We start from the raw sequence: 138,410 nt of genomic DNA on the forward strand, positions 1-138,410 counted from the left end.
AACTGCTATGCTAACAGCTAGATCTAGGCGAAACAACAAAAGCATGCACGTAAACTAGAACCGAAACAATCACTAGACCTGAGAAACTATCCTAATTACCTAGACCTGGGAAATAAACTGACGGTGGGGACTATGACTGAAAAAGCAGAGTACGGACGAAAAGCTGGAAAAACAACTAACTAAGGTACTAACTAACAGCGACATCATCTTCTCCAACCAATTTGCATAAAAACTCAGAAGAAACATCATGAGCGAAATCAGAACAGAGCAGACTGGATTTTAACGATTTAATGAAGAACAATTAAGAACTAAACAGATCTACGGATGCTAGACGAAGCAAAACAGAAAGCAAACAGAAAACTCAAAATCCATGCATAACTCGACTTCCCCTGTTCAGATCCAACCTCGGACGCTAAATCCACTCCGGATCCAAGCATCCGACACAAACTCCAGCCAAATGAAACATTTCATAACTTCAGATTCAACCAACAACCTCCGATCAACAACAACACCGCAGATCTACAACCAAATTCCCAGATCGAGCACCAAAATGACAGAAACAGAGATCAACATGCAACTCGCCGAAATAAAAACTCTTAACAGCAGGATCAACGTAGATCAACACGAAATAACACAAATATAACGAAGACTAAGAAATGCATAGATAATCAGTAACATCAACAGCCAAATCGACTTCCAAAAGTGAAGTTCGAACAAAATAGAGTGCAAAAGAACTGAAAGCAAATAGATTGTATCTTCGCCCTCACGCAGACGGTGTTACGACGGAATTTCTCTGAAGAATTGACCCCTTGAAACCTAAAACTACCCCAGAACTCTCATTTCCCAAGTGTGTGTTGTGCGTGAGCTTAGAGTAAAAGTGGTCTCTTGTGTGTTGCATGCTTCTCTATTTATAGGAGTTGAAGTGGGGCCCAGCGAGGTATAGATAGACTTTGTTGCCCTCAACTATTGACTCCCTTCTTCTAGCCTTCTTTTCCTTAAGTTCTGCTCACTTCTCCTTCATTCCTCCACTAGACTGTTTCCTCCAGCATCTCCTGGATCTAGCGATTCTGTCACACACCTGGCTTAGAAATTGTGTTAGCCCCAGCAAAATGTAGTGTTTTTCACTATATAACCAATGCATGAAATTAGCCTTATTAGTGGCCATGCTATAGAACGTACTGAGGGTTGCCAATTTGTTACGTGCAGATATTGTTTTTAACGATTTATATATATTTTGTCTAATTTACTATTATTTTTACCACTTTAATTATAGCTTAAATTAAGGGAATAATTATTATTAAAATCATAACTTTTTATTGAATTCTAATCCACCTCATAATTTTTCTATTTCGTCTTTCTTTCCTGTGCCATGCAGATGTCGGACATTATTTTGCTATTTATGTGGTTCACAAAAATGTCAGCATACACGACTTCGGTCTATGTATATAATAATTACTATATCTTGTAGGTTTCTGTTAAAATGACAATTCATCTTAAAGTGACACTGTGACACCACTTATACAGTAATATTATAAACGCTACACAACAATATTACAAACACTACACAGTAATCTATAGATTGTTGTATAGTGTGTCAGATATTGCTGGATAAGAAAAATTGATGTATAAAGAGCAACAAATTGCTGGTATGATTTTGGATGATAAATGCAATACAAACCCTTGCATGGATATAGGAATTAGCCGTGCTTTCTCAATGGAAATGATTATTATCGACTAAACATGAATACATGAATTCGCTTGCTTTCACAGGATTAAGAAATTAATTACATTATTTTTATCACTTAAAATTTTAAAAATTATTTAATAATAAAAATTTAACTAGAATTAATATTCCAATTAGAAGATAATGTTTAGAATTAGGTACAATACACATGCACTTGTTTTTATAACTTAGAATATTAATAAAAAATAATTAGATGTAAATGACTACTAATATTTCATTGGGTGATAACGTCTAGAAATTAAGTATATACACATGCAATCGTTTTTACAAATAAAATTTTAGTAATTAATTAATATTAAAAAAATAATTAGATATGAATTACTACTAATATTGCATTAGATGTTAACATTTGGAAATTAAGTATACTCACGTGCAGTCGTTTCTATAACTTAAAATTTTAAAGGTGAATTAATAATAAAATCATTGGATACGAATAGATATGGTTATTTCATTGAATGACAACACTAAGATATTAGTTATAACTTAGAATTTTAAGAAACTATTTAGTAATAAAAAATAATTGGACATGAATGGCTACTAATATATCATTGGAAGATAACGTTTAGAAATTAAGTACTCCGTATATGTATAAGCAGTCGTTTTTATAACTTAAAATTTTAAAGATGAATTAATAGTATAACACTTGGATGCGAATGGATATGATTATTTTATATTTGGTTCGATGATAACACTAAGAAATTAATTATATATGCATGTAAATGATTTTATAACTTGGAATTATAATAATTATTTAGTAATGAATATGGATATGATGATTTTATATTTGGTTCGATGATAACACTAAGAAATTAATTATATATGCATGTAAATGATTTTATTACTTGGAATTATATTAATTATTTAGTAATGAAAAATTAATTGAATGTGAATGAGTTATTATTTCATTGAATTCCATGCAATTATTTTTATAATTTATAATTTTTTAAAATGAAATAATAATTAAATAATTGAATGCAAATGGATATGATTATTTCGTATTTTATTGGATTATAAAACTAAGAAATTAATTATATATGCATGCAGTTGCTTTATAACTTAGAATTTTAATAATTCTTTAGTAATAAAAGTTTAATTGGATGTGAATGACTATTATTATTATTACTATTATTATTATTATTGTTTTTATTTCTTCATAGGATTATAACATTAAAAAAAGTTAATTATATATTCATTTACTCATTTTTTTAACTTAAAATTTTACTACTAATTACTTCATCCGTTCCATAGTAATAAAGTCATTTTGCCATTTTGGTACGTTCTATAGTAGTAGTCATTTCCCTTTTTAGTAAAAGTCAACACATTTTTCAACACCTACTTTATTCCCTCTTACTTTATTTTCTCTTCATCTCTCTACCTTTTTCATTTTCCAATTCACTCTCCTTTTACTTAATTCACCTAACACAATTTTTTTTAATCTCTGTGCCGAAAAGGAACGCCTCCATTACTATGGAACGAAGTATTTAGTAATAATTGGATCTGAATAACTATTATTATTATTATTATTATCATTATTATTATTATTATTATTATTTCATTAGATGACAACGTTAAGAAATTTACTCCATCCGTTTTTAGAAAATAGTAACTACTATTTCCATTTTGGGTCGTTCCTTAAAAATAGAAACTTTAGAATCTTTCTATTTAGGACGTTGACTCCACAATCTACTAACTCTACTTTCACTACTTTTTCTCTTCCTCTCTCTTATTTTACTCATTTTTATTTTTATCCCTTTTACTTTACCAAATTTTCTCACTTACTTTATCAATTGTGCATTAAAACCCGTGCCGTTTCAAATGTTTCTACTTTTTAATACGAAGGGAGTAGTATATACACGTGCAGTCGGTTTTATAACTTAGAATTTTGAGAATTATTTAGTGTAGTAATAAAAATAATCTGGATGTGAATTACTTTTATTATTCCACAAGATAACATTTAGAAATTAAGTACGTACATATGCCGTCGTTTCTATAACCTAGATTTGTAAGAATTATTAAGTAATAAAAAAATAATTGAATGTGAATTACTACTAGTATTCTATTGTATGATAATATTAAGAAATTCAGTATATACACATGCAATCATTTATATAACTTAAAAATTTGAAGAATTGTTTAGTAATTAAAAATAATAATTGGACGTGAATGACTACTAATATTCCATTAGATGACAACGTTTAGAAATAAAGTATATGCACATGCAATTGTTTTTGTAATTTAGAATTTTAAAGATGAATTAATAATAAAATATTTGGTTGCGAATGGATAAGATTATTTCGTATTTCGTTGGATGATAACACTAAAAACTTAATTATATTTATATATAGTCATTTCATCACTGAAAACTAAATATTGTGATATCAAATGTGCTAATTTTATGAAATAAAAAATCATGGACTTCTAGAAATTATGAAATCATGACTGTTTACCAATTGATAAATTCATTTCAATTAGTATCCGGCAATATATTCATTAATTGTAATTAAATTCTAGTTTTCAGAAAACTGTTAATTTCAATTCTATTGATTTGAAATTTATTTGTCCAATTATTTAGAACAACCAATATACTATAATTAAATAAGAAAAATATACATGTTATCGAAAAAATAAAATAAGAAAATATAAAATCATATTACTCATCTCATCGTTTTGTTTGCAATTGAAATTTTGGATATGGAATGAAGAAATGGGAGAAGAAATTATGCATTAATTATGAAGATGCAAAAATTTTGAAAATGTTGATTATAGAAAGCTTATTTTTTCTTAAAGGATCATAGAAGGATAATTACGTAATGCAGTAAATTAATTATATATTCTATCATAAATTTATTGCAAAGGTAAAATACCTAAAATATCCAATTTTGTGTATACAATTTTTGTTAATTTATCACTACCCTAACATTAATTATACTGTTTGCTCTACAAATTGACTGTTTTGTAGTAATATTTCATATGTAGATTAATTTTATTACACAAATGATATGGATAGTAATTGTACATAAGAACAATACATAACAAAATGCTAATATAAGTAATTGATTTTGCAATTAATCTAAAGCAATTATGCATGTCCAAGATAATATTATACTAATATTTATAATAAAATATTTATATTATTAAGAATATTCGATAATTACAATTATATCTAATTTATAAAACTCAAGTTGAAGGAGAAGGAGATGGATACAGGCATATATTGAATTAATTAGACAACATTATATTGACATTGGTAATAGAAATATTTTTAAATTTTATTGTTACTACTCAAATAGAAATTCAAGTAAGAAGACAATTTATACAGATTCAGCCTCGAAACAACCCATTTCTCCAAGTAAACCACCAAATGCAATATAGAGTTAATTAGCTGATCGAGATGAAATAAAAAATTTGGAATTTTTTTAAATATTCGCATACTACTTTACCAAACAATTATTGTTGCCATGAAAAGAGCATATTTAATTATTGAAATTAAAATACAAACAAAACTTAAACTTTAATTTATGGGAAATCTCTGAAGTTAATATTTTTGGGATGATACGAGTTTTAATTCACAATTAATAAATACTCCCTCTGTCCCACAAAGATTGTCTCATTTTTCCATTTTCGTCCGTCCCACAAAGATTGTCCTATTTTTCCATTTTCGTCCGTCCCACAAAAATTGTCCTATTTCACTTTTTTACCATTTTTTGGTAGTTGACCCCATATTCCACTAACTCATTCATACTTGCATTTTATTATAAAATTAATATATAAAAGTAGGACTCACATTCCACTAACTTTTTCAACTTACTTTTCATTACATTTCTTAAAACTCATGTCCTGTCAAAGTGGGACAATCTTTGTGGGACGGAAGGAGTATGAGAGAAAGAGAGAGAGAAAAAAAAGTAGAGTGGAGAATAAACAAGTCTCATTAGTGAGAAAAAAAATACCAAAAATAGTACTATGTATTTTTATAGAACGGGCCAAAATGCCAAAATTAATTGTCTATTTTTATGGGACCGAGTGGTTTTTTGTTAATAAAAGAAGTATTGTTTAAGTTTAAAGATTAATAAAATGTGTAAATATAAATTTGATAAATATCTAGATTGTAGTCAATAAATCAAAATCTTTGATTAGGACTCTTTCCAACCAAGGCGACTCATTTTCCAATTCGAAACCTTTTTGGAGTATATATATGATTCTTTTGTCCAAATATGCGACTGATCTTTTATCCAAATATACATCGATTTCTCGACGCCTTAGTAAGGTTTTTGCTAAATTAATTACTATTTTAATGCATAAAATACTTTGTGATGGTCTTATACCAAACCGAATGCTTATTGGAATCGGAGCGTTTCTCTTTTTAAAAGTCTAACATAGGCGTTCATAGCTCTCAAGTCTTAACTAAAGTTTGTAAATTTGCGGCGAAAATACAGAAACATACATAGAAGCGTCATGAGCAACGAAATACAGGCGTCATGAGCGACAAAATACAGCAAGATACAAGCGTCATGAGCGACGAAATATGGCTCGATGCAAGCGACGAAATACAGCAAAATACAAGCGACATGACCAACGAAATACAACAGACTTTCACGTGTGAAATATGTATAGAACCAGCGATGTTGAGCCAGAAATTCGGCCACGATGCCAATTGTGTTCATAATATTTGTTTCATGGTACGTTGTATTATTATTTTTTCTACTTTTTCTTATTTGTTTGCTTTCAATCTATAAAACCCTACACTAAAATAGAAAAATAGGGTTTCATTATATTTTACGGTTTCTTTAAAATCGATTGGTACATCGTTGGTAAAAAAAAAGCGACCAATTTTAATTTAATGTCAAACTTTGTGGTCGAATAGTGCATAGGTAGCCACATCCAATCAAACATTGATGACAACATCCGTACAATCAAGTGCCCGGAATTGGATTGCGGAAAAACCCTAATTCCCATGGAATGTCGGCCGATGATCCCATCTTCGCTCTTCGTAAAGTGGTCTGATTGTTTGTGCCAATCAACCGTTTCAACTTACACAAGCTGCTATTGCCCTTATCGGGACTGCTCTGAGCTGATTCTTAATGAGTGCGATGTGGCAACCACAAAATGTGCTTGCCCTGCTTGCAAGAGGCTCGTTTGCTATGCGTGTAGGCTCCATGGCACGAAGGGTTTAGGTGCAGCGAGGCATCCCAAGTAATGGATGAAAACGACGTTCAATCCGGTGTTTTATTTGAGCAGATGCAGTGGAAAAGATGCCCTAAATGTGGTCACGTGGTAGAACGCAATATGGGTTGTCAAATTGTTACGTGCAGGTATTTTTAACTACTAAGTATATATTAATTGTCTCATTTTTTATTACTATTACCACTTTAATTATAACTTTTCTTCGTAATTTTTCTGTTTTGTGTTTCTTTCTCGTGCCATGCAGATGTAGGACAATGTTTTGCTATGCATGTGGTTCAGAAACTTGTCGACATATGCAAGAGAATACCGTTATTGGACTTATGTTTATGCTATTAATGATTGGTCTATTCATCTTTTCTGTTGTGAAGATAGCCAAAACACATTGAAATTGAAATTCCATCGTTTTTTTTTGTTTTTGGAAGATTCTCTATTATTAATATATACAAATTGATTTGTTTCATATTTTTTCGATTTTAAGTAAATAAATGATACGGATAATAATAATAATAATAATAATAATAATAATAATAATATTATGAATATATTAATTTGCTTTGCAAATTGACTGTTTTGAAGTAAGGTGAGTGATCAATTGCTAACTCATCCCTTAGTTGTTAACTACAACTAATTTAAGACCATAAGATTTTAGAAATCTTGTGGTCTACAATTTGTCATGTGTAATTTCGTTTTTCATTTTTTAATATTAAAAAGATAATAACAACTATCAAATTTAGGGTTTAGAAATACAATGTCAATACAGTGTATGAAATACATCAACACGAAGACATAATAATGTCAACACAATTTCATATTTACATTTTACAAGCATAATATTGACATATTATGTAAGGTGTATTGACATAAATCTGTTCGTCAAAAATACGAAAATTCAAAAAAAAAATTCAAATTTTTTTAAAATTTTGACGTCAGAACGTATGCATGTAGTATATCGTTGGAATCCTTATAAAATTATCTTAATTTGATATATATTATATGAAATTAAAGTTTTGGGATTTCTTTTAAAAGTTAGTTATAACTAACCTGACATTAATACCCCTATTGATTTTTATTGGAATTAATCCTATAGCCTTATTGACGTTTTTTGTTGATCGCATTGACATTTTATGGTTAATGATCTAGGCCTTCAATTTGAATATCTAATGGCTATTATTGAGTTGTAGTTAGCAATTAAGCATTGAGTTAGCAATATAACACTCTCCTTTGAAGTAATATTTCATATGTAGATTAATTTTATTACACAAATGATATCGATCGTAATTGTACATAAGAACAATACATAACAAAATGCTACTATTAATTAATCTAAAGCAATTATGCATGTCCAAGATAATATTATACTAATTTTTATAATAAAATATTTATATTATTAAGAATATTCGATATTTACAATAAGGACGAATTAATAGAACTCAAGTTGAAGGATAAGGAGACGGAGACAGGCATATAGTGAATTAATTAGACAGCATTGACATTGGTAATAAAAATATTTTAAAATTTTATTGTTACTACTCAAATAGAAATTCAAGTAAGAAGATACAGATTCAGCCTCGAAACAACTAATTTCTCCAAGTAAACCACCAAATATAATCTAGAGTTAGCTGATCGAGATGAAATAAAATTTTGAATTTTTTAAAATATTCACATTCTACTTTACCAAACAATTATTGTTGCCATGAAAAGAGCATATTTATTGAAATAAAAATACAAGCAAAACTTACAACTTTTGGGAAATCTCTAAAGTTAATATTAGGGCACATTTTGGGAGGATACGAGTTTTAGTTCACAATTGATAAATATGGGAGATAGAGAGACGGACAAAATGTAAAGTGGAGAATGAACTAGTCTCATTAGTGAGAAAAAAAATTATCAAAAATAGAAGTACTACTATTTATAATTTACAAAAATGTTTTGGAGACATAATGTTTAAGACATATTAGGGACTATTATGTCAATTTCTATTATTTCTATATATTATTTTAAATATACATTTTGTACTAGACGTTCTTACCCTTTATCTATTATGAATATATTTTTAGAAAACAAATTCAATCCATTATTACCATACTAATCTCTAGATATTTGAATGCTGCATATTAAACATTTTAATTTCTTTCAAGATTTAATATCTTTATACGTCAAGATTATTAAACTCAATTGTTTTCTATATTGGGTTTGTTTGTTAAGTACAGTATATCTCTTATTATAATTTTATGTTCTTTATTAGTATTTTATATAAAATTTTTATGATTAAGGTTCAACATATTTATTTTATCATTAATTATCTCCTTTTAGTAACAAGTCATTTGACAATTAAATTTATGATTTTTAACATTAACAAAATAATTGAACCTCGATCAAAAATAAAATTAGTTACAAGCCATTTTGATAGTTAAATTTATAATTATAAATTTTATATTTAATATTTTTATGAATTGCATATTTTTTATTTTAACTTTTTACTTTCAAAATAAATTTTAATTATAAATTTTATATTTATTATTTAGTCAAAATATCACTAATTGGGCGTTGATCGTCAGTTTTTTTACGGAACCGTAAAAAAAGGACCAATCCGACGACAATTTCATTTGTTTAGGACATGATTTTCAAAAAGTGGATATTTTTTACTAAATTCATATTTCGGTCATATGTTTATGACCACTTTTTACCTTTACTCTAAAAGCAATATATAGTAGATTTCTTTTTAAGTAACAATTTGGATTGCAAAAAATTATATTTTTATTTAAATCCGTTACTTCCACAATTCAATTTCTTTAAGTTCTTATTCTTTCGAATGTTATAGTTGAACCTTGATAACAAAATCATACTTTATGTTTCTAACTAATCTATTTAATACCTATATTATTTTCTTCTTTTTTTCTTTTATAAAATATTAATGTTTTAAGCTCCATTCAGTATATCATTAAATAAATTAAAAATGAATAATAATAATAATAATAATAATAATAATAATTGACTTTAATAGTTTTTATTTTAAGAATTTTGTAATTTTTATTATACTACTTCTTTCCTTTCCAAAATTTTAATTTATTTAAATTTTTTATTTTTAGAACATTACAATCGAACTTCAATCAAATAAATAATTACAAGGTATTTTCTCTTTTGCTTTATAAATAATTGAGTTATTAGCTCAATTCACTATATCATGAAATAAAATTAAGAAAATATGTATAATATATTAATACTAATTGGGTGTAGGTGTTTTTATATCATACTTACTATTCTAAATTATTCAATTTTGAAATTTTAATTTATTCAAATTTTAAACTTTAGTCAAAATAAATATAATACTAATTAAATTTATTGTTTTAATTTTAAGTATTTTATAATATTAGTACTCTAGTTTGATTTTTGAGTATTTATTTTTATGTTATTTCTATGTAAAATATATAATATACTCTATTGAATTAATTTCACCATTTGCTTTATTAGTCTTTATTATAGAAATTAGATCACCCCCTAATGATCATGCATTCATGCTAATTGATTTTATCCAAAAATAGCATTTGGTTATATTTTCCACATATAAAATATAATTATGGCATAGAGACATAAGGATATTATGTCATGGAGACATTATGTCTCTAAATCACTACTCTTATATTTATTGGACGGACCAAAATGACAAAATTAATTTTCGATTTTTATGGGACTTAGTGAGTATTATTTTTTGTTAATAAAAGAATTATTGTTTAAGTTTAAAGATCAGTAAAATGTGTAAATATAAATTTGACAAATATCTAGATTGTAGTCAATAAATCAAAATCTTTGATTAGGACTCTTTCCAACCAAGACGACTCTTTTTCCAATTCAAAATCTTTTAGGAGTATATGATTCTTATTTCCAAATATGTGATCTTTTATCCAAATATACATCGATTTCACGACGCCTTAGCAAAGTTTTATCCAAATATGTGATTGAATAGTGCATAGGTAGCCACATCCAATCAAAGATTGATGACAACATATGTACCATCAAGTGCCTGGAATTGGATTGCGGAAAAATCCTAATTCCTATGGAATGTCGGCCGATGATCCCATCTTCGCTCTTCGTAAAGTGGTCCGATATTGTTTGTGCCAATCAACCGTTTCAACTTACACAAGTTGCTATTGCCCTTATCGGGACTGCTCTTGTAACAGCCCGACATTTCTAGGGCATAATAAATACGGCGACTGTTAACTAGGCGAACTTAAGGCGACAAGAATGTAGACTAGGGTTTCATTTAAAGAGATTTGACCAAGTGTTTAATGAAGATCAAGGCAATAAATCAACGGCTTTAAATACGAAAAAACAAGATTTAATAGAATCATAGGCTAAGCTCAAAAGTCAAAGGTTTATTGTAGCTCCAACAAAACGCAATATTTCCCAATATTCCAATAAGTTCAAACAACCAAAGATAATAAGTTTCAAAATATTCAGCGGAAGCAATCCAAGAGAAAGCGAAGCCATGTATGAAGACACGACTACACTCAAAGTTCCAAACATCCATTTTATTCGATTCACTGTCTCAACACCCCCGACCGCCCATCGCCGCTCAACCTGCACATAGGGAAAACACATGCAGGGCTGACTATTTTAAGCATACTCAGTGGACTCATGCCAAAACATTTTATAGTTATGTCACTCTTACCATAGTGAACTCGAGGTTTAGCATTTAATTAAAGAACAGCATCGAGTATCACAAAATATATATCATGGACTGACCAGTCAAATAATACCTCTCATTTTCTCATCAATCAACATTTCATATGGTGCGACGAAGTGTGGCCACACTTTCGCCCACGAGACCGACCGACTAGCAAGGACGGCTCCCGATCTCCCGTGTAGGGCTTGCGGCCCTACTCAGACCCGAATTCGTTTATATAGCCCTATAGCCTAATGGAGCGCACTCGCAAACTAGGCATCAGGCACACACAATATCCAAAAACATTCATAGGCATGGCATAACAGTTTAATCCACCCTTATTTCTCCAGTATCATAAATTTGCAACATAGAAGAGTTTAAGAATAAAGCCCACCTCGATTTCCTTCGATTTCAAATACGTACTTCTTCTTGTTATCGCACCGGGAACGCGAGCTATCGCCTTTAGTTCATGTATTTCAAATAAGTCTCAATCATGGATCAAAATCATGCATGTTCTCACGTTTCTCTTTTCCCATCGATTATTTTCAATATTCCCATTCAAAATCAAAGTACAATTATCATATCGTTTTTATCCACACAACAACTCTAGATTTAACATCAAATCATGTCACGCATGAGTGTTTTCTACACACACCACACACACACACACACCACACATGTGCACGCCTACCGAGGCGTTCACACACACACACACATGGTCACAACACATACACATGCATCCAAATTCACCGATTAATTTCCCCTTCACTCGTTCTAAATGCATGTGGACTCAAGAACACCGATTGATCGGTAGAAGAAGAGAAGATCAAAAATAAAAATACCTTTTCAAAAGAACAGTCGGTAGGAAACAAGTAGGATCTTGATTCTTCAACAAATTCTTGAATTTCAGCTTCAATTCTTCACACAAGATGAAGAAATAATGGAGAAAGTAGAAGAAAATTTTGAGAGAGTGGGAAAGAGAGAGAGATCGAGATTGAGGGAGTGGGGGTGTGATTTAGTGATGCTAGGGTTAGGTTTCTCACTTTTATTTATAGAGTGCAAGATATAATCCAATAATTAAATAAATCAAGATTTGGAGAAGATATGATGGTTAAGTTGCGTGAATTAGGTTGAGAGAAAAGGGGATTTCGAATTTCTAGGCTATTTAATTAGCCTATGATTTAATTTGAATATTTCACGGAGTAGAATAAAATATTACGGAGCAAGAAAATAATAAATATTCTCCCCAATTAAATATAAAAGTGGCGTGTAGTTTAGCTTCTTCAAAAGGGATTTAATTAAAAATCCTATTTAAATTAGGATACGGTAAGATCTCCTTAGATTTAGCAAGATATGCTAGGATATTTGAATTTATTTATGGAAGAGAATAAACAAGGGATCAAATAATATAATAAAAATAATTCATTCTCCCATAATAAGAGATTTTCGAAAATCTCCAAGAAATAATAGGGGTCGAAAATTCATGGAACAAATTAGGGATAACGGACTTTGGATTTAATTCGGATAATTATCCCAAGCAATAATTAAATCCAAGAAAAATAGGATTTCTTTCCAATAAATAGGAGGGGTCGAAAATTCCACATAATTAAATAATGCTCTTATTTAATTCTCACTCATCCCTTAGGAAAATAATTCACCACAATTATTATTTCTCCCCACATTAAAATATCCACATATTCGAATTTCACCTCCACTTCACATTTTCCAACGACTTTGACCATTCCACGGCCACGTCATATTTTCCACAATATTGACTATTCAATAGCCACGTCACATATTCAACAAGTTTGACCATTCAACTCAATCTCAATTCCATATCGCAATTAGGTCACAAAGAATATTGCAATAAATCACTCATCATTTAATTCCACATAATCATAGCATTAAAAACATTTAATGCAAAAAATTTCCACGTCACAAAAATTAGGGTTCGAAAAAGTGGGATGTTACAGCTCTGAGCTGATTCTTAATGAGTGCGATGTGGCAACCACAAAATGTGCTTGCCCTGCTTGCAAGAGGCTCGTTTGCTATGCGTGTAGGGCTCCATGGCACGAAGGGTTTAGGTGCAGCGAGGCATCCCAAGTAATGGATGAAAACGACGTTCAATTCGGTCGTTTGGTTAAGCAAATGCAGTGGACAAGATGCCCTAAATGTGGCCAAACTGTAGAACGCACTGGGGGTGGTCTACGTGTTACGTACAGGTATTTTTAACTACTTATGTTTGGATTAATATATTCACTACTCTTACCACTTTAATTATAACTTTTCATCGACTTTTGATATGTCTCTAATTTTTCTATGCAGATGTCGGGAAGTGTTTTGCTATGAATGTGGTTCACAAGATTGTCTACATGTGCGACCATTACAATATGGAGTAGCTGTAGGAGTATATTTCTGTGTCTAATATTTGCGATTGGTATACCCATGATCATTTTTCTTGTGACGTGTAGTACCGGAAAACATTGTTTAAATTAAAAATCCACCGATTATTTTTGTTTTTGGAAGATTCTTTGTTGTTACTAATATATTCTACTACCGTATTGATTTGCTTCATATTTTTTCAATTTTAAGTAAATCGTCTCGTATCAAATGTATATGGATAATAAGTTCACTATACAAATAGACATAGTACTCTAGTAATAATACTGATTTATGTGTATATATGATGATAATTGAAGTATAGAATACTCTGCTTTACTAATTGACTGTTATTACTATTTCATATGTAGACTAATTTTATTACACAAATGATAACGACCGTAATTGTACATGAAAGCGATATATAACAAAATTCTAATACAACGCAATGAATCAAAAGCCATTATGTAGGTTTACGATGATATTATACTGTACTAATTTTTAAGATAAAATTTATATCATTAAGACTATTCGATATTCACAAATTAACAAATTAATGGAATTCAAATTGAAGGAAAAGGAGTTTAATGAGAAAGAGCTATATTGAATTTGCGAGACAACACTGACATTGGTAAATTAAATATTTTTGCACTTTATTGTTGTTTTAAAAATAATTGAACTAAAACACAAACTCATTTCTCCAAGTAAACCACCAAACACAATCTAGAGTTAGCTGATCAAAAGTGAAATGAAATTTTGAATTTTTTAAAATATTCACATTCGACTTTACAAAAATGATTATTGTTGCCATGAAAAGAGTATATTTTATTGAAAAAAAAATATAAGCAAAACTTACAACTTCAATTTCTAGGAAATATTTAAATTTAATTTAGATTCGATTAAAAATCAAAATTTAAGGGTACTTGGTATATTTCAACTACTTCCTTCATCCGCCATTCAAAGTTCCATTTTGACTAAGCTAAAACACCTTTTAGTTAACAAGAAATTAGGCTTAATAAAAGGTTAACTTACAAATTAAGCTTAACCTGTAACTGAGATGTCGAAGCTCACACCCCCATAGATTTTCTTTTGCATCTCTAGTTTTGAAACACCACAATTGCCAGCGTCGTTGCCAATGTACAAGTCTCACTTTCTCCTCAAAACGACGTGATGAGTCCCTCACTCATATCTCGTCTCTGAAATAATACTACGGGGGCAGCCAATTTCGCTTGGTATAAGCCATGATGACCTAGTGTCGTGCCTAAGCTGTCTGCAGATGGAGACGCGAGCACCAAAAACACCGTCACATGCACAGCAGTAAGGCGATTTCTGGCTCTGTTATCTTCAAGAACTAGCTTTGTACATCTTTTAATAACTAGTGAGGAAAGAAATAGTTCAGTGCAAAGTAGCATAATCCATTCAGCAGCAGGAAATAGTTACTCACTTTAAAGACCAGCTGCATCGCATGTAGTGGAAATCATGATTTCCTCATATAGAGATCGATATTTCGCGGGAACATAGTCCTTGAAACTGTCAAAGATCCAGAAATTAGATCAACGATAATATTAACTAAAGGGGTGCACTGGATCAATTTTGTAAAATCATACTAGTGATATTGAGAGCGACATTATAATTGTGGAATAGTGATTATGAAGAAATAAACCGACGTTAATTCATACCTGTGAAGAAGAGAGAGCCTGTCAGGAAGACAAAACAATCTAGCAATTGATTCCAGAGCATGGCTAATTTTCATTGTATTAGACTTGAGTGCTTTCATTGAGCCGACAAATTCTTTATATTCTGAATCAGTAAGCTTTTCTCGAACCTGCTTATTACTAATTGTTAGGTGCAATGTTGTAAACATGTAAAATATATATACTAAAATAATGTAGACAAAATTTCAAGATACTTCACCTCAATGAGAAAAGCTGATCCCTTGGTCTCAATGTTGTTTTTATTTACAGTCTCCGACACAGCATCCTTATGTTTAGCGATGTCCGGTTTGACATCGCGAAACAGCATCCTTATGTCCGGTTTGACAGTATTTTCACCAACCAATACTTCTGGTTCTTGAGGATTGAGGTCACGGACATTTTCTGGGAAGTGCAAATGTTCTTTCTTCACCATATTTCTGAAATGGTTAGACTTTTCTTCATGTGTTGACTGAGTAGGCCCGGTTATAAGCAACTTTTGCTTTTTCAGTAAAATAGGTGTAGCCAGGTCAACAGATTTTTCATCATAATCCTGTTTGCTCCTCCCATCAATGGCCAAAGACTCTTTCCCAGAGCTTGAAAGGACACTTGAACTCTTCATCTTTAAATCCCGAAGTAGCTTGCCTGATGCTAGAGTTGAGCGATTGGCAGGAAGTATTTCTCTCATATGGATAGAAAAACCGCCTCTTTTGACTTTTTCAGCAGTGGATGATGAGTCCAATGAGCTAGTTGGATTGAATGCTGTCTTCAGGTTGTTGTAATTCAACGATAAAACCATTACAAATACAATTAGGGGATTCATAATTGTAAATATAGTAACATACTTATAAGTAATTTAAAACAGCAAATTGAGATTACCTGGAGCTTTTCCAGGTTAATCTTGTCCAAAGACAAGGGGCTGCTCTGTGAAACTCGAGCAGGTTCTGCAGAAAAAAATGTATGGTTACTAAATCCGTACTATGCAGAGAGAAATATGTATTGCTTGAAAAATATGTATGCTTACAGTTTTCACATAAATAAGAACTTGAGATTGTTGTATGGATAGAAGCACAAGAAATAAGTGACACATTCAGAAGCACATAAAATTTTGAAATATCAAATAAAAAATGACCTTGATCGTCATTCTGTGCAAATTCCAGCTTTGGAGGGCGATATGTTTTAATATCTCGAAAAAATCGAGTAAGTGTGTATACTACATCACCAAATTTGGAGTGACACTGCAAATACAAAGTGCAAAGGCTTACAACATAATAGCAGCGTTAACAAGAAATAAAGAAATGGAAGAAAATGAAGTGTGGCTGACAAACCGTACTTTGACATGGGGTCGTATCCATGAAGATATCTGAGACTGTCGATTAGAATGCGAGAACCTATTTATAACAAAGGAAATAAATAATGAAGCATTTCCAGTCTGTCTCTAAACATGTGTTTATGAGACATACAAGAACGTCGAAATGAAACACTATTTTCAGCTAAAAGTCTTAATAATTCTGGATTACACACCAAAGTTTAATGAAATATGTAGCATAAAATTTGAATTACGTAAATAAAGAACAAAAAAAACACCTCTCGTCGCATAATATAATTGCTCCGTAATCATGTCGATGACGAATGACTCGACCAATGGCCTGATTTATAGCCCGCATAGTTTGCTGAGAGTACCATTCTTCTCCTGTGAGACCTTGTCCCTTCACAATGCCATTAGGTCATTTAATAAAACAAAGTTTACAACTACACGAAATTGTTGAATATTAGGATGTGTGCTACCTTGTTTATGGACTTCCGAGAATGAACTTGATTATCCAAGTATTCGCGTTTAAGGCGAACCTGTCTCCAGCAATCGACACAGAAATTACTAAACAGGCTAAGTATAGATAAAACAAATTTGTAAATTTGTAAATATTTAAAAAAAATTTAAGGTATATGACATATTTGATAAATATAATAATATACAAGTATGTTTATGCTTACACTCATTGTGTGAGATAATTAAAAAAACCAAAAATATGTAGCCATGCCATGTAGAAAGAGAATCATTTTACAAATCCATTCAGATTAGATCTCGAAGATGGAAAGCTGAAAATGCTACCATGAGTAATTCAAATAAAAAATGGTTGTAAAAACTCATGACTATAGAGACATTCTCGAATTTTCACCATACAATAAGTGAGGTTTCTCGATCAAACATTCCATTGCACAAAATAAAAGGTTCTTCTTTTTCACAAATAACAAACAAATTTTGAAAATATTAAAAATAATACATAAAATAAACATTGCAACAGACAAGCTCTCCTAAAGTATGAATGTTATCCTATTTGTAGAAATCAATTTTGTATACCTTACACAAATATTCCTCAAGATTTAAAAAAAAAAACTTCGACTCTTTTTAATCCACAGAGATTGGCAGAATTAATATTATAACCCCAGGAAAACTAGCTTTATTTTCTCAAAAAGAAAAAAAAAACAGATAAAAAGTTGCATAAGTTGGTATAAGTTGCCTTTTGCAGAACTACCAGAAAACGTATCGATTTGAAATGTGAAGGGGAAGTATTGTAATCTTACATTCCTATAGCCTACAGGTAGAACTGTACAAATGCACAAGCATTAATCAAAATTAAACATAAGACAAACCTTAGGATCGGTCAGTGTGGCAAATGGCAACCCAGTGATGACCACAGCTCTGCCAGCATGGTCAGCAAAATCTAGTCCTTCACTCACCTATAAATATGAGAGAAAAAAATAGTGTTCCAAGGATGTTAAATGGGAGTTGGGACAGAAGGGCGAGACATTTTCTATATACAATAAAACTGGTATGACACTATTAAGAGTCTATTAGAGAAAAAATAGAATTAGAAGCAAAGATTTCTCCAAGAAAACTAATGAAACATTCCAGGCTGCGTTTAGCAATTATTGCCAGCTTTAGTGGCATGTGATGGTATTTTGTATCCTCTCACGCAAATTACTGATTAGTGGTTGGAGCTTTAGTATCTTAACCAAGCTAAACTTTGTGGTACATTTCCTTTGTAACAAGTAAATTTTGCACATTAAATTTTTCTTATGAGTTCAATACATAATTGTACATGAAAACACAAGACCAAGGATTTATTGTTGTATAGGATATATACCTTCCCACGGCAGACAGCAAAAAAAACTGCGCCAGAATTGGCTTCCTTTAACTTTGTCATGTAATCCTGACAAGGGACACAAAGAAGGAGCTTAGCATTGAAAGCCTCAAAAACATAATTTTGCATTTATCCAACTTACCTCAATCGCTAAAGGAAAAAGTGAGGATTGCCTAGGTTCCACAACAGGTAACTTATGCTTGCAGATCCTTTCCCATATTGTTGTTGAATTTGATAAATTTTGTTGACCCTGTCAATAAGAAGTTCGTTTAATAAAACAGAAAAAACAACTAATCTTGACATGAGCTGTATTACCGTAGTTTTCCAGCAGCTGATGCATTGCTCCAAAAGGTAGTATGATGGGAAAAATACAAGCAGGCCATCTGGTACAATTCGAGCAAAGTTGACTGTTGCAAAAATTCCAAATTAGACTTGAGGCACATTGTACATATATTTGTATGGAAAATATTGCTAACAACTCGGGCAATTACAGCAAAGGGACTTGGGGCATATTGTAGTATATAAGTAATCATACCAATTGCATTGCCCAACTCCGATTTGTACTCTATTGAACCACGGTTGCGATAAGAAGAATTGAAAGAATAACCAGATGGCCCAACCGGTGCAACCCCAGACCATATTTGATTTCCTGATATAACATGAGGATTCTCCAAACGGACAGGGAATTCTCTACAATACACAAAAGCTAATTAAAACTTCGCTCTTTGGAAGCAAACACCAATATAATTATGAGAAATAGTTCCATTGAAAGCTAGTCACTTACAATTTCAATTCTTCTGCAAATGAATCCATTGGTGATAATGTACCAGATGTCAAAATTATAGATCGAACACCAAGCTTGGTGAACTCTTCCATGGCAATTCCAGGATTGAAGCACCACCAGCTCAGGGTTCTAGAAGTTTTCCCTGATTATGAAGATTGATGGAAATTCATAGGTATCGATCACAATGCATCATATTTGCAAATAAATGATCTGAAGCTACAATTTTAGAAGATAAGGCAGTACAGGATGGACAGCAATACTTCCTCTTTTATTTTCCTTTTCTGATTTACAAAAACTAGAAACCCCAGATAAGAACTTGTGAAATCAATTTTCAGTATAAGAACATGTCAAATTTAGTCAAGACTCAAGAGATGGCAAGAAGATATTCACCATGGATATGCATGCACAATTACTGAAATGTTTCCTTTAAGTGCATGAGCCATGCCATAGGCACTTGCATATGCATGTGTGGGAGGACATCATCTAACATATGCAAATCTTACATAACAACAAACAAAAAATGTGACCTTTTCGCCCCATTTCAATATGTTACAATCCTTTTTATCTATCGCACAAATTCATTCTGTGAACTTTCTACAAGTAATGGACTACAAATTGCTGATAACAAAGCTGCTCAAGAAACTAAATGTGTACAGTTCAATGATCTAAGCATGGTAAATTCTGGTTTTCTTGTCACTTAATACGAGTTTAGCAATGTTAGAAATACATTAGGAATACAAGCTTCTTGAATTATGTACACTTGATTCTCAATCTACAGTTCCATGATCTAGGGGGCATGATATTTAGGCGGATGAAAATAAAAAAATAATAGTCCTCATACATTAGCTTATACAGCATGTAGTATAGTGCCTAGAATGTGATTGGCTTCATGAAGAAACCTCCAGGGGGCATGATGTTTTGGATGAAGGAAATAAAGAAATTTCAACTTGCATACATTAGCTTAAACCACATGCATTATAATGCCCCGATTGTGATTGGCTACATAAAGAAACCACAGGATTAGTGCAGTGGCAGTGAATAAAAAGACAAGAAATGCACTAGAAATTAGGCAAAGTTAATTACCAAAATTTAAGAAAAAGCATGTATTTCAACAAACTAAACTACAGGATCAGATATGTAGGAATTATAAGGCTTAAACATGATCTCCATCTTTTGCACGGAAAAATCTATAGAATACCTTTAAAGGAATCATTAGAGCTAGCTTCAACTTCCTGGACGTGAAACTGTCATTGTCAGAGAAATGAATCAGGAAGACAGCATGGACATGAAGGAATCATTAATTGGCTTAAATTATATGAAGCAATCAATTGATATAACTTACTCGATAATATTGGGCATGAGCAGTACTATTATCCTTGAAAATCAGTCCAAAGATATCACCTATGCTTTCAAGCCTGAAAGCTGTACCATTGGTTTTATGTGTTCCTCCACCTCCAGTGACATTTTCACCTGAGAGAAAAGTGAGAATATTAGATCTTCAATAAGGGACAGTATATCACCAAGAGAACTTAATTCCACATGTTAAGAGTATACAAAATGGCCTAGTTTAGAAAAAGGAGATAGCAGGAGAAAATATGTTTGCATGAATTTGTTCTATGATGATTGGTTATGTTTGCATGCATTTGAGAGACAAACTTCAATCATGTTCGGTTATGTTTGCATATATTTGATTTTCAAAAAAGATTTTCCAAGAAAACACATCTCAATATTGTCACATAGCTATAAACTTGAACTGTACAAATATAGAGTTAAAGACCATGGCAGCGGGTACCTTCTTGGAGCAGTATACACGCCTTCTCAATAATACCCGTGAGCATGTCGGCAGTTTGCTGAGTGATATTTAACTCAGATAGTAGCTGATAAATGTAAGGTCCATCCTTCGTAAAACCTAATTCCTTGGATTCAATTGGCACCTCGGCTATTCTCTTCTCAAGCTTCAAAAGCAGTGCTGCAGGAACACCATAATGCACATATAATGGCCTAAAACTAGGGAATAAAATTTCATTGATCATAACAGCTAGAAAGAAGATTGAGGAAACTAGGGAAGATTTAGTTTACCAAGCTATACTCATAGAGTATAACACTCTACCACACCATGATCAAGGCAGAAAATTAAGTTCAGATAAGAAACAAGTATACAGGGTCAGGATTAGGAGAATGCCTTATTCAATATTCATGAATTAGTCATGAGAGAAACATCAGGTAAAAGCTCTGATATACCTCTAAGAATAGCAAAATCATCTGGACTATAAGTTGTATCATTAGAAGTGTCCCTCCTAGCAACTGAAAGATCAATGCAGTTTTTTGCCTCTGATATGCAAGCTGTCAAAAGACTTGAAGGCAGGTCAAATGAGGCAGCTTCAGCACATAAGCTTTCCTGCATTAGAAAATAAATTGCCAATATGAAGCTTGTTAGACGAACAATGTTCACATAATACCTGACTTATATGTTTCTTTTTTTTGGCTTGCAATCTCCAAAAAATTAAGGCTGCATTCAGTAAGAAGGATTTGGAAAAGGGGAGGATTGATGAAAAACTTTAAACAAATGGATGTCTGTAGGAGTTAGGTGACTCAAAAACTAGATCAATGTGGAATACCATGTATTTCAAATCAATCAAGATTCAAAATAAAAGGTTTACCAAACAAGTTCAATGTATTGCTAAGATGAAATATGAATTAAAAATCTCTGGAATCTGAAGTATTTGCAGATTGATGATAAGATGTAAATTTTGTGAAGATGGTGTGCTCCAAAAGTCAAGGAGTTTATACGTACTAAGTTGTGAGCTTCATCAAAAATAAGGATGCACTTTTTCCAGTCGATCTTCAGAGATTTTCGATTCCCACGATCAATGAGATAGTTGTAAGGTGCGAATAAGATATCAACATCCTTATGGATCTCCCGTGACAGGTAATAAGGACACCTAAGTTTGAGATAATCATTGTTAAGTTCAACTTGATTGGTTTTCTGCAAAGAGAGCAATAGAAGGCAGAAACCATAAACCTACGATCCAGAGCTTTTTCCAATATTGACCAAGTCCTCAATATCAATAGGATCCTCTCCAATACCAGGATTCTTCTTGACGAATTCTGAAGAGACAAAGAAGGAGGAGTTATTTGCATACCATAACACGTATTATCATGACCAACAGCCTTTAGAAAATAATATGGAGGTCATATCTTATCCGTTTTCTTCAGCATGCAATACGATATAGCTCTAATTGGTCCTATGCCTAATAATTACAAACATATATTGGACTACAATATTACTTTAGTAGTTGGAACAGTGTCTTCTAAAAGTTGCCAACCAAGCATACTATTCATGAATACAGCTTATAAATGAGTATACTGATTGTCTATTAAATATAATGCAGGTTATGCATGCAATTGATGGCACCAAACTAAGGCATACCTGCAGCACCAGAAAAATGAGGACAAAACCGTTTTGTTAACTTTTTGCACAGGGCACGGCAAGCATTTGTTTGTGCCTTTCCACGAAGTAGACTTACTTGATCATGAATACACAATTGCTCTCGAGATCCTAATACCACCATTTTGGGCCTGAATATTAGATCATTAAGTTAATGATGTTAATCTACTATAACTATTTTCACATTTAAATGAAATGCATTCAACATTCATAAAGAAAGCATAGTTGTGTAAAAAGAATATAAGTCCGCTGTGTTTGAAGCATTACTGCTGTAAAAAGTATCAACTTTTGTCATAATTAAACAGAAGAAAATGACATTGACCCACCCAGAAAGGAAAAACAAATATTTGTGTGTTGGGTGGAGCTCCCAACTACCATTGAATCAATGCATCATCATTCATCACCATTACTCCAATGACTAAAATAACAACAAGCTGTCATCAGTTTGATGCAAAAGTATTATCCCAAGCCATAAATTACTATTGTAAGCAGTCCTGATAGAAGGAACTAGAAGCAGTGTGCAGCCAGTCGACTTCCCTTTCTACCACCATTCTTCAGTCCTACAGATAATCATGCAGCTATACTTGAACTATTTTTCCAACTTAGCTGAAACTTTATATTTGAGTTACTACCAATGAAAGGCCAATCCACTAAATCTTTCTAATATAGTGTTAAGAAGAGTCAACAATAATCACTAGTACTCCAGATAATTTTGCAACAGTAATGCCTGATCAGCAAATTTTGCAGATGCATATTTGTTTTGTCGTAGACTTTTGATTTTGATAGGATAAACAAGCATCTCCGTACTCATTGGAAGAAAGCATATCAATGATTCAATACTGTACTACCTATTCGGCACTCAAAGACAGCAAAGATAACTTAATCTGTTTAGTGTTACTTGAAATCATATCTAACAAAATTTCTTCGAAACCCATTATCCACATAGCAATTTCTAAGAATCAATCTTACAAGCACTTATAACCGCAAATGACCAAAAACAAAGAACAATGTAGTTGGAGCACAAGCACTGTAGTAGTGAACCTGACCTGTAGTTGGACCTCTTCAGCTCTTTAACCACTTGCTTAATCTGGCTGTGGGTGCGTGATGTGTAAACAATTGTGGGAAATTGAGAAGATTGGGATTGTGGTATATCTTCATCTACAGACTGAGAGAGAATATCTCTGATGCTACTTTTATCACTCCGGCCTCTAGAGAATTCGCCAAAACTTCTCCTCCAAGCTAATGTGGCACATAGAAGGCATAATGTCTTTCCTGTTCCAGTTGGACTCTCTAGTAGAGCATTACTTTTCTGCCGTTTTAAAAAACAACAAAGAAATAAATCAGTGGTGAATGGAATTTTTAGGATATTTTTTGGATGAAACTACTATTGACATTACTGAACAATACAAGTAAATATTCCAAGATCTCATCAAGCAACCATGAACCAACTATGGTCTACGACTCTATGGGACTAGTAAATAGATTACAGAAATAATACAAGTCCTGTTTGAGAAACACCTCGATGAATCAAATAAAAAACAAAGCTATATGAAAGGATACACTCATAAAGAGACATCGCAGTAATGGTATGGTATCCCTGAGAAACATTTTTTCTCATACTTCACTCTATTAAAAAGCAATGGATTTTGTTGTTATATCTGCTAAAACATTATGTAATTGTGAGTAATTATACAGCAGCGCAGTGTAGCAAACAGCAAACTTCAAAATTCAACTGAAAAATGTCAACAAACATTCTCAGCAACTAAAATGCCAAAAAAATCATTGTGAAACTAGGCAAGAAGCAATTTTTCCACACAACTTAAGTAAATGAGCAGTCAAAAATTGAATCTTTATCTTTTTTGTGACAGCACATGTGTGATTTTAACTTCATATGAACAAATGATACTGCATAAAACCTGCCAATTATCGAACGCACGGTGATGTAGGACTAGTAAAATCAACCGCACTCCGGTAAATTAATGTAACACGTTTTTATACAAATTTTACCAACTATTTCGAGTATGAAAACATAGATTATTGAAGTCCTAATCTTCTAATAAAATGTTTACTGAAACCTCTTGAATCACGCATATCGATCAAACAAATAAAAGAAATACGGATGATGGAGTTTTTCATACATTTTGAAGAGATTCGATGACTTTTTCCATGTAAACAAGCTGGCAATCATACGCCTCGTACGGAAAATCCACATTGATACCCCTGATGTTGTATATCGGCATTGCGAATCAGCGGATTCTTCTCCTCGTGGAGGTATAATCGGAGTGATTAATATTGTTGTTGAAACCCTATCTCTACTCTCATTTTTGGTGTAGCATATAATTGTGAGCAAGAAGAGTGCAGTACAAACTACAAAGCAGCGCAACCAAAATCCCCAATGTTCTTCCATTTTCCCGCCGTTTTCTAGATTGGTTTGGGCTGCACTGCTGGGCCTACTTTGTTTGGGCTGATCGCAGCCTTCAGGCCCATTCAACAAGAGGTGCGTACGATTTGTAACGACGATTGATTTTATTTTACTAATAACATCTGGGATGAAAGATTCAGTTACATTTTTATCCTTGAATGAATTTTATTTTTTAATTAGATTAGAGCACTCCCAATGGAGTTCCCTAAAAACTCCCTTATTTCTCCCTAACTCCTGCCACATCAGCGCCACATCAGCACCAAAATTTATCCCCAGTTTTTAGCCAAGTGCTACATTGGTTTCTCCCTTATTTCTCCCTTATTTCTCCCTAACTCAACATTTCATTTTTACATCATTATTTTTTATATTATTTAATTTTCCCTACAAATGTATTTAATAAATAGACTAATAATGAACAATTCATCGTTGTATTAATCATTGGAAAATATAATACAACGAGAAAAAAAAAACTACAAATAAAAAACGCAAATAAACAAAGATTTAAAAAAAAAAAATCTAAGACGGAGGGGCCGGAGGGGCGTCGGGATCGAGCCCCAGCGTACTCTGCAGGTGTTGGATGCATTTCCAGAGGGCCGCCTTTTCTTCAGGGGTCCCGCCGCCGGTGAAGTACAGCGTGTACATCTGGGTCAGATTGGCGACATTGCTCGAATAAGTGGCTTTTTCTAAGTCGATGACGGATTCCGACGCGACTTCCGACGTTGCGCCCTTCCCCTTCCGCCTCCCCTTCGCCTTCTTCACTCCCTCCGGGCGCTCGTGCGGACCATCCCCACTCAAGTCGATGTGGGCCGCGCTCCCCTCGCTCTCCGAAACGCTAAGTCGCGAGCGCACCGATTTCCCGTGCAGCGCGTCGTGCATTCCCGTCCGGAATTTGGGGAGATCCTTCAGCTTATCGTAGATGTTCCAATACTTGAAGCCCTTCGTCGACAAGTACTGGCTACTATACATCCGGATGGCCTCATCTCGGACCATGTGCTCGTTCTGGCCACTCGTCATGTGAGTCATCAAGTTAGAATAAATACCGTTGAAGTGCCCGCAGTCCCTCATGAGGCGCTCCCAATGCCGACGGATCGCCTCGCTGCCATGGTCCTTCATTGAGGCAGTCTTGTGGCTCCTGTACTTCGCGGCAATCCGCTCCCAGAATATGATCTCAGTCTGGTAGTTGCTGCGCTCCGCGTCCTGTGACGTGTCCGCCCAGCAGTCGGCTATCAGCTCGGACTCTTGCAGAGTGTAAGTAGTCCTTACCCGCTTCGGCCTCTCATCGGAACCCGTATCAGTCGCAGCCGACGACGCCGGCGCCTTCCCCCTCCCGCTCCTAGAAGGCGGCTCGGTGGGCGTTTCTTCCACCTCGAAGTCCTCCGCGCTCAGTGTCGCGGCCTGAGATTCTTGGTCGCCTGGGGTTGATCCGGGGGTGTCGAACTGGGGCCGATACACATCGTCGGCTGGAAAGGGCATTCTGCCGGCAGAGTTGAAGTACGGAGAAAGTCTCCGCGCCGGAGGAGTCTGCAAAGGAGACGGACCCCCGTATGGAAGTTGGCCGGGAGGAGAACCCATCGCCAACAACGACTGCATCCACTGCTCGTTTGCTTCATCCGTGTTGGGAATTTGTGAACTCGACTCTTTCCCCTTACCCTTATCCTTACCCGATCGGGAACTTTTCTTCCAAAAGCTCATAATTTTGATGAAAATTGAAGATTGGGAGAAGAGATTGAAAATGGAGAGAATGAAGATTGTGGGTGATGAATGGAGGAAGTGGAGGAAATATTTATAGGGGTGGAATGTAAAATAGCCGTTGGGTTCAAAAAAAAAAAAAAAAAATTTTAATTATCGCCGATTATCGCCGAGCGTCGCCACAGTGGCCGGCGATCGCTCGGCGATAATCCGGCGTTAGAACGCCACTCGGCGAAGCAACGGCAACATTATCGCCGAATTATCGCCGACTTCGCCACAATGGCCGGCGATAATTCGGCGATAACCGGCGATTTATCGCCGAGAATTCGCCACCTCCATTGGGAATGCTCTTAGAAACGATAACAGTGTTCTCGATAGAATGATAAAGTATAGATTAAATATATTGATGATCAAATTTTCAGTATATCGCCTTCATCTTGGTGCAGTAGAAGTTTGAATATTATCCCAAAATTTTCTAAACTTTGTATTTTAGGATTTGGATCGCACAGCTCACTATTTTTTTTCTTTCTTTCTCTTATTTTATACATTTTTCTTTTTATTTCTTACTTTAATAATTGTACATTCAAATTTATATAGTTTCAAAAGTTTTTATTTTACAAAGGACGACTGTGGTAAATGTCATTTAGTGCATTTCAATAATGCTGGAAGGGACCATTGGTTACAAAGCAAAAATTCATGACGATCAGAATATCATTGTGACAACTAAAATTACACGTCGATTGTTCAAATTACATGTTGATTATCCAAAACTGCACATCTATTACTAATTCAATGTGTAATTTAGATCATCACGATCGATATTCCAACTGCAATATTTTTTTAGGATGATTTATTCCAACAAAATGAAAGAATGTGTGATAGAGTATAAATGTGTCAAACACTGAAACAAAACTCATAAGTTTTTATTATTTTATATTGATTAAAATAAATAAACACTCATTTTATTTGCAATTTACATTTGAGTCGGAAAGGGTTTTAAGAAATGAGTTAAAAAAGAATGGAATAGAAGTAAAATGAGCTGAAATATAAACCTATTTATTGTAGTAAGAGCGAAAACAAACTTTTAGGATAAACCATATTAAAATGACAGATGTGGATTCATATTGAGGAAATTGATTAGAATATTGTAGATTAAATGAGAAATATGGATTCTTATCGAGGAAATTGATTAGAATATTGTAGTAGTAAAAAATAAGTGGAACACGTGTAGCTCGATCAGCTCCGAAGTCTGCAAGACGGTTTTTTTTGTATTTTTCTCTTAACAAAATAAAGCATCGCTCAGAAGCAGGGGTGTTTATTTTCTACTTTTATTCACTCTCACTATCACAGTTTTGCTGAAGGAGAAAAATCCCACAAAACACGGTCCGCAGCGCGCTCGACTGTTCTCACTTCTCACTTCTCACTTCTCAGGTATTCTTTTTTCAAACTGAATGTGGCGCAACTTACGTTATTTTCGACCTAATCGTTGCACCGATTTTTCATATTGTTTTATTGTCGCATATGTGTGGAGTTTATATGATGCAATTCGGTAGTAGTAGTGTGTATTCATGGATTCACTCGTCAAATTTGACCAAGTTTGTGTTAGTGCATTATCTCTCATTTACCTAGAGTTCGAGGCAAATTATGAGTGCTTACTTAAATTTATTTTTCTGATACGCCAATATGTGCATGAGTTGTTGATCGGGCCAGAGACTGTGAGTGCATCTGCCACAGCGGCTCTGCAAATCTGCAATCGGCCGATGTGAACGCAAATGTGCAGTGCAACTTGCCATCCTTGTTTTTCTTTTTGCGGACTCTATTTTTAATTCGAAATCAAATGTGGAGTAGTAATACTTTATTTTACTTTGAAAAGATTGATATTCAATTTGATTTTTTCACCAAAAAAATTTCCTAATTTTAAACTGGGCTGAATAATCGTATTTATAATCACTCGCATTTCTCATTTTTTTTTATTAGCCTATTGGAATTAAAGTTTTAATGAAGCTAAATTCTTAATAATGTCTGCTGTTCGCAGCATTTTTTTTTTACTTGGATTATTGCAATTTATTGATCAATGATTACATATATTATTATTATTATTACTGTTATTATTATGCGCTGGGTATCATGGAATCATGCTAGTTAAATTTGGTACACATCCATTATTGTTTTTTATGGTGGTCGTTTGAAACTTGAAAATTTTAATGATCCAGGTAAATACGTGTCATGTTGCTGAACACTTTGCTGAATCTTCAAGCACTATAGTAAACATGAGCGTGGTAGGTTTTCATGTTGGGAACGAAAGCGGTGTTGTTGCTGTTGCAAGACAAAAACGTATCAATGTTGTGCTGAGCGATGAGGCCAAGCTCAAAACTCCTGCTGTTGTATGTTTTGGCAAAAAGCATCGATTATTTGGAACAGCGAGTATGTTGAATCCAGAATATACAATATCACAGATCAAACGTTTTATTGGATGCAAATTTTCAGATGCCGAGTTGCAGAAGGATATCAAATCCTTGCCATTTTCAGTCACTGAAGGGCCTGATGGATATCCCTTGATTCATGCTCAGTATTTGGGGGAAAATAGGACCTTCACACCTACTCAGCTTTTAGGAATGGTACTTTCTGAATTGAAGATCATTGCAGAAAAGAACTTAAATTCTGCCGTTGTGGACTGCTGTATCGGGATACCTGTTTACTTCACCGAACTGCAGAGAAGATCTGTTATAGATGCTGCAACCCTTGCTGGTTTGAACCCTCTTCATCTCATTCACGAGACAACAGCTACTGCTTTAGCTTATGGTATATACTGTACCAATTTACCTGAAAATGAACCAATGAATGTTGCATTTGTTGACGTTGGTCATGCCAGTATGCAAGTATGTGTTGTTGCCTTCAAGAAAGGTCAGCTGAGGATATTGGCTCATTCTTATGACCAGTGTTTGGGTGGAAGGGATTTTGATGAATTGCTTTTCCAACATTTTGCTGCAAAATTCAAGGATGAGTACATGATTGATGTTTATCAGAATGCAAGGGCTTCCCTAAGATTGCGTGCTGCTTGTGAGAAGTTGAAGAAGGTCCTTAGTGAAAATGCTGAGGCGTCCTTGAACATTGAGTGTTTAATGGACGAGAAGGATGTTATAGGTTTTATGAAGAGAGATGATTTTGAGCAGATTAGTATTCCAATTTTGGAACATGTGAGAATTCCATTGGAGAAGGTTCTTGCTTATGCTCAACTTACTACCCAGGATATACATTCTGTCGAAGTTGTTGGTTCAGGCTCTCGAGTTCCCATGATTACAAAAATATTGACAGAGTTTTTTGGAAAGGAGCCTAGACGAACGATGAATGCTAGTCAATGTGTGGCGGAAGGCAGTGCTCTGCAATGTGCTTGTCTCAGCCCGTCATTTAAAGTTCAAGAGTTTCAGGTAAATGTTACTCCTGGAATCTGTTCACCACAATAGAGAGATGGTATTATGACCACACTTATCAGTTTTGAGTGCTTAGTTATATCTGTAGACAATAATATTATTCTAATGCAACATTGATGTATATGCCATTCGGTGATCCACAACTTCCATCTACTTTGGTTATGTTGATTTCTCAAGAATATTTCTTTAGTCCTCTTTCGTGATTTTACTTGTTATCAACAACTTGTTAAAACAAATTTTTAATATGGTTTTGTAGTGTCTGCACATTTATCTTATGCATTTCAAACAGCTATTTTCATACTAGTTTTAGAGTGGGTGATCTTTGGAAAATTATCAGTACATGATAATTGGACTGACTGGTGTATTCTTTACTCTTGTGTAGGTTATTGAGAGTTTTCCATTTCCCATTTTTTTGTCATGGAATATGCCTCCCCCTGATGATACACAAACTGGAGCAGCTGATGTGCAGGAGAACGTTCTCGTATTTCACCCCGGCAACCGTAATGCCAAGTGTTAAGGCTGTGGCTCTCCCCGTATCTGGCACCTTCACTATAGATGTGCATTATATGGATGGCAGTGAGCCTCCGAATATTAGTACTTACACGGTAGCTTGTTGTGGATTCTTTCCATTCACTTTTTTACATGTCATTCCTTTTAACACAGTATGACATATCCTCTTGCTGGGCTATGTAGATTGGACCTTTCAAGTCCACAAAAGGTGAAAATATAAAGGTCAAGATCAAATTGCGTCTAGATCTCCATGGCATTTTCTCGGTCGAGTCTGCAATGGTAAGATTTCAGTGTGAAGCTCACTAGATCCTTCTATTTTTAATGCACAATTGGTAAATTATGAGAGAGTTAAAAAGAAAAAAGTGATTGAAGTATCGCTAGTGGAAAATGAGTCCCACCTCATTTGACAGAACAAAAGTTTCCTAAACTAGAATGTTACTCCACTTAATAATTTTAAGGGACGGACTAAAAAGGAAACTCTTCATAATTTTAGGGACGGCGGGAATACTTGTTTTAGGTTTTGTGCTGCTAACCATACCATTGTGCTTTCTTCTGCTTGCATTTATATTCTTATATAACAAAGACACCGGGGAATAAAAATCGACTCATTGGCTCATTTCTGAACCATCATTAATTCCTGTCTTCATCAATAAAACTGATGTTCTTTGAACTCAAATAATATGCTACTGTACCTGTTTTCAATTTGGATAGCATTCAATTCCTGAGATTTTAGTAATTGAATCAATGAGCTGAATGTTATGGTTTACAACTAGACTGATAAAAACATACAAATCTCCAATCTGAGAAAGGTATGTTTATTGGCCCAATCAAGATATATATTATATCAGGAACTGGAGCAAATTTAAGTGAGTTTATCATGGGATATGAACAGTTACATTGATCTATTGTGATAATTAATCTTAAGGTTATCCCTGCTTTTTAGATCGTGCAGGGAAGAGAATGTTTCTAACTCGTGAACATTTAATTGGCGTACCTAGGTCAAGCTAATAGAAGGAGGATATATGAAAGTTCCAGTTGTGAAAGAGCCAGCCAAAGAGGTGACCGAGATGGATGTTCATCCCAGTAGCACTGAAACAGATGTAAATACGCAAGATGCTAAGACAGATAACCCCGGAGCTGAAAATGGTGTCCCGGAATCAGGGGATAAGACATCTCAGATGGAAATGCTTAAGGTTAGCTTTAAATGACAATTGCTGATTTTGGTGCAGATTCGGGGAAGTTATCTTTTGTTATAAGCTGTGATTTGTTTAGCGAGTCTTGTTATGGTGGAGTCTTAGAAGTAGGTTTATATGATAGAGCTTGAGTAGGAGTTGAGTCATTATGTAATCTTTGGTTATGTTTTTATTGGTTGTTAATCTGTTCTCTATATTCTGACCGTGTGATATTCCTTCTATTTGGTGCGGTGAACGCAGAGCATGGAAGCTAGGCTCGAAGGATTAGCAATGGCGATCGAGGATCAATCCGCTCGCACTTCAGCGATTGAGGCGAAGTTGGACCTAATCATGCAACAAATTGCTGTTTTGGGAAGCCACACAGCAGCTGAGGAATCCACAACTCTGCCACTTCAACAAACGATGGACCTTCCCACGTTTGATGGTAGCAACGCGGTTGCATGGCTAGCTAGTGCGGATCAGTATTTTCTATTCCACAAGACGCCAATGGAGAAACGGGTCGAGCTTGCCTTGACTGCACTCTCCGGCCCCGCAATGTCTTGGATCCAGTTACTCCAACGTCGCAGCCCTGACCTCACGTGGGATCAGCTTTCCCACGAGCTTCTCATTCGTTTTGGGTCCTTAGACGGGTACAAGGCGCTGCCTACCCCGTCCCAAGAAGGGTCTCTCGTCGACTATATTGATGAATTCGAAGGGCACCTCGCTCAATTTCCGGAGCTCACTGAGAAGCAATATCTTGGATTATTTGTAGAGGGACTGAAGCCCCACATTCGTATGCAGATTCGTGATCCCACCATCACCACCTACACAGCTGCACTTCAAATGGCCAAGCATATTGATTTTGTCTTCAAGCGTATGTAGGATTATGGTGGTTTTCGACAACATGGTGCAAATTAGGACTAGTTATCTTTTCTCATTATTTTTAGTTGTGATCTTTTTATTGTTCATTTGTTTCAAGTCTTACTATTAGTTGACAAGGGTCTCGTTTGATGGGATTTATAAAGGAGTTATCTAACCCAAAATGATTTAAAATGTGTGTATTATCATAGTTTACCTTATCTATCTTCACTACTCTTTCTTCTCATAGCACAACACGTGGTGTGATTTAATTTCATGAGCATATGATATGGGTAGTACTTGTGCTTGCTAGTGTTCTCTCCGTCCACCATTTATAATGTCATTTTAACTCGACATAAGTTTTTAAAAAATTGTTTTGACCCTATGTGAATGAGATGTTGTTCGGGTCAAGAGATTAACTCGTCCCAGTTTGTATGTCATTCTTCTAATGTATATTGTTAGCAGATCCGATTATTGCAATTTTTAGATTAATTCTGGTAGTTAATTCTGCTGCATGCATATTGATGTTGTTGTTATTCACTGTGTTAACTCAAAACATATTGATATTTTTATTTTGAGTTAGTAGTTCATTAACAATAACATGTCATTAGCAGAATGGAAGAGAGTAGAAATTAAATATATTAATAATCAAATTTCAGTATATCCCCGCGTCTCGAAAAATAGCTCTTGTGCTGTTGTGCAGTAGAATTTGTAGTAAAAGATATATAAACCCTTTGTGTGTACTTGAATGAAATTATAGGATAAAGAAAAACGTTTTTACACATTGAGTTGTTTATGTCCTTTGAAAAGTTGATATGGATATCAGTGCATGCGTCACCTAGCACATGTTTTATGCACTAAAAATTATGGGAAAATATGAAGATCAAATAATTTTGAATACAACTTACGTATATATTATGGAACATAGCTTGTATGGATAATATATATAAATGTAATTTCTACTATCATATCGATATTCCAATTGTCATGTTTTTTATGACAAATTATTCCAACAAAATGAAAGGATGTATAATTCGTGAAATTAGCATTTTCAAACCAAATAAGAGAGTACATGATGATAATGACTCCAACATAGTAGTACTAGTAATATATAAAACATATATATATAAAATTAACATCTAATATCACGTAATTTTCAAAAAATTGAATTTTTCTCACAAACTATAAAATTGACAAATAATATCACGAACTTTACCCTGAGTTTATTATTTTGCACAAATGAAATAATTCCAGCAAAATAATATCATTTTTTTCGTAATTTTTCGACAACAACCTGAGAGTTTCAAGATTTTTAATCTTTGAGAATAGTTTTTCTTGAAGCACACTCTCTAAATTTATTCTTCAATCTATTAATATAGCCAAAAAAATTTGATTGGTGGAAAATAATAAACTCGCGGTAAAATTCGTTATATTATTTGTCAATTTGAAAACCAAAGTTTTTAAAAGTTACGTCATATATTAGCTGTCAATATAAAAAATAAAAATAAAAAAAGAACGCAAACGTGTTGCACGATCACGATCAAGCTCACAAGTCACAACGCAGAAGCTCAAACAACGTTCATTTTTTGTACTATGAAAGTAAAGCGTCGATAAGAAGGAAGTATTTATTTTCTCTATTTATTCTCATTTTTACTCAGAGTTTCAGTATCGTCGAAGGAGTAAAATCATAGTACAAATTACGTTCCGCGGCGCGCTCGACTGTTCTCAGGTATTTTTTCAAACTGAATCCCGATTGATGCTGCTGCAACATACGTTACTTTTAAGACCTAATCGTTGCACCGATTTTCCTTTTGTTTTATCGACGCATATATATCATATGTTGTGTTGTGTCGACTTTAAATGGATGCAATTGCAAACCGCTAGTAGAAATGTGTATTTGTGGATTCACTCCATCAAATTTGACCTAGTTTGTGTCTTCGTTAGGGCATTAGCTATCATTTAAATTTGAGTTCGTTGCAATTTGCAAAGTATGAGTACTGATTAGTAGTATATGAATTTAGTTTTCTGATACGGCTGTATGTGCATGAGAATGATGATATGTATATTAATTGCAGTAGTAATTATTCGTTGGGTATTGGATTTTTGCAAATTTTCGATTAATGAATGGTAAGGGCTGATGGAATCATGCATACATATTGTTGAATTAATGGTGGTAACTTGAAATCTTGAAATGCTAATGATACAGGTAAATACCTGTCAACATACAAAGGGACTTAGCTGCAAACATGAGTGTGGTAGGTTTTGATGTTGGCAATGAAAGTGGTGTTGTTGCTGTTGTAAGGCAAAGAGAGATCGAAGTTGTGCTCAACGATGAGTCCAAGTGCGAAACTCCTGCTATCGTATGTTTTGGCGAGAAGCAGCGATTCATTGGAACAGCAGGGGCTGCATCAAGTATGATGAATCCGAAAAATACGGTATCACAGATAAAACGTTTTATTGGACGTAAATTTTCAGATCCTGAGTTGCAGAAGGATATCAAATCATTGCCATTTTCAGTCACTGAAGGACCTGATGGATATCCCTTGATTCATGCTCAGTATTTGGGAGAAGATAGGACCTTCACACCTACTCAGATTTTAGGAATGGTTCTTTCTGATTTGAAGATCATTACAGAAAAGAACTTAAATTCTGCTGTTGTGGACTGCTGCATCGGGATACCTGTTTACTTCACCGACCTGCAGAGAAGAGCTGTTATAGATGCTGCTACTATTGCTGGTTTGCACCCTCTTCGTCTCTATCATGAGACAACAGCTACCGCATTAGCTTATGGTATTTACAAGACCGATTTACCTGAAAATGAACCAATGATTGTTGCATTTGTCGATGTTGGTCATGCAAGTATGCAAGTATGCATTGCTGCCTTCAAGAAAGGTCAGCTGAAGATATTGGCTCATTCTTATGATCAGTGTTTGGGTGGAAGGGATTTTGATGAGGTTCTTTTCCATCATTTTGCTGCGAAGTTCAAGGAGGAGTACAGGATTGATGTTTATCAAAATGCAAGGGCTTGCTTGAGATTGCGTGCTGCTTGTGAGAAGTTGAAAAAGATGCTTAGCGCAAATCCTGAGGCACCTCTGAACATCGAGTGCTTGATGGATGAGAAGGATGCCAGAGGTTTTATTAAGAGAGATGAGTTTGAGCAGATTAGTATTCCAATTTTGGAACGTGTGAGAAAGCCTTTGCAGAAGGCTCTTGCTGATGCTGGACTGTCTACTCAAGATATACATTCTGTTGAAGTTGTTGGTTCAGGCTCTCGAGTTCCAGCGATAATCAAAATATTGACGGAGTTTTTTGGAAAGGAGCCTAGACGAACAATGAATGCTAGTGAATGTGTGGCGAAGGGCAGTGCTATACAATGTGCTATTCTCAGCCCCATGTTCAAAGTTAGAGATTTTCAGGTAAATATATCTCTAGCAATCTGTTTATTACTATAATGAGATATTGAGATGCTATCTTTGTAGTTTGGCTGCCATTGATTAGTTTTCAGAGCTTTATTTTATCTGCTGATCATAGTAGATATAGTTTTCAATGCAACATTGTTGTATATGCAATTATGCGTTGGGTGATCCTGCAACTTTATTTCATCTACTTTGATTATGTTGTCCGTCAAGAATATCTTCTTTATCATCTTTCACATGGTCATCATTGTACTTGGCAACAATTTTGCAATATGGTTTTGTAGTGTCCACACATTTATTATATGCATTTCAAAAGTTAAGAGTGCATATTAGCTTTGTAGAGTGGGTGATCCTTGGAGTCGGGCTGACAATTTTTGACACGACACGAACCGGCACGAAATTAATGGGTTTGGGTCAGAGCTTATCGTGTTCGTGTCCTTATCGGGTCGACCCATTAAGGACACGAAAATTTCGTGTCGTGTTCGTGTCGGGTTCGTGTTATCCGTTAACAATGTGTGTTCGTGTCGTGTTCGTGTTATCCGTTAACCCATAATATTTTAATATTATTATTCTTATTAACACATAATATTTTTAATATTATTATTCTTATTATTTTCATTTTTCAATACTTATTTTCGTGTCATTAATGGGTTCGTGTCGTTTCGTTTCGTGGTGACCCGATACGGTTCGTGTCGTTAATGGGTTCGTGTCGTGTTCGTGCCGTGTTCGTGTCTGAGGGTAAGTGGTCGTGTTCGTGTTCGTGTTTGAGGTTTTCTTAACGGGTCGTGTTCGTGTCGTTATCGTTACACGATAACGACCCAACACGCACGATTTGCCACCCCTACTTGGAGAATTGTCACATTCTAAAACTAACTTATTTATGCTCTTCCCTTGTTTAGGTTCATGAGAGTTTTCCATTTTCCATTGCTTTGTCATGGAAAGGATATGGAGCAGCTGATAATCAGCAGAGTACTGTTGTATTCCCCAAGGGTAATTGCATACCAAGTATGAAGGCGTTGACTTACTACAGATCTGGGACCTTTACTGTTGATGTACAATATGCCGATGCTTGTGAATTACAGACACCTCCAAAGATTAGCACTTACACGGTAGCTTGTTTTTCTTTCTTTCCATTCATTATTAGATGTATTTCCCTCGCTTAATATGTTGCTTATCCTCTTAATGGGCTCTGCAGATTGGACCTTTCCAGTCCACAAAAGGTGAAAGGGAAAAGTTGAAGGTCAAAGTGCAACTGAATCATCATGGCATTGTCTCGGTTGAGTCTGCAGTGGTAAGATTTCAGTGTGAAGCTCACTAGATCGTTCCATATCTATTGATATCACAGGCTTATAAATTTTGTAGATTTTGTTCTGTAAACCAGACTACTGTGCTTTCTTTTACATGCATTTATATTATATTATGAACAGTTTCATTGGTCTACTGAGATAATTAATCTTAAGGTTATCCCTGCTATTCTAGTTCCTGTGGGAAGCGAAAATTTCTTTCTTTACCCTTGAAGTTTTAATTGGCATACTTTGCTGCAGCTCTTAGAAGAGGAAGAGGTGGAAGTTCCAGTTGTGAAAGAGGCAGCTAAAGAGGAGACCAAGATGGAAACAGATGATGCTCATCCCAGCAGCACTGAAACTGATGTCAATATGCAAGATGCTAAGACCGATGGTCCTGGAGCTGAAAATGGTGTCTCGGAATCAGGAGATAAGACATCTCAGATGGAATCCAATAAGGTTAGCTTCTGATGACAATTTTCCTGGTGATGATGAATTGATGATTGAGCATATTTTTCACAAACCATTAAAGATATTGAGGTTTTTCAATAATTAGAAATTTACATTACTTTGGAAACCATGTCTCAATAAACAAACTTTAAAGATATATATCCAAGTATGGTTGTTTGGAGTTAATTAGTTCATTGTTGATATGTTGATAGGCTGACAGATTCCATTGAGACATCTATGGAAAATCTTTAATTTCTGATTTGCATTCATCTATAACTGTTACTGCTAGCTAGGCACCTTGTAAATGGTTAACATTGGTATCTATCTCTTTATTTATACACAGATGGTTTTAAAGCAATACCCTAACCTGAGGTTTACCCTTGGTTCTATTTTCATTAGGTTGAGGCACCAAAGAAGAAGGTTAAGAAAACTAATGTCCCTGTATCAGAAATTATATATGGAGGTCTCGCTGCTTCTGATGTGCAAAAAGCTGTGGAGAAGGAGTTTGAGATGGCATTGCAGGATCGTGTTATGGAAGAAACTAAAGATAAAAAGAATGTTGTAGAGGCTTACGTTTATGACATGCGGAATAAGGTGTGCATAAATACTGGCCTTTTGCTGACAACCACAACCTATTGATACTAACCATTCTTTCTGACTGCAGCTTCATGACAAATATCATGTTCATCCCAGTAGCATTGAAACTGATGTAAACAAGCAAGATGCTAAGACGGATGGCCCTGGGGATGAAAATGGTGTCCCCGAATCAGGAGATATGACATCTCAGATGGAAATGTTTAAGGTTAGCTTTAAATGGCAATTGTAGTTGTGATGATGAGAGGATCGTACTTGCTGATTTTGGTGCAGATTCGTGGAAGTTATTATTAGCTGTGATTTGTTTAAAGAGTCTTGTTATGTCTTAGAAATAGGTTTATATGATGGAGCTTGAGTAGGACTTGAGTCATTATGTAATCTTTGGTTATGTTTTTATTGGTTGTTAATCTGTTCTTTATATTCTGACCGTGTGATATTCCTTCTATTTGATGCGGTGAACACAGAGCGTGGAAGCTATGCTCGAAGGATTAGCAATGGCTATAGGGGATCAGTCCGCTCGCACTTCAGCGATTGAGGCAAAGTTGGACCTAATCATGCAACAAATTGCTGTTTTGGGAAGCCGCACGGCAGCTGAGGAATCCACAACTCTGCCACTTCAACAAACGATGGGCCTTCCCACGTTTGATGGTAGCGACCCGGTCACATGGCTAGCTAGCGCGGATCAGTATTTTCTATTCCACAAGACACCAATGGAGAAACGGGTCGAGCTTGCCTTGACCGCACTCTCTGGCCCCGCGATGTCTTGGATCCAGTTACTCCTCCGGCGCAACCCTGACCTCAAATGGGATCAGTTTACCCTCGAGCTTCTCATTCGTTTTGGGTCTGACCCGACCTTAGACGGGTACGAGGCGCTGCCTACCCCGTCCCAAGAAGGGTCTCTCGACGACTATATTGCTGAATTCGAAGGACGCCTCGCTCAATTTCCGGAGCTCACCGAGAAGCAATATCTTGGATTATTTGTAGAGGGACTGAAGCCCCACATCCGTATGCAGATTCGTGATCCCACCATCACCACCTACACAGCTGCACTTCAAATGGCCAAGCATATTGATTTTGTCTTCAAGCGTATGTGAGATTATGGTGGTTTTCATGATTAACAAGATTATGGAGATTTTCATGAATGGTTCTTGTTCGTCTTGAGGACAATGCTGTTTTAACAACATGGCAATTGATAGGTTAGTCCCTGATAATATGGTGCAAATTAGGACTAGTTGTCTTTACTTATCATGTCTAGTTGTGGTCTTTTTAGCTGTTCATTAGTTTAAAGTCTTACTATTAGTTGAATCTTAACGGTCTCGTTTGCTAGGTTTTGTATTGGAGTTATCTAACGCAAAATGATCTAAAGTGCGTGTTTTTATCATAGTTTACCTTATATATATTCGCTAGCAAATTGCCTCTAAAAATGAATACTCCGTATATAGTAGAGTTTTAATAGGAGTGGAGTTCTACCTTTTCTTCTGCTCATGGATAGTTGAAAACTGAATCATTTACCTTTTTTTCTCATAGCACAAAACGTGGTGGGATTTAATTTCGTATGAACATATGATACTTCATTTGGGTAGTATGGTAAGCTCTTCATCTACCATTTATAGTCTCATTTTAAATTTGGCATGAGTTTTAAAAATTATTTTGACTCTGTGTGCATGAGATGTTGATCAGGCAAAAGAGAGTAACTCGTCCCAGCTTGTATGTCATTCTTCTAATGTATAGTGGCATAACCGATTATTGCAATTTTTAGAATAATGATTACATATATATTATAATTATTTTTTTTATTGTTACTCCGTCGTCCCTCAAGATTAATAATTACGTATATATTGGAGTAATTATATTGCAAGGTGTCATAGTTTTACGTTTTATGTTTTGGGCTTTATTAATTTTAGGCAATATGTCGATTCTGTCCATTATTTTGTCATTTATCCAAAAACATTCCACAGTTTAAGTAAATAGTAGTAGTAGACTAGTAGTGTAGTTGTATGTATTGTTTCAATATTAGGAAGAAAACGTCATGCAAAAATTATCGGCGCTTGAAAAATAGGTTTGACCGCCAAAACTACACGGCGATTACCTGAAGTATATGTTGATTATAAAAAATTTACACATCAATCACTCATTCAATGTGTAATTTCGGCTACCACGTCGATATTTCAATAAACAAAGTATTTTCGCAGGATAATTTATTCCAAAAATTGATACGTAGTTACTAAATTGTTAACTACCCAATCGGTGAAACATTTTTGGATAAATGCCTCAAACGATGAGTCAAAAAAAAATCGACCATTTACTCCTAATTTTATTATTTTTTGTGAGCATTGATTAAACTTACTAATCCAACCAGGTGAAATGAACAATTTAAAGCCAAATTATCAAATTTCAAATAAAAAATTGCAATAAAATTAAACACGAATATAGTCACTCCACTCCCTCCACTAATACACAAACGTGTACCACGATCACGTCAAAACAAAGCGTCGCGAAGAAGCTACATTTACTTGACACTTCACAGTATCGTCGAGAGGGAAAAATCCCACAAATTACGTTCCGCAGCGCGCTCTGCTCTCAGGTATTTTTTTCAAACTGAATCCCGATTGATGGTGCTGCAACTTACGCTATTTTTCTGACCTAATCGATTTTCATATTGACGCATATGTTGTATCGTGTGGACTTTAAATGAGGTGCAATCCGGTAGTAGAAAATGTGCATTTGTTGATTCACTTCATCAAATTTGCCGAAGTTTGTTGATTCTCTCATTTACCTTGATTTCGTTGCAAAGTATGAGTGCTGATTAGAATATAAATTTAATTTTCTGATACGGCAACATGTGCATGAGAGAGTAAGAGCATTTACAACAGCGGCTGTGCAATGTCCGCCTTCACGTTTCTTAGCCAATATGAGCGCAGTGCAATTTGCTATCCTTGTTATTCTTTTCGCAGCCTTCTATTTTTAGTTCCAAATCAAATAATGTTACTATTTGAAAAGGTTGAAATTCAATTTGTTTTTTTTTTTTATGTTAAACTTGGTTGAATGATCATATTTATAATCACTCTCACCCACATTTTCGATGTGGGGAGGAAGTTAACATAAAATTTGTAGGAGTAAAATGTGAATGACTAAAATTTCGGCGTAGGATGGCCAACATATCCGAACCGAAATTTGTAACTTAGTGGTAAAATATGTAGGAGTAAAAAAATTTTTTAGTAGTTTTCACCTTGGTTCGAAATTCAGTTCCTCTACCATTATTATTTTGCCTTTCATTTTCATTTTTGCCTATTTTTTTTAATCTTTTTCATATTTTATTAGCATATTGGGATTAAGTTTTTGATGAAGTTTAACAAATTTTAAATTTTATAATGTTTATTGAACTAAGAGATTTAATGATGTTTATTGAGTTAAAAGTTTTAAGGGAAAGTTGTTTTGAGCACATTAATAGTGTTAAGGGAATTTAGAGGGCTCGATCTATGTTGTGTACGTGTGTATGTTTTACCTCATCTCGACTTGTTTGTTATTCTTCTAATGTATAATCGGATTATTTCATTTCGTTTATATTATTATTATCTTTTGTAAAGCATTGGGTATCAGATTTTTGTAAATCTTCAATTAATGACGGGAGGTGTTCATGTATCATGCTAGTTAAATTTGGTACATATCCATTATTACTATTTTTTATGGTGGTCACTAAACTTTCAAAATTTTAATGATCCAGGTAAATACGTGTCACATTGCAAAGCGACTTTGCTGTACCTTCAAGCACTATAGTAAACATGAGTGTGGTAGGTTTTGATGTTGGGAACGAAAGTTGTGTCGTTGCTGTTGCTAGGAAAATAGGTATCAATGCTGTGCTCAACGATGAGCCAAAGCGCAAAACTCCTGCTGTTGTATGTTTTGGCAAGAAGCAGCGATTCCTTGGAACAGCTAGTATGATGAATCCAATATACACAATATCACAGATCAAACGTCTTATTGGACGCAAATTTTCGGATGTTGTTTTGCAGAAGGATATCAAATCATTGCCATTTTTAGTCACTGAAGGGCCTGATGGATACCCCTTGATTCATGCTCAATATTTGGGGAAGAATAGGACCTTCACACCTACTCAGCTTTTAGGAATGGTACTTTCTGATTTGAAGATCATTGCAGAAAAGAACTTAAATGCTGCTGTTTTTGACTGCTGCATCGCGATACCTGTTTACTTCACTGATCTGCAGAGAAGAGCTGTTATAGATGCTGCAACCATTGCTGGTTTGAACCCTCTTCATCTCATTCATGAGACAACAGCTACTGCCTTAGCTTATGGTATTTACAAGACTGACTTGCCTGTAAATGAACCAATGAATGTTGCATTTGTTGATGTTGGTCATGCCAGTATGCAAGTATGCATTGCTGCTTTCAAGAAAGGTCAGCTGAAGATATTGGCTCATTCTTATGATCAGTGTTTGGGTGGAAGGGATTTTGATGAAGTGCTTATCCAACATTTTGCTGCAAAATTCAAGGATGAATACAAGATTGATTTTTATCAAAATGCAAGTGCTTGCCTAAGACTGCGTGCTGCTTGTGAGAAGTTGAAGAAGGTCCTTAGTGTAAATGCCGAGGGGTCGTTGAACATCCAGTGTTTTATGGACGAGGACGAAAAGGATGTTATAGGTTTTATGAAGAGAGATAATTTTGAGCAGATTAGTAGTCCAATTTTGGAACGTGTGAGAAAGCCTTTGGAGACGGCTCTTGCTTGTGCCCGACTGACTACCCAGGATATACATTCTGTCGAAGTTGTTGGTTTAGGCTCTCGAGTTCCCATGATCACAAAAATATTGACAGAGTTTTTTGGAAAGGAGCCTAGACGAACAATGGATGCTAGTAAATGTGTGGCGGAAGGCAGTGCTCTGCAATGTGCTATTCTCAGCCCCACACTAAAAGTCCAAAATTTTCAGGTAAATGGTACTCCAGGAATCTAATGCAACATTGATGTATATGCCATTGGGTGATCCACAGCTTTATTCCATCTACTTTGGTTATGTTGATTAGACAATAATATTTTCTTAGTTTCTTTCATGTGGTATCATTGTACTTGCTGTCATCAACAACTTGTTAAAACGATTTTGGTAATATGGTTTTGTAGGTTCACACATTTATCTTATGCGTTTCATTTTCAAACGGCTGAGTTCACACTGCTTTGTAGAGTTGTGTGATATATTATCAGTTATCACATGGTAATTGGATTGACGTATGTATACTCTTCCCTCGTTTAGGTTACCGAGAGTTTTCCATTTCTCATTGTTTTGGTATGGAAATTATCTCCCCCTGATGATACACCAACTGGAGCAGCTGATAGGTGGCAGAGCTCTGTCTTTTTCCCCCCTGGTAACCCCATGCCATGCCTTAGGGAGTTAACTTTCTATAGATCTGGCACCTTCACGATAGATGTACTGCATTTGGATGGCAGTGAACCTTCGAATATTAGTACTTACACGGTAGCTTTTTGTGCATTCTTTCCATTCACTATTACATGTGTTTCCCTTACTTAACATATGGCATATCCTCTTACTGGCCTCTGCAGATTGAACCTTTCCTGTCCACAAAAGGTGAAAAGGTAAAGTTGAAGGTCAAAGTGCATCTGAATCTTCATGGCGTTGTCTCGATCGAGGCTACAATGGTGAGCTTTTGTTGTGAAGCTCACTTGATCCTTATGTATCTAATGATCTCACAAGCTCATAAATTTCTTAGATTTTGTGCTGTGTACCATACTATTGTGCTTTCTTTTACTTGCATTTATATTCTTATGCTCATTGCCGATCCATCATTGAGTACTGAGAATGGCATGTTTATTGCGCCAATAAAGATAAATATTCTGGTAGGAACTGGAGTAAATTTAAGTGAGTTTATTTTGGGATATGAACAGTTCATTGGTCTACTGCGATAGTTAATCTTAAGGTTATTCCTGCTATTTAGTTCCTGTTGGGAAGAGTCTGAAATTTTAATTTGCCTACCTTGCTGCAGCTCGTAGAAGAGGAAGAGGTGGAAGTTCCAGTTGTGAAAGAGGAAAGAGATGATACTCCCAGCAGCCCTGAAACTGAAACTGAAACTGAAACTGAAACTGAAACTGATTTCAATATGCAAGATGCTAACGCGGACGGCCCTGGAGCTGAAAATGGTGTCCTGGAATCAGGAGATAAGACATCTCACATGGAAATGGATAAGGTTAGCTTTAAATACAAAATTTTCTAGTGATGATGATGGGTTCAACCTTGCTGATTTTGGTGCAGATTAGAAGTAGTTGTTTTTTGTTATAGTAGTACTCCTATTTATTAGTTGTTGATTTGTTTAAAGAGTCTTGCTATTGGTGGAGTCTTAGAAATGGGTTTATTTGGTAGAGCTTGAGTAGGAGTTGAGTCATTATGTACTCTTCTTTGGTTATGATTTTATTGGTTGCTGACCTATTCTTCATATTCTGTCCATCTGATATTCCTTCTGCTTGGTGCGGTGAACGTGGATCGAGCACAGAGCATGGAAGCTAGGCTCGAAGGATTAGAAAAGGCTATGGAGGATCATGCTGCTCACACTTCAGCTAGGCTCGAAGGATTAGCGAAGGAGGAACAGGCTGCTTGCACTTCAGCTAGGCTCGAAGGATTAGCGATGGCAATTGAGGATCAGGCCGCTCGCACCTCAGCTATGCTTGAAAGATTAGCGATGGCGATGGAGGATCGGGCCGCTCGCGCTTCAGCGATCGAGGCAAAGTTCGACAATCTGGCAGCCACTCAAAAATTCCAGTTTGACCTAATCATGCAACATTTTACTGCCTTGGGCAGCCACATAGGTCTCGAGGAGTCAACATCCTGTGCAGCAGCTGAGGAATCCACAACTCTGCCACACCAACAAACGATGGACCTTCCTACGTTTGATGGCAGCGACGTGCTCGCATGGCTAGCTAGTGCAGATCAGTATTTTCTAGTCCAGAAGACGCCAATGGAGAAGCGGGTCGAGCTTGCCTCGACCGTACTCTCCGGCCCCGCGATGTCTTGGATCCAGTTCCTCCAATGCCGCAGCCCTGACCTCACGTGGGATCAGTTTTCTGACGAGCTTCTCATTCGTTTTGGGTCTGATCCGACCTTAGACGAGTACGAGGCGCTGCCTATCCCGTCCCAAGAAGGGTCTCTCGACGACTATATTGCGGAATTCGAAGTATGCCTCGCTCAACTTCCGGAGCTCACTGAGAAGCAATATCTTGGATTATTTCTAAGGGGGCTGAAGCCCAACATCCGTATGCAGATACAAGATCCCACCATCACCACCTATGCAGATGCTTTCCAAATGGCGAAGCATATTGAGGAGTTCAATCGACGTAGGCCAGCTTGCCTCTAAAAATGAATATATAGTAGAGTTTGAATAGGAGTGGAGTTCTACTATTTCTTGTGCTCATGGATAGTTTAAAACTGAACCTTTTTACTTGTTTTTTTTTTTTGGAAACATGGTGTGATTTAATTTCATATGAGCGTATGATACTTTATATGGGTAGTATGTGTGCTAACTACTGAATGTATTCTCTTTATCTATCATTAATAGTCTCATTTTAATTCGCCACTGAGTTTTATAAAAATTGTTTTGACACTATGTGCATGAGATGTCAGGCCAAGAGAGTGACTCGCCCCAGCTTGTATGTCATTCTTCTAATGTATACTGCTGGCGGATCTGATTATTATAATTTTTAGTTTAATGATTACATGGAAGTGTTATATTGCTGATTATTGTAATTTTTAGTTTAATGATGACATGAGAGTGTTATATTGCTAACTCAATACTTAATTGTTAACTACAACTAAATAATAGCCATTAGATATTCAAATTAAGGGCCTAGAATAGATCATCAATCCCGAAATGTCAATACTCAATACGATCAACAAAAAATGTCAATAAGTGTATCAAGGTCAATTTACAACAAATTAGTTGTAACTAGCTTTTGAAAAATATCTCATAACTTTAAAATATATATAACTTTCTCAATTTAAATTATTTTTTTGCACAACATTTATAAAATTAAAGATAATTTTATAAGGATTCTAACGAGCACTTGCATATGTTCCGACGTCAAAATTTGAAAAAAAATTCAAAAATTTAAAATTTTTTCATACAGCAGAAATGTCAACATAGTATATAAAATATGTCAATATAATACATGTAGAATGTCAATATAAGCAATGTGTTAACATTTTCAAAGCATTGTGTTGACAATCTCAAAGCATTGTGTTGATATTTTGAAACACTATATTGACATTTTCATCCAAAACCCTAATTTGATAGTTTTTTTTTATCTTTTTCAATTTAATTAATAAAAATAAAAATTACACCTGAAAATTGTAGACCACAAGTTTTTTAAAATCTTGTGGTCTTAAATTAGTTGTAGTTAGCAATTAAATGATGAGTTAGTGATTGATCACTTTGTAATAATTATATATATATTGGAATTATTTTTTGTTGTTATTAGATGGGTGTTCGGTATTTGGAAAAAAATCGATTAGTGAATGGAAAGGGTCCATGGAATCATGGTAGTTAAGGCTTTGCATGTTATTGATGGTGCTAACTGGTAATTCAAATCTTAAAATACCAATTTTCCCGCCGTTTTTTTGGAGCGAGTAGATTGGTTTGGGCTGTGCTTCTGGGCCTACATTGTTTGGGCTGACAGCAGCCAGCCGGCCCATTTCAACAGACGTGTGGCTGTCAAATTTTGTTCTAGCTATTACGGTGTGATTCGACTAATTGATTTTATTTTACTAACATTCAATGGGCTCAAATTTTACAGTATTACATTTTATTTTGTTGAAATAGAAAAACAAAAATGTAATTAGTAGCTTTTAATTAATTAATTTAATATTTATCCAGCCTATATACAAGGTACTCCATATTATTGTAAGTTTCTAGTCAACTTTTATCAAAATGTAGTCATTAATGAATATCCCCTTTCTCTTCTTTAGTCAACGTTTCTTCTTCACAATTTCTTCTTCCTCCTCTAATGGAGATTTCTCCATTCCAATTCCAACATATTTCATGTATATTTATTTTGTTGTCCTTGATTAACTTTTATTTTGAATTAGTTCATTAACAATAACCTGCCCTTAGTAGAATGGAAAAGTAAATACCACGTCTCGGAAAATAGCGCATGTCTTGGTGCAGTATAAGTTTTAGTAAAAGTTAGTGTTTGGTTTGTGTGAATTTAAATGAAACTATAGGATAAAGAAAAACGACTTAATAATGTTTTTTTCGTCCATCTGTCAAAATGTCTTTTGAATATAGTGGATATGGATATTATAAATTATTATGGGTCACCAAACACATGTTTCATGCATTAAAAGATACTGTATAGGATAAGATGAAGTTCGAATAGTTATGAATAGGCAAACACAACTCTAAGTCCTTGTACTTTAATTGTTTATTTCAGTAGATCCTTATATAATTTTTTTGTTTTAGCAAGTCTTTGTATTTTTATATTTGATATATTCTAATCCTTATTTAACCATTAACTTTTCCGTTATAAAATAACACATTATATATTAATTATTTAAATATATTCCACCTAATATCCTAGTTGGAAATTATGAACCTAACATAAATAAAAGATACTGTATTAGGTGGAATATATTTAAATAATTAATATATAATGTGTTATTTTATAACGGAAAAGTTAATGGTTAAATAAGGATTATAATATATCAAATATAAAAGTACAAGGACTTACTAAAACAAAAAAAATTGTATAAGGACCTACTGAAATAAATAATTAAAGTACAAGGACTTAGAGATGTGTTTTGCCTTATGAATACAACTTACGCTATATAAATGTTTATGGGGCATAACTTGTGTGGATATTACATATAAATATAATTTCAAGGATACATTATATATTATATTGCTGACTTTTTAAGTCGCTAACTCATCACACAATGTATTATAAATATTAATACAGTGACATTAAAATGTTAACACAATATATTGAAATGTCAAAAAAATTATATGTTGATATTTTGATATTATTGTATTAACATTTTTAATACTCAACCTAGATGAGTTAGTAGAGCTAGTAACTTATATGTTGAGTTAGTAGAGCTAGTAACTTAAAAAGTTTGTAACTGATTACGCACCTTTAATTTCGACTATCGTATTGATATTCCAATCGTCATATTTTTTTTTAAGAAAAATTTGTTCCAACAAAAAAAATTAACGATATAATACATACTCCAACATAGATTACTAAACTAGTCCATTAGAAAATAAACAATATTTTAAACGAAAAAGTGATTGGATGTATTGTTGGTGAATGAAAAAAAATCCTAAAATAGAATTGAATTAGTCTATAGACATTTTAAAATGACAAATAGTATGGTCAATTTTTAAGTGAAAATATGAAGTTAAAAAATAATCGAACAGTCAAACGTGTGGCACGAATACGATTACGCTTACGACGCAGAAGCCCAAACGACGTTCGTTTTATAGAAGTGTGTATTTTTCATTCTCATTCTCACTCTCACTCACAGTATCGACGAAAGAGTAAAATTCCACAAATTAGTTCGGCGGCGCGCTCGACTGCTCTCAGGTAGTATACTACTGTTATCTCTTACTGAATATCCATTGATGGTGCCGCAGCTTACGTTGTTTTCCAGACCTAATCGCTGCACCGATTGATTCTCCTATTGTTTGATTGACGCATATGTTGTGCTGTGTGGACTTTAAATGAATGCAATTCGGTGGTAGAAATGTGCATTTGTTGATTCACTCCATCAAATTTTGACCAAGTTTGTGTATTCGCTAGGACATTATCTTTCATTTACTTTGAGTTCGTTGCAAAGTATGAGCATATGGATTTAGTTTTCTGATACCGCAATATGTGCATGAGATGTTGATCGGCCCAAAGAGTGGAAGAGAATTTAGTTTGATATTTCGGCGTAGGATGGCAGGCCAACATTACGAAACAAAATTTTGTGGCTTGCTCTTCACGTTCGATCGATTCATCCAACATTATTATTTTGCCTTTTATTTTCAATTTTCCCGATATATTGGTTTAATAAATTTTTTTGCACTTCTTCTTTATTAGCATATTGAATTTATGTTTTGAATGAAGTTTAACTAATACGGAGTATTAAATTTTATGATAGTTTATTTAGTTAAAAGTTTTAAGAAAAGTTGTTGTGAATTACGAGGGCTTGATCTCTGTTGTAAATGCCTTCACTCGTCTTGGCTTTTTTGTTATTCTTCTAATGTATACTGTTCACAGATCGGATTCTTGCACTTCATGTATATTATTACTATTTATCAGATTTTTGCAAATCTTCAAATTAATGAAGGGAGGTGTTCATGGAATCATGCTAGTTATACATATCCATTATTGTTTTTTAGGTGGTCATAAGAAATTTCAAAATTTTAATGATCCAGGATTCCAGGTAAATACGTGTCACGTTGCAGAGCGACTTTGCTGCACTACAGTAAACATGAGTGTGGTAGGTTTTGGTGTTGGGAACGAAAGTGGTGTTGTTGCTGTTGCAAGACAAATAGGTATCAATGGTGTGCTCAACGATGAGCCCAAGCTTGAAACTCCTGCTGTGGTATGTTTTGGCAAGAAGCAGCGATTCCTTGGAACAGCAGGGGCTGCATCAAGTACGATGAATCCAAAATATACAATATCACAAATCAAACGTTTCATTGGACGCAAATATTCTGATGCAGGGTTGCTGAAGGATTTAAAATCATTGCCATTTCCAGTTACTGAAGGGCCTGATGGACATCCCTTGATTCATGCTCAGTATTTGGGAGAAAATAGGACCTTCACACCTACTCAGCTTTTAGGAATGGTTCTTTCTGATTTGAAGATCATTGCAGAAAAGACCTTAAATTCTGCCGTTGTAGACTGCTGTATCGGGATACCTGTTTACTTCACCGAACTGCAGAGAAGAGCTGTTATAGATGCTGCGACCCTTGCTGGTTTGAACCCTCTTCATCTCATTCATGAGACAAAAGCTACCGCCCTAGCTTATGGTATTAACAAGACCGATTTACCTGAAAACGAACCAATGAATGTTGCATTTGTCGATGTTGGTCATGCCAGTATGCAAGTATGCATTTCTGCCCTCAAGAAAGGTCAGTTGAAGATATTGGCTCATTCTTATGATCAGTGTTTGGGTGGAAGGGATTTTGATGAAGTGCTTTTCCAACATTTTGCTGCAAAATTCAAGGATGAATATGATATTGATGTTTATCGAAATGCAAGAGCTTGTCTAAGATTGCGTGCTGCTTGTGAGAAGTTGAAGAAGGTCCTTAGTGAAAATGCTGAGGCATCCTTGAACATCGAGTGTTTAATGGACGAGAAGGATGTTTTAGGTTTTATTAAGAGAGATGAATTTGAGCAAATTAGTATTCCAATTTTGGAACGTGTGAGAAAGCCATTGGAGAAGGCTCTTGCTGGTGCTGGACTGACTACCCAGGATATACATTCTATTGAAGTGTTGGTTCAGGCTCTCGAGTTCCAGCGATAATCAAAATATTGACCGAGTTTTTTGGAAAGGAGCCTAGACAAACTATGAATGCTAGTCAATGTGTGGCGGAAGGCAGTGCTCTGCAATGTGCTATTCTCAGCCCAACATTTCAAGTTCAAGAGTTTCAGGTAAGTGTTACTCCAGGAATCTGTTCACTAGTATGACCACAGTTTTCAGTTTTGAGTGCTTTATTATATCTGCAGGTAATAATAGATATATAATTTTTATTATAATGCAACATTGATGTATATGCAATTGTGTGATCCACAACCTTATTTCATCTACTTTGGTTATGTTGATTTCTCAAGAATATTTCCTTAGTCCTGTTTTGTGTAGCTGTAATTGTACTTGTTATCACCAACTTGTTTAAACAATTTTTTAATACCGCGGTTTTGTAGTGTCTACGCATTTATCTTATGCACTTCAAACAACTGCTTTCATACTAGTTTTGTAGAGTGGGTGATCTTTAGAAAATTATTAGTACATGATAATTCGACCGACTTATGTATGCTTTTCCCTCGTGTAGGTTATTGAGAGTTTTCCATTTCCCATTTATTTATCATGGAATATGCCTGCCCCTGATGATACACAAACTGGAGCAGCTGATTTGCACAAGAACGTTCTCGTATTTCACCCCGGTAACTGCATGCCAAGTGTTAAGGCACTGACTTTCTACAGATCTGGCACCTTCACTCTAGATGTACACTATATTGACGACAGTGAACCTCCGAATATTAGTACTTACATGGTAGCTTGTTGTGCATTCTTTCCTGTCACTATTACATATGCTTCCCTTACTTTACACATGACCTTTTCTCGTACTGGGCTCTGCAGATCGGACCTTTCCAGTCCACAAATGGTAAAAGGGCAAAGTTGAAGCTCAAAGTGCGTTTGAATATTCATGGAATTGCCTCGATCGAGTCTGCAATGGTAAGCTTTCAGTGTGAAGCTCACTAATCCTTCTTTATCTATTGAGTTGCATGTTATGGTTTACAATTATAATTTATAAATATTATAATAGGAACTGAAGCAAATTTAAGTGAGTTTATTTGGGATATGTGCAGTTTCATTGGTCTACTTTGATGATTAATCTTAAGGTTATCCCGGCTATTTAATTCGTGTGGGGAAGAGATTGTTACTATCTTTACGACTTTACCCTCGAAATTTTATTTGGCATACCTGGCTGCAGATCAAAGACGGGGGGAATGTGAAAGTTCCAGTTGTGAAAGTGCCAGCTAAAGAGGGGACCAAGATGAAAACAGATGATGTTCATCCCAGTAGTTCTGAAACTGATGTCAATATGCAAGACGCTAAGACGGATGGCCCTGGAGCTGAAAATGGTGTCCTAGAATCAGGAGATAAGAAATCTCAGATGGAAATGGATAAGGTTAGCTTTAAATGACAATTTATGTTGTGATGATGAGATGATTATCCTTGCTGATTTTGGTGCAGATTAGGAGTAGTTATCTTTTGTTATGATTTTATTAGTTGTTGATTTGCTTAAAGAGTCTTGTTATTGGTGTAGTCTTAGAAATAGGTTTATTTGGTAGAGCTTGAGTAGGAGCTGAGTTACAATGTAATCTTTGGTTTTGATTTTATTGGCTGCTGATCTGTTCTTTATATTCTGTCCGTGTGATATTCCTTCTTTTTGGTGCGGTGAACGTGGATCGAACACAGAACACGGAAGCTAGGCTCGAAGGATTAGAGAGGGCAATGGAGGATCAGGCTGCTCGCACTTCAGCGATCGAGGCAAAGTTCGACCTAATTAATAAACAAATTGCTGCCTTGGGCAGCCGCATAGGTTTCAAAGAGTCAACAGCAGCTGAGGAATCGGCAACTCTGCCACATCAACAAACGATAGACCTTCCTAAGTTTGATGGTAGCAACGTGCTCCCATGGCTCGCTAGTGCAGATCACTATTTTCTAGTCCACAAGACACCAATGGAGAAACGCGTCGAGCTTGCCTTGACCGCACTCTCCGGCCCCGTGATGTCTTGGATCCAGTTACTCCTCCGCCGCAGCCCTGACCTCACGTGGGACCAGTTTACCGACGAGCTTCTCATTCGTTTTGGGTCCGAACCAACTTTAGACGGGTACGAGTCGCTGCGTACCACATCGCAAGAAGGGGCTCTCGACGACTATATTGCCGAATTCGAAGGTCGCCTCGCTCAACTTCCGGAACTCACCGAGAAGCAATATCTTGGATTTTTTCTAGGGGGATTGAATCCCCAGATCCGTATGCAGATTCGTGATCCAACCACCGTCACCACCTATACAGCTGCACTGAAAATGGCCAAGCATATTGATTCTGTCTTCAAGTGTATGCCGAATGAGGAGTGCAAGCGACGTAAGGTAGCCGATCTTGCAGAAATTACACATGGAGGTCTCGCTTCCTCTGATATGCAGAAAGCTATCAAGGAGGAGTTTGAGATGGCATTGCAGGATTGTGTTATGGAAGAAACTAAAGATAAAAAGAATGCTATTCAGGCTTATATTTATGACATGCGGAACAAGGTATGCATGAAAATATGGGCCTTTGCTGACAGCCACAACCTCTTGATACTAACCATTCTTTCTGACTGCAGCTCATGATAAATATCACGAGTTCGTGATAGAATCAGATAGAGAGCAGCTTATTTCTAGACTCCAGGAGGTGGAAGACTGGTTGTATGAGGATGGCGAGGACGAAACAAAAGGAGTTTATATTGCTAAGCTGGATGAGCTCAAGAAGGTGGATTTCGTGTTTTCATCTCTTCTTTCCTCTTTTTTCCCATGTCTAAAAGATGACAATGACAAATTTCGGTTTTCCCCTCCTTTAGCAAGGTGATCCCATTGAGGAGCGCTTCAAGGAGCATTCGATGAGAGTTTCTGTGATCGACCATTTTATCTATTGCATCAACAGTTACAGGAAGCAGCAATGTCGAACGATTCCAAGTTTGATCACATTGACCTGGCCGTGAGACAAAAGGTGTGTTTCCCTACTCCACGTTGCTTATTCGGAAACAGTACTTCTAACACCACTTGAGTCCGTCTTGTTATAACTCTTCAGGTTTTAAATGAATGTGTTGAAGCTGAAGCTTGGCTTAGAGAGAAGCAGCTGCACCAGGATACACTCCCAAAGTACACGCCTCCCGTTCTCTTGTCAGCTGACATTAGGAAGAAGGCTGAATCTCTCGACAGGTTTATCTTTGACAGATACATTAAATTTATTAGATGGTGGTCGTTATAGTTTCTCAAGAAAAACGATATGCTTTGACAGGTTCTGTAGGCCGATAATGACGAAGCCAAAGCCAAAGCCAAAGCCAGCGGCAAAACCATCCACCCGCTGGTGTTGAATATCCTCAAGGAACAGAGAATGGCAGCGTGCATCGGAAACGAAGAAGCTCAACCTGCCACAGGACCCATGGGAACAGATAAACCCGAGAGCGAACCAATCTCAGCATGCATAAATATAGCTTTGTTTCAGCAGTTTTGGGTATATATAATCAGTTGGTGATGAATTATATTACTTTGTGTATCTAATTTTTGTTTTTGTTTTACAATATCTTGGAGTTGCCTCTCGTTTTTATTTTATGCATCTAATTTCATCTGTATTTTTCTGAAGAGTTTTATCTTTTGAGGAATATCATTAATGCGCGTGCCTATGGTGATTGATTCGGAATCCCGACTTATTGATTGGATTGGTAAATTAGTTACTAACAAAATGAGGGTAAAGTATAAAGGAAGTGTGTTAAGAAAATGTGAAGCATTCGTTGCTTTGTGTGACACTCTAAAATGGCAAGGTGTGCATTGCTTTGTGTACTAAGGGTGTCCACAATGGTGGCTCTCTTGGGTATGCCCAAGTCACCAATTCTTGGGCATGCCCAACAAACTTGGCCCTTGCCCTCAAAACTTGGCCACCACAATGGTGGCCCTCCGGGCCACCAATTAGAATTATTTTCTTAATTTTTTTGATATATTTTAATTTAGCTAGAATAAAAATTATTTGCATATAATTATTAAAATACATAGAAATAATTAAACTAAACAAAATTATAACAAAATTTTCGTTGTATTATAATAAAAGGGAAAATTACACAACGAAAATTTTCGATACAACGCGAACAACAAAGAGAACCCCTATCACGCTGCGCCCCCTCCTCTACGGTTCCAGACCTCTTCAACCAAATCAGCCTGCAGTGTTGAATGTGATATTTAACTCCGCATATTGGTGAAGCGCTGAATCAAGTATTCATTACTGCGTGGTACACCCATCTGCAGAGGAGGGGTTGCAATACCGTGACTTGTGCTAGCACCATCTTCCGATGCCCAACGCTCTGCAGTAAAGCCTTCGTCTTCTATTATCATATTGTACAATATGATACACGCAGTCATGATGTCCGCGACATCATTTTCGTGCCATTGTCGAACCGGACACCGTAAAATGGCCCATCGCGATTGGAGGACTCCGAAAGCCCGCTCAACATCCTTCCTAGCACCCTCTTGTTTTTTTGCAAAATAGGTCTGCTTCGGCCCAACAGGTTATCGGATCGTCTTGACAAACACGGGCCAACGAGGGTATATTCCATCGGCCAAATAGTATGCCCTGTTGTACTGCGTGCCATTGGCCACGAAGCTGATTTGCGGACCCTCACCCCGGGACTCATCATTGAAGAGATGCGATGATTGTAGAACGTTGATGTCGTTGTTCGACCCAGCGACACCAAAATATGCATGCCAGATTCGCAAGCGGTAGTCAGCAACGGCTTCAAGAATCATCGTGGGATGTCGCCCTTTGAAACCAGAAGTGAACTGCCCCTTCCAAGCCACCGGGCAGTTCCTCCACTCCCAGTGCATGCAATCGATGCTGCCCATCATGCCCGGAAAATGATGCACTGTCCCGTGCATATTTATCAGTCTCTGGCATTCCTCGGCGGTCGGTTTCCGTAGGTACTCCCCTTTGAAGAGTTCTTTGATACCCTTGCAAAACTGCCTCAGCGTCTTGAGGGCAGTCGTTTCGCCCATCTGTAGACATTCGTCGAACATGTCAGCAGGCCCGGCATAGGCAAGCTGTCTAATTGCGGCCGTGCACTTCTAATATGGCGACAATCCGGGTCGACCGGTGGCATCACTCCGCAAGGTAAAACACCTATATCGCTGAGACAAACAATCCGCAATGTGGATGAAGAGTCGTTGCGACATTCTGAATCGCTGACGAAAAATCTCCGGCGTATAACGGGGGTTATCGCCGAAGTAGTCTTCCATCAACCGCTGGTCGGCTCCGACATGGTCACGGTTGATAAACCGGCGATGGTATCTCGGCCGAGGGATGGCCGCCGCCGCCGCCGCCGCCGCCTCCTCCTCGTCGGCTTCATCTTGCACCGCTGCAACGAGTTCTTCGAACTCCTCATCGACCAAGCGCTGAAAATTTTCATCGCCGGAATCCATGTTTTGAATCTTAAATTGAAATCAAGTGGAAAGAGTAGAGTTTGGTTTGGGGTAAAAAAAATTGGAGGAGAATGGATGAATATATAAAAAACTTTGAAAAAAAAGAAGTAATAATAATAATTTTCGGTGGGCAGGGCCGCGGCTCTCGGCCCTTGCAGTGGCGGGCCGAGCCGCCTGCCCAAGAGCCTCGGCCTGGCCGAGCGCTCGGCTCTCTCTCGTCTACCCCCCTGAGCCGCGGGCACCCCTTGCCTCAGTAGTGGGGGGCCGTGGGCTGCCCAAGCCCGGGCCGAGAGCCGCGGCTCCCCCACTGTGGACGCTCTAAGAGATGTCATTTTAATGGTCGATATGCCATATGTATATTATAAAAATATCTTTAATGTTAGTGTGTTTTGTAAATAGTGAAAGAGTTTGGCTTTGTTGTATTTTTAGAGAACTTATTAGTACTAGTAGTTAATTTAGAAAAAGTGGACCATGTTTTAATATGGATATTATAAAAGTAGCACGTTCATTTACAATATCTTCAATTCCAAGAGTTTTAATAAAAGTTAGGTAGCATGTTTTTTTAGTGGAGATAGGGTTTCACTTTGTTATCTTTTATGTTAATTAATGTAGAAAACGATAGATCATGTTCGACCTTTTTATACAAGCATGGTCAAAAAGAAAATCACATGGATTGTTTTGTGTGATGCCCTAAATGACAAGATGTGTTTGTCTATATAGGTCTAAAGATATCACTCGAATGACTGATATGGATATTATAAAAATAACACGTGTCATCTGCAACATCTTCAATGTCACGAGTTTTAATAGAAGTAGGTAGCTTGTTTTTTGTGATTAGAGATAGACTTTCACTTAATTATCTTTTATGTTAATTAATGTCGAAAATAATAGATCATGTTTGACCTTTTATACCAGCGTGTCTAAAAAAGATGATCACAAAGAATGAATTGTTCCGTGTGACGTCCTAAAATTGCAAGATGTGTTTGTTTATATACGGCTGAAGGTACCATTTGAATGGTAAATATGAACATTTAAAAATAATACTTCTCATCTACAGCATATTAAATTCATTGAAATATAGTACGAAACTCAAGATAGTTTTAAAAAGTTCAGATAATTTACAATCACAACCTATCCAATAAATAATCGATTAGAAACTTAATAATAAAAATAAGACTTCCTTCCGTTTATCATAGTCAAATAATTTATCACAGTACTAGTAGAAATTAAGTTAAAATAGTGTATTTTTTTATAGCAAAAAACATGAAGCACGTTTTACACGAGTGACCTAAAACCCAATTTGTTCAAAAAAACCCAAAAATATAGCCCAGCAACAGTCAATTTTTCAATTATATGCATTTTTAAAAGATAAAAAAAAATGGATGATTCTAGAAGCGGCAAAGTACCTTGTAGGCGAATCTCGCAGCACTGGACATTTTTGTTTTTTCTTTTAATTGTGAATAAATATTTACTTTGGACATCTCCACACAATGACGCAAACCCTCAATTCTTCTTCTATGTTTTGTTAGATATTTATTTTCCATTTTTATTCTCTCTCTCACACCAGCGTAGAAACAGAGAATCCCACAAATTCCTCTCGGCGGCGCGGTCGATCTGCTCTCAGGTACTTTTTCTTATGGAATCACGATTACTGATGCTGCAACGCACCTTAATTTTCAGATCTAATTGTTGCATCGGTTTGCTTTTCGTTGACGCATATGTAGTGTTGTGTGGACTTTTATATGGATGGAATCGGGTAGTGGAAATGTGTATATATGGATTCACTTCACTGGATTTGATGCAGCTCGAGTTTTTCCTAGGTCAAATTCGTTTGCTGCGTTGTTGTTTTAGTTCGATTTGTAACGAATCATTGTTTTTGAGGCACTGGAGCTTGAGAATGTCTTCGTTTTCTGACTGGCACTGAGTTGGATGCAAGTGGACTTATAATTCGATTTCTATTTGTAATTTTTTTTGTCATTCTTCTAATGTTTACTGTTGGTGGATCGGATTATTTCAATTCTTTTATACTTTGATTATTGCAATTTTTTAGATTAGTTAGTACATCTTTATTGCAGTAGTAATTATTTTTGGTTGTTATTCGTTGGGTATTGGGTTTTTGCAAATTTTTCGATTAATGAATGAAAAGGGCTGATGGATCATGGTGCTGGTGCATACATATTGTTGAATTAATGATGGTAACTTGAAATCTTAAAATGCTAATGATACAGGTAAATACCTGTCACGTTCCAAAGAAGGGACTTAGCAGCAAACATGAGTGTGGTAGGTTTTGATGTTGGCAATGAAAGTGGTGTTGTTGCTGTTGCAAGGCAAAGAGGGATCGATGTTGTGCTCAACGATGAGTCCAAGCGCGAGACTCCTGCTATCGTATGTTTTGGCGAGAAGCAGCGATTCCTTGGAACAGCAGGGGCTGCATCAAGTATGATGAATCCAAAAAATACGATATCACAGATAAAACGTTTTATTGGACGTAAATTTTCAGATCCTGAACTGCAGAAGGATATCAAATCATTGCCATTTTCAGTCACTGAAGGGCCTGATGGATATCCCTTGATTAATGCTCAGTATTTGGGAGAAAATAGGACCTTCACACCTACTCAGCTTTTAGGAATGGTTCTTTCTGATTTGAAGATCATTGCAGAAAAGAACTTAAATTCTGCCGTTGTGGACTGCTGCATCGGGATACCTGTTTACTTCACTGACCTGCAGAGAAGAGCTGTTATAGATGCTGCAACTATTGCTGGTTTGCATCCTCTTCATCTCATTCATGAGACAACAGCTACCGCATTAGCTTATGGTATTTACAAGACTGATTTACCTGAAAATGAACCAATGAATGTTGCATTTGTCGATGTTGGTCATGCAAGTATGCAAGTATGCATTGCTGCCTTCAAGAAAGGTCAGCTGAAGATATTGGCTCATTCTTATGATCAGTGTTTGGGTGGAAGGGATTTTGATGAGGTTCTTTTCCAACATTTTGCTGCGAAGTTCAAGGATGAATACAAGATTGATGTTTATCAAAATGCAAGGGCTTGCTTGAGATTGCGTGCTGCTTGTGAGAAGTTGAAAAAGATGCTTAGCGCAAATCCTGAGGCACCTCTGAACATCGAGTGCTTGATGGACGAGAAGGATGTCAGAGGTTTTATTAAGAGAGATGAGTTTGAGCAGATTAGTATTCCAATTTTGGAACGTGTGAGAAAGCCTTTGGAGAAGGCTCTTGCTGATGCTGGACTGTCTACTCAGGATATACATTCTGTTGAAGTTGTTGGTTCAGGCTCTCGAGTTCCAGCGATAATCAAAATATTGACGGAGTTTTTTGGAAAGGAGCCTAGACGAACAATGAATGCTAGTGAATGTGTGGCAAAAGGCAGTGCTCTTCAATGTGCTATTCTCAGCCCCACATTCAAAGTTAGAGATTTTCAGGTAAATATATCTCTAGCTATCTGTTTATTACTATAATGAGATATTGAGATGCTATTTTTGTAATTTAGCTGCCTTTGCTTAGTTTACAGAGCTTTATTTTATCTGCTGGTGATATTAGATATAGTTTTTAATGCAACATTGATGTATATGCAATTATGCTTTGGGTGATCCTGCAACTTTATTTCATCTACTTTGGTTATGTTGATCCGTCAAGAATACCTTCTTTATCATCTTTCACATGGTCATCATTGTACTTGGCAACAATTTTGTAATATGCATTTCAAATGTTAAGAGTGCATATTAGCTTTGTAGAATGGGCTATCTTTGGAGAATTATCACATTCTAAATGGACTAACTTATGTATGCTCTTCCCTTGTTTAGGTTAATGAGAGTTTTCCATTTTCCATTGCTTTGTCATGGAAAGGATCTGCATCCGATACACAAAATGGAGCAGCTGATAATCAGCAGAGCACTGTTGTATTCCCCAAGGGTAACCCCATACCAAGTATTAAGGCGTTGACTTTCTACAGATCTGGGACCTTTACTGTAGATGTACAATATGCCGATGCTAGTGAATTACAGACACCTCCAAAGATTAGTACTTACACGGTAGCTTGTTTTTCTTTCTTTCCATTCATTATAGACGTATTTCCCTCACTTAATATGTTGCTTATCTTCTTAATGGGCTCTGCAGATTGGACCTTTCCAGTCCACAAAAGGTGAAAGGGCAAAGTTGAAGGTCAAAGTGCGTCTGAATCTTCATGGCATTGTCTCGGTTGAGTCTGCAGTGGTAAGATTTCAGTGTGAAGCTCACTAGATCCTTCCATATCTATTGATATCACAGGCTTATAAATTTTGTAGATTTTGTTCTGTAAACCAGACTATGTTGCTTTCTTTTACATGCATTTATTTTTTATTGTGAACAGTTTTACTGGTCTACTGTGATAATTAATCTTAAGGTTATCCCTGCTATTCTAGTTCCTGTGAGAAGCGAAAATTTCTTTCTTTACCCTTGAAGTTTTAATTGGCATACTTTGCTGCAGCTCTTAGAAGAGGAAGAGGTGGAAGTTCCAGTTGTGAAAGAGGCAGCTAAAGAGGAGACCAAGATGGAAACAGATGATACTCATCCCAGCAGCACTGAAACTGATGTCAATATGCAAGATGCTAAGACCGATGGTCCTGGAGCTGAAAATGGTGTCTCGGAATCAGGAGATAAGACATCTCAGATGGAATCCAATAAGGTTAGCTTCTGATGACAATTTTCCTGGTGATGATGAATTGATGATTGAGCATATTTTTCACAAACCATTAAAGATATTGAGGTTTTTCAATAATTAGAAATTTACATTACTTTGGAAACCATGTCTCAATAAACAAACTTTAAAGATATATATCCAAGTATGGTTGTTTGGAGTTAATTAGTTCATTGTTGATATGTTGATAGGCTGACAGATTCCATTGAGACATCTATGGAAAATCTTTAATTTCTGATTTGCATTCATCTATAACTGTTACTGCTAGCTAGGCACCTTGTAAATGGTTAACATTGGTATCTATCTCTTTATTTATACACAGATGGTTTTAAAGCAATACCCTAACCTGAGGTTTACCCTTGGTTCTATTTTCATTAGGTTGAGGCACCAAAGAAGAAGGTTAAGAAAACTAATGTCCCTGTATCAGAAATTATATATGGAGGTCTCGCTGCTTCTGATGTGCAAAAAGCTGTGGAGAAGGAGTTTGAGATGGCATTGCAGGATCGTGTTATGGAAGAAACTAAAGATAAAAAGAATGCTGTAGAGGCATACGTTTATGACATGCGAAACAAGGTATGCATGAATACTGGCCTTTTGCTGACAACCATAACCTCTTGTACTGACCATTCTTTCTGACTACAGCTTCATGACAAATTACACGAGTTCGTGACAGAATCAGATAGAGAGCAGCTTATTTCTAGACTCCAGGAGGTGGAAGATTGGTTGTACGAGGATGGCGAGGACGAAACAAAAGGAGTTTATATTGCTAAGCTGGATGAGCTCAAGAAGGTGGATTTTGTGTTATCATCTCTTCTTTCCTCCTCTTTTCTCCCATGTCTAAAAGTTGACAATGACAATTTTCGGTTTCCCCTCCTTTAGCAAGGTGATCCCATCGAGGAGCGCTTCAAGGAGCATTCCGAGAGAGGAACTGTGATCAACCAGCTTATTTATTGCATCAACAGTTACAGGGAAGCAGCAATGTCGAACGATTCCAAGGTTGATCACATTGACCTGGCCGAGAAACAAAAGGTGTGTTTCCCTACTCCACGTTGCTTATTCTGAAATCGAACACCACTTGAGTCCGTCTTGTTTTCAGGTTTTGAGTGATTGTGTTGAAGCTGAAGCTTGGCTTAGAGAGAAGCAACAGCACCAGGATACACTCCCAAAGTACACGCCTCCCGTACTCTTGTCTGCTGACGTTAGGAAGAAGGCTGAATCTCTCGACAGGTTTATCTTCTACGGATACAGCATCTTTGATTCGTTCTGAGATTGGTGGTCGTTATAGTTTCTCAAGAAAAAACAATATTCTTTGACAGGTCCTGTAGGCCGATCATGATGAAGCCGAAGCCAGCAGCGAAACCATCCACTCCCGAGCCAGCTTCCCCAGCGCCTTCGGGAGGTGAATCTCCTCAAGCAACAGAGAATGGCCAAGCTGGTACCGCAAGTGAAGACCCTCAGCCTGCTGCGGAGCCAATGGAAACAGATAAACCCGAGAGCGGGCCGAGCTCGGCATAAATATGCAGCAGGCATTCTTTATTTTAGCAGTGTTTTGTATCGGCGGATTTTGGGATTTGCTGCAAGAGAAAATGTTTAATACTATATTTAAGTTTGTGAGGAATTATATTATAGGGCTGTTGAGTCTCTGAGTTGCTTCTCATTTTTATTTATGTATCGAATTTTTGCCGTATTTTCGTCCATAGAGCTCTCTCTGTGATGGCGTAAATTTTTTTTTTAAAGAATATCCTTAATGGCTTCTCTCATTGCTCTTGTGGCTATGATCGACTTTAATCCCGATTTATTGGCTTTTGTGACTCATAATCCCATTTTAGTAGTGAATTATTTAATTTTGATGATAAAGAGGTGGTTCAAGATATAATGTCACATGTTGATTTTTGAGAAGCAATCGAATGGGAGGTATATTAATCATGACTTTAAACCACAAGTAGCCATTGTATGCCTCTTTGTTTTACTCCCTCAGTTTCATAGTAGTAGAATTATTTTATGCGTGTGAGTTGGTCAAGCGATAGAGAAGTTAATAATGTATGAGGCCAAAGGTCTCAGGTTCGAGTCCAAAAATTATTTTATCATTTTAATACGTTACATAGTAGTAGAGGCATTTCATTTTTTTTAGTAAAAGTTAACACATTTTTTTTCAATTACTTTACTTTCTCTTACTTTAATTTTATTTTATTCTCTTTTCATCTTTCTACCTGTTTCATTTTCTACTTCATTCTTCTTTTACTTAACTCACTTAACACAATTTTTTCTTAAATTGCGTGCCGAAAAGAAACGCATCCACTACTATGGAACGATGAGAGTATTCATCAGTAGTAATCATAGCAATTGAACGACTCTTAAGTTGTATTTTATCAGTCATATTTGGACGTGTACAATAGCTTGTCTTGAATGACTTGAAAATCAGAAATAAAACTTACAAAAGTGTTATACAATGAGTATATTTATGTGAAAATTATTTGATATTATTATTTATTTTAGATATTTAATTGGTTTCAATATTCTTATAGCATAGATTATTATTATATCAATAATTTTATAAATTACATAAAAATTAAGTACTATTGACTTATTACAGAGAAATTAATAAATCGAGCTCTTATTTTATGAAAATTAATTTACGTTAATGATGCAATATACTATTCGGAGTCATTTCCTTGAAAAACAAAATCTGAATTTGCACTCCTGCTGTATTTTCTTTTGCTTCCATTATTAATACAGAGGTGGGATTAGTATTGTTAATAATGCGGGGGCTAATGTGATACATATTCATAGTTTTGGGATGTAAACTGCTAATTGTCATTTTACTGTTCTTGGCGCACATTTGATTCCATTTTCACTCTAACACAATGCTGCTCTCGGTTGAGAATTGAAATCCAGCTCTTGAATTCACAGGTATGCATTTCTCAATTTCTCTTTTATCTTTCCGTTTTAACCACTTTTGTTATTCGCTTCACTTCTCGGCTGAACTCGAAAAACAATTGCCGATGCGCAAAGTTATAGGGTCGAGATAAATTGGGAGATTTATTGTGATTTATGTTTGAAATTGATGATAAAATTCTTCTTTACATTGTTAGTTTAATATAGTTTTTGATTCATTATCTTGCTGCTGATGCTTCTGTTCCTCCATTTTTGGTGTTTGCAATTTTCTTCTAATATTTTTTGGGTGCTTTTTCAATTTCCAGGTAGTAAAATAACTTCAAAGAATGAATTTTTTAGTTGTGTTGTCAAACCTGAAGTGAATATGGCTGGTAGAACGATCTTCTGGAGAAGAGGAATTTCTACCTGTTCATGTCTATTTGAGAGAATCAAACAGACAGGTGAAGATTTTTGCCCTAAATTTTTATGTTTGCTCTATTAATAAACTGAATATGGAATGCTAGGCAGTTTCAGTTATCTGATAGGTAGTTGTTTTGCAGAAAATGAGATTGTGCAAATGTTCCGGTTAGGGATCCCGAAAGACGAGACACCGAGTTTTGGAAACCGGTCTGCTGTAAGGAGGAACAGCCCGGGAAGGGAGCTTGACGAGAGGTTTATTAGGATCTTGAAAATATTTAAGTGGGGTCCTGATGCTGAAAAGGCCTTGGAGGTTCTTAAAATGAAGGTTGATCACAGATTGGTTCGCGAGGTTTTGCAAGTAGACGTGGAGATAAATGTGAAAGTGCAGTTCTTTAGGTGGGCTGGGAAGAGAAGGAATTTCGAGCATGATTGTACCACCTACATGGCTTTGATTTATTGCCTCGAGGAAGCGGGGATGGTTGGTGGAATGTGGAAGATGATCCAAGAGATGGTCAAGAGTTCATGTGCTATTGAGCCGTCTGATCTGTCTGAAATCGTCAGAATTCTGGGCAGGGCAAAGATGGCGAACAAAGCACTTTCGGTCTTTTATCAGGTTAAAAATCGCAAGTGCAAACCAACTGCTACCACATACAATACTGTCATCTTGATGCTGATCAAAGAGGGTCAGTATGAGAAAGTTCATGAGCTTTATAGCGAGATGTGCAGTGAGAGTGATTGTTTCCCGGACACTGTAACGTATAGTGCTCTCATATCTGCATTTGGGAAACTAAACCGTGGGGATTCTGCTATTAGGCTGTTTGAGGAAATGAAAGACAATGGTTTGTCTCCCACGGCGAAAATCTATACTACAATGTTAAGTGTTCTCTTCAAACAAGGTAAGGCCGAAAAGGCATTAGGATTAGTTCGAGAGATGAAGAGTGCAGGTTGTACCCCAACTGTGTATACATATACAGAAATGATAAGAGGGCTGGGTGCAGCTGGGAGGGTTGAAGAAGCTTATTCGATATTTTTAAACATGTTGAGTGATGGTTGTAAGCCGGATGTCGTGCTCATCAACAATGTTATAAACTTCTTGGGAAGGGCGGGAAGGTTGCCTGATGCGATCAAGCTTTTTAAAGGAATGGAATCATTGAACTGTATGCCGAATGTGGTGACTTACAACACTGTCATTAAAGCTATGTTTGAATCAAAAGCCCCGGTATCTGAGGTCGTCTCGTGGTATGAGAAAATGAAAGCCAGTGGCGTAAGTCCTAGTGCATATACTTACTCAATTCTCATAGATGGGTTCTGCAAGAAAAATAGCTTAGAAAAAGCATTATTAATGTTCGAAGAGATGGACGAAAAGGGTTTTCCTCCATGTCCAGCTGCTTATTGCAGCTTAATCAACAGTCTTGGCCGGTCGAAACGATATGATGCTGCTCACGAGTTATTCCAAGAACTAAAAGAAAACTGTGGATCCTCAAGTGCTCGTGTGTATGCTGTGATGATAAAACATTTTGGAAAATGCGGACGTTTGTCTGAGGCTGTCGATCTTTTCCATGAGATGAAGAGACTCGGTTGCACTCCAGATGTGTATGCCTATAACGCTCTCATGTCGGCAATGGTGAGGGCTGGTATGACAGACGAGGCTCAGTCATTGTTTCCAAGAATGGGAGAAGATGGTTGCGCTCCTGATCTTAACTCGCACAACATCATTCTGAATGGCTTGGCCAGAACAGGTGGGCCGGAAAGGGCAATGGAGATGTTCACGAAAATGAAAAATTCTGAGATGAAGCCTGATGCTGTCTCCTATAATACGCTTCTAGGCTGCCTTAGCCGTGCCGGCCTGTTCGAAGAGGCTGCAAGGCTAATGAAAGAGATGCGCCTGAATGGTTTCGAATATGATGTCATAACTTACTCTTCAATACTTGAGGCTGTTGGTAAAGTTGACGAAGATATTAAGCCTGCAGCTCGATAAACAACATTTTGGTATGCAAGCTTTTTCTTCTTCTGTGTTTCAGTTCATAATGTTCTAGTTCTATAATTAGAAAAACTTGGAATTTCAGCTCAGGAATGAATCCAAACATGTTTATAGTTGATGCTTTAGCTGGAAATTGATTAGGAAGAGGAAAATCCTTGAGTTTGGAAAAAAAGCATAAACAACCATTAATGTATAACATTAATCATATGATTCATATCTGAATTGTTGAAATAGGTTGAAATCTGGAAACTTAACAAGGTTTATATTTACTGATTCATGGTGTAGGATGGGCAAAAATGGGGACACATACATAACAGATAAGGAATGCCATTTCAACTGAAGAGGAAGAGCTTGAAAATTGTTATCATTATACAGATTGTTGAGGTAGGCTTGCGTGTGTTTTGATGCGTGTCTATTTTACTCAGCAGCTCGATTCGAGGACATTTTTGTCTAGAGATGACTTAAACTGAATGTCCTTTCCTGTTCATTTTTTTTTTTTTTGCAGTACTAGATGCTCTAAATCAGCAATGAAGCAGTATATGAAAGAGGCTTGATAAATACCAGAGATGGAAATGTGATTTTAACCAAGAAAACAATGAGGGAGAAGCTCTTATTTACAGATCATAGCATCTACACATTGTTTCTTAACAGCAAGATAAATCAGACTTGCTTTAGTTAGGAGCAATTATAATTAATTACATCTGCATTTTTCACCTTCTTAATTATTCAAATGCATACACTGCTTAAATATATGACATCCACTCTTTTTGAAGCTGCTTGCACATTTTATGTTCAATTAAATGTGTGATTATAATTAAATGGTAAAAATCTTTCTGTTTTCAAAAAAGAAAAATCACTATTTCTATGTAATTTGTTGGGAAAAAAGGAGGTAGACTAGGTAGTGAATATATATCCCGTTGGGTCGTGAGAATAAGAATGAGCCCCAAAAGATGAACATTTGATTTAACTAAAATTAATTGTGTTTATAATATGCGAAAGTTTATCGTTTCCATTAAGCTATAAAATTGAAATACCGTCAAAGATAATAAAATTCATAACCTTTCAATAAAGTCGTTGTAGTATAGTGGTAAGTATTCCCGCCTGTCACGCGGGTGACCCGGGTTCGATCCCCGGCAACGGCGTTTATGTTTTCAAAATATATTTTTCAATGTTCTGCTTTATTTAAAATTCTTATTCCTATATTTTAAACTTTCAATGAATTATCACAAATATTCATAATCATTTACGTATGCATCAATCATACTTTACACACTTTTTCTATAAATAATCTCATTTCGCTATTTTATGATGTCCACAAAAAATAATCTCATTTCTAAAAATAGAAAATTTCTCTCTCGTATATTTCCATTATCAATCATACTTTACACACTTTTTCTATATTTCTCTTATTTTACCTACTTTTTCTCCCATATGTTATTTTTTGTGGATAGAGGGAGTATTCATAAACATGTATGCATCAATCATCGTTCATAAAGGGGATTTTTTTCTAGCGGAAGAAATTCTCCCAATAGGGTAAAGAAAATTTCCCAATAGGAATAAGAAAAATATCAATAACATTATGCATCCATTTTATTGTTGTCTTGATAAATCGTGCGGATTGGGTTGCTATCGGGTCAACCCAATATCGATCCAATCTTATCGGGTCCCAACCCAACCCAAACTATCGGGTTCAACCCAAGCAGATTCGTGTCGGATTCGTGCGGATTTCGTGTCATCCAAAAAAATATTGATCATCTTTTATTGATAGTAAGTTACTACACAACATAAACGTTATACGATAATGACCGACATATAATATTATATGATGAAAATTTGATATTACACGATAAAATAAGATATTACAAAATTAAAATAATTAATTTAAATAATGTTTAAATCCAAATAATAAAATTAAAATATATTAAAATTAAATCTAACAAATAAAGTTAAAATAATTATTTTTTAATAAAATTTAAGTATGCAGTAATATTTATTAATCATATTTTTACTAATAAAATTAAAATTATAATATTATTTTAATTAATAAAAATAACTAAAATAAAAATTTAATATATTATTTTAATTAATAAAAATAATCAAAATAATTTTATTTTTTTTCTTAAAGGATCACCCAACCTGACCTGCATCCAACCCAACCCAACCCAAAATTTTCGGATTCTTATTGGGTCGACCCTATATGGACCCAAATCGTAAACGTGCGTGTTCGTGTCGGATTAACTTCGTGCAGATTCGTGTCGAATAAAAAATTGCCAGCCCTAACTGAATATAACAAATTCTCCCAATAGGGTAAAGAAAATTTCCTTAACAACTATAGTATAACTAATTATTTAGCATTAATCAAAATAAGACTACATATGGGGGGTAACATAAACCAGAAATGATAAAAATGATAACAATAACAATTAATAAACCACAATAATCATGAAAGAAGCAAGCTTCAAAAACTTATTTCAAAACAAAAGGTCTCCAAAATCAAGTCACAACATAAAAGTTTATTATGTTAGTATGAATCTTGAAACAGATCCCAGTATAATTTGACCATATAAAAAGAGTAAATAAAAACACTGCCACATTTAGAGACAGCTAATAAACAGTAATGGTAGAGAGACCAATCTTGATTGTTTTACTTTCATACCATTTCATCTCCAAGAACCTTTCAGCCACTTACATTCTCAGGCGAAGCGTCGTTATCCTCGTCGTCTCCATGCCAAATCTTTTCAATGTCAGCTTGAGCCTTTTCAAGAATCTGCCTCTTCTGAAGGTCCATGTCTCTATGGAAGTCCATTCTCATCTTCTCCAGCTCCACCATTTGCTGTCGCTTGCTCAGCTCGATCTTCTGGTATATCTCGCTGAACTTGTGGATCGAGTCAGCCAGCATTTTAAACACCCCATTGCTTCCCCTCTTTGGCGGGAGGCCCTCAGATTCGCCTTCTCCATCCCCACCCGAGTCTATTGGGCTGTCCCGCGCCTCGTTCACCCCATTCGGCTGGTTCAGATAAGCCTTGGGGCTCGTGAACACATCCATCCCTCCCGACAGGCCTGCCTGCGGCATGGGAGACGACAAGAGCCCGTCCATCTTGGTGAAGTAAATCCACTTACAAGCCACAATCCCGTTGTTCTCCCCCAGCTTGGCCTTCTCCTTCTTGTACTTCTTCTTCAACGTGTCCAATCGGTTCCGACACTGAGTGTCGGTTCTCTCAATCTGCGACCCCTGGGACACCTTCTCCGAGACCTCCTGCCACTCTTCAGAACGCAGGCTCTTCCTCCCTCGCTTCAGATACCTCTCGCCCCAAGCATCGAGTAAGACAGAGGTCTCGCGCTCAGTCCAATCCAGGAGAGGGTTCCGCCCGCCATACGATGGCTTTGGCACCGGCGGTGAGGGTGAGGCTGGGATCCGACGCGCAAACTCATAGCTCGACAGCAGGGTTTTCAGCTTCCTCTTCTTCGGGAGCCTCTGAGGATCACCGGGCTCGTCATCATCATCATCCGTGGTGTCGCCATCACCTCCATAATCATCTATACCTATCCTCAGAACACCATCCGATCCATCATCATCGTCATCATCCTCCTCCTCCAAATCAATATATGATTTTCCATCATTTTGAGGATAACTGACATTTTGATTAGGAAACTTTTCCTCATTTAAGGACATGGTGTTATCATCCTCATCACTCATCGCGATTACAAATCAGCCCCCAAATTCCACTTCCTAATTAGCTCAAGAGATCAGCTTCCTTGAATAAAGGTTGCTTCTTGAAGCGCTTAAAACCCTAAAAAATAGGGATCATTAAATTATTACTACCAGATAAAGAATTCCGATTCAAACTGAGTAACATAACCTAACAGCAATCAAATACATTTAATGATCAACAGCCATAAATATCATTTAAAAGAACAAAAAAAAACCCCAATTCACACATCTCTCAAATCGTATTCAGAAAACGGCGGATTAAACACGAATGAACTCAAATTGGAATCTTTACAGCTGAAACCTAAAAAATTGATTAAATCAATTGCGAATTTTACCTCGGAACAGTCGATTGCGCAGTGGGGATGCTTCAAAGGCTCAGAATTCCCGGAAAAGAAGAACCGAATCAGCGGGAAAAATGGTAGCCGGTGTGAGCTGAATTGAGTCCCACGTGAATTGAGTTGGTGAGTTACAGGATTAGGGAAAGAGACGCAATTGTTGTGAAGCTGTGTGAGGAGGGAGGTGCACGATACACAACGAGGAATGTAAAGGATGCCGTTACTAATATACGCTGTGGAGGTGTTACCCTACACCGTGTATGGGTCCCACTCATTGCAAAATCCACGTTATTAAATATTCCTTCTCTTTTTCATAAAATTTCAAATTTAATTAAATTTAAAACGGTGTTTAATAAATTCGGAAAATAGTTTAGGAATATATATTGATTTAGTAGTGTAAATTAATTATTCTGCAAAGTAACTCAGGTATGATTGTGAAACCCTAAGTTTATGAATTGAAATGTGGATAGGTGTACGTGTCGCGATAAAAGTAATATGTCTAAAATAATAATGACACGGGCATGCGCAATAACATACTAACTTTTGTTTTCGAGCGATATTAAATACCACCGTAAAGCAACTAAATATAATTGCGAATTTAAGTGTAATTTGTCGGCATTAAGAATAACGCGATTACACGTGACAGATTAGACCAACTGTTTTTTTCAGGGATTTCCGTTGACGACAAAATACAATCCGACAAAATTGTGAATTCCCTAACTTTATGAACGAATTAAAGGATAGACACGTGTACCGGATATTAACAACTTAATTGCGAATTTAAGAGTGATCTGTCGGCAAGAGCAACAACGCGATTACACGTGACATATTAGACCAACTGTTTTTTTTTCCAGGTATTTCTGTTGACGCCGAAATACACAATTTTATCAACTTTATCAACTAGTTTATGATATTGATTGCGAATTTAAGAGTGATTTGTCGCCGATAGCAACAACGTAATTACACGTGACATATTAATTAAATCACATGTTGTTTTTCAGGGATTTCCGTTGACGCCGAAATACAATCGGACAAAATTGTGAATTCCTCAACTTTATGAACTAATTAAAGGATAGACACGTGTACCGAATAACGACTTAATTGCGAATTTAAGAGTGATCTGTCGGCAAGAGCAACAACGCGATTACACGTGACATATTAGACCAACTGTTGTTTTTTAGGGATTTCCGTTGTCGGCGAAATACAACCTGACAAAATTGTGAATTTCGCAACTTTATCAACTAAAGGATATAGATACGTGTATCAAATATTAATGATATTAATTGCGAATTTAAGAGTGATCTGTCGGCGATAGCAACAACATGATTACACGTGACATATTAAATCACCTGTTGTTTTTCAGGGATTTTCGTTTATACTGAAATACAACTCTGACAAAATTATAAATTCCTCAACTTAATCAACTAAAAATACGTATACCGAATATTAACAATATAAATATTTATATTCATATATAATATGTCCACAAAGTAGCATCAATTTGACGGTTTGACCACACTAGTTTAAATGTAAATTTAGTTTAACTGTAACTACTATAACTAGTAAAAGTGACACAAATATTCAGTTACATCTTTTAGTGAATCCACTTCAACATCAATTTATAAGCAATTGAGTATAATAAACCATAATAGTTGAAAATCTATATTTATAAGTAGAATTTTAGATAATGTAAAATAAAGTGGATATATATAATTAATTCATCTTTTTACAGCTTAATACGAACCTCATGAGCTAACAATTAAAAAAAAAACTCCATAATTTTCCTTATTTGTCTCTCCATTGCATAGGATGCTCATTATTATGTTCCTTCACATTAATTCCCAGATTTATTTTTTAGCCTTATAAGCATATCTCCACTTCTGCAAAAACAGATCAGCATAAAACTAACTTGTGCTAAACTCTAAATTTAGACTCAAAAATAGTGTCAACATAAATCAGAGTTTATATATTATCCAGTAATTCATCACACTAACCATGTGAGTGTTCACAATAATCACCCTCTTCTCAAGAATTATGGTGGTTTAGGCAGTTTGAATTAAAGCAAATGCCACACCACAAAATAATACTCCAATGATTCCTTTGTTTCTTCTTATTTTCCTTAACTTTCTTTCATTAAAAAAAATTACAATGAAAAGTTTTCAAATTTTGTTCACCTATAAAAGATGCCTTTCTGTGCCATTTTGATATACCAAAACAGAAGATTAGTTATACATATAAACACAGTATTTTTTTCAGAGTGAGAAGCTCTCTCTTTCATGGAGTTTCCTCGTGCAGATTCTAGGTAATAATACTCCATATTCTACTACATTTATCAATCAATCTCAATTTCTAGCTACATTATTTTCAATGATTACACAATCTAATAATGTTGAATTCTATTTATATATCTACTGTTACACCCATTGATTTTTTTTTATATCATGCATGCTCAATTCTGATTAAATCAATGGCTCTTCGATTCTGAGTAGTTGATTGATTTATTGCTGTTTCTCTTCTTTTAAGTTGGAAAACTAATTATAAAGTTAGTTCTTTTTTTTTCCATTTGTGCATTCGTTCATAAATTCAATTTATGAAGACCTAGCTAGAATGGACTACTAATTTTAGTATTGATTTTTCAGAATATTTAGCTGTTTGATGTGAATTCTTCTTTATTTAAATTGTTCTTTATTTACTGTTTAAAGAATTAAGGATTTACATTACCAAAAAATGAATTAAGGATTTAGATACCGATCTCAGATTCTCACATTCAATCAAGCTTCCGTGATTTTTAAATTTGTTTTGATATAAATGATACTATTATAAGTTATATAACATTCCCATACAAAGATTAATTTAATAAATGTACTTTTTGGTAGCATAAAGAATATATACATTACTATAAATATTTATTGTTTGTTGATTTTAATTTTCTCCCCGTTTTCTTTATTTTCATTGAATTGATTGTTACTTATTTACTGTCAGGAAAATACCCATGTGCACGAGAACAAAATTTTGATATTCAGGAATCAGGAAAAAAATATGTTAAATTATTTTAATCTATTTAAGTTTCACTTCATCTTTTGGAATTTTCTTTTTCCAAATCAGTATACACAATGTTTCCTTCGTGCATCATTTTGTCTTTAATTACTAATTTCTACTACTAATTAAATTGCACTAACAAATCCTAAAAAACATCTAATTTTTACTTGAATTTTTAAAATTGTGTAAGTAGGTACAACAATGAGTCCTCTTTTTCGGATTCCATTTCATCAATGTGCAAAAAGGTGGGCTTATTGGCTTTCAACAAAAAAACACACAATGAATCTCACATTGTTTTAAACACTCGGAATTTGACGCAATCCATCTCCAAATTTACGAAAATACCCTCGGACGACGACCGTGCGTCCAAAGGCAATCCGACACTCCCAACAATTAAAATACCCCCATATTCCACGTGCCTCCTCTCCGCCCACGGCTTGAAACGCCACAGTCATGGGAGCATGACCTCGGGTCACCAGACCTTAAGTCTACTCCCATTGACCGTGTGCACGGAGCACGGTGCCACGAGCTTCCTACCCCTAGATTATGTGCAAAGAATGGGGGAATACACGCGCACAATCTACAAATACCCAATCTCCAAAGAGGTACATCGCTTCGACGACTGCATCCTCGAATTCCCCTTCCCTCCCCCTATTGGTAGCTCGGAAGAGCAATCTTCCGAGCTAGACTATTCGGGAAATTGCTACCAATGCTTCTCCCCGCTATCGCAACGGAGAACGGCCTACATGTACAAGTATGTAACTACATTTATTTAGCCACATTATTAAAATTTAAATATATATGCATGTTACTAATATTTTTTTAGTTTTTTTTTGTTGATTTAGGGATTATTTATTCTGCTGCGATGGGTGCCGTTTGAAAGCTTGTGCGACGAGATATTGGTACAAGAAGATGATGAAGCATGCTTTGGATTTTGATGAGGATTCAATCTTTCCAATGGAGAAAGCTGCAGTTTTTAATATATTTTCTTAGCTACGCTCTTTTGTACCTTGCTTTGTGTACTTTTTTGTAAGTTCACATGAAATTTTGGTGTGTGAATATGAGAATTGAATATTGCACTATATTTGTAAGCATTTGCACTTATTTGCACTAAATATACTAAATACTTGCACTTTATTGCACTGAATTTGTAAGCATTTGCACTTATTTGCACTAAATATACAAATACATGCACTATATATATTTTAAGATATTTTTTTGGAAGAGCTAAAAATGTAAAGAATTGATAAGCATACCCCACCAGTGTCCAATGATGTTCAACCATAAAAATAATACTAATATAAAAGCTAAAAAGGACAAAAAGCAACTAATTGAGAAACAACAAAAAGATAGTAACAATAATATTAAGTCTGTCTATCTCCATTAGCAAATGGAGTATATCGATCTTCTAGAACATGGCATATCCAAGTTAATAATGCTAATAGACCAAATGAGGCAACCAATGAACTAATAACCAAAAAAAGAAAAAGAAAAATGAAGTCAAAACAATTAAGAGTAACTGAACTATAGTTATAAACTGAGCCATTCGACAATTCTTGAGTATTTAAATACAACTTATATTGCAGTTATTGCCATCAATTGTAGATTTTAAAGAGAAAAATATTTAGTCAATTTACCAAGTGATGCTGAAGATCAAGACATTGTAAAACATAAAGTGAACTGACTTATTGATTTAAGGATACGTCGATGTACATAAATGATACATGTACATAATATCCTTAAATTTTTAATTTTAAGTGAGTTTAATCAAAAATTAGTTTTGTTATTTATTGTATTATTATACAAAAATAAGAAAGAAATGATATATAAGTTTTATTTCAAATTGTGACGTGATTTCGAGGTTGATCTGAATTATTTATACAATATTTAATAAAAAAAATGTTTTTTTTTCTAAAATATACAAATATTTAAGTTAAAATTTCAAATTTTTTTAAAGTGTCACAACATAAAATTTATTTTAAATCATTTAACGTTCATAAAATAATTATTAAGGTAAAATGTAAAAAAAAAAATTCGATTATGTACACACAATTTTTTTCATTTATCTCTACTCATGTTAATTATTACTACTATATTATAATGTGTTATTCTAGAATATTTGGAACTTGGAAGCAACGAATTATAACTAACTTCTTCACTCACAACCGCCAAGAGTTTAAAAAACTGCTGCATTTCTCAATCTCACTCAAATCAAATGTGGAGTAATCATCAATCGCCGCCCAAATTTGTTTCGTGATCGTTCAAGAGAGAAACAATGAGCTCTGCAGCTGTGAATTCGAGCTCTACGCCGTACCAATTCCGCCAAACTTCATCCAAATGCTGTTCGCAACCGCCGTTTCCGTCGTGCTCGTTGAGAATCGCGCCCTCTCGAAGCGAGAATGCGGCGGCCACGGCATTTCTACAGAGAGACGCCAATTATGTAGCTCTTGCCATGGGTTTACCTGTTCTCCGCCTTCTCAGAATCAGGGCTCACGCAATCCATGCCCTTCCTGAAGGTGTGTGTTTCTTTTGATCTACTCTTTGTTAAGTGAAGATTAAGTAGTAAGAGGGATTTCTGAAGTTATTAGGGTTTTTTCTTGATATCTAGGTTTTGGCATACTTGAATTGGTAATTGTTTTGATTGATTGTGTTTTCTCTTCAATTGATTGGTAAAGGTGGTAAGACAGTTGAATTAGGGGAGATTCTGGTGACCTAATTTAGCTTTTCATAATGTATGTTTACATTTGCATAAGGCCAATTGTGATGGTTCTGAGTTACAGTTCAGTAAACTGCATCTTTCTTGAAATATTTCTTGACTTAGGACTCTGTTCTTCCTTTCTTCCTAAACTGTAAACATTTTATTGAGCCATCACTGATGAGTTCACCTTTTGTGTTATAGAAAGTGACGAATTAACAGCGTCGGATCTGGATCAAAATGAAGAGGTCTGCATCCAGGTATAAATGTTGGCTTGGTCATCTGATTCTTGTATTTGTATGTCATCTAAACAATCATTCATGCTAATGTGCACATTTCTTGTGGTCAGCTATCACCTCAGGGACATCCATCGCAGCACCCCTTCTCCATTCTGAATGTACTTGGTGTTCTGAGATCAGGGGTTCTTGCTGCCCTTTTTCCACCTAAGAAGAAGGAAGATGCCATTTCAGATGCTACTCTGGAAGAAGTAAGTAATTACAATAGAATTGTACTCTTATTTTGTGTGACATTGATGTGACTGTTAGCTAATAGTAAGTGCTAAGAATAAAGGCTCGGAAATTTGGAATGTGTTCGTTGTGTAAGGAATGGAACTTAATCTTCAAGAACCTACATTACCGAATTGAAACTGAGAGTAGCAAAAAGTTGGAATATGTTTGTTATAAGTTGTCAAGATGGAGAGTTTGTCTACTGTATAATCTCTCTTAGTCTTGAAGTCCCAATCACTGTTCTGACCTCATGCATCTTGTTCGTATGCATAGCTGAATCTTAGTTAGATACCTTCTTTATGTTTCCTTGTGTTTCCTGGTTCTAGCACTAAATAAGGACTATCACTCTAATATATTTTACATTTCTGAATGTTGTGCTATCTGTAATTCTGTTTTGTTGGTTTCTAATTTCTATGCGAAGGATAAAAGGGAACTCCAACAGCAGCTGAAGGAGAAGCTATATTCTGTAGGAGTCCTGCAAGAAAAGATCGAATTGCTTACATTGGATATTAGGGAGAAAGAAGATACTATTCGGCATCTTAGTGTTCTACTTTCCGACAAAGATAGTAAGCTAGAACAACTCAGCTCCGCGTATCAGGAATCTGACAACTGTCTAACAAGTTTGGAGTCAGAGAAGAAGCAAATGCAGGATGTAATTTTGAGACATTTAGAAGAGCTGGATCTGCAGGATGAGATGGTGCAAGAATTGAATCTGGAGTTAATCACTGTAGTGGCTGAGAAAGATGAGTCAGTGAAGAAGCTTGATGCCGTTTTAGCAGAATATAACAACTTCAAGTCCTCTATGGAAGAGAAGGAAGCTTCGGAGGCAAAAGATTTGGGAGAAAGGGAGGGGAAAATTCACCTGCTTGATAAACAACTTAAGAGCTTGTTGGATGAGAAGAAGAGAGACAAGGTGTTAATATATTCATTGAGACGGGAGAGAGACAATTTTAAAGAAGTGCTTAATGTAGAATTGAAGAATATGAAAATTGTGGAAGAGGATCTTAGAAGGACAAAGACTACGTTGGAGAGATCAAGAGATGAAACTTTGGAGCTGCTTAAACAATCGAAACAGTTGGAAAGACTGTGCTCGGAGCTTGGAGATCAGGTCTACAAAGCTCAGGCTGAGTCCAGGGAAGCAAGAGAATCATTGTACAAGAAACTTGAGGAAGCTAAAAAGGGAGAAGAACTCTTGTCCAAAGAACTAAGTTCCACAAATGACCTTCTCATTAAATCAGATGAAGAACTGCGAATTATGTCCACGGAATTGACTGCTGCATTGCAGAAATGCAATGGCTTGGAGGAGGAACTTGTTGACGCCCTTAGGAAAGCAGAGATCGCAACGTCTGATCTGAACGAAGACAAGAGAATCATATCCTCTCTGAAGAAAGAGTTGATGGAGTTGGAAACACAGATGTTGGGAGACAAAGAAGCATGCGCAAGTCTTGAATCGTATTTAGAAGAGGCTACTAAGTCCCTCAATGATTTGACTCGGTATGCATCAATGCTTTCCAGAGAGTTAGAGCTTGCTCATTCTCAGGTTTCGAGTGTGGAAGATGAGAATGATGACCTTTGTAATATCATTGCTGAGCAGAAACAGGCTTTCTTAGAATCTCGAGTGCACTTGGAAGACGCTTACAACCTGGTCATGAAGCTCGCGAAGGAAAGGGAGAGTTTGATAAAGAGAGGAAAGAAGCTGGAGGAAGAACTGACCTATGCAAAGGGAGAGATAATGCGGCTGATGAGGCAAATCAAGTCTCCGAAACCTGCAGGTGATGTCGAAGAGGTAGAGAAGGTCGACGTGGGGGGTAGAGCTGCAGGTGATCCCATCAAAAAGATTCATAGTTGAAGAAGCATGATAATATTGTCTTAGTCTAGCTGCATTGGGTTTTCACTTGAACTGGAAGAAAGATAGAGAGAGAGTGAGAGAAAACTTAGTGATATGTCCTCTGTATGGAATGGAATTAGTGGTCAGATTGGAATCAGTTGCTTAAAATTGTTGAAAATATGAAATTTAGGACAATTTGGTTGTGTAAATGAGAACTCGAATCCGAAACATTTGGCCTCCATCTTTAAAAACATAAATTTGTGCCGGGCTACAATAAGCTGAATAACATTCATATCTATTTTGTAGTAAATGAATGTCACAGCAGACCGCATAGCGCAGTGGATTAGCGCGTTTGACTTCGGATCAAAAGGTCGTGGGTTCGACTCCCACTGTGGTCGAAAGTTTATGGTTTACAGTTTTTGGGTTTTAATGAGATTTTAGTAGTTAAATTTTGTTTTTTATTTTAATTGTTTGCTTGTTTGATTGTTTCTTTTGCAAATTATACTATTTCAATTTTTTTTTTTTAAATGAGTTATATTAAACAAAACCCTCTCCCGCTCAACAACTACTTGAATCGAAATCTTTACTAGATGTTTATGCAATTCCGAGCTGTGATATTCGAACATGAGAAGATAATTATAAAAACGCAATTGGTAGCTAGAAAGAAAGCTAATCATCAATTAATATAAGAGAAAATAATTAGATTACAAAATTTCTCAGGACTAGTTAGGTATATTGAGCACGTTGCCAATGCCATTGCATACATATTTATATTTGATATATATATGGCTTCAACTCCTCTTGAAGAAACCAAGAACTCCTTCAATCCTACTCATATATTTATATATGGTTATGGAAGCCACTGCTGATGTTGTTCAAGGCTGAGCTTTCCACGCAGCCGAAATGTCGGTCACGGCTTCTCCAACACTCACATACAGCCCATCAAATCCAAAGGATTCCAAAGTGTTGGATTCTTGCAGTTTCTCCATCACACTTCCCACAGGATTCACCAGCACAAACTGAGAAGAAAAGATTCAATACGACGTGGAACACAAGGCGAAAACTTGCAGAGATCAGCCAGAGATGCTGCTTACCTTGAGTGATCTCTTCTCTAGCATCTTTCTCAGCTCACTGATTGTGTCAATCCCACTTGTGTCTATTGCTGTCACAGCTGATCAAGATTTTAAAAAAATTGTTTTTGTTAGAATATAAATATATAATCACTACAATAATCTATCAGTAGTATTTTTTTTGTAAATACTAACCAGTCATATCTAGTATGACACATTTCAAGTTGCTTCTGTCGTTTGCGGCCAGCCACTCTTCCTCCTCTCGTATCCATCGCAGTATCCTGCATTGACGGCTGAGATTAGACGTGTTTTTTTTGCGTGTGATGTGGGAACAAGGACTTATTCATTACCTTTCTTGTAAGTAAGTGGAATTTGCAAAGTAGATTGGTGCCTCAACTGCCATGATCAAGAATGAAGGAACTCTAACAGCCTCTCTGTATTGATTGAGATTCTGATATATCTGAGTTCTTGGCATGTTTCCGAGCACAACCGTGTTTGGCCTTGTCACGTGTAACAAGATCTTGAAAACCGAAACTCCAACCTGAAATTTGCTTCTAAACAGTTAGCATCAATTGAGAGAAATTTCTTCTATTTATTCGGGTGTTGAGCATAGCAAAGGCTTACTGCTATAGCGAGACCGAGAGGCACTGAGATGAACAGAACGCCAAAGAATGAACACAAGCAAGCCAAGAAGTCAAGTTTGTCGACTTTCCACAGTTTGTACGCTGCTTGATAGTCTATCAGGCCGACCACAGCAGTGATGATAATGGCTGCCAGGATGAGGTTGGGGGTGTAGTAGAACAACGGCATGAGGAACAGCAACGTCACGAGCACTGCTGCAGCCATTACTATGTTTGAGACGACAGTCTGTGCACCAGCGTTGTAGTTCACAGCTGATCGCGAAAATGATCCTAGAAACGCAAATTCGCCATCAGCTCTGTCGATTCTTCACAATGCAATGAAGTGAAGATGAAGAAATCGAGAAGTGTGATATACCAGTGGTGACGTAGCAAGACGAGCAAGAGCCAGCCATGTTCATTAGGCCGATGGCCATCATTTCTTTGTTACCATCAACTTGGTAGTTTTTGAGACTGGCAAATGTCCTTCCAACAGCAATCCCTTCCTACAGATTCACAAATGCAGAATGTTTATATGAATTCTGATTTTGATTCTTTTTGTTTTTTCAGCATAATGTTTGAGAACTCACTGTGAGAGAAAGTATTCCGGTTATGATTCCGGTTTTGATTGCTAAAGCAAGATGAGGGCCACTAAAATACAGCATGTTTGAAGAAGGTGGATTCAGGCCCTTAGGCAATTTCCCAATCTGTAGAAACAAGATATCCCAATCAAGATTTTGTTCACGAATTCAATTCAAATACTAGGCGAAAACTGCAGAGTTCTTACTGTCTTGATCCCGTGGAGTTTGGATTTGAAGCAAACGACTAGTATGGTCGACAGAATCACTGATGCTAATGGAGCAGCAGCTGATACCCAAAAGAGTTTAGGCCGTCTCATGCTCTGCATTCACCATTGAAATTCAGAGAAAAACTCGACAAACAAGAAACTGACTATGGAAGACGGTCACAGCCACTTACGATCTGCCTTGTTATCAGCAACAGCGCCAGAAAAGCGACCCCCATCACAATGGTTTGCCAAGACCACTGCAAGCAAGAAATAGATTCATGTTGTTTACTAACATTTACATCAAGAAATTAAGAAAAGGCCATCTTTAGCTAGAGATTCATTCTACCTCATCTGTATGATGGAAGGCAGAAGACAACACAGGAACCAGTTGCATTTTGGTAGTGAAATGGACTATCCCAAGCAGCCCTTTCAACTGCTGCAACGAGACGATCACTGCTGCACCGGCCATGAAGCCAACAAGAGTCGCCTTCGACAGAAAATCAATAACAAATCCCAATCTGCAAGATCACACCATCATTCAAGAATCTCTTAAAAGGCAAAAGCATCTGCCTAGCTACAATTGACCAAATGCAAAAACAAAACAAAACAATACAAAACAAAGAATCTCTCAAACAGTTTCTGTTAGTTCATTCTCACACTACTTTACATAGCATAATCATCTTCACCAATGCAAGCCCTTCATTGTGCTTATAGTGGATAGATTCTTGCACAACACCTTTACTAAAAAGATTCCTCCCACTTTCCAAAGCTATACATAATTACAATTTACAACTAAACTAGTAAAATTTTTACCTGAGAAAGCCTAGAGAAGCTTGAAACACCCCTGCAAAGAATGTGGCTGTGAAAGCCAGCTTAAGGTAGAGGGCCGGTTCGTCGCTGTAGGGAACTACTTCACTGAGCATTGTTCCCATCACAAGGGAAGCTATCGACACAGGGCCGACCGCCAGATGCCTGGAGCTCCCGAGAACTGAATATATCAACGGCGGAACGAAGCTAGAGTCTTCAAGAAGTTAAACACTTTGCTTTAGCATTTAGTTGAAAACAAACAAACAAACAAACAGAGCAAAATAAAAGGATTCTTGATGACTTTCCCACTTACATAAACCAATAATCGGTGGCAGATTTGCAAGCTTTGCATAACTTATCCCCTGTGTTTTGCAAGAACAAATCACCAATCAAAATTCTATAAATTGAAATCAAGAAAAGTCAAATTTGCATGTAAAGAAACGATCTTGGACGAGAATTTTCAATTTTTGGGGATTTTTAAAATTAGGACACCTGGGGAATGGCGAGGCTGGCAATGGTGACGCCGGAAACGACGTCGGATTTGAAGAGCTGGAGGCTGTAATTGGGTGCCCAATCGAAAATTGGGAAGAAGAATTGCAGCCCCAGAATGAGTTTCCGAAACCACGACTGATCCTTGAACTTGTGGAGCGGGTCGTCAGGGAAGAATATCTCGGAGAGGCGGTGGCGGAGCTTCTGCGAGGTGGTTCTTGGCGGCGGCGGGCAGACTCTGTGAACCTCCCGCGGCGGCATTTGCATTGGCAGCGGCGGCGCTTCTGTGTCTGAGAAATTCTCGACTCTGTTCGAGTTTAGGCCCATTTTAGCAAACCACGGCGGAGGCGGTGGTTGAGATCGGTTGAAGTTGCAGTGAAGGTGGTGAGATAGTTTGTGAGGGAAATAAGGGCTTTTTATAGAAGCAAGATTCTGCATGGATTCGCTTTTCTATTATTTTAATATTATTATTATTAATAGAGATATAGACAAATATCTCAATTTTTTTATACTACTATATTAATTATATTACAAAACGGATTATGTCACATTTTAATTTAAAAAACAATTATCCATATCTCGTTATCCGAAAAAAATTACTATGTATGCTACTCCATAAATTTCGTAAATTAGTGTATTTAAATAAGTTAGATAAACGTGTTCGTATATAGAAACAAGGTAGATAAACATGATCGTATATGGAAACAGGTCCTATATATGTGGGATTGGGACATTAAAAAAATATTCTTTGGAGATTTAAAATGTGAGATATCTCTATTATATAATATATTGCAAATGCATGTATATCTGAGTTGCGTTAAGGATGCGTGTACGTAGAAATTAGGAATAATGTAGTGATGAATACAGTACGTTTCTGACTGATCCGGCTTGCGGATTAAGGCCGAAAGTCTCCCAACGGGTGGCCGGGTTTGAACCCGTGACCTCATGGTCACCACAGCTCCGCGCTGCCAACTGCGATGTGACCCGTTGGTTATTATTGTGTGCTATATTAATTAACTTTATTTGCATATATAGAGCGAGAGCATCAATTAATATCTTTGTCATCCCAAAAAAAATACTAAGTACTAATAAATATTGTTTGGTTATTGATCTATGTATATTAATTACCACAAACATAGAATAAATATAAAAGTAAAAATTGGATATATATATATAGAGGAATGATATGCTATACCTTATGTGAGCTCCTTATGTGAGCACCACTCTCGTTTGACACACTTTTAGCGTTGTTCGTTTCGATTTATCTATTTAGTTTAATTCTAATACGTTAAAAAATGTTATTGCAATTTTTAATTTCACAAATTTCATAAAAATCAAAGCTCAATTTGCTCGTTTTCTCTATAATTTCAAATAAATGAATAAAATAATAAATCAAGCTTTGATTTTTATGAATTTTGTGAAATTAAAAATTGCAATAACATTTTTTAACGTATTAGAATTAAACTAAATAGATAAATCGAAACGAACAATGCTAAAAGTGTGTCAAACGAGAGTGGTGCTCACATAAGGAGCTCATATAAGGTATGTAGCATATCATTCCTCTATATATATATATATAGAGTTGTAATCAATGTCGAACTCTTCTTAAAGACCGAACCACCGAACCATACCAAATTAGGGCTTTTAGATCTAGTTTTTTATGGATGAGATTCACAAATTTATAAATTATTTTCTCCTTCATCACTAGTCTATTATAATTCATCCGAAGGTAAATAAGTCATACTAACACGTTACGAAGATTTAACTTCATTCCAGAATATATTACTTCATTCCAGTAGGTTTTTACTTCATTATAATAGGATTATTACTTCATTCTAGTAGGATTATTACTTCATTCCAGAATATGAACTGATTGTAGGCCATCATCTAGTAATGAACATTCAATAAATAATGAACCAAATGAACGTCAGTAATGAAGTAAATATGATATTTTATTGAAAAACAATGTTAACTTACTTCATTCAGTCATGCGATTACTTCATTACATTAGTTTATTACTTCATTCAATCATGCTATTACTTCATTCCATTAGTGTATTACTTCATAATATGTTATGACATAATTATTTTGTTTAGGGTGTAGGCCATCATCTAGTAATGAACTACATTCAATAAATAATGAACCAAATGAACGTCAGTAATGAAGTAAATATGACATTTTATTGAAAAACAATGTTAACTTACTTCATTCAGTCATGCGATTACTTCATTACATTAGTTTATTACTTCATTCAATCATGTTATTACTTCATTCCATTAGTTTATTACTTCATAATGTGTTATGACATAATTATTTTTCAATTGAAGTAAATTCGGTATGTAATGAATGCGAAAATCACTTCATAACATACGTTCATTTAGTTCATTATGTAGTGAATGTAGTTCATTATGTAGTGAATTTAGTGAATTCGGTATGGTTCGGTGGTTCGGTCTTTAAGAGTGGATTTGTGGATAATGCAACTCTATATATATATATATATATATATATATATATATATATATGATCAGAATAAAAATTAAGGGTTTAGTTTTAATTTGGGGAAAGGCAAAACCCAACACAACCTGGATACGTTGTGACTAGGGGTGTAAATTCGGGTACCCGCGGGTACCCAAACCCGAAAATTTGGGTACCCGAACCCGAAATCTAAAAAATATCATACCCAATACCCGACCCGTATGTGAATTCGGGTACCCTAATACCCGATGCGGGTAGCCGAACCCAACTAATCGGATACCCATAAACCCGGAATTATTATATTTAATTATTCTTTTATATAAATTAAATTGTGATGAGAATAGAAATTATTAAAAATAACACAATACTTATACTATATATTGACTATAATTCTATATTATATAAAACAGACGTAGACATTAGACAAATAGACACTACTTAATTTTAAAATAATTTTTTTTTTGGTATAATTGAAGCATAAAAGAAATTAAAATAATTTTTTAAGACGTTAAATGAACATGTAAATAAAATGGAGAAAGAATAACTAATTAACTATATATTTTCAAAAGATAACAAGTAAGAACATAAATAATGCAACATGAACCGAACACGAATGTAAAGAAGTATTAAATCTGCATGTGATTAAATAAAATTACCCCAGGTTACCCTACGGGCCATATGCCCTATACTAAATAAAAATATTTATCACAAATACATAATTAATCGGGTATTAGTCGGGTACCCTAATACGGGTTTCGGGTACCCTAAACCCGAAAAATCCTAACATTAACTACCCAAACCCGTACTCGAACTCATAATTTCGGGTTTCGGGTACCCAAAACCCGTCGGGTATTGAGACTGGGTCGGGAATACCCGAAACCCGCGGATTAAATTTTCAGGCCTAGTTGTGACCACCACTTACAAAAAAATTGTGGCCATCACTTTCAAAATATTTAAAAATTTCGTTCCCATTTAACGACCATAATTTATAGTCATGATTAAACGAATAGTGGTAAAATATTTTTATTCCAATTTTAAGCCAACCATGTGGTCGTGTAGTGTAGTTTCATTGACGACATGGAAAGCTAATTGACCTAACCATCATTATTATTATACAATGCACACCAGAATTGCCACCTAGCAAAGATCATTCATTCACTTGATTTTCATATTTTACCAAAAATAAAATTTATGAATGAAAAATGCTAAAAGCCAAAAACTAACTCCCTAGAACATTAACAATACAAATCATAATAAAATCAATAAAACATCAAAACCACATTAATTTTGAACAAAAAAAAGTCCACAAATGATTAAAAAACACACAATTAAAAAATACAATGTCACGATTGATTAATTCTGAGATGGTTTTCCTTCAATTATTGGATTAGGAGTTCGAATCACTAGTGAATATAAATGGAAAATCATTAAAAATTCAACCTCCATATAGAAATTTCCAATCCAAACACTCCATTCTATTTTTGGTCACCATTAAGCGAAAATCGATCTTGATGTAAACCTAACTAATGTGTGATCTTCCTCGATCCTCATCTCCTAATTAAAAAATGATGCTTTTACTTAGATAAATTCGAATCCAATATGATAGACCGATCAACAATTTAGCCAAATATTCATATTTCAACCTAATTCGATCAATATTGACAATTTAACATTTATTGTTACTTGGACAAAAGTACCCAATAAAAGAATAAAATATGTAAGTGCGATATTTAATCATTAGTTTCGAATATATAAACCGATAAAAACATAATGTTGTCGCCAATAACTAATGGAAATTGTCTCAACATTCCAAATAAAGGAAGAAATCAAATTAAAATTTTACTCGTGGAAATTCAACTGCGGCAACCAACTAATTAAACAGATGAATTGAATATATATGAAATATGGAAAGTCATTTTAGGCGTTGGTTGGATTTTATTTTGTTCAATTTTTTTATAAATATTTTGGTTTACTAGAGTTGAGTGGCAAGAGCACTATCATCTCATGGTCATAGTCTAGATTGGTAAATTAAAAACGCGAGAGAAGAATTGATCAAATAGATAATGGTAGGGTTATAACACATGGAAATATCAACTTAGACTAAATCAATTAAACTATATGTGACGTTATCAGTTTTTTATTTATATTTTTTGTATTATATTATATTAAGTACTACTATATGGTTAGTAGCTATTTAAATAATGAAGCTTTGTCAATTTTGTAGTCAATATCATGATCTTTCGGTTTAAATTTTTGTTGGTTAGAATTATGGTTTGACCTACTAGATTCATTTATATTTCCTAACTTGATGTGATAATATCCACTAAATAATAATGGAGCATTAACATTAATATTTCGAAACATATCAAGTGATGCATTTTTATATTAGATTCACTTTTTTACCAACTGAATCTCGTAAAACATGGGCCATAAAGTTATTATTACACTAAAAATGGTGTAAAATGAAATGCTTTTAATGATTGCTTAATTTTTATTTTTTATAATAAAAGCGGCAAAGGCCGGTAAAAAAAACAAACTAAGGAGGGTATGAAATACCTAATCTATTACTATGAAGCAACCAAAGGTTGCGTCTTAAGAACATGAACACCACTCTAAAAACCATAAGGAATATGTGACAAAAAATCGGTAGAATAATTCCCTTCTCTATGCACATGGTGAATCGTTACGGCATCAAACTCTTTGGAATAACCCATAAACCTTATGCACTATGGAGTGACAGTTAATAGACACTTCATTTCATCCCATAATCATAGAGACATTAAAATTTTAAATAGCAAAGTTCCTAATCTTTTGTTAGCTCTGTGTGCTTTGCCATTAAAGGAAGGAAGTTTGGCCTACCATCCAATTTGCCGCATTCATGATCTTTAGCTACTCCATCCTAATCCTAAAGCATAGATTATACTATAATTACTTTCAATTTAACTATTGAAAATAGAGTGGCCATATTCTTTCAACTAAAAGAGAAAGAATATCAATAATGTATTTTTTGGGGATAACAGTACTTCTATTAGCTAAAGTTAAACGACAAGAATAGATCAATAAATTGGTGCAATGTATCAAAAATGAAGCTTGATAAATATCATTGATGAGATAAATCGGTTGTTATTGTTTTACCAATGTAAAATACTTTTATTTTGCTCTATAAGCGGCAATGAAAATTTATATTCCTATTATAAATAAGATCTTAAGTGGAAATGAAATTTTAAATTTTTCATAGAAAAACTAAAACTAATACAAAGGTAGAAAAGAGATGGGAAATAATCAATCAACCTATGTGAGGAAAAAAAACTTTTCTCTCAGACAATTAATCAAACAGGTTCTGGGCAGTAATCTTAAATAGTTAAATTGAATGAGCGCAGCATCATTGGATGCATTTTGTTCCATGCTCCACAGCCATAAACTACAGTCTTGTCGAATCATATCATTGTTACACTTATCAATCGCTATTCACGACGATTTTAGTTAAACACGACTTATATTGACGATAACTACGAATAATCACCAAAAAAAAAAAAAGAAAACTACGAATAATCACCACGATCAGTCAACGCTTGTCGTTATTATTTCTCATATTTCTGATTGAGACTGTCGAAATCTCGTACAACATGGGGAATAATGCAAGCATTAATTTCCTATTTTGAATTATATCCCAATTTAATTTAATTTTAAAATAATGTAGTACAAGAAATAAACAATAAAAAGAAAATTATAAGATGAGATCCACGAATAGTGTTAGAGAAAACATACATAGTAGGAGCCGGCTAAGGAACATATAAGTGATAAAACGCTTAATCAGGTCTTGCGACTTGCCCCTCTCTCTACTCGAGTGCTGACGCGGCTCACCCGTCTCTATGTGGTCTCACAAATCGGACGGTAAATATCCTTCTCCTTTGAAATCTCCTTTGAACTTCTAATTGTCCAATTGGAATTGTTGAATTACAAAGAATGGTATTGTCCGTCGCCTCACAATTGCGTAGACCTGAGTTCGAATCACCGGCACACATTTTTGTTTCAATTTCAATATCGATTTTTGTTAAGTGGTTAGTACACAAACTGATCGATTATTATTGTCGGTTAGTATATTAACGAAAACTTATCTATATCATGTTCTAGTTCCCTCCTAGTGCATCAGTAAGTTAATTGATCAATCAGTTCGATTATCAACGTAACCGACCGATGCCATCCTTAATTAGATTCAAAATTCATAAAATAATCAGCCATTATTTATTTTTCTTTTAATTTATTATTTTAATACGCGGCGAGTAGTGGTGCTTTCTGGTAGAAGGCGAAATAGTGGATTCATATTTTGTAAAATCTGAATTATGTACCCACCATGGATGGATACAAATATTGGTAGAGTCAAATGCCCACTTCACATTAGAATATAGTGTCTTTGATAAATAATTCAAAACCAATACTTTTCACCACATCTTCTCTATTATTTTCTCTAGTTTTCAATAAACCCACAACCGCAACGTGTCACCTCATAATTAGCAGCCGATTTCTTTGAAACCCGAAATCATAAAAATCCAATCTTAATTTTTTGCATATTTCATTGTCTTTAAAAGGGAGAATTTATTCTATTGGTTAATCACCATCTAACTAATTTCTTTGCTGTCAGGCTGTGAGCCCTGAATTCAGACATGCACTCCAGATTGCTTCCTTGCAAACTTTGTAACCCAAGAATTTTCTTAAAAAGTTAGATGTTCTAGTGGATAAAATTAGATGCCAAATTGGCCAAGAAGCATATTTTTTTAGAGATAGTAGATTAAATTTAAGCATCTTAACTCTTGCATTGGACATTAAGCCCAAGGTGAGTATAATATTGATAATAGTATATAGATTTGCATAGTCTTGCAAATTGCAACAAATATCTTTACTTCACTTTACCACAACCAATTTGATCCGTCATTTGAATCCTTTTAAGAGAAAATCTTGTTATTGGCAAAAAATAATTAGGTATTAGTAGTAGTGTGTGACAAGTTTACGGCTCAAAAAAGGCATGCACCAATTTATTCTTTAATCATTTCACACTATAGTTATACTATTAATTGATGCATTTCAAGATTTCCTCAATGTCATTCTCTGTCAATAATATTCTCAGGAAAAGGCAAATGATTTTGGAATTTGCAAGCATTAGTTGTGTTAATTTGCGGTCCTTATTCTCTCGTTAAGGGGGATTTTCTTGCGGGGCCGAAAAACGGGCCGGATTATTTGTGCTGGGCCTTGAAGCCCGTTATAATTAGCCACCGGCAACAAGATTTATCGTTGGGAAAATCCAAGACGAACAAAATAACATGGGCCAACGTAGACAATTGGCCCATGTTTTTTTTTCATCTTGGGTTTTTCCGACGTTAAATCTTGATGCCGTTTTGCATATTATATTGTTCTTGTTGTGTGTCACTTTTTTTTTTTTTTTTTTAACAAATTACAATCTTATTTTGCAATTCATTTCCACAGACAAACTCAACTGAATCAGTTCCAAAATCAGACATGCGATTTTAGTCCCTTCTTTGCTACCACTCTCTAATATTCCCACAGTAGAGGCCATGGCATGTCTTGCATAGCTATAGTATTATTTAAAACCGTGTCACAAGTTATATTTAGAAATCATTAATACCATGCCTCGTGTTAGAAGTTAGAACAATTCTATCAGAAAGAACAAAATGTCTAAGTACTATAAATAATTGTAGAACTATAATCAGACACAAAGATAAATGAGAAATCATTATCGATTTTATTTGAATTTAAAAGAAAAATTCATGATCACTCATTTGATATTTCCCCATAAGTGTAAAGATATCATTAGGTGGGGTTGGCTAAAAATCCAAATTTTGATTTTTATAGCTAGGCAGAATGCAAGGATACTATTAGACTATAGTAGAGTTCCATAACACAAAAAAAATATTAGTAGAATATATGAATGGAGCCCATTTTTCTTAACCATTGTTCATAGAATTACATTTTAGTGGACTGAGTTTATTCCAAAGAATATACCATACTATTCAAGCAATGCATTGCATGTTTGAGTGCAGATAATGCAATGATGGTAAAAGTTGACCATCCTTTCTTGATTATCTCAATGTTAGTTCATTATATTTGACAATTCCCACACTCTAAGGTCCTCATACTTTGGGAAATATTTTTATTTATTTATTTTTATATAAAGAAATGTTGTTGGTGATCATGTGCCTATACATAAAGGGCTGATCATGGCCTAGGTGAAGAAGATTGGAGATAGGGATAATGATAAAGATGTATTTTGTTCAATTTGTGCTTATTTTTGGGGTGAGTGGGGTGGGTGTTCCTCTTCTTATTTTTGTATTGAAAAGTGCTCATTTATTTTATGTTCATAATTTGCTTATTTTAAATAGAGTGATGTTGGGTCATAAACTGAAGGAAATGATTTCTTCTGCTTTCATATGTTTCTGCACTTTAGTTTGTCAACTACATGTTCTCATTATAGTGTTGTGTGAGAATCAGAAGTCTTATGTTTTTTCAAGGTTTGATCTGTGAACAAAAAATGATTGGATTTGTTTCAATTGTGTGTTCATTATTAATAGGGACGAAATACCCATTTGTTTTAGTAAACACAACTTAAATTTATCCACATATATAAAAAATGTCATTGATAAACCCTTCACCATCTCCCAACATATACAAATTTTGAGTAAGCACGAGAAAAAAGTGTAATCTTGTTATTTCGTAGAAGGTACTCCCTCTGTCTCATTAGAAATGAAACTTTTTCCTTTTTGGTTTGTCCTATTAAAAATGAAACGTTTCTAAAAATAAAAACAATACCCTCTCTACTTTTTCTTCTCTCCTACTTTACTCTCTCTTCATTAACTCACAAAATAACATTACATAAAATTACGTGCTGAAAAGCAAATGTTGCATATTTAGTGGGACGGAGGGAGTATATAGTATTCATAGTCAAGTGCAGACACGGATCTAATGTGCAAGCAGGAGGGGCAAATGCCCTCCCTCAAAATTTCATATCTATATATAAAATCTATTATAGAAAAAAATTAATATTAGTTTCTTCTTTAAATGCCCCTCCTCAAATACTTCAAATGTCCTCACATGTATTTTTACCCCTGCAATGATCATTTTTTGGATCCGTCCCTGGTCAAGTGGATCAGATTCCTAACGAATTATATTCGTGTTTAATCTTATCATGTTCACACGATAACGATCCCAATATATTTTTACTTGTTAGCCTTGATCCATAACAAGCATTGCGCCATTTTTAATGTTTGTGTTGGTTGTAATACGAAGTCTCTCAAATTCTAAGAAACACAAAAAATGAAAAAAGTGTGTAAATGTAGAGTGGGCTTCCTAGGCCTATTAATGAATACCAAGCCCAGACCCAATGTTTTAGTAAATGTTTGTAATACTTAGTTGAGGTGGTTGACATTATAATTATACTCCATTACATGGATTCTTCTATATATTTCACAAATGTTACCAACCTATCCTGAAACTCTTAAAATCTCGTTTATTATAAAACAAAATATATTTGAAAAATCAAATCACATGAAATTTTATACTCCTACAAAAAAATTTAAGATATGAAAAGCCTTGGAGATTCATTGATATTGAAGGGAAAAAAATCAACTATATATATATGCATATATTGTTCGTTAACTTTTTTCTTAAATGACTTTACACTCGTGACCAAGCAATACTCAATTTATAATTCTGTAATAAATAGTGTGTAGGTGTAGTAGTATAAGTGTATAACATACTCCTATTTCATACACTTAGTATATCACAGACTTTGAAATAATGTACAGATTTTCAACTAGGGAGCACAAAATAACCAAAATTCGAATATCCGGTCCTAATCAAATTGAAATTTAAATTTCGGTTCAGTTTTTTCGATTTTTCTGTTCGATTCGGATCGAAAAAACCAAAAATACATTTTTTTCATTTTAATGAAAAATGAACTACTCTATATATGTCGATTTATATTAATAAATTTAATAAAATTTAGATTTTATAAAAACTACTACTATAAGTTTGGATATGTTAATCGGTAGATGCAATATAATTTTTGTATTAATTATTGAAAATTAATTTTTGAATTTTCATTTTTTTTATATATTGTGCAATTTTGGTTTTTCAGGTTAGATTTTTATAGTTTAGTATTTTGGTTTTTTGGTTTTTTGGATATGTTCATGAGATTTTGGTTTTTTTGGTTTAGATCAATTTTTATAGTTCGAATTTTGATTTTTTGAATTTGATTTTTCGCATAATTCAGTTCAATATTTGAAAAAAAAAACCCAAAACAGAAACTTGAATACTCATTACTCACCCTATTTTCAGCTCTTATGACAAGTTTGGAATTCATAAATCATACTAATGGTCATTTTTTTCTATAATCAAGCTATGATGCCAACACGCAGATCCCAACCGTTCATTCTGATTGGTCACACTTATCAACGGCCATGATTGCGTTAGAATACTCAGCATTTTAATCGTCGAAACCTTTATTTTGGATTTATAAATCATCAAGAAATAGTTATATTCAGAAAAATTAAATAACTAAAAAAGAAAAAAAGGAAAATTCACCTTCATCTCTTCGATCGAATTTTGCTACTCTTTTTGGCTCGGTTTGTTGTGGGACTGCAAAACCCCCCATTCTATTCCTCTCTCCCCATTTCGCATACCAATAGCTCTTGATCGCAGCATTCGACTGCGTATTGCTCGGTGGATCTTGCTGTACGATCGATTGCCTTTCCCAGCTGCAGAGCTTGCTGTAGAAAATGGTGAGTCGTATTGCTTCCGTATTTCTGCTGATTGATTTCGCGCATGCGGCTGGGTATCAGATCTGGAAAATATTTGGAGTATCTGTCAGTTTCATGTCTTTGATATGCGTGGGAGATTCGGCATTCTAATTGCTTTAAATTTTGTGTTGGATTTTGTGATTTGTTTGGATTGGTTTGCGGCTTGTTTGAGATCTGGAGCTGCTGTTATTGTTTGCTGACTCGACTTTTTTGATTGCTTGCTTTGGTGTTGGATTTTCTGGTGGTGTGCTGCAGCCGCTCAGACTAGAAATCAAGGTATTCATTTTACAATTTACATTGAGAATTTATTTTTGTTGTGTGAATGAGTGATTAGTCGATGCTGATAAATTTGATTTGTTCTATCAGAGGAAACTTGCGCAAAGATCAGAAAGAGTAAAGTCTGTGGATCTACATCCAACAGAGCCATGGTATGCGAAGCCCTTGCAACCACGTTTATATTAACTTTTCGGTCCTTTTGTTCTGTTTATTAGTATTACTTTAGTTCTAGGCTGTGATCTGCTTCTTCTCTTTGGTTGGCTTACTTGTATATATATAATTATATATAAATTTTGCATTTGCACGCCTTACTGAGATGTGGGATAACAAGTAGTACAATTTAGATGTCTGTTTCATTGCTTAAAATTTCTCATTGCTTCTATGATTTCTTGTGCGTCCTCAGGATATTGGCGAGTCTGTATTCGGGGGTTGTTTGCATCTGGAATTATCAGACCCAGGTATGCAGAATACTATTGCATGTGTAATTTCAATCCTATAGAAGATTTTAATCATACTGAATACATGGACATTTCTTAGATGCTTGTGTAATTCTGTATCTCTAATTATTTGATTTTGACATGGTAGAAGGCCTGGCTAAATATGGCAATGCAATTTTGTGCTGTGATGAAAATACAGCTAATCTTTTGTATCAGAGAATAAAAGTCTTCTATTAAGAAACTAGAAATTTGTTATAGGAAAAGCATCCCTTTTCGCAAAGGGATTAGTGATTCCTGGAAAGGTGATGACAGTCTAGCTAAAGATACAAATAAAAAATATTTAAACATGTGTGAAACAAAATAATCCTTGAATATTTATGATTTGAGAGCGATTGAGCAAGTCCAAACTTCATTAATTCCCATACCACTTCGATGAATTATGCTTGATCCTCAAAGATCTGCATACTAATTGTAGCTGTGATGATCAATGGCTGTAAGATTAATCCCTTAACGCTTGACTGCTTTTGCATGTAATACCTAGAGTAGAAAAACAAAATTTTGACTGAATGTGACAATGAAACACTATATGCCAAGACATACCAGTTTGGGGAAAGAAGAACTTTAAGATGCATTTTGCAACCTCTCGTATGCAAGTTACTTTCCAAGTCTAATAAATATAAGAAGGCCTGTAGTTTTCTAGACATAGAGATCCAGATAGGTTTCAAGAAAGGAAGCATGGTAAGATTGAGTTGAAAAGGATTTGCATGAGAACTTTCCAAATGGATCCTTGAATTACCTTCTAACATCTTCTTCACGCTCTAATATGAGATTCGGAATAGAACTTCTTTCAATTTCTTTAGCAAGGAGCACAAATTTCAAAGAAATAGAAGAGTGACGGTAGATATAATCTGACTGTTGCTGATATATTCTCCTTCTTCGAGCTTCCAAGAGCTTATAAACCTTTAAAACTTGTAGTTTCTAAAGTCTTGATCTTTTCAGGATTAAAGTAGCATCACCATTGTGCAAAATGATGCCACCATCAAATACTTACTGCTTTTCAATTTTCCCAATAATAATGTATTCTACTCCTTTCACACACTTGTCCACTACCTTAGAAGTAGGTTCCTTGAAGGATTTAATCTTTTTAACTTGTTCTGTACTCTGCAAAATGGTGACATGTACAGAATAAATGTTTATGTTCATCTCAATAGAGAATTGAAATCTTATATGCTATGTGATAACTTGCTATCTGAAGTTACCCTCTCTGCTATGTTTTTATACACTTGAATTTTGTTCTAAAAGTTTATTATTATTGCTGCAGATAATGGTTAAATCTTTTGAGGTTACTGAACTTCCAGGTGCACAACTTGAACCTTTAGTGTTCCTTTTCGATAAAGAAGTTTAAATTGTTTTTTCATGTTGGTAGAATCCCTTTAATGATAATTCCTTACAAAACAATGCAGTTAGATCTGCTAAGTTTATACCACGAAAGCAGTGGGTGGTTGCTGGTGCTGACGACATGTTCATTCGTGTCTACAATTACAATACGATGGATAAGGTTAAAGTATTTGAGGCCCACACAGATTATATCAGGTGTGTGGCAGTTCATCCCACTCTCCCCTATGTGTTATCATCATCAGATGACATGCTCATAAAGCTCTGGGACTGGGAAAAGGGGTGGGCATGCACTCAAATATTTGAGGGTCACTCCCACTATGTGATGCAAGTGACTTTTAATCCCAAAGATACCAATACTTTTGCTAGTGCATCACTCGATCGCACAATTAAGGTATACAATGGTTCTCTCTAAGTCAGTTTTTTCTGAAGGTTTAGTTAAGTGTGTGTGATGTGATACATATCTGTTTGTTTTCTCTTTGTAGATTTGGAACCTTGGCTCCCCTGATCCAAATTTTACCCTTGATGCTCACCTGAAAGGAGTAAACTGTGTTGATTATTTTACTGGTGGTGATAAACCTTATTTAATCACTGGCTCTGATGATCACACTGCTAAGGTACCTCGTTTTTCTTTCTACATCTGTTGTCATGAGATTGTATGTGCATAATCTAAATTATCTGGAGAACTTGTAAACAGGTGTGGGATTATCAGACAAAGAGCTGTGTCCAGACACTAGAAGGCCACACACATAATGTTTCGGCAGTTTGTTTCCACCCTGAACTTCCCATTATAATAACAGGTTCTGAGGATGGTACAGTTCGCATATGGCATTCCACCACTTATAGGTGAGTTTATGGTTTTATGCTTGTAGCTGAGTTACACTAGTTGAGTTTTTTCAAACCCTGTTTTTCCAACCAATTAAATAGCATTCATTACTGCAAAAACCATATTACAATCATTTTCTCCTTTTAATTTTCCCACGCGGAGTAGTTTTTTTTTCCCATAAATTGTCTGCACCACCTACAAATTTTTAGTTAGTTGGATTGATTGCTGAAACGTAAATCTTCTGGGTGTTGTTATTATACATCTGTGTCTCAAATCAATATTTTTTCTTGCTGATATTGTATACACGTTTTGTTAGTCTTTTTTTTTTCTTGCATTCTCTTGCTATGCTGTCATGTCACTGTTGAGAATGGTGAACTGAATGCACATGTGTGTGTGCGTGCGTGGTATATATTGATTTATCTGTAATTCGTTATGTTTGTACGTTGTAGTATTTTCTACATAAGATTTTGGATGCACATTGATTGATGCCTCACAAGTCACTTCATTATTTTGCAGACTTGAAAACACATTGAATTATGGACTTGAAAGAGTTTGGGCAGTTAGTTACTTGAGAGGATCACGACGGTAAGTTTATTTTCACTGTTACTTGAAAAAGTAATGTATGCATTTATATTTTAATTGGAGGGGGCACCTGGATTTGATGAGTTTTATCTGCAGGGTTGTAATTGGCTATGATGAAGGAACCATAATGGTAAAGCTCGGTAGAGAGGTGCCTGTTGCAAGCATGGACAATAGTGGGAAAATCATATGGTCTAAGCATAATGAGATCCAGACTGTCAACATTAAGAGTGTTGGGGCCGATTATGATGTATGGCACTTCGTGGTTAATAATATAGTTCTGAATACAGTGTACTATCCGAAATTACTTTATATTTCTGTCTCAGGTTGCTGACGGAGAGAGATTGCCTTTAGCTGTGAAGGAGTTGGGAACCTGTGACCTTTATCCACAGGTTAGTGTCCCTAGTCTAAAAGCAAATTCATGTCTCTTAGCTCTGTATTTCTAGAATATTCTACTGTGTTGTACACTTCATTTATTTTGTTTATGTATCATTTGTTTATATTCATTTAGGAGTCATATTGTTAGTTATTTGTCATAGTGCTGATGATAAACCATGCAAACTCTCAACTCTCAACTAGTATGTAATAAGCGTGGCTTTATTATAGAAATGGTCATCTCAATCATGTAGTGAGACTACCTCTAGCCTATGGCTACTGTTCATGGAGAACTTGGATCATGACAGGCTTCTTAATAAAGAAATATCTAGAGTTCATTTCCATTCCCACTCTTGCTTGATAGTTGGAAAGAGATGTCTCTTTTATCATGTTGTTGGTGCTTGTTGTTCATATTTTTATTCACTGTTTGGCTGATTTTATTTTGCATTAACTTTCATAGCCATGTACTTTTGACAGAGTTTGAAGCACAATCCTAATGGTAGGTTTGTTGTTGTATGCGGGGATGGTGAGTACATCATATACACAGCTTTGGCATGGAGAAACAAATCCTTTGGCTCGGCTTTGGAATTTGTTTGGTCAACGGAAGGAGAATATGCTGTTAGGGAAAGTACATCAAGGATTAAGATCTATACTAAAAATTTCCAGGTACATCAAGGATTAAGATCTATACTAAAAATTTCCAGGTTGGTTCCTTTTAATGCCATTTCCTTATCCTTCTTTTTTGAGAGGAGGGGGGGATCCAGAACAAATGATTGCTGTGCTGCTTTTTCTCTAGCTTGAGATCATCCAGCTTACATCATCCTTCATTTTTTGCAGCAGTTTTATTTCGCTCATAATTTCATAGTCATTTCATGTATGATGTGCTTTTAATTTCGTCTGTTTCTGTGAATTTATTATACCTCAGTAGGTTGTTTTAATTTATCTGTTCAAAAATAATACTAGGAATGATGTCTCTTTCAGGAGAAGAAAAGCATCCGCCCTACATTTTCGGCTGAGCGCATCTATGGTGGCATATTATTGGCAATATGCTCAAATGATTTTATTTGTTTCTATGATTGGGCTGAATGTAGGTTGATACGTCGAATTGATGTCAATGTTAAGGTGAGGAAGTTAAATCCATGATACATTTGTCAATCATGTTAATGTTGTCAGCTTTCATCGTATACAATATGTTCCATGTGGTTATTGATTCTTATGGCAATCCATTTCAGAATCTTTACTGGGCTGATAGTGGGGATTTGGTGGCCATTGCCAGTGATACGTCATTCTACATACTTAAGTATAATGTAAGTATATTATTCACCTTAATGTCCTTCTGAATTTGTGTCATAGTTTTTATTTAGTAGTGACTGGATCAGCCTATCTGTTGCAGCGGGATATAGTTTCTGCCCATCTGGATAGTGGGCGATCAGTAGATGAACAAGGGGTGGAAGATGCTTTTGAGCTTCTTTATGAAATTAATGAAAGAGTACGAACTGGTCTCTGGGTTGGGGACTGTTTTATCTACAATAACTCGTCTTGGAGGCTTAATTACTGTGTCGGTGGTGAGGTATATTATAATATTCTGTAGTTAATATACTTATAAATACGAGAATAAACACATATTTATGTCAAGTCAATGTTTATTTATGTGCCATCATAGGTGACAACTATGTTTCATTTAGACCGGCCTATGTACCTGCTTGGGTATCTTGCTAATCAGAGTCGTGTTTTTCTCATCGACAAAGAATTTAAGTGAGTTCTTCACTCAATTCTAGAAGAAACTCTTTCATTCTCTTCCTTACATCGTGCGAGTGCATAATTCTGTTTAAACTTATTCTCTATGAGCCCAAATCTTCTAACTCTTTAAGTGAGGGAAGATAACCTTCCATCTTGGTTCTAGATCACTGAATATGTTTTATGAATCCTCTTTTCCAGTGTTATTGGATATACCTTGCTGCTCAGCTTGATTGAGTACAAGACTCTCGTGATGAGGGGTGATCTGGAGAGGGCAAGTAAGGTCCTGCAATCAATTCCAAAGGAGCATCAGAACAGGTCTTTAACATATTTAATGTTGTCATTTGACTTCAAAACTGTCTTAATTTACTTAATTCTCACTACCATTATGCGTGATTGTCATAAAAGCACCATATTTACGATATAGAGACATGCAGTTATCATCATTGATTGTGGAAATTATTTAGCTAGTTAAAATAATCTATTTACCTTATTAGCTCTCATCACTACTGCTTTTCGATAAGTGAGAATGCTGTAAGCATACTTGTCTTGCTTTTATGAATAACAGACCACAGTAAGATCCAAGACATCAATAATTATCAGTTTTTCTGATTTGAACTGATGCTGCAATATACATCTCGGATTCTTCAACATTCTGGGTTTCATCCCGAGGTCAATAATGTTATAATATTCCTTATTCCCTGGAAAAAATTCAGACTAGTGAGAAATTGGAATATAGCGTGAAAAAAATTATGGAATATGCTGCATCCACGTTTTCATTTTTTTAATCATCTTATTTTATACTAGCGCATAATTTCCTAATACAGTAAATAATTTACTTCACATTTTAATATTATTTATTTTTTTGACAGTGTGGCCCATTTCTTGGAATCACGGGGGATGATAGAAGATGCACTTGAAGTTGCTACCGATCCCGACTACAGATTTGAGTTAGCCATACAGCTAGGAAAGCTAGACATTGCAAAGGTAAACTGCAGTGACTTGTTTGGTCAGCCTATCAAAAATTAAAAATATGTGGGGAGCATATTTCTTTCAGTAGTTTTTTTGTAAGGTTCTCATCTCTCTTGTGTTTTGTACTGAAGTTTCCTTTACAAGTCCATTTTCATTTTGTTCCTTACAGGAAATAGCAACAGATGCACAAAGTGAGGCTAAATGGAAGCAATTGGGTGAATTAGCCATGTCTAGCGGAATGGTATTCTCTTGATATCATGCTCTGCTGAAACTGATTAAATTTACTTTTCCGAAGACTTTAATTAAGATGAGCTGAATTTTTAACTATGACATCGCTGTCTTACATAAAACAAAGATATACTGCCTGTTCCTCACTTCCCTATCTAAATATGCTGTTTGACCAATGATAAATGAATTTTGATTTTTGACTTTTTCAATATAGTGTTTGTTGATATTCTCTCACATTTTTGATCTTATTGATATGTTTGCTAAACTTTATTTTGCGCGTGTTCTGCATTTCAGTTGGAGATGGCAGAAGAGTGTTTGAAGCAAGCTAATGACCTGAGTGGTTTATTGCTACTCTATTCATCTTTAGGAAATGCCGAGGGGATTAGTGAACTTGCCTCTCTTGCAAAAGAGCATGGTAAAAACAATGTTGCATTCCTTTGTCTGTTTATGTTGGGTAAATTGGAGGACTGCCTACAATTGTTGGTAGAGAGGTATGCAGTTTTGCTAAATTTGTCTGGTTAGACCATTACTTAAATGTTTTTACTAGTAAATCAAGAAAATCTTTACAGCAATCGGATACCAGAAGCTGCATTGATGGCTCGGTCTTACCTTCCAAGTAAGGTGTCAGAAATTGTTGCTCTTTGGAGAAAGGACCTCAACAAGGTAATGGCTTATGTGATTTCTGTGTTCTTGTTTGTGGGACTTTTGATTAAAATAAATGTTTTTTAAGTCTAAATAGAAGGAACTAATATCATGAGGTTGTTGACATGGATTTTCTTTTGGTTTGAATATTATCCACAGATTAATCAGAAAGCTGCAGAATCACTTGCTGATCCTGAAGAATATCCAAATATGTTTGAGGATTGGCAAGTCGCACTTGCTGTTGAAGCTAAAGCTGCTGAGACAAGGTTGGTATTCAGTTTGTAATATCCCGCTAGTTAGATAGCCATGGATTCGACTTTCTGTTGCGGGGTCTGTCTTTCCTTTCTTCAATTCCTAACATGTCATGAAATTCTGTTCTGATAGTAGTCAATAGTTATACATTCCACATTTGCATTTGTAGGGGTAATTTGCCTCCAGCAGCTGAATACATGCAACATGCTGATAGATCAACAGCAAGTCTTGTAGAACTCTTCAGAACCATGCAAATCGAAGAAGATGAGCACCTAGAAAATGGTGGCTTGGATTATGAGGTAGATTGTTTAATTTTTCATCCATTTTATTGTTAAATTACATAATTTTATATCATAAGCGGATCTACCCGTGCCTGATATCAGCATAAGTTTTCAGAGGAGATTTTTTTCATAAACATTCTGTAATTTGTGAGTTACTGCCTGGCATTGAAGAATGAACTAGCTGAAGGTTAATTATCTTTAAGTATATTTTGTTGCATGATCATCTTTCTCCCACAATGTCAAAATCCAAACAATAGATATCTTGTGAGGTCATTGGTGCTGAGTGCTCATTATATTTCTCGAATTTGCTTAGGATGGAAAGACAAATGGTGAATTGTCACAAGAGCAGGATGATACACAAGTGGATGGGCATGATGAGAGTCATCAAGAGGCTGTTGTGGTGGATGGTGACCCTACAGATGGTGCTGTGCTCGTCAACGGAAATGAGGCAGAGGAAGAGTTGGGAGCGAATGATGGCGAAAAACCGTCAGCCTAAAAGCCATTTGTTGGAATGGTGTGAAAATCATAGTTTTGTTTCTGGTGATTATTTGATAATCTTTTAGCTGCTTGTTGACTTCCATTTATTGTAATTCTTGTACCTTTTTTAGTTATTGTATTCATCTATCATTTGCTGTATCTGTTTCATCTACCTCTAGAATTTCGGAGTTCAGCTAAATTGATAGTACATCATTAGAAACCATTGAGCTCTAGGAAATTTTTTGACATGTAATTAGGTTGGGACAAAATTTATTTCCTGATGTATAATATATATAAGTTCAACACTACCATGCATTTTGTGTGAAATTTTTCTCAAGTTCATTTGGAGATCAAGTCGAAGCTATCTAGATCTATAGGATAATCATGTGGTATTTATAATGTTAATTGGATTCTCTTATCTCATAATTTTCTACTCTATTATTCTATTAACTAACTGTTATTAACTCATATGGTTAGATCCTTATTTCTCCCTCTTTCTTGCTGAGTTGGCAGTGCTCACGCAACCTGGCTGAGTTCATTGAAGACAGATGGTTGCAGATGTCTGCTATATTTCTTGGTAAGAAGTGAGGATTGGTGTGTGAAATATATGTTTATTGTGCTGATCAATTGTTAGGATCTGTATGTGTCTAAATAGGTGTTGCTAATAGCATTTGATGACCCCATACTTGTTCATTAGATGCACATTTCATTGTCTGCTCTAAAAATATACTCGTTCTGTGAAATAAAGTCCCATTTTGACTCTCGCTGGTTTCAAGAAATGGAAAGGAAAGTGGATTGGAAACGCTAGTAGAGTGTGGCTCCTATACTTATAAAAATTGAAACAAGACTTTTAGCTGTGAACGTCATTTATGGTAAAATGGGACTTAATTTCGTGGACGGGGTTAGGACTTTTTAAAATTTCTATGACCCCGTCAGCTAACACTCCTATTTGAATAACTTAGTATTCAACTAAAGGGTTTGAAGAACCTTAGTGATATGTAGTTTACGCTCTTTGTTCTAATATTTATATAATTTGTTGACCCATATTAAGACAACTGAAGTTTCCTTGTCACAGATATGCTATAGGTTGTTTGCCTGAAGACGAAGACTCGTCTTGCGATTATTGAAGACATACACAACGTAGACTTTAAAGATGTTTTGCTTAGTACATTTTTATGCCGATCAATTATGGTTTTCTATATAGTCTGCGACCATAGTGACTTGATCCTGTCCGATCTTGTTTAGACGAACTAAGTTGTGTTCATCATCTAGTAGTCTACTTTAGTTGAGACATAGGCCGTTTCGTTAATCTCTTTGGTTCGTGGCGTTGTGAATCGTAGATACACAGCTGCACTATGGTACAAAATCTACCCACATCTCCTCATTGTCAAAGATGTTAATTTTAGTTTGTTCCACTTCGAATCAGTGCCATCCTCTCTCTCTAAACCTCAAATCTTTTCCCACTAAATTAAACTTTGGGAAATTATATTTCCTCTATCGTCTGAAATAGAGTTTTTGGAAATGGTATAAGAAATTGGTGAATATATTTAGGGATTGAGAGGAACTTTGACAAGTAGAAAGTTGAATCGTTGTGGAGAGGAGACACGTGTTTTGTAAATTTAGGAATTGTTTATACTAAGGATAAGATGGATAAGTCTGAATTACTAAAAATAGACAACGTTGTTTTTAAATCATCAATTTCTTCTAAATGTACCAAAATATACATATCACACTTGATAATTTTACTTCTTAATCAATGTTTCTATTTGGAATACTAATTTCTCAAAAGTAAACATTTCAACAAATTAAAAGGATAATAAAGCAGGATCACTATAAAAATCTAGATAGATTAATTTGTTTCTCTTTCAAAATAGATTATGTTTTCGTACTCTTTGAATGTGGTGCAAACTTTTGAGCCAAGAAATTAATTCAAACTACAGTTTTTTAAAACACACACCGATAAATAGAAAATGAGATTACTATATAAAAAAGTAACAGAAAATGGTAATTGAAGGAAAAAAGAATAATAAAAGGGGGAAGTATTGCTTGATTGTTGCCCGCTCTCTCTCTCTTGCAAGCACGCGTTGTTCTAGGGTTTTAGCAGATCCGCACAAAATTCAAAAGCCAAGCAATTGAGGTTTGAATCGAGCATAGCCGAGCCCGTATCAGAGGTATGTATTTCCAATTTCTGCCGCATGCATCTATCCGGTTCCATTTCATTTTTCGTTTGTCAATTTTGTGGTGGCTCAGCTCTCTTTTTTATCGAATTCTTTATATGTCGATTGGGCGCGTAAATGGATTTGATTTTGTGAAATTAGGTTTTTCTCATGTTGTATTTGCGCGAGTGTGGTCTGGCACCTCGATTAAACTCAAAGATGGCGGAAAGCTGAAATTATGTTCGGATGTGTTCGGTGTCTGTGTGTTTTGTTTATCCTTTTCTTTTTTGTTGAATTGGAGATGTGAAGTTAGTATTTTTCATATTGGGGAAACGAAACTGTAAGATATATGCGATACATTAGCACCTTCTCAAGCAGGAGGAACGAATTGATTTGAATGTGAAATTTTCGTTGATAGCTCTGATTGATGCTGAAATGGACCGATATTGATTTTTTTTCAATTGTCTGAATATGGACAGATTTCTGAGTGATCTACCTTCTTCTATGCAGAAATCATTGTTTTGCATTTTGTTGATTATTTTGATACAATTAGGGTGTCTAGCGTGCTGGTTATGTTGTGGTTTTGGCCCATATATTCCTCGTTGAGTGTCTGACTCAAGTATTCTGGGTATGCAAGAACATGGTTCTTTAAGAATTTGCAATCTGTATCTTTCTTTGTAGTCCGCGTTTTTTCATGTATGGGTTTGGATATCTCTACTGATTTATATCCCAATAAGTTTAGTAGTAGCATAATTGATATTATATCAGAAATATTGATGTTTGCATATTGCATTTTACATTTATGATCAGCCATCCCATAGCTTCTTTTGTAGAGAAAACATAGGTTGCACACACAAAATGAAAATGTACCGCATAAGTTATTAAAGTATTTGGAGATAGAGCATGTAGATACAGGGGATAAAACTGTAGTAGATATGGTTAGACACCACCATATGGTTAGATGTATATTCCATAACTTCTGTAATTGGTATAGTTTTCTGGTGGGGTTTGGGGAAAAATTGGAAAAAAACTTCTTGTTATCCTTTGAGAGTTTGCTGAACAACCTGAAGTATGTGCTGATACCTTCTTGTCTTCTCTTGCCACTTCTCTCTCTTTCTCACCCACAAAATGCACTAACACACGTGCAGCCCAGGACACACTGCGTTTTGTACTCCATAGACTGGTTGTCGTGGGATTATCTGTTATATCCAACTGAAAAGTGAAAACAAATGGCTTCTCTTCGAAATTATGCCACCCCACCTGCCCTAAGTTAAAATTTTATTAGCCTTGTCTGGAACATCCAACATGGTTTCTAGCAGTCATCTTAGGAGCAATATCTGATTATTGAAAAAAAATACTAACACATAGCTTTGACAGATAATAGTAAAATCTGTAGTAATGCATTATTTTCTCATTTTGTGAATCTATTTATTAACTTTGCAATTATCAGTTAGAAACCTTTGGCATCATTAATTTGATTCATAAATTTATTTAGTATTTGAATACCCTAAGATGGAAGGGAGGTATGTGTATTTTGGCCTCTTGTACTTAGGAGGGGCTGGCCATATTATTCAAATGTGTCAGCTTAGGTTTTGGTATGGTTGCATGCAGGGACTGCTGTGTTCCAGTGGACTGAATAAAAACATCACTCTGGTTTTTATTTTTTACTAGCGATGGGAGATGCAGAAAACCTTCAGCCGTCTAAAAAGAGAGCTGCTGGAGTCCAACTATCTCGTGAAAACCCTGGACTGGATGACGATGGACCAGAACAAGAGGCAGGAACTTTTAAGAAAGCAAGTGATGATGTTTTGGCGCGAAGAAGAATAGTGAAAGTACGTCGCCCACAAGCGTCAACTCCAGCTGCCCCTCCTCCAACTGCTTCTAATCCTTTTGCTGCCATCCGGTTGGTTCCTCCTACTGCTATGTCCCCAGCTGCCCCTGCACAGGTAGAGGCACACAGTGGTCAGAGTAAGGACACTGACCAAATTGATGAAAGCAAATCTGACAATAGAGTTGATGAACAGTCAAAAGAAGAATCTACCAAAGATGGAAAGACTGATGTCAATGATGACAATTCTAAACAGCCTGAAGACAAGGTTGATGACTCCAAAGCTCAACCAGATGATAAAAATGCCAATGTTGTTGACCAAGAGAAGGATAACTCTGTGGCAGAGGAAGTTGTGGAAGGTGGGAATTCTGGAGATGGGGCTACAAAGTCTACAGAAGCTGATACTGTTGAGGCACAAACAGGGAAGGATGTAAAAGGTGATGGAGATGAAAAGGGTAACTCTGTGGCAGAGGAAGTTGTGGAAGGTGCGAATTCTGGAGATGGGGCGACAAAGTCTACAGAAGCTGATACTATTGAGGCACAAGCAGGGAACAATGTAAAAGGTGATGGAGATGAAAAGGAGAAAGAGAATGAGGCAGCTGCAGAAAAGAATGAAGAAACTGCCCCATTTAGCTCATTTCGACAACTATCAAGTACCCAAAATGCTTTCTCTGGTCTGACTGGAACAGGGTTTTCTGGTACCTCATTCTCCTTTGGATCGATAACTACGGATGGTACTGCCCCGAAGATTGACAGTACCACCTTCAGTTTTGGTGTTTCTAATAATGGAAGCTCTTCTATCTTCGGTAGTGCTGGGGCAAGTACCATCACTAAGAGCGAGGGAACCAAATTTCCCCCCAAACAGGAGGTCCCTCTTGAAACCGGAGAAGAAAACGAAAATGCTGTTTTCACTGCTGATTCTATCCTTTTTGAATATATGGATGGAGCTTGGAAGGAAAGGGGGAAGGGGGAACTGAAGGTCAATGTATCCACCACAGGGACAGGAAAAGCCAGACTTGTTATGAGGGCTCGAGGAAATTATCGGTTAATTCTGAATGCTAGCCTTTTCCCAGACATGAAGCTTGCAAATATGGACAAGAAAGGCATCACTTTTGCGTGCGTGAACAGTGCTGGTGAAGGGAAAGACACACTTGCAACATTTGCCTTGAAATTCAAGGATCCTTCCATAGTTGAAGATTTCCGAGCAGAAGTCACCAAGCACAAGTCAACCGCACCAGTCGCACTCAGAACCCCAGAAAATTCTCCCAAGGCTGATGAATGATGAGCATCTTATTCCGTAAAACGCCCTCTCCCACTAGGTGACATTTAAAATGAGAGTTTTTGGGTCGTTTATGCGTCGTTAGTCTCTTGAAAATCATGTTTTTGGGTTAATGTACTTGGTTGGGCTCACTGATTATGCTGTTTGTTCTTCTAGAGACTTAATAGTGATAATTTCCCACATTCTATTGAACTCCTTTATATGATGAGATAACGTTTTGCTACTACTCTTAGTTGTGATTATTTGCATGGTTACCTTTGTCCTTACTTTTTAGAGCTATTAGTTGCATTTTACTATGAAAATGAAAACATCAGAATTTGAAGACTTGAAATTCTCTGTGAGATGATATATAAACTATCATGGTTACTCCTTGTAATGATACTTTATTGATTTTCAATTAATAAATTAACTATTTGGAAAGTTCAATACAAAAAAAAAGTTTGTGAAACAAAATGCTTAAAATTTATTTCTTTATTCTTTACAGGGAGCCGTATTACAGATCTTCATAAAAAAAATTGAATGTAGTGAAAAAATATATGAATTTTTAATATAAAATCAATTTCATACGATCAAGTATTCTACCAAAATTATATTCTATGTGGCGTGTCCAATGATAATTTCGAATGATGTACATATGCAGTGATTAAATTAATATTGAAATGACAAGTCAACTTATCAAACCGATTGTTTGTTTAAACCCTTTATATAATATAAAAACATTGTTTTACAATTTCCGATCTCGAATTATCATAACGTTACAATCTTCTGAACAAGTATCCAAACACTCATCAAACTCAGATCTCAAATTAAATGACCAATTATGAGTTGTTCATAACGTTACAATCTTCTGAACAAGTATCCAAACACTCATCAAACTCAGGATCATCATCTGTCCACAAAAAATCAATACTTTTACACAATAAATCAAAAATATTTTCATGTAAAAAAATACTCTATATTTTATATTTTTATAATAATACCTGATGTGAAATCTTTGCATCTAGATTTTGCACATCCATTTGTACATTTGAAATCCATTTCTTCGATTTGTTTGATGTTAGTATAACATTTCTTCAAGCACTCAGCGACACAAACTGGACCCCTCGAAAAGAGGTTACATTTGATAACACATTTTCCTATACATAAATCAGAAGTCTTTGCCTCAACTCTTGCTAGAAGAAACATTATCAATATTAGCCCTACATAAATTTTGAAATTCATTTTAATTTTCTCTATCTCTATTTTCACTAATTTTGTAGGTAACTTTGTCACGCTCTCTATTCTATCTCTATGCCATTGAGCTTATATAGAGGTTTTGTCGTTTTGATATCAAACAATTGATTTATTTTGATTTTGCTACTAATTAAGATTTTGACATTGATATAATTTTGATTATTTATTTATGAAAAAAGGATATCAATTCTTTTGTACTCCTAAAGTTTTGAGACGTTCCTAACTCTCCGGTTTATTCAGCTGTATTTATTGTACAATTTATCTCAATTAAACCTTTTTTGTAAATTAATCGATTGGATAAGAGATGTGGTTTGATTTGTTAAGTATATTGGACAATATGACTAATTAAAATTAACACTTATATAAATTTAGGCAAAATGCATTTTTTTCATCAAAATACATTTGATGTTAGTTTTAAATTTTAATGTATGTTTTTAAGAGGACGTATCTCACTTTTATACCCTGTCAAATGTAAAAGAGGGTGGGAAAAATGGTTAACCAATTGTGAATTTGGCTTAATTTCACATTTTTAGTAGTTTTTAACCCCTATTTAGAGATTTCCTTCTCCAAGTATAAACCACTTTGAAATAGAAAACATAATTAGGGTTCTCTTTTATTTTGTTTTATTTTAATATTTTGAGCGTTTAAGATGGAACAAGAGGCAATAAGAACCAATTATTCAAGATCTTACTACCTTCATCTTCATCTTCATCTTCATCTCCATCTCATGATATTCACATTTTTTTTCCAGCTTGTCCAAAAAATCCGCTAATTACAGAGGTACAAAACATTGCAGCTGGAAAAGTGGAGAACTATTAGTAGTAATATATAAGTAATTTAGAATGTAAACAATCAACAAAAATTAATGAAAAAGACATTATATTATATTTAAAATTATTACAGAAACAATAATATATATAAATATTAAACAAAAAAAATACATATTAAGATGTTTTCAATCGATCCTAAAACAATAAATATGAGTCTTACAACTCTCAAGTCAAAGAAAATTTCCAATATAAAACTAAAAACAATTACTCCCTCCGTCCCGCTTTAGCAGTCCCATTAACTTTTCTGCCATCTTTTTGTAAAAATGATAAAAAAATAGTTAAAGAGGAGAAATGGTAAATTAAGAGAGAGAATAATATAGAGAAGAGTCTTATCTACATTATTGTCTCTCTTACTTTACTATTTCTCCACTCTAACTATTTTTTATCATTTTTATAAAAAAAGAGCAGAACAGTCAATGAGACTGCTAAAGCGGGACGGATGGAGTACTATGTATTGTATATCAATACATTAAAAATGAATTACATAGTACCAGACATGTAACAAGAGTCGGCTAGCCAAATTTAATAAATCAACGCAAACAACATTATACGATAATAAACATAAAATAAAACATCAAAAAATACTTTGACCAAAAAAATGAATTTTGCCTAGTTTTATACACGAATCAAATCAAACTGTCTATCTTATCGAATCGGTAGTCAACGTATACCTTTTTCGCAAATTATTTGTACTATATAAGTACTACTTTTTTGACTTGTGCATAAATTTATTTATAAGTCAATAGTACTTTTTAGGTCGAATTTATATCTACCGACCTAAGAAATTTATGCACAAATCAAATTTCTGTATATCTTATCTAATCGATAGTCAATCGACCTAAAAAGTATTTTTGACTTAGTGCAAAAATTTCTTCAATAAGTTAATATAAAAACTATATAAAGTTATAAACCTCATCATCACATAGAAAGAGAAATTGAGAGATAAAATACATATAAATCAATAAAAATATAGATGGACAAAACTAGAATGAGTTCGAAAATTTACATAGCGGCCAAAATATAATAATGATAATGATTTTTCTAGCAAGAGTTGAATCTCTTCCAACTTCATGTGCAAGCGATTAAATGTAGGAATCATATATGCATATGACTGACTGCTTATAGTAGAATGTAAGTATACCACAAATTTAAGAGATTGATTTCCATTTTCCAACGTACAAATTTGTGTGCAATTTCTAAGTGTAAAAAATTTGTGTAGGTAATATTTGAAAACTACAATCCATTTTTTTGACATATTAATTATATAGGTTTTTAAACTGGCCCTACATAAAAATGAGATTTGCCCTTTTTTAAGTACCTGAATTTGAAATAATATTACTACAGGTGTTTGAAAAATTATTAATCACATTTCATATCATTCTTAATTTTATTTTAAATTTTCCCCCCTAATACATTGAAGGGATAATTGACTTATACCACTAAACAACACATTACACCTGCACGTTATTTTATTTACAATTTATACCATTATACTACATTACTAATGATGTTGAGACCACTCTCTAATAAAAACACTACTGACACTATTATTTATCTCATTATCTCTTACTTTATCAATTATATATTAAACTCGCTATGAACTAAAGTTTATACTTTTCAGGGACAAATGGTATATAAAATTAAATGAACAATATACATTAAGACATTATAGGTCAACTTCATCCACCATTATGAGTTGAAGAGTCAAACTATAGGTTAATTAGAAAGAGATTTTTAATAAGTGCAATTGTTGAGTACTACTAATAAATGCAATTTGCCTACTTGTGTAAACTAATATAAGCATTTATAACAGGAAAAATTTCTCTAAAAAATGATACTATAAAACATGTTATAAAACCCCATCATATATAGAGAAACGTGGGATACAAATTAGTTAAAATGGAAATGGAGAAAACAAGAATGAGTTCGAAAATTTACGTTGGGGTGATGATGATAATGATTCTCTTTCTAGCAAGAGTTGGGGCACAACCTCCCGCTGTTCTCGACTGTGAATTGCAATGTATGTTCGATTGTAGGGAAAATCCTCAATGTTTTACTGAATGCATCGATAAATGTCATGAAACAATCCCCATGAAGATTGATTCTCAATCTCTAAATGAATGTGCAAATTCTAAGTGCAAAAAACTGGCATCAAGTAATATTCTAAAAATGTAAATGGTTTTTTTGGCATATTGTAAAGCATGCTCTCTTAAGCACGCTTGTTGAAGTCGATCATGAAGGAAAGCCATCCACTGGGCTACATGAACCATATAGCACAAGATAAAATCAAGTGGTCCTGCCCAAGGTTGTCTGCCCAGCTGCCAGAAAGATATGTAGGATTGGATAAGGATTCAACCTTGTTACTGCCTGTCAGAATGCATATTTGTTCTTTAGCTGGACTAGGGTTTCGCAGCTATGATTCTAGATCCTTCTCTAGAGTAGTATATATTCATTGTATTATTTGATACTCTGCCATACACGAAAAACTTCCAGTATCCTTCGTTTCTCTCATGTTTATCTACAAAGCTTTCATGTATCACAACAGTAAAATCCTTGGACCTACTTCTATCTCTTGTCTCTCTCTTAAAATGGCTGACATCCCTTTCACCCAGCCACAAAATCAGCTACAAATCACCCCTCTTTTTCCCCATTCACACCTTATCTCCCTCAAGCTTTCTGATGATAATTTTCTCATGTGGCGCCAACAAGTTTTGGATACAGCTCGAGGCTATGGTCTTGAACCTTTTCATGATGGTTCAGTCCCTATCCTTCCCCAGCTCAGTCCTGATACCTCTACTTCTTCTCTGCAGCCAAATCCAACATTCATTGCCTGGCACAGGCAAGACCAGCTCTTGTCTTCTTGGCTTTTGTCTTCTCTCACTGAGAGCTCCATGATCCTTGTCGTTGGACTTTCTTCTAGCAAGGAAATTTGGGAGGCCCTCACCACTAATTATGCTAGCCAAAGGAAGGCTAAGGTTATGTAGTATAAGCTTCTTCTTCAGACCTTCTAAAAGAACTCACTCCCTATGAAGGATTATCTCAGCAAGATTAAGTCCTACTGTGACTTTCTCGGCTCTGTGATTCACTTGGATTTTACATGAATTTAGAGGGTAGTTTTACTTGGTTTTGATCATATATTGTGTACTTTGAGACATGGTTATAGCTACTTCTCTATTATGTTGGTATTTTGACCATTTTGTGAAGAATGTGTAGAAAAATGTGCAAAATATGTGGATGTGCAGCTGCTCAATGTTCTAGACAGCTTATCTAGACATTTTGAAGTCCGATTCGCATGTAATACATACCATTCTCTTCGTCTTCGAAAGAGCTTCGCGTGGATATCTTAAACGTCTCAATCGGAGTTCGGTAGAAGAAGTTATGGCCGTTTTACCAAGACTGCGCAGTGCAGTGACATAGCTGGCGACCCGCCAGGTTCGCATGCAAACGAACCTGGCGACCCGCCAGCAATCCACGAAAAAAACGCCGTAAGCAGCTGGCGACTCGCCAGCTTCGACGCACACCCAACCTGGCGACCCGCCAGCTTCGTCGGACAGCTTATTTCGGGCCCAAAGTCAACCCTAGGTATATATATGCCTAGGAAACGCCTCCAAACACAACTTACACGCCTCCTACCCCAAAAATACCACTTTTTCACCTAGGAAGAAGAGAAGAACGAGCAGAGGACGAGTATTCATCGCAAGATTGAAGACGAAGCCTCCAATCCGCCTAATCCAATTCTAGGAGTTTCTACTTTTAGTTTTATTCTTGTTTAAACAATGTTTTTGAATATTTCTTTAACTTTTGCGATGAACATGAGTAGCTAAATCCTTCGTAGAATTCTACGGGGGAGATACAATGATTCTTATGTTTAATTGATTTCCTTTTTCTATGCCTTGGCTCATGTGGTCATTTTGATTTCTTCTGTGCTTATACATTTATTTGACTGATCACCTTATAAATGCATGTGGATTTTACTACAAGAACTGAGAAGTGAGTAGTTTAATTTGAAAGAGAAGAAATTGACGTCTTTGCCAATATAATCGAGAGATTTGAGCCTTTGAATGAAGCTAAGTATCTTAGGACCTATTAGGAGTTGTTACCTTAGTTCTAGGAAGGAGACTTCGGTTCTAGGTAGCAATCTACAAATTATATGCTTTGAGAAAAGATATAGTTTAGTGATAGCTTAATAACCCTTGAGACCCTTTGTTGGCATAGTTAGGAAGTTAGTTGAGCATAGGATAGTTGTTATCGATCCCGTAGGATTCTACCCTTCTCATCTTTAATCTACATCCGTTTTCTTATTTGCTTTTAGTTCTCTAGTTGTTTTTAATTGTTTTTACCTTGCTTTCAAATAGATTTAGAAAAACCAAAATTCCGATCCATCTAGATAGTAGTTGAGGTTGGTTCGTGGTAATTAGGTTGACACTCATTGTCTCTGTGGATACGATACTCTTTGCTTACTATTTGCTACATTAGCCCCATACACTTGTGGGTATACTTGTGTTAAAAATAAGTTGAGTCAAGTTTTTGGCGCCGTTGCCGGGGACAATTTTGTGTTACTATAGCCTAATATCGTGATAAAAATTAAGATTACTAATTTAGATTTTACTTGCTTTTTTTTTTCTTTTCTTTTTGAGTTATTCTCACTTTTGTGTTTTTCTTTTCAGGTTGTATGCTCACTCGCTCTAAGGGGCAACCATTAGAGTTATTCGATCCTGAGATCGAAGCATCCAACCGAAGGAGAAACGCTCAGAGAAGGCTCAACCAAAGGCGATCACTTTCGCCTCTTAAGGGAGAACCGCCTGCTCCTGTTACTGTAACAATGGCGGACAACAAAGAGAACAATGTACCACATCCAGATCCGATAGTCCAACAACTCCAATTACAACTTGCAGATGTGGTGAAACAACTGAAAGAAAAAGAGGAACAACAAGCCATGGTGCCAGTGCAAAACATGTACGCTTACAGAGGGGTAGAGGACTCACCAATTGGCAACGATGGGATCGATGCCAATCATTTTGAGCTCAAGCCAGGATTGCTGAATATGGCTGAGGCTAATGCTTTCGCGGGGAAGGCCAATGAAGATCCCAACAAGCATCTTACTAAGTTTATTCAGATCAGTAACACGGTGAAGCTTAATGGGGTGAGAGATGAACAAATCAGATTAAGGCTATTTCCATTTTCCTTGAGAGATGATGCTAGAGACTGGTACAACAGCATGGGGTCAGGATCTGTTAAAACGTGGGATGCCATGGTAGACTTATTTTTGGAGAAGTATTTCCCACCCAGGGAAGTTCTAAGGAGGCAAGCAGAGATAATTCAGTTTAAGATGAAGCCTCATGAGACAATCCGAGAAGCATGGGCTAGATTCAAGACACTGCTGAAAAGATGCCCCAAACATGGTCTAAGTCCGGGACACCAAGTCATAACTTTTTATAGGGGATGCACTCCAGAGGCAATGCGTGAACTGAATTGGAGCGCCGGAGGAGCATTACTTCAATTAGGAGAGAATGATGCCATGCAAGTGATTGAGAGAGTAGCTTCCACTGATGAAGGATGGAATAATGAAAGAAACAAGTCATACAGGGTGTCCTCTGCTACAGAAGATGATAGAATAGATAGAATGTCAAAGCAGCTTGATCTCTTGACCACACAATTGAGAATTATGGAGATGAGACAGTCAGGGCCAGCTATCCAAGGAGGAGTTGAAGGTGTCAACTATGTGCACCAAGGAGGAAATAACATGAACTTCAACAACTATCGCCCCAACCAAGGGGGTGGTAACTATAACCACTATGGTAACAAGGTGCATCCCAATCTCTCCTATGGGAATCCCAACAATGCTCTGCAACCACCGTCAGGATTCACAGTGTCTAATGGGATGGTAGAACAGCAGAAAAAGCCTACTACTGAAGACATCTTGGCAGCGTTCATGAATCAGACTACCAAGTACATGGAGAAAACTGACAAGTACATGGAGAGCACTAGTCAAAGGTTGGGGAAGGTTGAAAACGACGTGCAAAGCTTGAATATGCATATGAAGAGCATTGATACTCAGATTAGTCAAATTTCTCAAGCTGTAGGTGTCCAACATCAGCCAGGGCAATTCCCAGCACAGACCATAAATAATCCCAAAGACTGCAAAGCCATACACTTGAGATGTGGTAAGCTATGAAGGACCTTCCATGCCTGTAGAGGAAAAGAAGAGTACTCCGGAGGAAGATGTCAGAGCAGAAGAGAATTCCAAGAGAAATAATAAGGTGGAAATTCTGACCAAGAAAGATGCGATGCCAGAAAATTTGTCCTCTCCCCCCATTCCTATGACAGTTAGAGTGCCCTTCCCATTTGCGGTGAAGAAGAAGAAGTTGGATGAGCAATTCTCCAAATTTCTCGATATTTTTAGGAAGGTGCACATTAATATACCATTGGTGGAAGCTCTGCAAGAGATGCCTACGTATTCAAAGTTCCTAAAAGATGTACTCTCTAAGAAGAAGAAGTGGAATGATTATGAGACGGTGAACATATCTGAAAACTGTAGTGCGATAATTCAAAAGAAGCTACCTGCCAAGCTTAATGATCCTGGGAGTTTCAATATCTCATGCGTCATTGGAAATGACAGACAGACAAAGGCACTGTGTGATCTGGGGGCGAGCATAAATTTGATGCCATTTTCATTTTTCAGAAAGATGAAGATCGGCACTCTCAAGCCGACTACAATCACACTGCAGATGGCAGATAGATCAGTCATCTATCCTAAAGGAATTGTTGAGGATGTTCTGGTGAAGGTACACGACTTCATATTTCCCGTCGATTTTGTAGTGTTGGATATGGAGGAAGACATGAATGTGCCGCTTATCCTAGGGCGCCCATTCCTAGCAACGGGAAAAGCATTGATAGATATAGCAAAGGGAGAGCTCACTCTTCGTATGGGCAACAAACGACACATTTTGTCTATCTATAATGCTATGAAGAGTCGTGAAGATGAGGAACTTGTTATGAAGATGGAGTGCAAAGCGGTGCATGTTGTAGAGGTCCAAAAGACACAAGCAATTGAGTCCACATTGGGGGATTTTTCATTGCCGCGGTGGATGTTTGGTTCATGTGGTGGATCAATTTCTAAAGAAGAGACCGCATCAAATCCTAAAGTGAAGGAGAAGAAAACAAAAGCTGCAAATACACCCAAAGTGGAAACCAAAATTTGTGATGGAGCTTTGAAAACTACTTGGTGGAAGAAGAGATTGGCTAGATCATATGCTTCCAAGATTGATAGAAAATCCAACACCACCATTTATGGCGTGACATGATGCAGCTCATGGAGGACGTCGAGCCAACGACGATAACCAAAGGCACTGTAGGGGAGGTAACCCCTAGTAGGTAACTTTTAATTTTGTTTTTGGTGTGTTATTTTTGTTGGTTGCTTACCATGTAAGTCTTCCTTCTCCACCAACTTTTCAAACTTATTCTTTGCTTAGCTTTGAATAAGTTTGGGGGGATGATATGGTGGATAGGGACACTAACGAGGTACGTATCTTATTGCTTTTTGTTGCTTTATGTTTTAGGATAGAATTATTTTTGTTAGAACTCCATGAATTTTTGCTTTGATTGGTTGGGATTTATTGAAAAAATATTTGAAATTGAATTGAAAAATTTGGTAGTAATTTGGGTGAAGACTAGTCGTCTATGATAAAAGAACCTTCCACTTTGAGCTATCACTTGACCATTGACTTAAGAGTTTGAGTAATAGGATGCATAAGTAACGAATTGCTTGTTTGCCTTGATTCATGCTATTTGCCCAGTGAGACTTTAGCTTTTAATTCTTTCATGTGTGATTTATCATCAATTGTGTATGTGTTTCTAGAACTTGCTCCTTGTCTTCTTGAGTTTACATAGTGACCTTAAAGATAGGGGAAGATGTTAGGCCATTGTTGTTAGCCTCATTTTTACCTAAACACTAACCTTATTATATAATAATACCCTTGATAGCCAAGTTTGAGCCTATTGCCTTTTCTTTTGTCAAGCTAATCAAGTGGGTTGGGAATCCTAGACTCTAGAATTGTTGAGCTATGAAAAGAAGAATTTGGAGAGTTTAGTTGTTGAAAGAAATTGGTCGTGTTTAGCTTATCAAGTTGAAAGTTGGTTGTACTTAGAAAAAAAAATGGAAAAGAATGAAGAGAAAAAAAAAGAAGAGAAAAAAAAAAAAGAAAAAATATTGTATATAGAGAATAATTTGAGGTCTTTGGAAGTTGGGAAGAAATTAGACAAAGTCTAGTTATTGTGGAAAAGTGTTTTGGCAAATGGTTGAAGTTAAAAGTTGATTGTTGTAATTTCTTGGGATTTTATCTTATTGGGAATTTAGCCACTTTAGCCAAATATTACCCTACCTACCAAAGAGCCTACATTATAACCTAAGCAAAAGACCTTTCGGACTCTAGATTTATTGTCACACGAAGTAGAGGAGAGGTTAGACATTGAGCAAGCCTATGGTAAACCATGCATTTTTGATTGATTTGAGTGTTACTTTATATCTTATACACTTTGAGTGAGGTGATTATACACATATATATACATCTCGAGTGAAGCATGAATTCAAGGTGATATACGAGTTAGTAGTAAAAGTGCATTCGACGGCTTAACTTAATGGAATTTGTATTGTGATATGCTCCTTTATTACGTATTAATTGAGACGATGATGATGTCTAAAACTCTTTTGAATCCAAGTTTCTTCTAGTTCTTTTTCTTCATTGCTCGAGGACTAGCAATTGTTTAAGTTTGGGGGAGTTGATTCACTTGGATTTTACATGAATTTAGAGGGTAGTTTTACTTGGTTTTGATCATATATTGTGTACTTTGAGACATGGTTATAGCTACTTCTCTATTATGTTGGTATTTTGACCATTTTGTGAAGAATGTGTAGAAAAATGTGCAAAATATGTGGATGTGCAGCTGCTCAATGTTCTAGACAGCTTATCTAGACATTTTGAAGTCCGATTCGCATGTAATATATACCATTCTCTTCGTCTTCGAAAGAGCTTCGCGTGGATATCTTAAACGTCTCAATCGGAGTTCGGTAGAAGAAGTTATGGCCGTTTTACCAAGACTGCGCAGTGCAGTGACATAGCTGGCGACCCGCCAGGTTCGCATGCAAACGAACCTGGCGACCCGCCAGCAATCCACGAAAAAAACGCCGTAAGCAGCTGGCGACTCGCCAGCTTCGACGCACACCCAACCTGGCGACCCGCCAGCTTCGTCGGACAGCTTATTTCGGGCCCAAAGTCAACCCTAGGTATATATATGCCTAGGAAACGCCTCCAAACACAACTTACACGCCTCCTACCCCAAAAATACCACTTTTTCACCTAGGAAGAAGAGAAGAACGAGCAGAGGACGAGTATTCATCGCAAGATTGAAGACGAAGCCTCCAATCCGCCCAATCCAATTCTAGGAGTTTCTACTTTTAGTTTTATTCTTGTTTAAACAATGTTTTTGAATATTTCTTTAACTTTTGCGATGAACATGAGTAGCTAAATCCTTCGTAGAGTTCTACGGGGGAGATACAATGATTCTTATGTTTAATTGATTTCCTTTTTCTATGCCTTGGCTCATGTGGTCATTTTGATTTCTTCTGTGCTTATACATTTATTTGACTGATCACCTTATAAATGCATGTGGATTTTACTACAAGAACTGAGAAGTGAGTAGTTTAATTTGAAAGAGAAGAAATTGACGTCTTTGCCAATATAATCGAGAGATTTGAGCCTTTGAATGAAGCTAAGTATCTTAGGAGCTATTAGGAGTTGTTACCTTAGTTCTAGGAAGGAGACTTCGGTTCTAGGTAGCAATCTACAAATTATATGCTTTGAGAAAAGATATAGTTTAGTGATAGCTTAATAACCCTTGAGACCCTTTGTTGGCATAGTTAGGAAGTTAGTTGAGCATAGGATAGTTGTTATCGATCCCGTAGGATTCTACCCTTCTCATCTTTAATCTACATCCGTTTTCTTATTTGCTTTTAGTTCTCTAGTTGTTTTTAATTGTTTTTACCTTGCTTTCAAATAGATTTAGAAAAACCAAAATTCCGATTCATCTAGATAGTAGTTGAGGTTGGTTCGTGGTAATTAGGTTGACACTCATTGTCTCTGTGGATACGATACTCTTTGCTTACTATTTGCTACATTAGCCCCATACACTTGTGGGTATACTTGTGTTAAAAATAAGTTGAGTCACTCTGCCGGCTACCGCATTCTCGAAGAAGACCATATCCTCCACATTCTCTCTGGTGTTGGCTCAGAATATGATTCGATCATGGTCACCATCTCTTCCAGTGCTGATCGCTGGACAGTTGGTGATGTTGCCTCACTCCTGCTCAGCTTTGAGTCGCGTTTGAAATCTGTCAAGAGTAACTCTATCAACATTGATGGCTCTCAACCTTCTGCTAACTTGGTTCAACCAACCCCCCAGCGCAGCAGAGATACTTCTTCCAGAGTGAACTACTCGCATGGTCGAAATGATGGTAATTGTGGTGGTTTTCGTGGCAGAGGTGGTCGAGGTGGTCGTTTCGGCAACCGCCTGATTTGTCAGCTTTGCCAAAAGCCCGGCCACTCAGCCGATTGTTGTTGGTCTCGTTTCGATCAAAATATTGGACAGCCTCTCACCAATCTCTCCGTAATCACCCTCCTTTGGCGCTCCACCAGCAGCCTGCTGCCCACATTGCTCAAGGTCGTGGTATACTCTCCACTCCTGTTCAATCGGAGTGCTACTTTGATGCATCCTCACCATCGTCTTGGTATCCTGACTCCGGTGCCACACACCATGTCTCCAACGACTTAGCCAATCTCAACAGTGGTTCAAAGTATGGTGGAGATAAATCTCTGCAGCTTGGTGATGGTAATTGTGTTGCAATTTCTCATATTGGTAACTCTCATTTCTACCCATCTTCTGAATCTTGCTCTTGCTCCTTATTACTCCATAACCTCCTGCACGTTCTACAGATTACTAAAAATCTTTTAAGTGTGTCCAAATTTGCTCTTGACAATGGTGTGTTTTTTGAATTCCATCCTACATTCTGTCTTGTTAAGGATCAGGTCACCAAGCTCCCAATCCTCAAGGGCACCCTTGATCGTGGGTTATATCGCTTCCTCCTTCATCGTTCCTCCAGTCCAGTTGCTTCCTGTTCTTCTCCTACAATCAAATGCAAGCCTTCTTCAGCCTTTGCTGCTTGCTCCCGCCCCTCACCAGAAGTTGATCCAGCTGATCCAGCCATATTTTATTCCTCTACATCTTCTACTGTTCTTAGTCTAGATTTATGGCATAGGAGACTTGGCCATTGTGCCTTAGACACTGTTGTCAAGGCACTTCAAAGCTGTAAAATTCCATTCCAATCAATGAAATCCACTGTTTTATGCACTCCATGCTCTATATCTAAAAGTCACAGACTGCCATACTCCCCTTCTAACACTCAATACACCGCTCCATTGTAACTTGTTCACAGTGATTTATGGGGTCCTTCGCCAGTTACATCTAGAAATGGATTCAAGTATTATACTCCCTCTGTCCCATGCTACTCACACCTTTCATTTTAGGCCGTAAATTTGAGATTGATTTTTTTGTGTAATTAAATTAGAATTTTAAGTGTAATGAGACGTCACTTAATAAAGGACCTCTTAACTTAAGCTAACATATTAATTATATGCATTAATTCTAACTTAAACTATAAATAATGTAAGGAGTTTGTGACGTTCCGAAATGTAAAAGTGCAAGTAACATGGGATGAAGGGAGTATTACTTTTATTGATCATTTAGTAGATACACATGGCTGTATTTGTTGAAAGGCAAAGGGGAAGTGCATTCTGTTTTCAAACATTTCAAAGCCTTAGTTGAAAACCAGTTTAATCTCAAAATAAAAGCATTACAGAGTGATTGGGGGGGAGAATATCGAAGCCTAACCAAATTTTTCCATGATGAAGGGATACACCATAGACTTTCTTGCCCATACACACCACAACAAAATGGACTTGCCGAACGCAAACATAGGCACCTTGTTGAGATGGGGTTGTCTTTGCTTGCTCAAGCTTGCTTACCCACTGATTTTTGGGATGATGCTTTCGTCACTGCCTCTCATATTATCAATAAACTCCCCACCAAAACTCTTCAGCATATATCGCCATTTGAGAAGCTCTTCAAGTTCAAGCCTAATTACATGGATCTAAAGGTTTTTGGTTGTCTCTGTTTCCCTTTTCTTCGACCCTATAATCAAAATAAAATGCAAGTCAAATCCACTCCCTCCACATTCATAGGATATAGCTCATCTCATAAAAGATATAAAATCTTTTTACCATCTGGGAAAACAATTATAAGTAGAGATGTTCTCTTTGAGGAGTCCTCTTTTCCTCATCAAGTTATAGCACCAACCTCTCCTGCCCATGTTCCCTCTTCTCCTGCTCATGTTCCCTCCTTCCCAATTATGTCAATCTCATCTCCTACCTCTCCTATTAATCCAGTTCTCTTACATGCTCCAGCCTCAAATACATCCTCTACTCCTTTACCCACCCCTCTTAGTCCTCCCTCTATTCCATTGCCTTCTCCTACTCCAGCTGCACCAGCTGCAATCTCATCAGCTCCCCTGTCTACTTCTCCTAACCATTCCATCAGTGAGTCTACTACTGATTCTACATCCTCTCCTGACCAACCCCCGGCTCCTACTCATCATATGGTCACAAGGAGTAAAGCAGGAATCATCAAGCCTCGAACTTTCACAGTCCTACTCATAACTTCTCTCCCTAAATCCATTACTCAAGCTTTAATAATTCCTGTATGGAGGTAGGCCATGATGGAGGAGTTTCTAGCTCTTTTGAGAAACAACACTTGGGTCCTAACCATACTTCCTCCCGGGAAGAATATTATAGGTTGTACATGGATTTTTAGACTCAAGAAGGATGCTAATGGAAGCATAGCGAGATACAAAGCACGTTTGGTGGCTCAAGGTTTCTCACAAGAACCTGGGTTCAATTTTACTGAAACATTTAGCCCGATGGTAAAACCAAACATCATACGTTTGATCTTGTCTATTGCGGTGTCCTCATCTTGGCAGATTACTCACTTGGATGTCAATAATGCATTTTTACATGGCAACTTGAATGAAGAGATTTACATGAAACAACCTCTTGGTTTCGAACAAGGTGGACCTCATATGGTTTGCAAGTTGAATAAGGCTATTTATGGCTTGAAGCAAGCCTCGCGTTCATGGTTCTTGACTGTTCAATCAGCTCTGCTCAAGCTTGGCTTCTCTCAATCCAAGGCCGACACATCTCTCTTCATTCGGAACAGAAAATCTGATATTACTTACCTCTTAATTTATGTGGATGATATGCTTGTGATAGGGAGCTCTCCTACTGCCATAAATGATGTGATCTCCAAATTGAGTGCTCAATTCTCACTCAAAAATCTAGGAGAAGTGAAATGCTTTCTCGGAGTTGAAGTTACACAGACAGTTGATGGTCTTCATCTTCATCAAGCTGGTTACATTAAGGAAATTCTTCAAAAGGTTAAAATGTCGGAAGCAAATGGCTGCCCAACTCCAATGATATCAAGCTCTAAACTTTCTAAGGTTGATGGAAATCCCTTCTCTGATGGTAAGTTGTATAGAAGCACAGTAGGTGCCCTCGTTCTGAAATCAGTTTTAGTGTGAATAAAGTGAGCCAATACATGGCTAGTGCTCTGGATGAGCATTGGAAGGCTGTTAAAAGAATTCTTAGGTACTTAGCTGGTTCTGTGGATTTTGGTCTGCACATTAAGAGTTCAAACCGAGATCTAACTGCTTTTTCCGACTCTGATTGGGCTGCAGACATAGATGATAGGCGTTCAGTTACAGAGTTCTGTGTATTTTTTGGCAGCAACTTGATCTCATGGTGCTCGAAGAAGCAAACCGTGGTATCCCGATCCAGCATCGAAGCCGAATACAGGAGCTTAGCTCAAGTAGTATCTGAAATTTCATGGATCAAGTCGTTACTTGGTGAGCTGCAGATTAAGTGTTTGAACACTCCTACCGTGTGGGTTGATAACATAAGCACAATTTCTCTCGCTAGCAATCCGGTGCTTCATGCTCGCACCAAGCATATTGAGCTCGACATACATTTTGTCCGAGATAAAGTGCAAGCCAAGTTGATTGAACTCAGGCATGTCCCTTCAGTTGATCAAATAGCTGATATTCTAACGAAACCTCTTGGGAATCAATTCTTCTCGAAGCTGAGAAACAAGCTTGGTGTCATTTCTCTATCTTCGCTCGAATTGAGTGGAAGTGTAAAGCATGCTCTCCTAAGCACACTTGTTGAAGTTGATCATGAAGGAAAGCCATCCACTGGGCTACATGAACCATATAGCACAAGATAAAATCAAGTGGTCCTGCCCAAGGTTGTCTGCCCAGCTGCCAGAAAGATATGTAGGAATGGATAAAGATTCAACCTTGTAACTGCCTGTCAGAATGCATATTTGTTCTTTAGCTGGACTAGGGTTTCACAGCTATGATTCTAGATCCTTCTCTAGAGTAGTATATATTCATTGTATTATTTGATACTCTGCCATACACGAAAAACTTCCAGTTCATCCTTCATTTCTCTTATGTTTATCTACAAAGCTTTCACATATTTATTTATTTATTACTCCCTCCGTCCCAGAGAAGTTGACATACTTTGAAAATGACACGGGATTTTAGGAGGGTTTGTTTTGTGTGTTAAATGGAGAGAGAAAATATAATTTTTATATTCATGTGAGAGAGAACTTTTTCCAAAAAGAGAAATGTGACATCTTTTGTGGGACAAACTAAAAAGGAAAGTGTGCCATCTTTTATGGGACGGAGGGAGTATAATATTGTGTGACAGATGGTCCGTAGTTTGAAGAGTGCTTGGCTATGTGTTCAAAGAATTAAGGCGATATGAACAAGACTTTGAAGATTGATGTTCCATTTTTTGAATCTAAAGAGTAAAAATAATGATCTTTGGTTGAATATCTATCTATATTGCTAGATTTCAGAAAAAGTTAAGAAAACATAGTTGTTGAATGATGATAAATACCAAAAAATAGCCAATAAAATAGATTACCGGCAGCGGACAAATTCTCTAGTCTAATTTTTGAGACGTTCCTAACTCTCAGGTTTATTCGGTTATATATTTTTTGTACAATTTATCTCAATTAAACCTTTTTTTTTTAAAATTAATCGATTCGATAAGAGATGTGGTTTGATTTGTAAGGTGGCGTTCGGTTGTCATGACTAATAATTATGAGACTATCCATCTAGGATTAAGTTGTGAGATTATTTTAGTTGAAGGGAGGAGGCTATGACTAATTATCATGAGACTATCCATCTAGGATTAAGTTAAGGGGGTTAATCTTATGAACCAAACATGATACATAATTAATCATGAGATTTAGTCTTGTCAACCCAACACCCCGTAAGTATATTGGACAATATGACTAATTATTATTAACACTTATATAAATTTAGGCAAAATGTATTTTTTTCATCAAAATACATTTGATGTTAGTTTTAAATTTTAATGTATGTTTTTAAGAGGACGTGTCTCAGGGTGAAAAAATGGTTAACTAATTGTGAATTTGGCTTAATTTCACATTTTTAGTTGTTTTTAACCCCTATTTAGAGATTTCCTTCTCCAAGTATAAACCACTTTGAAATAGAAAACATAATTAGGGTTCTCTTTTATTTTGTCTTATTTTTAATATTTTGACCGTTTAAGATGGAACAAGAGGCAATAAGAACCAATTATTCAAGATCTTACTACCTTGAAGCTGGAAAAGTAAGTAATTTAGAATGTAAACAATCAACAAAATTTAATGAAATAAACAATATATTTAAAATTATTACATAAACAATAATATATAGTAGAAACAAACAAACAACACATACTAAGATATTTTCAGTCGATCCTAAACCAATAATAAATTTCCAAGTCAAAGAAAATTTCCAATATAAAACTAAAAATAATTACTGGATATTGTATATCAATACATAATCAGACATGTATCAAGGGTCGGCTATCCAAATTTAAAAAATTAACGCAAACAACATTATACGATAATAAACATAAAACAAAACATAAAAAAATACTTTACCAAAAGAATGCATTTTGCCTAGTTTTATACACGAATCAAATCGAACTGTCTATCTTATCGAATCGGTAGTCAATGTATACCTTTCTGCAAATTTATGTATAGTATATACTATATAATTACTTTTGACTTATGCATAAATTTATTCATAAGTCAAAATGACTTTTTAGGTTGAATTTATGTCTACCGACCTAAGGAATTAATGCACAAGTCAAATTTATGTCTATCTTATCGAATTGGTAGTCAACCGATCTAAAAAGTATTTTTGACTTGGTGCATAAATTTCTTCAATAAGTTATAATAAAACCTATATAAAGTTATAAACCTCATCATCACACAGTAAGAAAAATTGAGAGAAAATATACATACAAATCGATAAATTATAGATGGACAAAACTAAAATGAGCTCGAAAATTTACATAGCGCAATAATGAAAATGATTTTTCTAGCAAGAGTTTGATTCTCTTCCAACTTCATGTGCAAATGATTAAATGTAGGAATCATCTATGCATGACTGACTGCTTATAGAATACCACAAATCTAAGAGATTGATTTCCAACGTACAAATTTGTGTGCAATTTCTAAGTGTAAAAAATTTGTGTAGGTAATATTTGAAAACTACAAACCATTTTTTTGACATATTAATTATATAGATTTTTGAACTTGGCCTTAAGAAAAATGAGATTTACATCTTTTTAAGGTACCTGATGAAATAATATTACTACATGTGTTTGAAAAATTATTAATCACATTTCATATTATTCTTAATTTTTTTTTTATTTTTCCCCAAATACATTTAAAGGGATGATTGACTTTAAATTAATTACTCCTTCCATTTATGATTAAATGTCTCATATTTGACTGACATGATTTTAAGAAATTGATTGATTATGTAGTGGGTAGAAAAGTTAGTGAAATATGATTCCTATTTTTATATATTGGTTTAATAATAAAATGTGAGTGATATGAGTTCGTGGAATGTATAGTCCACTTACCAAATATAGTAAAAGTGAAATGAGATATTTATTAGTGGATGGAGGGAGTAGTATTTTCTAAATTCAAATTTAACACTCAAGTTATTGTTCTATCATAGTACATTATTTGTAATGTGATGTCTATATATTTGACTATGCCAAATGAATAAATTAAAAATTTGAATCTCAATGAAACCGCAAATTTTATTTAGGCTAGTGTACACATTGAAAGTGACCATCTTCCCAACACAAAAGTTTTTAGATATGACGGATTACGAAAATAATTTAATTTAATTTAATTGATAGAAGTTTAAGCTTATAAATAAATTTAGTAAGCAAGAGTGATGATGAAGCATAGCTGTGAAATCTGAAGAGTAAAACCATGTAGAGCATGAGTCGAATTATAAAACATATATTTCCCGTCCGTGAAAAGTATGAACTAAAGTATGAATTATTTCCTTATTAGTCCGTTCCTGAAACGCATGAACTTTTTAATTTTTGAATAATTAAATAACACATTATACATGCACATCATTTTATTTAAAACTCATATCATTACATTACATTACTAATGATGTTGAGTTCACTCTCTACTAACACTACTTACATATTCTTTATCTCCATCTCTCTTACTTTACTAATTATACATTAGAACTTGTGGTGAATAGATACTTTTTAGGAACGAATGACGTATAAAAAGTACATAGAACAATATACATTAAGACATTACTCCCTCCGTCCCAATTTTATAGTCACATTTTGCCATAAAAGTCCGTCCCACATTTATAGTCACATTTAGAATTTTCCATATTTGAATATAAAATTTTACCCCATTATTCACTAAAATTACACCCAAATGCCACTATCAACACAAAAATAAAAAACCAAAAAGTAAAAAAGGGACCCACCTTTAACCAACTCATTTCATTTATTACACACTCCACCATCTCACTTCATTTATTATACACTCCACCATCTCACTCCTTCATCTCACTCCTTCATCTCACTTCATTTATTACACACTCCACCAACTCACTTCATTAATTACACACTCCACCAGTTCTTTAAAACCCGTGTCATAACTAAATGCGACTATAAATCTGGGACAGAGAGAGTATATGGCAACTTCATCCACCATTATGAGTTAAAGAGTCAAACTATAGGTTAAAATAGATAGAGATTTTTAATAAATGCAATAGTTGAGTACTACTACTAATATATGCAATTTGCCTACCTGTGTTCACTAATAAATGCAATTTGCCTACCTGTGTTCACTAATATAAGCATTTATGACAGGAAAAATTATCTCTAAAAATGATACTATAAAACATGTTATATAAACCCCATCATACAGAGAGAAACGTGGGATACAAATTAGTAAAAATAGAGATGGAGAAAACAAGAATGAGTTCGAAAATTTACGTTGGGGTGATGATGATAATGATTCTTTTTCTAGCAAGAGTTGGGGCACAACATTCTCCTATTCTTTCCTGTGAATTGCAATGTATGTTCGATTGTAGGGAAAATCCTCAATGTTTTACTGAATGCATCGATAAATGTCATGAAACAATCCCCATGAAGATTGATTCCCAATCTCCAAATGAATGTGCAAATTCTAAGTGCAAAAAATTGGCATCAGGTAATATTCTAAAAATATAAATGACTTTTTTGGCATATTTATTTATTTAATTTTTTTTGTATAATACTACGATTTATTGTGTAACAGATGGTCCGAAGTTTGAAGAGTGCATGACTATGTGTTCAAAGAATTGAGGCGATATGAACAAGGCTTAGTATTCTGGATATAATGTAATTGTGATTTATCTCAAATAATATCAAATGCTTTGAAGATTGATGTTCCATTTTTTTAATCTGAAGGGTAAAAATAATGATCTTTGGATGAATATCTATCTATATTGCTAGATTTCAGAAAAAAATTCAGAAAACATAGTTGTTGAATGATGTTAAATACCAAAAATAGCGAATAAAATAGATTATCGGCGGCGGACAAATTCTCAAGTCTAATTCTTCAATCAAAATATGTAATGCCCGCTTTTATTATTATTTTTTTATGTTAAGATCTTGTTTAGAACCGCCCTTGTTTTGATTGGTTGCAAAGGGAATAGTGAATGCTTGAATTATTATTGGTTAATCGTGTGGTGTAGATAGTCGACGAGAATGATGTGTGATTCGTTGATGGGAAAATTGGGCGTTCGTTTACAAGTACTTAGACTAACACTAATGTACTGAAATCAAACATCACAATTTAATCAATGTCTAAATCAAATATTTGAGCCCATCACTTTTATCTATCTTGTTCTAGCCATTTTAATTTTTAGTTGGGACCAATTTTGAAAAGCCCAAAAATCAATTCTCTGAGTTCGACATCCAATCTGTCGTTATTTTCTTCTCTTCCACAAAGGTAATTTCTCCTCAATCCCTGAAAACGAAAATCTTCATACTTATTGAGGAGACTGAAGGTGGCAGATGTCTCAACTTATTTTTAACACAAATAAACCCGTAAATGTACGAGGCTAATGTAGCAAATAGTAAGCAAAGAGTATCGTATCCACAGAGACAATAAGTGTCAACCTAGTTACCATGAACCAACCTCAACTACTATCTAGATGAATCGAAATATTTTGATTTTTCTAAATCTACTTAAAAGCAAGGTAAAAACTGTTAGAAATAACGGGATAAAATTCCCAAGCCGTTACAGGCGGTACTCTAACTATTACAATCGAAGGAAGATAATAACAATAAATGGAATGAAAAATTACAACAGAAATAATAAAACAAACCGAACTATAAGTCGAGTCGAGGGAAGTCCTCTTTCCGCAAGACAAATTACGCCCCGGCTAGTGCTCACGGAATGACGTATTGTCCCCAAAGATAAAACGACTTCCTCCTAGCGTGTAGAAGCACCTCAAACCCGCTAGGCACCGGCGAACTTGATGGAGTTCCAAGAATCGAGCTATGCAATGCTACTATGATGTAGAGAACTAGAGAGAAGAGAGAATGCTTTTTGTTGTTGTGTTTCTCATCTCTCAAACCCACCTATTTATAGGATAGGAGTGAACATATGAGAGGTCTTGCCATGAAGGCACCTCATAAACATTTGGAGGTTACAAGAAGTGAAAGGCCAAAGGCCTTTCTCTTTTCCCCCATATTTCACACGTTTTTTCAACAATCCCCCACATTGGTTAGAGCACTGCAAGCTCAAACCAACACAAGACGTGTATGCATGCATGCAGACCCTTTGCTCAATCCTTGAGAAACAATATTGCATTTGGAATAGTAGCTTGGGGCTTTGAACTTTCCATAGTCAACACTATCGGGCATATCGGCGGCCTGGTGGACGTGATGCCTCGTACCATTTCTCCTTGGTGTATACCGAGACAATAATATTGACACAGTACTATTTACAAACTCATCAGTTCTCACGTTTGTGTCCTTTACTGGCCATGGAACACCACTTTGGATTCATAAGTGATTCACATGTTGAAGCGGCCACACTTCTTCACTTACATAGGTGATTCTTTTCCAAGTATCCTGCAGTACCCACCTCCTCGAAGCTTCTAATAATCATTAAAAGTCAAAACTTAGCCTCTTACCACATGCAGGTTACAACACTCAATGCTTTCAAAAGAATGAGCGAAGATAAAATATCTTCCGAGTGTTACAACTAGAGTCATATAGCTTTGTTTTCCCATTGAACCAAACCCATGGGATCTCCAATCGTATGGTTGGGTTACCACTATAATCATCTTTTAAAATGTGGTTTTCAGTCCCATTCCTTTTAGCAATTTATGCATTTGATCACGGTTTAAACTTTTCGTTAACGGATCCGCTAAGTTATCCACTGACCTTACATAGTCAACTGCGATAACGCCACTTGTGATCAACTGCCTCACAGTATTATGTCGCCGACAAATGTGTCGAGACTTACCATTGTATAAGCCACTATGTGATCTCCCTATAGCCGCTTGGCTATCACAGTGTATCACTACTGTCGGCACTGGCTTGTATAAGCCACTATGTGCTCTCCCTATAGCCGCTTGGCTATCACAGTGTATCACTACTGTCGGCACTGGCTTCTTCCAACATGGAATATCTTCTAGGAAGTTTCTAAGCCACTCGGCTTCTTCCCCTGCTTTGTCTAAAGCGATAAACTCAGATTCCATGGTGGATCTAGCTATACATGTCTGTTTCGTTGACTTCCACTCCACCCCCCACGGTGAACACATACCCACTCGTCGAGAACGAGTCTTTTGAATCAGAGATCCAATTTGCATCACAGTACCCTTCAAGTACTTGGGGATATCTTGTGTATTGCAGTTCAAAGTTAAGAGTTTACTTCATGTATCTCAAAACCCTACGCAGAGCTTTCCAATGTTCCTTGCTTGGGTTGCTCGCATATCGGCTCAGCTTATTCACCGTACACGCAAGATCTGGTCGGCTGCAGTTTGTGATGAACATCAAACTCCCTATGATCCTTGCGTATTCTTCTTGAGCTACAGGCTCTCCTGTGTGCTTACTCAAAAGCACATTGGGTTCCAATGGAGTCTTCGTTGACTCACAATTAAAGGAGTGAAACTTCTTAAGCACTTTCTCAATGTAATGAGATTGTGATAGTGCAATTCCCTCATGATTCCTTTTAATCTTGATTCCGAGAATCACATCAGCTAGACCCATGTCTTTCATGTCGAAATATCTATTCAACATATTTTTGGTCTCGTTGATAATGACACTATTGCTTCCCATAATCAATATATCATCCACATAAAGACACACAATAACGAACCCATTATTTGTGTTCTTAATGTATACACACTCATCACACTCGTTGATAGTGAACCCATTTGACAACATCACATTGTCAAACTTCAAGTGTCATTGCAAAGGTGCTTGTTTTAATCCATATAGAGACCTCACTAGTTTGCATACCTTCCTTTCTTGGCCAGGTACTACAAACCCTTCAGGTTGCTCCATATAAATTTCTTCTTCCAATTCACCATTCAGAAATGCAGTTTTCACATCCATTTGGTGAATTTCAAGATTGTGCAAAACAACAATCGCAAGCAGCACCCGAATGTAAGTGATTCTCGTAACGGGTGAATACGTGTTGAAGAAGTCATATCCTTCTTGCTGCTTAAAGCCTTTCACAACTAGGCGAGCTTTGTACTTTTCAATAGTACCATCAATTTTATATTTCATCTCAGGATCCACTTGCACCCTAAGGTTTTACATCCTTCTATCAAGTCTACTAACATCCATGTGTTATTTCTCATAATTGATTCAATTTCACTATTGATCGCTTCTTGCCAGAATGGCGCATCTGGGCCAGACAGCGCTTCCGCCAACGACTTTGGTTCATTATCCAACATAAAGGTTATGAAGTCGGGACCAAAAGTCTTAGCAATTTTAACTCTTTCACCACGTCTTGGTTCTACATCCTCAGGACTTGACCTCGTCCTTTTTGGAGGATTGGAACTAGTGGATTCATCCATCATTCTTTCACTAGAACAATCCTCCTGCCTCTTGCAAGGGTAAACATTCTCAAAGAATATAGCATTCCTTGACTCAATCGTTGTTCCTTCAGCCACGCCAGGCACAACTGACTTATGGATTAGGAAACGATAGGCACTACTATTAAGTGCATGGCCAATAAAGATGCAATCAACTGTTTTAGGGCCTATCGCAACTTGCTTTGGAGGTGGCACTTCTACCTTCGCTAAGCACCCCCACACTTTGAGGTATGAGTACGAAGGTTTCTTGCCTTTCCACAACTCATCGGGAGTCACATCCCTACTTTTTAGTGGAATCTTATTCAGGATATAATTTGTCGTTAACACAGCCTCCCCCCACATATTCTGGGGTAAACCTGAACTAATCAACAGAGCATTCATCATCTCTTTCAGTGTTCGATTTTTGCGTTCAGCAACACCATTCGACTGAGGAGAATATGGAGCTGTGGTTTGGTGAATTATACCACTAGTGTAACACCCACTACGTTATTGATGATCGATCAAAATTAAGCTGAGAAAATTGTGATTCCATAAAATATACTATATACTTCCTCCTTCTTTTGCTTCCTAAAATAACAAGTGTGTTAGATTGATTCATCATAAACACTCTATATTATTAAGTAGAAGGCTTTAGAGGCTTGACCTCATATTTTTAGATACCCAAAGATATCTACTTTATAATCCAACAAGATTTATTCTAAAAATTGTTAAACCCGAATTTTCACTGTTTTACACAAGCCAAAATAATTTAGAACAGATCACTGAAAAATCAGAGGATATAATTCGATTCAAACGTTTATATCAAATTCTATTTCCACTTATATTTAATCATCACAATAACCACATATGTTGTCACCTGCATATTTAATCACAAAGACCATAAACCCTAAGAAAAAATTTCAATTCTCACGTAATCTTTATGCAAGTTCAATAGATTCTAAATACCATAAACCCTACTCATTAAACACATATTCATCAATTAATCAAAAATTCCCAACACCCTTTACTCCATCAAAAATTCTGGACAAAATTCTCCAAACCCCATCTCAAAGTTTCATCAATTTCATGTTGTAAAAAAAATAGTACAAATAAAAAGAGCTTACTCGATTTATTAAGGTTTATGCAATCGGACGATTGATACAACGAAAATCGGCAATGAGGCTAGAGCTTGAACCTAACGGTTCCTTTCTCTCCCATGGTGAGCGTGAGTTTTTCTCCCCCTCCATAAGGTTCATATCATACAATCTGACCTGATTATCAGGTATAATCTATCGAATTCCCGATTCCATATCATACTGTATGACCCCTTTTCTCTACCAAACTGACGTGGTTATCAATTAGCTACTCTCCATATTATTTCATAATAGGTGTGTAAAAATGGTGTGGAGAGTGAGTTTAGGAATTTTCGAATTTGGGGTATTTAGAGTCTGCAACTCTCTTTTTGGCCTTTTTTCATTTTATCTCTCTTTTTTTCTTTTTTTCCTCCTTTCAAAAACCACTCCAATCACATATTTATATAAAAATAAGGGAATGATCCTTAACCGATTAGCATCCGAACATTATTTAATAAATATACAAATTGTATATAAGCTAAATCACTTACACGTATATACATTTTTGCCAAATGTCGGGCCACCAATTATTTATAATATGTAATGATATAGTGGTAAACTATTAAATAATACTCCTTATTACCATCTTCTATGTTTATATTCCCATACACACACTAACACACACATAATACATATATATTGTACACGTGTAAACTATTTACATACAACCAAACTTTAACACATTTATATAATTTATTTAATTATCATATGATAAGGCGAATTTAGTTAGTTAACCAATTGTATAATGATGCTAACTAATTATTATTATTTTCGGTATTGAATTATTTGTTGAAATTTTCTCATTTGAAAAGCAAATTCTGTCTAAGGTCATTTTTGGGATGTTACAATTAGCATGGCATAATTCTGCAAATGGCGCTACATACTCACCACCTCTATAACTTCGAACACACTTAATTCGACAATTAAGTTGATTTTCAGCTTCATTTTTTAAGTCTTTAAACGCTTCAATTGCCTCGTCTTTACTTCTTAATAAGTAAAGGTAACAATACATTTTGCAATCATCTATAAATGTGATGAAATGCTTTTTACCACCTCTTGTTTGCACAAATTTCAAATCACATATGTCTGTATGGATTAACTCAAGAGGTTTTGTGCTTCGCTCTACCGAATGGAATGAAAGCTTAGCCATTTTGGCTTCAACACACACTTTACATCTTTCTTGTGAGTTAAAACTTATCAACTTTTAGTAAATTAAGATTTACTAATCTTTTTATAGCATTTAGATTTACATGTCCCAACTTATCAACTTTTAGTAAATTAAGATCTACTAATCTTTTTATAGCAATTAGATTTACATATCCCAATCTATTATGCCATAAATCAGAGCTCTCAAGCAAATAAGAGGATGTGTCATCTTCTTTATTGCATATTCCTTTTCCACGGTGAATGACCGTAATATTCAGCTCAAAAAGCCCATTCACTAGGTGGCCTTCACCTATGAATTTTCCATTCTTGGTCAATATAACCTTTTCACACTCAAATTCTAGCGAAAATCCATGATTTACTAGAAGTGAGTCTGACACCAAATTATTTCGGATGTCTGGGACATGCAACACATCCTTAAGGGTAAGAACCTTTCCAGATCCTAGTTTTAGGAACACATTACCCACACCAACTACCTCAGAAGAGGCTTGGTTTCCCATGCGTACTTTTCTACCTCCAACAGATTTGTAAATAGAAAAAACGCTTCTCTCGGAGCACACATGACATGTGGTACCCGTATCAACAAACCATTCATTTGGATTATCACCATGGTCCACGTCGGAGACCATTGCGACCACCTTGTGCTCTTTGTTGTTTATAACAACACGTTCAAATAATTTGCACAATATTGTCTCCAACGATAAGTACACAATTATATTGAACCATATGTACATTGGTATATTTAACACCACATGCATCCCAATTATTACTACCGAGTCTAAATTGGTCTTGCTTGTCAAATGACAAACGATAAACACATTTCTCAAGAAAAAAGATCTCAAGGAATTAACCACTTCATTGCGCATCGACATTGCGACTGTTGGTTTCTTCATTCCAGCTTTGGAGCTCATGTTTTCTCCAACTTCGATTGGTATAACCCTGTCTTAGAAGAGTACACTAATTTGTCTTGCGATTGTTAGAAATAACGGGATAAAATTCCCAAGCCGTTACAGGCGGTACTCTAACTATTACAATCAAAGGAAGATAATAACAATAAATGGAATGAAAATTACAACGGAAATAATAAAACAAACCGAACTATAAGTCGAGTCGAGGGAAGCCCTCTTTCCGCAAGACAAATTACGCCCCGGCTAGTGCTCACGGAATGGCGTATTGTCCCCAAAGATAAAACGACTTCCTCCTAGCGTGTAGAAGCACCTCAAACCCGCTAGGCACCGGCGAACTTGATGGAGTTCCGAGAATCGAGCTATGCAATGCTACTATGATGTAGAGAACTAGAGAGAAGAGAGGATGCTTTTTGTTGTTGTGTTTCTCATCTCTCAAACCCACCTATTTATAAGATAGGAGTGAACATATGAGAGGTCTTGCCATGAAGGAACCTCATAAACATTTGGAGGTTACAAGACCTTTCTCTTTTCCCCCATATTTCACACGTTTTTTTTCAACAAAAACAATTAAAAACAACTAGAGAACTAAAAACAAATAAGAGAAAACGGTTGTAGATCAAGGACGAAAAGGGTAGAATCCTACGGGATCGATAGTAACTATCCTATACTCAATTAACTTCCAAACTATGCCAACAAAGGGTCTCAAGGGTTACTAAGCTATCACTAAGGTAAAACTATATCTTCTCCCGAAGCATACAATTTGTAGATTGCTACCTAGAACCGAAGTGTCTTTCCTAGAACTAAGGCAACAACTCGTAAAAGCTCCTAAGATACTTAGCTTTATTCAAAGGTTCAAATCTATCGATTATATTGGCAAAGATGTCAACTTCTCTTCTTTCAATTAAACTACTCATCTCCCGAGTGTTGTAGTAAAATCCACATGCATTTATAAGGTGATCAATCAAATAAACGTATAAGCACAAGAGAAGTCAAAATAACCAAATGAGCCAAGACATAGAAAACAGAAATCAATTAAACATAAGAATCATTGTATCTCCCCCGTAGAACTCTACGAAGGGTTTAGCTACTCATGTTCAACACAAAAATTAAAGAAATATTCAAAGAAATAATCAAAAACATTGTTTGAACAAGAATACAACTAAAGGTAGAAACTCCTAGAATTAGATTGGGCGGATTGGAGGTCTCGTCTTCAATCTTGCGATGAATGCTCGTCCTCTGCTCGTTCTTCTCTTTTTCCTAGGTGAAAAAGTGGTATTTTTGGGGTAGGAGACGTGTAAGTTGTGTTTGGAGGCGTTTCCTAGACATATATAATATGACCTAAAACTACTTAATTATGACCTTCCGTGTTTTGAGTTAATTATTGACCATTAGATCATCTAATCCTAGGGCCAAGATTTGGGCTGCATTTCTAGATTTAAATGCATTCTTATTTTGATCATCTCCCTATATATATATATATATAAGATTGTGTTAAAATGACAACACCTCTTAAAGTAACACCATATCACTATTCCTAGCCAATCATTTGTACATGTGGACGAATAATAAGCTGCCACGTGGCAATCATAAAAATTGCTCAAGGGTAAATTTTCACGGACTGCAATATCCAATACACTAGACTACAATTTTTCCCGACTGCAATATCCAATACGCTAGACTGCAATCTATAGATTGCAGTCTAGCATTTATACTATTGCAATTTAGCATATATAATATTGCAGTCTAGCGTGGTGTCACAGTGTCATTTTAAGAGTGTTGTTATTTTAACGCACCCCTATATATATATATATATATATATATATATATATATATATATATATATGGTTGACTTTGGGCGCGAAATAAACTGTCGGACAAAGCTGGCGGGTCGCCAGGTTGGGTGTGCATCGAAGCTGGCGAGTCGCCAGCTACCTACGACGTTTTGTCGCGTTTGCATGCGAACCTAGCGGGTCGCCAACTATGTCACTACTTTGCGCAGTCTTGGTAAAACGGTCATAACTTCTTTTACCGAATTCTGATTGAGACGTTAAAGATATCCACACGAAGCTCTTTCGAAGACAAAGAGAATGGTATGCATTATGTGCGAATTAAACTTCAAAATCTCCAGAAAAACTGTCTCAAACCAAAGCTGTTGTACATCCACATATTTTATATATTTTTCAACACATTCTTCACAAAATGGTCAAAATACCAATATCATAGAGATGTAGTTATAACCATATCTCAAAGTACACAATACATGATCAAAACCAAATAAAACTACCCACTAAAACCATGTAAAATCCAAGTGAATCAAAGCGGCCGAATTCCACACAGCGGTGTATACACATGAGAACAACGGGGTACCACTGTACCCCCAAAATTTTGTTGTTTAATAGCGTATGTAGTCCTATTTTGACAAAATCTAGTGATAAACATGGTTTTTGTCCATGCTAGAGGCCCGTGTTCGACCCTTCTTGAGAACATAACCTACTTTTCATTTATACTTTAACTTTCTCTTCTCCAAATTTACTTTGTTTTAATCTATATGACCTCTCATTCAATTTAATTTTGTTTTCAATTCATATACTCCAAGTTTCATTACGATTATTGTTTTTAACAAATACTCTCTCCGTCCAAAAAAAAATAAAAATCACTTTTACCATTTTGGGACATCCACAAAAAATAGATCACTTTCTAAAAATGAAAAATTTATCTCTCATACTTTTCCCACTTTTTCTCCCTCTCTCATACTTTACTCACTTTTTCTCTCTCTCTTACTTTACCTATTTTTTCTCATCCTCTCTCTTACTTTACCAATTCTAAATTAAAACGCATGTCATACACA

At 35.7% G+C, this 138,410-nt stretch overlaps 10 protein-coding genes, 3 non-coding genes and 4 pseudogenes across 19 annotated transcripts; 14 read left to right on the forward strand and 3 right to left on the reverse strand.

Annotated features, from left to right (window-relative positions):
* The first annotated feature begins 6,219 nt into the window (after positions 1–6,219).
* On the forward strand, positions 6,220–7,311 carry LOC148923456 (E3 ubiquitin-protein ligase RSL1-like; annotated as a pseudogene).
* Positions 7,312–14,844: 7,533 nt separating this feature from the next.
* On the reverse strand, positions 14,845–25,396 carry LOC125204568 (RAD3-like DNA-binding helicase protein). The gene is made up of 24 exons (XM_048103255.2): positions 25,172–25,396; positions 24,080–24,342; positions 23,016–23,164; positions 22,612–22,693; positions 22,380–22,527; positions 21,827–21,983; positions 21,378–21,554; positions 20,928–21,055; positions 20,784–20,829; positions 19,586–19,727; positions 19,337–19,491; positions 19,117–19,208; positions 18,944–19,051; positions 18,805–18,870; positions 18,311–18,397; positions 17,447–17,506; positions 17,246–17,367; positions 16,992–17,049; positions 16,791–16,896; positions 16,538–16,602; positions 15,882–16,424; positions 15,647–15,792; positions 15,412–15,497; positions 14,845–15,342 (listed from the first exon to the last, which is right to left on the reverse strand). Exons 1-23 carry the CDS (start codon positions 25,271–25,273, stop codon positions 15,413–15,415), a joined length of 3,087 nt encoding a protein of 1,028 aa, XP_047959212.2. The 5' UTR covers positions 25,274–25,396; the 3' UTR covers positions 14,845–15,342; position 15,412.
* A 3,090-nt stretch (positions 25,397–28,486) lies between these two features.
* Positions 28,487–33,288, forward strand: LOC125204686 (heat shock 70 kDa protein 14-like; annotated as a pseudogene). The gene is made up of 6 exons (XR_016132574.1): positions 28,487–28,575; positions 29,358–30,572; positions 30,958–31,180; positions 31,269–31,364; positions 32,084–32,278; positions 32,519–33,288. The product of XR_016132574.1 is annotated as a heat shock 70 kDa protein 14-like (transcript).
* A 2,035-nt stretch (positions 33,289–35,323) lies between these two features.
* Positions 35,324–40,214, forward strand: LOC125206478 (heat shock 70 kDa protein 14-like). Its single transcript, XM_089061805.1, has 7 exons — positions 35,324–36,531; positions 37,431–37,640; positions 37,727–37,822; positions 38,076–38,273; positions 38,664–38,858; positions 38,929–39,066; positions 39,323–40,214. Exons 1-7 carry the CDS (start codon positions 35,362–35,364, stop codon positions 39,950–39,952), a joined length of 2,637 nt encoding a protein of 878 aa, XP_088917931.1. The 5' UTR covers positions 35,324–35,361; the 3' UTR covers positions 39,953–40,214.
* Positions 40,215–41,341: 1,127 nt separating this feature from the next.
* Positions 41,342–46,451, forward strand: LOC125206479 (heat shock 70 kDa protein 14-like). The gene is made up of 6 exons (XM_089060356.1): positions 41,342–41,442; positions 42,583–43,804; positions 44,123–44,344; positions 44,431–44,526; positions 44,871–45,071; positions 45,375–46,451. The coding sequence occupies exons 2-6, from the start codon at positions 42,641–42,643 to the stop codon at positions 46,230–46,232; spliced, it is 2,541 nt and encodes an 846-aa protein (XP_088916482.1). The 5' UTR covers positions 41,342–41,442; positions 42,583–42,640; the 3' UTR covers positions 46,233–46,451.
* A 2,893-nt stretch (positions 46,452–49,344) lies between these two features.
* Positions 49,345–54,975, forward strand: LOC125208218 (heat shock 70 kDa protein 15-like; annotated as a pseudogene). The gene is made up of 10 exons (XR_016132934.1): positions 49,345–49,455; positions 50,292–51,516; positions 51,915–52,136; positions 52,223–52,318; positions 52,578–52,775; positions 53,066–53,906; positions 53,974–54,119; positions 54,208–54,356; positions 54,438–54,568; positions 54,648–54,975. The product of XR_016132934.1 is annotated as a heat shock 70 kDa protein 15-like (transcript).
* A 3,312-nt stretch (positions 54,976–58,287) lies between these two features.
* Positions 58,288–63,269, forward strand: LOC125205106 (heat shock 70 kDa protein 15-like). Its single transcript, XM_048103922.2, has 10 exons — positions 58,288–58,439; positions 59,044–60,256; positions 60,638–60,865; positions 60,951–61,046; positions 61,300–61,497; positions 61,888–62,082; positions 62,152–62,298; positions 62,389–62,538; positions 62,606–62,736; positions 62,826–63,269. Exons 2-10 carry the CDS (start codon positions 59,087–59,089, stop codon positions 63,022–63,024), a joined length of 2,514 nt encoding a protein of 837 aa, XP_047959879.2. The 5' UTR covers positions 58,288–58,439; positions 59,044–59,086; the 3' UTR covers positions 63,025–63,269.
* A 1,006-nt stretch (positions 63,270–64,275) lies between these two features.
* On the forward strand, positions 64,276–67,556 carry LOC125203902 (Pentatricopeptide repeat (PPR-like) superfamily protein). Its single transcript, XM_048102413.2, has 5 exons — positions 64,276–64,419; positions 64,710–64,844; positions 64,944–66,792; positions 67,070–67,168; positions 67,290–67,556. The coding sequence occupies exons 2-3, from the start codon at positions 64,769–64,771 to the stop codon at positions 66,779–66,781; spliced, it is 1,914 nt and encodes a 637-aa protein (XP_047958370.2). The 5' UTR covers positions 64,276–64,419; positions 64,710–64,768; the 3' UTR covers positions 66,782–66,792; positions 67,070–67,168; positions 67,290–67,556.
* Positions 67,557–67,854: 298 nt separating this feature from the next.
* On the forward strand, positions 67,855–67,926 carry TRNAD-GUC (transfer RNA aspartic acid (anticodon GUC)). Its single transcript has one exon. It is a non-coding gene; the product is annotated as a tRNA-Asp (tRNA).
* A 1,295-nt stretch (positions 67,927–69,221) lies between these two features.
* Positions 69,222–71,031, reverse strand: LOC125208042 (trihelix transcription factor ENAP2-like). Its single transcript, XM_048107589.2, has 2 exons — positions 70,832–71,031; positions 69,222–70,575 (listed from the first exon to the last, which is right to left on the reverse strand). The coding sequence occupies exon 2, from the start codon at positions 70,479–70,481 to the stop codon at positions 69,462–69,464; it is 1,020 nt and encodes a 339-aa protein (XP_047963546.2). The 5' UTR covers positions 70,482–70,575; positions 70,832–71,031; the 3' UTR covers positions 69,222–69,461.
* A 5,049-nt stretch (positions 71,032–76,080) lies between these two features.
* LOC125206480 (MAR-binding filament-like protein 1) lies at positions 76,081–79,112 on the forward strand. The gene is made up of 4 exons (XM_048105730.2): positions 76,081–76,386; positions 76,770–76,825; positions 76,915–77,052; positions 77,493–79,112. The coding sequence occupies exons 1-4, from the start codon at positions 76,146–76,148 to the stop codon at positions 78,918–78,920; spliced, it is 1,863 nt and encodes a 620-aa protein (XP_047961687.2). The 5' UTR covers positions 76,081–76,145; the 3' UTR covers positions 78,921–79,112.
* Positions 79,113–79,223: 111 nt separating this feature from the next.
* TRNAR-UCG (transfer RNA arginine (anticodon UCG)) lies at positions 79,224–79,297 on the forward strand. Its single transcript has one exon. It is a non-coding gene; the product is annotated as a tRNA-Arg (tRNA).
* A 256-nt stretch (positions 79,298–79,553) lies between these two features.
* On the reverse strand, positions 79,554–83,065 carry LOC125203960 (putative sulfate transporter 3.4). Its single transcript, XM_048102490.2, has 13 exons — positions 82,673–83,065; positions 82,494–82,542; positions 82,187–82,394; positions 81,720–81,891; positions 81,565–81,630; positions 81,374–81,487; positions 81,177–81,293; positions 80,966–81,092; positions 80,594–80,880; positions 80,320–80,510; positions 80,165–80,250; positions 79,994–80,070; positions 79,554–79,918 (listed from the first exon to the last, which is right to left on the reverse strand). Exons 1-13 carry the CDS (start codon positions 82,994–82,996, stop codon positions 79,775–79,777), a joined length of 1,962 nt encoding a protein of 653 aa, XP_047958447.1. The 5' UTR covers positions 82,997–83,065; the 3' UTR covers positions 79,554–79,774.
* Positions 83,066–93,713: 10,648 nt separating this feature from the next.
* LOC125205839 (coatomer subunit beta'-2) lies at positions 93,714–103,862 on the forward strand. Of its 3 annotated transcripts, none has more exons than XR_007173858.2 (26): positions 93,714–93,936; positions 94,210–94,230; positions 94,321–94,382; positions 94,634–94,688; positions 95,989–96,025; positions 96,131–96,456; positions 96,548–96,679; positions 96,760–96,908; positions 97,405–97,473; positions 97,567–97,717; positions 97,794–97,859; positions 98,320–98,508; positions 98,824–98,964; positions 99,075–99,149; positions 99,236–99,412; positions 99,506–99,597; positions 99,781–99,897; positions 100,452–100,566; positions 100,721–100,792; positions 101,074–101,270; positions 101,349–101,442; positions 101,581–101,687; positions 101,843–101,972; positions 102,268–102,494; positions 102,945–103,008; positions 103,507–103,862. XR_007173858.2 is itself a non-coding variant. In XM_048104991.2 (24 exons), the coding sequence occupies exons 1-24, from the start codon at positions 93,934–93,936 to the stop codon at positions 102,448–102,450; spliced, it is 2,760 nt and encodes a 919-aa protein (XP_047960948.1). In that variant the 5' UTR covers positions 93,714–93,933; the 3' UTR covers positions 102,451–102,739. The 3 variants fall into 3 exon arrangements, 1 of the variants encoding a protein (XP_047960948.1); XR_007173860.2 differs by having other exon boundaries at positions 102,268–102,468; XM_048104991.2 differs by lacking the exons at positions 102,945–103,008; positions 103,507–103,862 and having other exon boundaries at positions 102,268–102,739.
* Positions 103,863–104,423: 561 nt separating this feature from the next.
* On the forward strand, positions 104,424–107,920 carry LOC125205840 (nuclear pore complex protein NUP50A pseudogene; annotated as a pseudogene). Of its 2 annotated transcripts, none has more exons than XR_016132924.1 (2): positions 104,424–104,602; positions 106,259–107,920. The product of XR_016132924.1 is annotated as a nuclear pore complex protein NUP50A pseudogene, transcript variant X2 (transcript). The 2 variants fall into 2 exon arrangements; XR_016132923.1 differs by having other exon boundaries at positions 104,427–104,602; positions 106,199–107,920.
* Positions 107,921–119,996: 12,076 nt separating this feature from the next.
* Positions 119,997–120,132, forward strand: LOC125208684 (small nucleolar RNA Z247). Its single transcript, XR_007174167.1, has one exon. It is a non-coding gene; the product is annotated as a small nucleolar RNA Z247 (small nucleolar RNA).
* An 8,103-nt stretch (positions 120,133–128,235) lies between these two features.
* LOC125206481 (uncharacterized) lies at positions 128,236–128,712 on the forward strand. Its single transcript, XM_089060091.1, has 2 exons — positions 128,236–128,489; positions 128,577–128,712. Exons 1-2 carry the CDS (start codon positions 128,240–128,242, stop codon positions 128,621–128,623), a joined length of 297 nt encoding a protein of 98 aa, XP_088916217.1. The 5' UTR covers positions 128,236–128,239; the 3' UTR covers positions 128,624–128,712.
* Positions 128,713–138,410: the final 9,698 nt, after the last annotated feature.

The sequence above is a fragment of the Salvia hispanica genome, chromosome 6 (assembly GCF_029641045.1).
Source record: "Salvia hispanica isolate PSC_SH4W2 chromosome 6, Shi_PSC_v1, whole genome shotgun sequence".
In the NCBI taxonomy this organism is placed as follows: domain Eukaryota; kingdom Viridiplantae; phylum Streptophyta; class Magnoliopsida; order Lamiales; family Lamiaceae; genus Salvia; species Salvia hispanica.

Excerpts from the sequence above, each read along its gene's own strand:
- LOC125208042 (XM_048107589.2), bottom strand. The coding sequence starts at position 70,481 with ATGAGTGATGAGGATGATAACACCATGTCCTTAAATGAGGAAAAGTTT.
- LOC125205106 (XM_048103922.2), top strand. The coding sequence starts at position 59,087 with ATGAGTGTGGTAGGTTTTGATGTTGGCAATGAAAGTGGTGTTGTTGCT. Across the intron at positions 61,498-61,887 it reads CTCAGATGGAATCCAATAAG|GTTGAGGCACCAAAGAAGAA; the intron begins GTTAGCTTCTGA and ends TATTTTCATTAG. Across the intron at positions 62,539-62,605 it reads ACCTGGCCGAGAAACAAAAG|GTTTTGAGTGATTGTGTTGA; the intron begins GTGTGTTTCCCT and ends TCTTGTTTTCAG.
- LOC125204568 (XM_048103255.2), bottom strand. The coding sequence starts at position 25,273 with ATGCCGATATACAACATCAGGGGTATCAATGTGGATTTTCCGTACGAG. Across the intron at positions 18,398-18,804 it reads TTGCTGTCTGCCGTGGGAAG|GTGAGTGAAGGACTAGATTT; the intron begins GTATATATCCTA and ends TCATATTTATAG. Across the intron at positions 15,793-15,881 it reads GATCAGCTTTTCTCATTGAG|GTTCGAGAAAAGCTTACTGA; the intron begins GTGAAGTATCTT and ends AGTAATAAGCAG.
- LOC125205839 (XM_048104991.2), top strand. Across the intron at positions 96,909-97,404 it reads TGGCATTCCACCACTTATAG|ACTTGAAAACACATTGAATT; the intron begins GTGAGTTTATGG and ends ATTATTTTGCAG. Across the intron at positions 99,150-99,235 it reads TCTACATACTTAAGTATAAT|CGGGATATAGTTTCTGCCCA; the intron begins GTAAGTATATTA and ends TATCTGTTGCAG.
- LOC125206479 (XM_089060356.1), top strand. The coding sequence starts at position 42,641 with ATGAGTGTGGTAGGTTTTGATGTTGGGAACGAAAGTTGTGTCGTTGCT. Across the intron at positions 44,345-44,430 it reads CGAATATTAGTACTTACACG|ATTGAACCTTTCCTGTCCAC; the intron begins GTAGCTTTTTGT and ends TGGCCTCTGCAG. Across the intron at positions 45,072-45,374 it reads CTCACATGGAAATGGATAAG|AGCATGGAAGCTAGGCTCGA; the intron begins GTTAGCTTTAAA and ends GATCGAGCACAG.
- LOC125206478 (XM_089061805.1), top strand. The coding sequence starts at position 35,362 with ATGAGTGTGGTAGGTTTTGATGTTGGCAATGAAAGTGGTGTTGTTGCT. Across the intron at positions 38,274-38,663 it reads CTCAGATGGAATCCAATAAG|GTTGAGGCACCAAAGAAGAA; the intron begins GTTAGCTTCTGA and ends TATTTTCATTAG. Across the intron at positions 39,067-39,322 it reads CTCAGATGGAAATGTTTAAG|AGCGTGGAAGCTATGCTCGA; the intron begins GTTAGCTTTAAA and ends CGGTGAACACAG.
- LOC125203902 (XM_048102413.2), top strand. The coding sequence starts at position 64,769 with ATGGCTGGTAGAACGATCTTCTGGAGAAGAGGAATTTCTACCTGTTCA. Across the intron at positions 64,845-64,943 it reads TGAGAGAATCAAACAGACAG|AAAATGAGATTGTGCAAATG; the intron begins GTGAAGATTTTT and ends GTTGTTTTGCAG.
- LOC125206480 (XM_048105730.2), top strand. The coding sequence starts at position 76,146 with ATGAGCTCTGCAGCTGTGAATTCGAGCTCTACGCCGTACCAATTCCGC. Across the intron at positions 76,387-76,769 it reads AATCCATGCCCTTCCTGAAG|AAAGTGACGAATTAACAGCG; the intron begins GTGTGTGTTTCT and ends TTTGTGTTATAG. Across the intron at positions 76,826-76,914 it reads ATGAAGAGGTCTGCATCCAG|CTATCACCTCAGGGACATCC; the intron begins GTATAAATGTTG and ends TCTTGTGGTCAG.
- LOC125206481 (XM_089060091.1), top strand. The coding sequence starts at position 128,240 with ATGGAGAAAACAAGAATGAGTTCGAAAATTTACGTTGGGGTGATGATG. Across the intron at positions 128,490-128,576 it reads GTGCAAAAAATTGGCATCAG|ATGGTCCGAAGTTTGAAGAG; the intron begins GTAATATTCTAA and ends ATTGTGTAACAG.
- LOC125203960 (XM_048102490.2), bottom strand. The coding sequence starts at position 82,996 with ATGGGCCTAAACTCGAACAGAGTCGAGAATTTCTCAGACACAGAAGCG. Across the intron at positions 82,543-82,672 it reads CCAGCCTCGCCATTCCCCAG|GGGATAAGTTATGCAAAGCT; the intron begins GTGTCCTAATTT and ends TGCAAAACACAG. Across the intron at positions 80,251-80,319 it reads TCCACTTACTTACAAGAAAG|GATACTGCGATGGATACGAG; the intron begins GTAATGAATAAG and ends CCGTCAATGCAG.